General features: G+C 47.8%; 2 protein-coding genes, 1 long non-coding RNA gene and 1 pseudogene across 5 annotated transcripts; 2 read left to right on the plus strand and 2 right to left on the minus strand.

Moving 5' to 3' along the window:
• Nucleotides 1-12,800: 12,800 nt before the first annotated feature.
• Nucleotides 12,801-34,903, minus strand: LOC308421599. The gene is made up of 5 exons (XR_013975055.1): nucleotides 34,780-34,903; nucleotides 32,408-32,476; nucleotides 31,970-32,109; nucleotides 28,774-28,848; nucleotides 12,801-12,906 (listed from the first exon to the last, which is right to left on the minus strand). It is a non-coding gene; the product is annotated as an uncharacterized lncRNA (long non-coding RNA).
• Nucleotides 34,904-35,109: 206 nt separating this feature from the next.
• Nucleotides 35,110-74,833, plus strand: PIK3C2B (phosphatidylinositol-4-phosphate 3-kinase catalytic subunit type 2 beta). Its single transcript, XM_080918022.1, has 32 exons — nucleotides 35,110-35,449; nucleotides 36,874-36,974; nucleotides 37,812-37,966; nucleotides 38,240-38,360; nucleotides 41,171-41,282; nucleotides 41,421-41,500; nucleotides 42,021-42,084; nucleotides 43,471-43,617; nucleotides 44,380-44,413; nucleotides 45,122-45,317; nucleotides 46,411-46,533; nucleotides 50,152-50,319; nucleotides 50,807-50,918; nucleotides 52,266-52,408; nucleotides 53,490-53,678; nucleotides 54,906-54,999; nucleotides 55,088-55,182; nucleotides 55,585-55,765; nucleotides 58,106-58,213; nucleotides 58,824-58,916; nucleotides 60,208-60,337; nucleotides 61,234-61,370; nucleotides 64,505-64,674; nucleotides 65,028-65,184; nucleotides 65,492-65,601; nucleotides 66,352-66,553; nucleotides 66,983-67,107; nucleotides 68,583-68,700; nucleotides 69,635-69,716; nucleotides 70,080-70,186; nucleotides 71,405-71,533; nucleotides 72,271-74,833. Exons 1-32 carry the CDS (start codon nucleotides 35,183-35,185, stop codon nucleotides 72,457-72,459), a joined length of 4,239 nt encoding a protein of 1,412 aa, XP_080774148.1. The 5' UTR covers nucleotides 35,110-35,182; the 3' UTR covers nucleotides 72,460-74,833.
• On the minus strand, nucleotides 56,760-57,862 carry LOC308421598 (lysophosphatidylserine lipase ABHD12-like; annotated as a pseudogene). Its single transcript has one exon. The product of its transcript is annotated as a lysophosphatidylserine lipase ABHD12-like (transcript).
• Nucleotides 74,834-93,330: 18,497 nt separating the features above from the next.
• PPP1R15B (protein phosphatase 1 regulatory subunit 15B) lies at nucleotides 93,331-105,433 on the plus strand. 2 transcript variants are annotated; one of them, XR_013975061.1, is made up of 3 exons: nucleotides 93,331-95,623; nucleotides 98,227-100,163; nucleotides 105,306-105,433. XR_013975061.1 is itself a non-coding variant. In XM_080918362.1 (2 exons), the coding sequence occupies exons 1-2, from the start codon at nucleotides 93,767-93,769 to the stop codon at nucleotides 98,437-98,439; spliced, it is 2,070 nt and encodes a 689-aa protein (XP_080774488.1). In that variant the 5' UTR covers nucleotides 93,331-93,766; the 3' UTR covers nucleotides 98,440-101,171. The 2 variants fall into 2 exon arrangements, 1 of the variants encoding a protein (XP_080774488.1); XM_080918362.1 differs by lacking the exon at nucleotides 105,306-105,433 and having other exon boundaries at nucleotides 98,227-101,171.
• Nucleotides 105,434-142,175: the final 36,742 nt, after the last annotated feature.

Genomic DNA, 142,175 nt, shown 5'->3' on the forward strand with positions numbered 1-142,175 from the left:
CTATATTAATTCCATTATGTTCCATAATTTACACCCAATGCTATGTCTTCTGTGGTCAAATCTTTTTGTATATTTCTTTCTATTCACTGTTCTTTTTCTAGGAGTACTCGGGAATGGGTGGAGACCGATCTGATCCCGAACCCCCAGGAGTTGGGCTTTCCGGCAGCTTTGAGCCACCCCACATGGGTGCTCACTTCTTGAAAAGGGGTGTGCAGGCCTTACTATCTAGCTAGCCCTATGCCTCCAACCCCCCTCGCTGCATAGGGTACATTTCTTCAAGCGGCACTACTTGACTAAAACAACCACCCTGAAGACAATTATGAAAGGAATTACGGGAAAGAAAGACCGGCCAGCAAAGGCTCTTTACAGTTCCATTCTCAAAACCCTATAGTGGGTAGTTCTCAAATCAGCTCCATAGCGAAGGGCTGTGCTAAGATGACTAAGAGCCTCAAATGCCAAAGCAGCATCTCTCCGCGGCCGTGGCAAGCTTTCCGGTCTCTGGCTTAGGAGGGCTTCTGCCCTCAGTGTCACGGCTGGTGGCCTCCGTGGGGTACAATGTCACATTCAGGTTTACAGGTAATCCCAGCGCCTTTCCTATTCCCCCATTTTATACTCCACAGCCTGCAAATTCCTTTCAGGACAGCATGCTCGCTCGTAGGCGCTCTTAAAACGCCTCTTTTCCAACCCTGTTGCGTGGGTTTTAGCACGGATGTTCCCTCTCCTGCTAACTGCAAAACTGGCCAAAGTTTGCTACTACGGCGCTTCAAACGTCCCGCGTTGTCGCTCTTAGCTTACAGACCAAAGCCCACCTGATGAGAGTGGACAGGAAGCTCGCAATTGTTAAGGGGCTAGAAAAGCAGCGGGAAGCAGAATGTGGTTAAAACTGTCCCCGGAATACGACACTTCGGGAGGGCGCGATTACACAAGGTTTCTTACTCCTATGTAAAGAGCTGTAGGAGGCTTACCTCACCAGGGCCCGGATAGCTCAGTCGGTAGAGCATCAGACTTTTAATCTGAGGGTCCAGGGTTCAAGTCCCTGTTCGGGCGCTTGTGTTTTAAAATTTTTTTTTCTCTCCCACTTCAAATCAGCAAACGTTGCACAAATGTAAATGTAGGTCAAGCTAACTTGTATATGTATTGTATTGTCATTCTTTTCTGGCGAGGATTTGGACATTTTCACGACTCCACCGTCCAGATTTTCCTACGCATCGAAGAACATAAATTCGCAAGTACCTTAAGAATATGTAGGATATCCTTAAATCTATGAAAAACAGACCTAAACGTATCTTGGAAGCTAGCTCTTTCCTAAGAATTAGCATTTTTTTAAATGATGCTACACATTTACTTAAGGAATATTGTGCAAAATTAGCACAGCCGCCCGAACAGGGACTTGAACCCTGGACCCTCAGATTAAAAGTCTGATGCTCTACCGACTGAGCTATCCGGGCGCTCTGAGCCTCAACTTTCTCTTGAATTTACTTGATATACCCGTAACCCGTCCTTTTTCCCTGACAGGCTACAAGTAGGTTTCAGTTCGTCTATTTTTAATATATTAAAAATAATATTTCTCTTTCCATTTTGTTCCATCTACTTAATAAGAGTTTTCCAAAGTCTTTTCATATTTGATGTTTGATAAATTGCCAGTACCTCACTAAACTCTCTAAAACAAAAATTAATGCTAATAAATTACAGGAAAAAATGGACAAACAAGGTGGACGCTTCAGCGTAGGATTGTGATCTTTTTATTGTGACACTTTTCTGTCTTTTATTACACTCTTAATTTTAGGTATTTTTCTGAACCACATTTCATTTCTCCCATTAATTAAAAATAATCCTTCCATTCACCAAAAGATAGAGCTGTTCCATTAAAAATTCCTTAGCATAAAGACCAGATTTGTTGACGAGATGGTCTAATATTTCACAAAAATAGAAATAAATGGAAAGAAAAGGTGGGTCTGAATCTAGATCGTAAGAAAGGAAGTTTTTTACATTTTGAGTCCTTTCAGCCTCCCAAGATGAATCCTTTCAAAGCAAGATTTCCATACCTAAGGGTACCAGACTGGAGGAGGGTCTCCCTGAGTTGAAGGCAAGCCTAGTCTACACTCTCCTGAACTCCACAGGCGCCCACATAACATACACTTACACAGACATATACATATGTATATAATTAAAGGTAAAATAAGCCACTAAAATATAATCTCCAGATCTATCAAGTTCTGATGCATAGGTTGTAGAACACAGAATTATGAAACTTCAAACACTGATAAGGGGTTTCACCCTTGTTTCTGAGTGCTTGAGGCTCCTAAACACACACACATATACGTATACACACACATACACACACACACACACACACACACACACACACACACATGCACAAAAAAAAATCTGCAAATTATCTCAGCCTCAGTTGGAGAAATTTTCTCTTCCTAGAACTGTGTGGTTCTTTAAGAACAATGACCAAACCACAAATGTCCAAATGTACACACATGCACACACGTAAGGGGGTTAGTCAGGTGACCTCTAAGGGCTCCTTCTGCCTTAGTTGGGGGTTTCATGGCTGTGATAACCCAGTCCATCACCGGGAGGTCAGGATAGGAAGTCAGCCAGGGCAGGGGCTGTTGCAGAAACCTTGGAGGAGTGTTCCTTACTGACTTGACTTGCTCAGCCTGCTTTATTTTGTCTTTCTTTTCCTCTTCTTCCTCCTCTTCTTCCTCCTCCTCATCCTCCTCCTTTTTCTTTTTTTAGAGATAGAGTTTCTCCATGTTTAGTGCTAGCTGTCCTGTAGACCAGGCTGACATCAAATTCAGAGGTCCACCTGCCTCTGCCTCCCTAGTGCTGGGATTAAAGTCATGTGCCACCGATGACCAGTCTCAGCCTGATTTCTTATAGCACCCAGGACCACTAGCCTAGGGGCAGCACTGCCCACAGTGAACTGGACCCTCCCACATCAATCAAGAAAATGTACCACAGGCTTGTCCACAGGCCAATATAGTGAAAGCAGTTCCTCCATTGAGGTTCCTTTCCCCAGACGACTCTGGGTTGAATCAAAGTTGATGTATAACCAGCCAGCACACCCTCCAAATCCAAGCTTTTATTCCATTGCAAATTAAATCTGAAGGAGCAAACTCAAAATGCACAAGGATAGCTGGTCAAGCCTGGTAGTGATGGTGCATGCTTTTAATCCTAGAACTTGGGAGACAGGCAGGCAGAATTCTGTGGTTTTTTTGAGGCCAGCCTCATCTACAGAGTGATTCAGGACAGCCAGAGATACACAGATAAGGAAGGAAGGAAGGAAGGAAGGAAGGAAGGAAGGAAGGAAGGAAGGAAGGAAGGAAAACAGTTGGGTGCTGAAGAGATGTCTAGGTAGCTATGAGCACGTCAGCTCTTTCATAGGCTCACAACTGCCTGTAACTCCAATTCCAGGGGACTAAGGACATCTGTTCTCAGGGCTCCTTCCTGCAGGCAGTTGGAGCACATAGACTCAAAGACACACACACACACACACACACACACACACACACACACACACACGAAAGACCAAAACAATCTTTAAATACATGCAAACAGCAATAAATGCAGGAGCTGAGGACCAATAGGGTACTGTTAAGGCCTAGGTAACTGCTGCCTGTCTAGCCACCATGTTATGCTGTTATTACTGTTACAAAGAAACTGTATCATATACCATTACTACTGTTACTAGGAAACTTTCTCATGCCTGAGTTGATTGCATATTCTGTTATGTTCTGCATTGGAGTCCTAGAATCACCTCACAAACCACACAAACACAGATCTCAGTCAGACAGGGATAATTTATTAAGCATACACCCCAGGACTGGTCAACCAAGGTCATGGTCCAGATTCGGGAACTGAATCATGACCCTGAGTTAAGGTCCTACAGGGTTTTTAAGCCCCAAATCCAAAAACATCTGCACCAAGTTATTCCACCAATCAGGACTGAGGGATAGGGGATTTCCTTAGGAACATGTCTTTGTATGTTTATCCTGTTCCTAATGGTTGGGGTATTCAGTTGTGGCAGGGAACTTGCCACAGAATGTTAGGCAAGGCAACATTATAAGGACAACATTTAATCGGGACTGGTTTGTTTTACAGGTTCAGAGGTTCAGTCCATTATCATCAAGGTGGGAGCATGGTGCAGGAGGAGCTGAGAGTTCTACATCCTGAAAGCAAACAGGAGAAGAGTGGCTTCCATGAAGCTAGGATCAGGGTCTCAATGCCCACACCCACAATGACATACTTCCTCCAACAAGGCCACACCTACTCCAATAAGACCACACCTTCTAATAGTGCCACTCTCTGGGCCAAGCATATTCAAACCATCACAGGCTTCTTCCTAAGGAAATTCCCTATCCCTAAGTCCTTATTGGTGGACTAACATGGCCCAGATGTTTGTGGATGCCAGGCTTAAAAAGCTCAGTAGGTTTCTGGATCAGGGTTGTGGTCAACTCCAGAGTCTGGTCTGTAGTCTTAATCCATCAATCCTGGGTGAATGCTCAATAAACTATCCCTGTCTGACTGAGATCAGTATAAATGTAATTTGTGGGGTCACCCAAGGACCTCAACAGGTATGACTTATAAAATGGGTAGGACTAGAGTTTTCAATAAGAAAACCACATTATCAGGGTGGAGTTGAAGCAGTTGTCAGCCATATGGAAGAAATTGTAATGAGCTAATCTACTAATTTCTTGGACCTATTTCTTGAGCAAGTTAAATAAGTCTCAAGCATTTCTTAGTTTTCTTTGCCTCTATGTGCTCACGGTGTGTGATGAATCACACTCCTGGATTTTTGCAGCCCTGGGTGGCCTAGAACTTGCTATGTAGATTAGACTAGCTTCAAACTCACAGAAATCTGCCTGCTTCTGCCCCAGAGGGCTGGGATTAAATTTGTGTAATACTAGACCTTGCATACCGCATTTTACAGGAAGGGAAATGGTGTCTATTTCAGGATGCCTGTCTTAGTCAGGGTTTCTATTCCTGCACAAAAACATCATGACCAAGAAGCAAGTTGGGGAGGAAAGGGTTTATTCAGCTTACACTTCCACATTGCTGTTCATCACCAAAGGAAGTCAGGCCTGGAACTCAAGCAGGTCAGGAAGCAGGAGCTGATGCAGAGGCCATGGAGGAATGTTACTTACTAGCTTGCTCCCCCTGGATTGCTCAGCCTGCTTTTTTATAAAACCCAAGTCTACCAACCCAGGGTTGGCACCAAACACAATATCTCTTCCCCCCTTGATCACTAATTGAGAAAATGCCTTACAGCTAAATCTCATGGAGGCATTTCCTCAACTGAGGCTCCTTTCTCTGTGGTAACTCCAGCTTGTGTTAAGTTGACACAAAACTAGCCAGTACAATGCCTGAAACAAGAATAAAGACATGTTATGTTCATGTTTTCCTTCCCCAAAGGCCTTGTTACAGCTGGATGATAGAGCCAGACGTTTCAAGTTAAGCTGATTAAATGAGATTGGCCAACCAGTGAACTGCTTAATGATCAGGATGGCAGAGCAAATCTGAAAGGAGCTTGGAGAGCATACGCCGCACTTATTGGCAGGAGTGAAGGGCGATGGAGGGACAGTTGGCCAGGCGTGGGGCGGGCTAAGGAGAACAACTTTACTCCTGTTAGAAGTTTGGCCTAGCAGTGGTGGAATACACCTTTGATTCCAGCACTCAGGAGGCAGAAGCAAGTGGATCTCTGAGTCGGAGGCCAGCCCGGTCTACAGAGTGAGTTCCAGGACAGCCAAGGCTACACAGAGAACCTGCCTCGAGGAGGAAGAGATTAACACTGCTGGGACCAATGGAGGCAGCAGGAAATGACTCTGCTTTACGTGTGTGCTGGGTGGAAACACTATCACAGGTGTCTTCTCACCCCTTCCTCGCCTTACTTGATGCCATCTTGAGTCCATCTTGAAGTTGTTCCTTGAATGACTGTTGTATTTAATGTTTCCCCTAGAGGGCAGGCTAAACTCACAAATTCTGCACTTGGACCAGCTTGGGTTGGCTGTTTGTTTTAAGTTTTGTTTTATTTATTTTATTTTCAAATGTACGTGTATGCATGCCTGTTTGTCCAGGCACGGTGAGATGAACACACTGGAACTGGAGTTTCTCAGGCTACCTGATGTGGGTGGAGGAGCTGAGTCAACTCTGAAAGAGCAGCAAGTGCTCAAATGGCTGAGCCATCTTCTCTCTAGCCCCTGTTGATTATGAGTTTTGAGATATCTGTGTATCCCAGTCTAGCCTTGAACTCTTCGTCCTCCTTCCTCCTCTCTGGAGTTCTGAGATTACCAGTGTGTGGTGCCAAAGCCCAGCCAACGCTTCAATAGGTGTCACAGGCTTAATTTCACCCACTCATTATTTTCAGGCTGCTGCTATTTTGATCTGTATATATATATATATTTTAAGACAGGGTTCACTAGGACTGGGGAGATGGCTCAGCAGTTAAAAGCACTGGCTTCTGTTGGCTGTTCGAAAGGTCCACAAGTTCAAGTCTCAGCAACCATACTGTGGCTCACAACCATCCATCCACAATGAGATCTGATGCTCTCTTCTGTCTTGCAAGATAGAGCAGTCACATACACAAGTAAGCACATCTTTAGAAAGACAGGGTCTCCTTGTGTAGCACAGGCTGGCGTCAAACTTATAATTTCCCTCCTACAAGCCTCACATGTTGCCAGAATGAACAGGTGTGCTCAGTTCCCACCAATTCTTTTAGTGGTATGTGGGGGATTTAAAATGTGAGTCCAGTACATCACCATTAAATACAATTGCTATGCCGTGCATCAGGTTCCCCCAATTATAACTGAAAGTTTCCTTCCTCTGAGTAATAACCTGTCACTTCCCTACCACCAGGACCTCAGCCCCCGGCTGCTTCTGTCAGTCTGACTGTCTGAATTCCGAAGAAGTGACATCATATATTATCTGTATCTCCTCATCTGACTTAGTCTGTGGAGTATGGTTTCCCACATGTTCATTAGTGTAGGTATAAATGATGCTTTTTTTCCCCTTGGTGTAGCTCTGGCTGTCCTGGGACTCTGTAGCCCAGGTCTTGAACTCAGGTGCCTCTTAGTGCCTCTGCCCACCAAGTGCTGGGATTAAAAGTATATGTCACCACTGATAGACCGTTTCCTTCATTCTTTTTTTTAAAAAAACATTTATTTATTTTATGTATGTGAGTACACTGTCTTCAGACACACCAGAAGAGAGCATCAGATCTCATTACAGATGGTTGTGAGCCACCATGTGGTTGCTGGGAATTGAACTCAGGACCTCTGGAAGAGCAGCTGTCAGTGCTCTGAACCACTGAGCCATCTCTCCAACCCAGTTTCCTTCATTTTTAAGACTGAAGAATATTCTGTACTAGATAAGAATCAGTCACATTTTCTTGCCTGCTCATTTATTAATGGGCCCCTTAAGGTGGTTATGTGGCTGTCAGGAATACTGATGTAATGGGAAGCCTGGCCTGAAATTCCCTAGCTGATCTGCTGACCTCAAAGGTATAGCAATTCTCCTGCCTCTGCCTCCTAAGGCTGTAATTATAGATGTGGCCTCCCCTGTGTTGCTAGTAATAGTACCCTACCCTTCTAAACCCACTGTTTAGTGTTTGGACCTGAAGCCATTTACAACACGTGAAAACTTGCATGTCATAAGGAAGACTAAGGGGACAAATAGATGACTCCACAGTTCAGGACATGGACTGTTCTTCCAGAGGATCTGGGTGTGATCCTCAGCACCCACAAAGTGACTTAAAACCATCTGAAATTACAGTTCTAGGAGGTTTGTCATCCTCCTCTGGCCTCTACAGGCAATAAGAATGCACAGATACAAACATTTGTGCAGCCAAAACACCAAAACACACAAAATATTAGGGCATTTATATTAGGGCATTTCAAGAAGTCTCCAATGGAGCCAAGTGTAGTGGAACAGGCCTGTAATCTCTGCCCTCAACAGGCAGTGGGGGAGGACTGTTTGAGGCCAGATCAGACTATAGTGAGAACCAGTCTTTCAACAAAAACAACCGAATTACCCTGAAAGAGAGAGAGAAGAAAGAAAGAAAGAAAGAAAGAAAGAAAGAAAGAAAGAAAGAAAGAAAAAGAAAGAAAGGGGGAATGGAGAATAGAAGACAAGAGACTCTAGAAGATGGCTCAGTTGATAAAGTATCTGCTTTGAAAGCACAAGAACCTGAGTTCAGATCCCCAGAATCTAATAGAAATGTCCAGCACTGTGGTGCCCTTGTAATCCCAGAGTCTGCGAAATGGAAAAAGAACGAAGATGTTCCAGAGTCCAGCTAGCTTCAAGGCCCGCTAGTTTCAAGCAAAGTTCTTTGCCACTAAGGGGCCCTATCTTAAACAAGCAAAAAATTAAAAGTATGTATGAAAACCCTGTAAAGACTCTTCTCCTGGGAACCAGTTAAATATTATTAAATATAATATTTATTATTGCCACTATAACAAATTTCCTCCAGGCCCCAGTTAAGTGGATTTTAAGGCATACAGAGCTAGGACTGGGGCTGTAGTTCAGTGATAGGTCGATGCCTCTCATGCATGATATAATATGTCCAGTATCCAGTACTGTTAAGCAAACCGATAGGGAGCTGAGTGTGGTGTGCAATAGGTGTAATTTCACTACTAGGGAGGTGGCGGTAGAAGGAACTGGAGTTCAAGGCCTTGGCTATAGAATAAATCTGAAACTAATAGAGGTACATCAGAGTTTGTCTAAAAAACAAAAACCCCTACAAAAGTCTGACCTTACGGTTCAGTAGGTTAGAAGTCCAGCCATCTCTCTGGATGGAAGCCTGGGTGTCACTGGGCTGTGCTTCTTCCGTTTCTTGTCTTTTCCTCATCTCCAGAACACATCCAGCAACAACCTGAAAGCCATGTACATTCATTCTTCCAACTAGCCTTCCATCATCACAGGGAAGGCTTGTCCAGTCTTAAGGGCCGGAGTGATTAGACTGGACCTTGCTGGATTATCCAAGATAAGCTTCCAATCTCCAAACCCTTGATCACTCCTACTTCTGCCTTTTAAAATAGCATCTTCTTTTGTTGGAGGTGAGGGGGAATAGGAAATGGTCATTCCTTCTGCTGGATGTTCTGCCTGCATCTGGGTGGCGTGTGTGGGTCCGGGAACAGAAATGAGTGAGACAAGGGTTTGTCCTCTGAGGCTAGAGTGACAAGCAAGGGCCAGTTATAAAAGTGCTCATAGACTTTCTTCAGAAATGTAAATATGAAGTTATAGGAAGCTGCCTGCTCATTTAACTTTTTTTTTTTTTTGCACATGTTATATGCCAGGGCACTGTTGTAGGCTTCATGAATATACAGAAGTTTCAAAACTACAGTAAATACAGGTTGTGGTGACACGTGCCTTTAATCCCCTTCCAGGAGCAGAGGTAGGTGGAATCTCCATCCAAAAAAATGCTTGGTTTGCATAACAAGTTTCAGACCAGCCAGGGTTACATAGTGAAAGACTCTGTCTCAAAATAATAATAATAATGACAACAATAATAATAATTAAAAAGTTTTAAAAATCATTTTCTTAGCTTTAGGTACCTCATCTTGCTAAGAGCCTTCTTCTTCTTCCTCTTCTTCCTCCTCCTCCTCTTCAAAACAGGATTTCTCTGTATAGCCTGGCTGTCCTGAAACTCAGAGATTTACCTGCCTCTGCCTCCCGAGTGTTGGGATTAAAGGTGTGCACCACCATGCCCAGCAAGAGCCCTCTTCTTTATCCTTGTGCTGAACCTATCCTGAAGACCTGCAATTCTGACTCTGTTATACATCTGGTGTCTAAGTGCCATAGAGGAAAACATTTAGATGGTATCTGCATCGCCCACTGAAATACCCAGTACTCTCTGTGGTTACTATGCTAGCTGCAGGCCACCGTGGGCCTCTATCCCTAGTTCTCTCTGGTGCTGGAGGTTAAGCCAGAGCCTTGTGTAAACTGAGGTACATACTCCCTCATTTCTTTCTATGGTCATTTCAAACCTAACCATTTTTCTTAAGTCTTCAATTCTATCTTTTGTTTGTTTGTTTTAGTTTGTTTTTCGAGGCAGGGTTTCTCTGTGTAGCCCTGGCTGTTCTAGAATTTGCTCTGTAGACCAGGCTGGCTTCAAACTCGAAGAAATCCACCTGCCTCTGTCTCTCAAGTGCTGGGATGAAAGGTGTGCACCACCACAACTTGCTTTCTATACTGTTTTTACTCTTTGTCTCAGCAGAATCCTTAAAGGAGATCAAACAGCAACTGTCCCCCCCCACCCCCGCCCCTTAGGATATAGCCTCAAGACTTACTGCTCTATAAATGTATCTGCCTGTGCTCTCCACTCACAGGGATCTCAGGCAACTCTATCCCACATACTTCCAGCCCATCTTCTTCCTTCTTTGTGACAGTCTTTATTTTCTCCCCTTCTCTCCCCGGCCTTACCTCTCAGCATAGGAACAAGTTTCTTTCTTATCTTAAAAGAAAACCAAGCCAAGGGTGATGGCTCAGCACTTAGGAGACAGGGGCAGTACAGTCATGAGTTTGAAGCCAGCCTGGGCTACATAGCAAGTTCACATGCCAGCCTGAGCTACATGGGAAAATCTGTGCCAAATGGCAGTACTGTTCTTGATCCTCCAAGCTGCTCTACTTCCTGCCTTGTCTTTCTCCCCTAGTTGTTAAGCTTCTAGAATGAGTCTTTTACTCATGCAAGCCTCTGGAACCTGATTTAGCTCTCCCAGGCTTCCTGTCCTCCTCACTCTCCTAGTGATGCCCACCAGGTTTCTGTCCATCCCTTCACATTTCATCCTCAATGAAAACAAAACAAAATTCTCCCTCAAACACTTTAGAATTGTGAACTCACTTTTGGGAGCGGAATTAAGATCGAGTTTATTTTAAAATTATGTGTACGCTTGTCTGGGTATGGGCACATATGTGTGGATGCCTACGGAGGCCAGGAGAAAGCAGCAGCTCCCCTGGAGTTATGTAACTCACCTTAGAGGTGCTGCCTGATCTACCTGCTTCTGCCTCCCAGGTGCTGGATGGAGGGTCTGCACCACCAGGCCTGGCTTGTGAATTCCCCCTTTGTACTGCTTTTCTCCTCTATAGGACTTCCTCTAGTTGTTCAAACTCCCATTCTACTAGATGGCTCTCCTCTTTGTGAGCTCTTCCTAGTTTCTACCTCTACCAACCTAGGAAGGCCTTTAGCCCTTGTCTCCTGGGAAACAATTTCACTTATTTATCATACAAATAAAGGGGGGGGGACCAAAGGCCCTATATGTTTTATAAAGACCTTTCTGGCTTTGACAGACTGGAATGGTAGTATCTTAAATATTTCCTTGAGGCAAGGCAAGGGATGCTTAGTAGATATTTCCATAGGAGTCTTAGCGGGAGAGCAGAGGGCATCTGAGCTGAGACACCCCCTCCCACCAATGCTTGAAGAACTAATGAGGAGGAAGGCTGAGAACCATGATCATCCCAATATGTCTGGCAAGAAAGGAAGGTAGCAAAGAACAAGTTCCTGGTTGAAGAAAATCTACTTGGATATCTGAGATCCTGGTTATTAGGCAAACGGAGCTGGCCAGTACTGGGTGGAGCCTTTAGGAAAATGCTTGACACAGGTGCTTTAAGGGAGGTGCCCGGAGAAAATAACACAGTTTCAAAGTTTGCTTCCTATCTTAATTGGGTTGGAGACTCCTCCGCTTCTCCTCCACACTCAAGTTGGAAGACCGCCCTTGAGCAAACGGGAGAGAAAAGTGCCAACACAGCCTCTCCACCTGCACCTCCTTCCATGAAGATGGTAGTTCTTTAGAGCATCGCTATCATGCATAATTATGAGAGGAAAATTTCAATCCGATAACTGAACGCCCAGCCGTGTATACCTCCCAACAAGGTGATCTGGCCTGTTTTCACCTGACCCAGAGCAAGGGGTTCCAAGCTTAGAAAGCGACGACAATCTGCTAGCAAGAATTGGGTCTGCTCAGGACGCCTCACACGGTGCGGAGGCGGGAGGAGGGAGGGGGAGGGGGAAGACGAGGCAGGGAGGGAGGGGGTCGGGGTTCCCGCCGCCCCGCCCTCTGGCTCCCGGGACCAGGCGATTCGGCGTTGCGGCTGCTGCAGGCGGCCTGGGCCGCGGTCCTGGCAGGAGCCGGTGAACCTCGCGCCGTGCAGTGCGCTGGCCGTCCGGGAGATGGCTTCTCCCCGCTCGCCCGCCGCTCACGCTATTGTCTCACCCGGGGCTGCCTGACTGCGAGCTCCCAGCAGACAGCGCCGGGCCCCGGACTGGCCCCCACGCCCGTCGCTTTCCTGTGTGTCCCCAGCTGCGGGGATCCCAGAGCCGCGGTGCGGGCGAGGGGAGCAGGCGACACCAAACATCACTCGGGAGCTAGGGCTGGGAGCCTCCGAGCGAGGCGGGTCGGCGGAGTCCTAGACACCCAGCCACGACAGTCAGGTTGTCGCGGCGGAACCCGCGGCCAGCGCAGGTAGGACATGCACGCGGCGGGAAGCACGGCCTCGGGGTTGCAGAGCGCCCTCTTAGTCGGGGCGGCGTGGGCAGGGCTCCCGCCCCGAAGCGCTAGTGCCGGGGCCAACAATGGCAGGGCCGAGAGCCCAACCCGGTCCTCCGGGCTCGGCAGGTTGCTCGCCCCCACCCCATTGCTTTCCAGCGACTCGCGGCCTCTGCCGGCCGGTACCCGCCTCCTCCTCCGGAGCATACTTCCCCGGTGCAGCTGCAGGGTGAGCCAGGGGCCAGGGGACCGCTTTGGAGTCGATTTGTTTATTAGTTTGTTTAAGAGCAAAACCTGTCCTGGAGTGGGGGTGGTGGGAGTGGTGCTTTCCTGTGCAGCGGGTGAGAAGTCAGCGTCCAACCTCGGGACTGTATACATTTTCGGCCAGGCGGAGGATAAGGTTGGCCTTATAAGGATACTGCAGAAGCAAAAGACAGAAAGCTTGCCGAAGAGACTAGGACCTTCAGGCCCTGAGTCCCTCCCTGGCCCTCTGGGAAGTGCTCCTCTTCTGGGCAGTACTTGCCCCTCATTTTTCAGTTCCATATAGCAGCAGCTTTGGTATTGTGGTGTGATGATAGAAGCTGGAAGCCCCAGCAAGGCTGCCAAGCTGGGGTGGGTGGGGTGGGGAGTCCAGGGGCTTGGCAGGCTTCTGCGATGTGGAAAGAAGTTACCAAATGTATGAGGTTAGTGCATACACCCTTGTTGTATAGAGGTTGAAGTGTCTGAACTCTGCCATTGCTCTTGCTCCTTCAAGCTAACCTGACCCTATATCTCACCTCCCTTTTGGTATCTGGTTTCCCTGTCTCAGTCTACCGGTCATATTTAGGGTGGAAGTTCTATTGTCTCTGGTTGCCCTGGTGTTTTTATGGTATTTTTAATTCAACTTGGTCAGAGAGTTCTGCAGTGTGGACTGATGGACCCTAGCAGGCCCCTGATTCTTTAGCAGGAAGACCTGAGCTACAGAAGTGGGCTAATACAGCCCCTCCCTTCTCTAAACTACCTGCTTGTCTCGGACGTGGCCAAGCAGATGTTAGTAATTTGCACTGAATTTCAGCCCCAAACCAAACCTGAATGAAAACGTACTCTATTTGCTTCCACTAGGCCTTGGAAAGAGATTGAGGAGAGAAGTGGTCCTGGAATGGCAATCCTGGCCCACAAATGCTCTCCCTCTGTCCAGCTGCAGCTCCTGGAGCCCAGTCAGTGAGCCTGAAGCTCCTTCAGAACCTGGCAGTCCCATTCGGGGCAGCTTCCGTAGAAAAATTAAGTTTCAGCATATTTTATAGCCTTCCCTGACAGCCTGAAGTGTCTGAGGAGATGGTGGCTTTGAACAAGAGCTCTGGTCCCAGACTGTAGCTGCTTCTTCTTTGGCTTTTGGATAAACCCAAGGTTTGGCTTGTGTAGCTCAGAGCTTACTGCTGAGTGCATGGGTATGTATGTCTGAATCTGAACAAGAACCCAGGCCTGACCAGAAGGCAGCCTATGCATTTTCCTTTCCACTGGGTAATTGATGACCAATTAGTTTATTTTGGGCCCTGGGCATTTTTCTGGGGTGCTCCTTTGGATTTGCCTGTTGGTCTGAAACACCCTTTTTTTTTTTTTTTTTTTTTTTTTTTTTTTTTTTTTGGCATGACCTAATTGTGCTCCTACAAAAACTCCACACCCTTGTAGGCTTGTGGGTCTCTTTGTGGTGCCCTGTCCCAGTATTTTATAGGTGTTGTGTGGGCTGAAGGGAGCACTGGAGAGAAAAATGGAGGAGTCTCTGTTTCTTTGGGGATGGTGTATTAATCACAAGCTTCATGCCCCCCCTGCTTGCAGGAGGGACACTTAGTCCACACGGTGAGGAGCAGTAGAGAAATGCACATGAGGCCCGGCTCTGCGTGAGTCCTGGTGAACTTTCCAGACCTGTGAACATGGACCATTTACGGATTTAATTTCATTTTCATATTTGTAAAGTGGGAGGGAGAGTGTCATGGCTCGTAGGATTGCTTTAAATGTGTTACCCAAATGAAATGATGTATGCAGAGACGGTCAGAAAAGCTGCAGAGTACCCCCACAAATATTAGCTCTAACATCCGTCCTCAGAGAGGAAGGCCAGTCAGGGGTGTAGTGGAGTAGGTTGGGGGAAGTGTGGAGTAGGGAACATCCCAGAACCTTTCTTTTTTGAAGCATGGCGTGATAATATAGGTACTATTCCTTGTGTGTTCCTCTTTAAATGGAGCTGACAGATGGGCACCGGGAGAGAAAGACTATTTAGTAGTTGTAGGGGCTTAGAAGAAAGACTTTCCAATGGCTGCCTACTGCCTGCAGATAGGGCAACGCTGACCTGGCAAAAAACATAATAGCTCACAGGTCCTGGTGCCAGCCAGTGAGTACATGACAGAGGTGGGGTTTGAAACAGGCAAGCTCCCTGCAGACCCTGTGCTCGAGGTTCAGTGTCACTTCTAGAGGTGGAGAACAGGCAAACAGCAGAGATACAGCTTACAGTTGCTATAGATTCCCTAAATACCCAAAAGATGGCACCAGACTAGAACCATTCTTAGATGAGAACCTTCGCAAGGACAGGCTGGGGAGATGCTTCACACACCCAGCCTGGCACTGCTGAACGCCTCCTAATTCCCTGTTGTTAGGAAGAGGAAGCATGCTTGTGAGAAGCCCTGGACTCCCACGACACTTGATTTCCCTAGTAGATTTGGGCTTAGAAGGCTCTGGAAAACTTTGGACAGCTTCTTTATTTTAGTTCAGTGGTTCCCAACCTTCCTTTTTTTTTCCCCCTTAAGATTTATTTATTTATTTTATATAAGTACACTGTAGCTGTCTTCAGACACACCAGAAGAGGACATCAGATCTCATTACAGATGGTTGTGAGCCACCACGTAGTTGCTAGAAATTGAATTCAGGACCTCTGGAAGAGCAGTCAGTGCTTTTAACCACTGAGCCGTCTCTTCAGCCTGATTCTCAACCTTTCTAATGCTATAACCCTTTAATACAGTTCCTCATGTTGTGGTGACCCCAACCATAAAATTATTTCATTACTATTTTTTTTTAAGATTTATTTATTTATTTCATCTATGTGAATACATTGTAGCTGTCTTCAGACACACCAGAAGAGGGCATTGGATCCCATTATAGATGGTTGTGAGCCACCATGTGGTTGCTGGGAATTGAACCCAGGACCTCTGAAAGAGCAGTCAGTGCTCTTAATCGCCGAGCCATCTCTCCAGCCTTACTGTAACTTTGCTGCTGCTATGAATTGTAATATAGATGTCTGATATGCAGGATGTCTGATACTGCCCTTGTGAAAGGGTCACCAAAGGGGTTGTGATTGATTCTAGGTCGAGAACCATAGCTTTAGTATATTTGTATTGGATTCCTTTGATTTGTGTGTGTGTGTGTGTGTGTGTGTGTGTGTGTGTGTGTGTGTATGGGCATGTGTGGGGGGTGTGTTTGTTCATATGTGTGGGTATGGTTGTACCTGTACCATGGCATGCATGTGGAAGTCAGAGGATGACCTTTAGGTGTCAGCCCTTGCCTCTCACCTTGTTTAAGACTGGTTCTCTTTGCCTAGGAGACCCTCCTGCCTCTTTCCCATTGCCCAGCTCTAGAGCATCAACTTTTACCTGAGATCTCTGCCCAGCCAGCTCTCAGGCTAGCACTGCTAGCGATACTGGCCCTCCCCCAGCCCCCACAATTGAGCCCCAAGTGTCTTGTTTTGTAAAACAAATATGAGGGGTTGATTCTTCTCTCTCATGACTGCCCAAAGTGTTAGAACTGGGAAGTCCTTAGAGATGACCTCTTTGAAAAGTGGCTTCAAGGTCACAGCTTTGCTGGCTGCATGGGATCTTGATGCTGGTTCCAGGGCTCAGAACAGAACCTGCACCTCTGCTCTTTCATTGTGCTCTTCAGCCAGCCCTGCCGCTGGCTTCCTTGTTGGGAAATTCCCCTCAGAACCCAGGGAATAGAATTTACTCACCCTGGTTAAGCAGACTTGGAACTCTAGCTGCGATTCCTCTATTCTGAGAACCCCCTAGAGGATGCCCAGAATAGTATTGAATTTCAAAGAAAAGTCAACATTCACTTGCCTCTTTGGAAATACAGCTATCATGATCCTTTAGCACCCCCCCCCCACTATACCTTCTTCAAAACTGTGCTTCTCAGCCCCAGTCACAGACACTAAGCATTGCTGTCCCCATGGGCTACTTTCTTTCTTTTTCTTTGCTTGAGACTGAGATCCACTAGCCCAGGCTGACCTCAAATTTACTGTGTAACATAGCCTGGTCTTGATCCACCTTCTGCTTCCTGAGTGCTGGGATTCAAGGCGTGTGCCACCACTCTTGCCCAAGGATTCCTAGCAGCTGTACTTTGAACCCAACAAAGAAGGAAAAAGGAGGATGCCCTCGGGCAAAAGTTCAAGTCCATGGAAAAGTGGGAGCACACAATAAATGATGCCACCTAATCTCTCCATCATCTCGGGACCCTTTCCCTGTTCCACGACCTCAGAGGAAATGTCTGAGGTGGCTGGAAATGAAAAGTTAGCTCACATTCAAGGATAGTTTGAGACACATAGTGATGTCCAGGCTAGCCTATAGTATAAAACCCTGTTTCACACACACAAAAATGGGTTAGTGAAGTGGTGTCTATGAAAATGCTTTTTAGCTGTAAATACCTACATGGATAAATGTTTTATTTTTAATCACTAGTGCAGTACCACCTATAGGTGTGTACGGAAACATAAAGATTTTGGAGATGCTCCAAAGAGACAAACAGCAGGGAAGCTGAACCCAGGGTACTTTGTAGAGGAGGACTGGGTGCTGCAGAAATGGAGGGGCCATGTGAGTGGCAGCATGTGAGAAACCCTAGAAAATGCTTAGCAAATGTCAGGGCTTAGGGAGACATGAAAGAACTAGGCTGGGACTCTAAATGGAAGCCCTTGAGTACCTGATAAATAAAGGGAGAGACAATTTTTTTAATAAAAGATTTGTCTAAGGCTGGAGAGATGGCTTAATGGTTAAGAGCACTGACCGTTCTTTCAGAGGTCCTGAGTTCAAATCCCAGCAACCACATAGTGGCTCACAACTATCTTGTAATGAGATCTGATGCCCTCTTCTGGTGTGTCTGAAGACAGCTACATTGTACTTATATATAATAAATAGATAAATCTTTAAAAAAAAAAAGATTTGTCTGTTTCTGCATTTGTATTTATGTGCACTTGTGTGCAGGTGCCAGTGGAGGCCAGAAGGAGGCATTGGAATCCTTCAGGTGTTAGCTCTGGGTGCTGGAAACTGAACTCTGATCCTCTGCAAGAGGCCACCTCTCCAGTCGGCTCGCTCTTTCTTTCTTTCTTTCTTTCTTTCTTTCTTTCTTTCTTTCTTTCTTTCTTTTTTTCTTTCTTCCTTCCTTCCTTCCTTCCTTCCTTCCTTTCTTTACTTGGATATTCTCTGTATTTACATTTCAGATGTTTTTCCCTTCCCCAGTCCCATCTCCCCTCCCTCTCCCTCCTGTTTTCTTTAGTTAGCTTGTTTGATTGCTACTGTGTGACTCCTGACCCTCTTGCCTAGGCTCCTAAGTGCTGGAGTTGCAGGCCTGCATCGATATGCCCTGCTCTGGTTTATTTGCTTTGTGGGAAGGAATCTGAAAATTGAACAAGTTGAACATAGGGTGCTTGGTCTTTTTGGTTAGTTGGTTGGTTGGTTGGTTGGTTGGTTGGTTGGTTTTTGAGAGATGGTCTTATATATAGTTCAGGCTGGCCTCAAACTCCTCATCTTCCTGTCTCTCATTCTCTAGTGCTGAGATTTACAGGTGTGTACCAGCATGCTTGGTTCGGTTCTTTTTTGAGTGGCCTGGCCAAATGAAGTATTCTAGGGGTGTAGAGGGAGAGCGTGGGGGGTGTTCCAGAATGACTGCCAACATCACTATGAACATGTGGTCCAATGCAATGAGCCTGGGTTTCTCCTGCTGGTTGGAGAAGAGGGGAGGATGGTGAGTTTTGTGTTCACACGAGTTTCAGTTTAATCCTTGGTCCTAGCTTTTCCTGGTTGTGTGACTTTGAGTAGGCTGCTTAATCCCTCTCCTGTTTTATAGTCTCCTCACCCGTAAAATAAGTATAATCATATCCACATTTAAGGACTGTTGTCAATAAGACAATACCCAGTACAAAATACCAGATGAATAAACGTCCAGTTTCCTTCCTTCTTCCACTGCCTCTGGACCCCCACCTCTACACCCCAGCTGCTGACAAAGGCATTTGTACGTTGTGGAGGTTATTTCCCTGGCTCTGTGGATTTCCTTGCTCCAGTGTGCCTGGCCCTCAGTCACACCCTGGGTACAGGCACCCAAGCTGCAAGCTGTCCCCGCTGAGAAAGTCCTGTGCCTGCTGCTTCTCGGAGACCCTGGGTGAGGGTCCCATTAAGAAGGTGCTTGTGAGTATGCCAGGTGAACCTCCTTCAGCTGAGTGGCTCTTTTACTGTGAGTAGATTTAGGCTCTTTCTCCCTTGGGGACCTTCTTATGCAAATTGGGGGATAGCAGATGGGAAGAAGGTGTCAAAGTACTTATGAAGTAGCACCAAACTGCCTGACACTTCCCTCCCACACCCATCACTTACTCTTTGAAATTCTATATGAGTTTACTGCAGAGACTTGAAACAGTCCCTTGAACTTTTGAAATGTGGTCAAGGTGGAGATTCTGTTCATTGGTCATCAGGGCTCACTAAGCAAGCATGCGAGGCATATATGTATACAGGGCATTGAGAGATTGAGAGCAAGGAGATTGGAAAGAACTGGGGGAGCTTCTAAGGTCTTTGAGTGGTAAGTGGGATAGAAAGAGGAGTGTGTGTGTGCGTGCTCATTGTGTGTGCCCGTGGTGGGGCAACCCTTTGAAGCCTGATTCAGGTGTGGTGGGAATCAGGGCTTGGGCAGGCTCCACCCTTCTGTACCTACCAATGAAAGGGTTGAATACAAGCTGACTGTCACTGCCACATGTCTGGGCTTTACCAGGCTGATCTGGGGAAGCCTGGCAGAACTCCCCTGAGGTCTGGTATCGTAACAACCTTGCCTGCTCCCCACTCCTGGTACCTTCTGTAAGCATTTCCTTCCTGTGGCTCAGAGGTTGGGGACACTAAGGATCTCCAGGAGAATATCTCATCTCTCAGGCCCTATACCCCAAATGGGGGCTTTTTCCCTATTGGAATGGATGTAGTTGAGTTGTTTCTCAACCCTCTGGTTTGGGTCCTTAAATGACTTAGAGCAAGACTAGAATATCCCTCCGGGCTGGTACCAGAGACAAGGGAAGCCCCCAGCTGGGAGGCTGCTGCAATAGCCACTGTGGGAGGATCTGGCCAGGGTTGGAGGGATCAGTTACTCCAAGAGGCTGACAAGCAAGTACTAGATCATTCTAGAGAGAGCAAGAGATTGTGGGCTCAGGAGTGAAGAAGACCAAGGAGGCCTGCACTAGAAGACTAACTACCAGTCTCTGATGGATGATCATCTCCCACCAAGATTTCCAGTGGGCGGGGCACTCTACTTTTTTGGCTCTTTAAATGCAGATTGTCCTGGAGGGAGTCACACCTTGGCCACTCACACCCCAGTGTGAATTAGTATCCCATGCCCTGCAGTATTTTGTTTTATTTTGTTTTAGTGGGGACTTTTTTTTTCTCTTCTCAGTGAAAGATGCAAGCTGGTTCACTTTCTTTCTCACTTCTGTTTTTCTCTTTGTCTGTGTTGATGCCACGGTTTCCTCCCGTCTTCCTGAATCAGGAAATAACTAGCCATTTCTGGCACTTACAAGAGGTCCTGGAATCCTCTAGGGACAGGCTCTCTGGGGTCTGTACTTTCCTGAAAGTCTGTTTCCTTGGGTACTCCACCTATAGGCCAGGGCTGGGGTGCAGAGAAGCCAGAAACTGCATGGGAAGGACCAGGGCTTTTTGTCTTTTTCTTTCTTTCTTTCTTTCTTTCTTTCTTTTTCCAGAGTTAACCTACTTTTCTCAGATGTCTTTGCCAGTGATACCAAGAATTTAACCTCAGAGTCTAAGCCATCTCTCTCTCCTCCTCTTGGGAGGCTAATGAGAGAGGAAGGGAGATGGCTGTGTGTGTGTAGCTGTAGATTCTGAAAGTGGGGGTGTAGGGATAGAGGAAGATATAAGGAGTGGGGAGATGCAGAATGATTGAGAGGTGTGGGGTGTAGGGATTGTGAGGCAGTATGAGCATCAACAGGGGAAGATGTGGGATGAGCATGGAGTAGGAGGAGATACAAAGACTATGTGTAGGATGGGAAAGGTGTGTGGAGGATGAGAGAGGTTTCAGGAACATGCTCGGTTTATGTGGTTCTTATAGCTTTTGTACTTGGGAATGAGCACCGTCTACCAGGGACTGATATGAAGAGTGTCTTCACAAGGACTCCACTGTGTAAGCACATGACTAGAGTGCTGTTTGGGGAATGGTTCCAGGGAGGACAGTGGGAAGGGCCTCGGGACACTGGGTTAATGTTTCCTACCCAGGAGAGACAGAAGTTGGCTTCTGGCATGGCATTTGGGCTAATCTTCTCTTCTGGTTCTCAGGGATGGTAGCTTGGCCCACAGCCTTTTTCTGCTTCACTTACAGAGCCAAGCCAGTGGCAGACAGCTGCTGACAGCCCACCACCCACACAGCTCATCACTGCCCACTGCTTCTCACATTCAGACTTACAGACTCACCTCTGCCCTTCCTACAGATAGGGCTACTACAGGGGGATGCCTACTGGCTTTCTTTACTCTATGTGCCTGATTATTCTGAGTCTCACCCCATGGGGCTCCTGGTCCCAGAGTTCTCCTATATTTGCTTGCAGGAAGAACAGCACAGGGGCAGGGTCTCCTCGACATCAGGTCCTTTCCCACCCTGCAGCATCTCAGTGGGTGCCTTACTCTCTCCTGTCACAGACAAGAAACTCTATCTAGAAGGGGGGTTAATCCAGAAAGCTGTTACCAGAAAACCCTCAAGGAATTGCTACCATTCAGTAAATGAGAGGGCGTCCACCTTCCAAAGAAGGCCCTGCAGACATTGCTCTTTGTCCTCTGGCCTGTCCCAGGTGTATGCAATTGCCCCGACATTCAATCCCATCCTACCAGAGGATGGACCTAATTTGACATATTCTTCAACGTCCTTGCTCTGTGCCAGCTCTAATGGCTTGCACCTCCATGAGGACTTGGAAAGCACCGTTAGCACAGAATGATGGGTACTGAACTCTGCCTCTTGTTCTTCCCTCTGGGGAAGCCTCCAGTCCAGCAGGGTGTCTCTCTCTCCTGTGCCCTGGATGGGGAGGAACAGCTGTAACCTGTTGGTGGCCTCTGTTTCATGTGCTGGCTGCTTATGGGATTTTTTTTTCCTACCCAAGAAAGAGTCCTAGAAAACTGGATTCCATAGTGTGTGAGCTGGGAACCTGAACGTAGACTGGAGGTGATGGGGGATGGTCTAGGTTTTATAGGAGGCTTCAGTTTGCATGAAACAGTGTTGATGCTGAGAACGAAAATGGCTGGTATGGAGGCAGAGCATAAAGAGCCTCTGTGTTGTCTTCCCCCAGTACTTGTGTCCTGTCCACCTCCAGAGCACAGCCTCTGTATCTCACAGTACCTACATAGATAGCACTGTAGTGAGGCAAGGGCTCCCCACTGTCAGTGTATGGAAGTGGGGTGTTGGTTTGGGGAAGTAGGGATGGGATGGTGTGAGAGTTGCATGAATGGGACCCAACAGTTCCTTCTGCTGGAGGCCATGTTTGGTAAGATACGGTCCTCATGGGAACTTCGCTTGTCTTCCCCTTCTCACCACTCTGCTCTGGAGGCAGAAGAGTGGGAAGGCCCTGCACTCCTTAGAGGAACCCGAGGCTGGACTGAAGGAGACTAGCTTGTTTGGGGGGCTTTGGTGAGGGAAAGGAGGGAGCAGAAAGCAGAAGCCATGGAACCAACGAGCCAAAGGAGGCTGCTTTAATTTGGCTAGGAGGACCACTTGCAAGGGAAACGATGCACAGCCTCATAGCAAGGGTTAAGTGAACACTGCAAAGAGAGACTGTAGGCCAGCGAAGAGAATGACCTCAGTGCGTGCAATGGACTGGACCTGTCTATGTTAGGTGACTGTCTCTATGGCGGGACATTATGACTAAAAGCAAGTTGGGGAGGAAAAGGTTGGTTCTGCTTACACTTCCAAGTAACAGTCCATCACTGAAAAACAAATAATCAGGGCAGAAATTTGGAGGCAGGAGCTGATGCTTAGGCCATGGAGGAGTGCTGCTTACTGGCTTGCTCTCTAGGGCTTGCTCAGCCTGCTTTCTTATAGAACCCAGGACCACCAGCTCAGGTTTGTGCATCACCCACAATGGGCTGGGCCTTCTCCCATCAGTCATTAATTAAGAATCCGCCTTATAGACTTGCCTGAAGCCTGATCTCACAAATGAATTTTTCTCAATTGAGGTCCCCTACTCACATAACTTGTTTCAAAAACAAACAAACAAAAAACAAAACCAAAAACTAACCAGCACAGGTTTAAATATAAAAGAAGCAGGGATTGAATCTTTCTGATCTTCCTGGGGGAGGAGTTAGGTTCCTGGCAGGAGACCCAGGGATTTAATGATGTTCCCCATTCTTGCTGGAGTTGGGAGAGGAACTGGAAGGGCAGGGAAGCAGGTACATGATGTGAGGTGTAGAGCCTGGGTTCCTAACTGTAAAGCCAGTGTGCCAGAAGATCTTCGCTGGAGGGGAAAATGGACCAAAGGGATTAAATCCTTTTGGGGGGGTTGTCTTTTTTTAAAGATTGATTTATTTATTATATAAGTATACTATAGCTGTCAGGCACACCAGAAGAGGGTATCAGATTCCATTACAGATGGTTGTGAGCCACCATGTGGTTGCTGGGATTTGAACTCAGGACCTTTGGAAGAGTAATCAGTGCTCTTAACCACTGAGCCATCTCTCTAGCCCGGGATTAAATCTTTATGGTAAGCCACATGTGCTGGGCCTTACTTGTAACCTCAATCAAGAGTTCAAGACTAGCCTTGGCTACATAGTAAGTTAAAGACCAGCCTGGGCTTCGTGGAGCCCTGTCTCAAAACGAAACCAAACCAAACCAACTCAAGGTGTGGTAACACGTAACTTTTATCCCAGCTTTTGGACAGCAGAGACTGGTAGGTGTGAGTTTGAGGCCAGCCAGGGCTATATGGGAAGACCTTTTCTCAAGAGAGAGAGGGAGAGAGGGAGAAGGGGGCGGGGAGAGGAGGGAAGAGGAGAGAGCAATCAAACAACAAAACTATGTCCCCCAACCCCTGGTTGGCATGTGTCCTAAGGGAGGTATTTCCTAAAACAGTGTAGAATAAGTTTTTTCCCTGAGTAAAAGCTACTAAAAGTTTGGATGCTTGAGGCTGCGTGAGTCTGATATCCTCCGTATCATTTGAGAGCTCTCTGTGCTCTTGCCCTGTGAGGTAGCTCAGGATATGAGGTGCCTCCCTGCTCCATACCCCAAGCAGGGGCTGAATTATTTACACATTTACCACCTTTGCCAGACTGAATGCTCCCTGGACTTACATGGCAATCACCTGAATGCTCCTCATATTTGACGATTCTCAGCATACTGGGGTCAGTTCTGTGGTGTGGAATTTGAAGGGGAAACAACTCAGAGCCCTTAGGTTCTTTCGATCAGCTCTGAGCTATAGTAGAGTGGCTGGAAGCTTCTGACAGCTGGCTGTGTGGTGCCTCAGGCCTCCCTCTCTGGCACAGGCTCACAGGAGGGAGGGACTGCTTTCTCCCTGTCTGCTGACTCTGAACCATAATGTGGTTCTGCCCTGGCTGCATTGCCTTTCTGCCTGCCCCTAGTCATTTGCTGGCCTCTGTATAGACTAAGTGTTTTGCCTGGTTCTGCGCAGACCCTGGTACTGATCTACATGACCACAAGCATGTTCTGTTCCTTCACCGTCTGACCGCCCTTCCATTGGGGGAAGCTGTCTTTTCACTCAGTTCTTGTCTTCCAAAGAACCCTCACCTGTACCTTTGATCACTAGTAAAATATGTGTAGTACAGCGACTCACCCTCCTGAGTCATGACTTCAAGGAAGTAGCTGGGAGTTTTTATGTGTTGGAAACGCTTTCCAGATGACAATTAAGGGCATCCAAATGTGGACTATCGGACTACGTAGGAGGCTGGGTTGGCCTGTGAGTGTGACATTTTGTGGGTGTGCTAGGGAGCATTGTATTTACATAAATTGCTCTGCTACTTAGGAGATCCAAGCTGAAGTACTGATAGCAATACTTGGAAATGCTTAAGCAGAAAAAGAACACAAGTTGGTGTGTGAAGGTGGAGAGGGGAACCTGGCTGTCCCTCTCTTCTGGGACCTAAATGGGAATTTGCTCCTTGCCCTTTCCCATTCAGTGCTGGGGGTCAAATGCAAAGCCTCCCATAGGCTCTGATACTCAGCCACACGGTCTGGGCTACTGTTTGCTTTTTAAAAAGGATTCCTAGTACCCTTTGGAACCAGTGGACCAGAGCAATTTCCAGTGTGTCTGCCCAGCTGGTAGGGAAGAAACACCATTGGACAAGGGAGACTCAGGGAACACGAGGCCCTAGTTACTGGAATAGTTGGTCCCCACACCTGGAAAATGAAATCCTGAGTTTTTAGAGGAAGCCAGTTCACACTGTGTCTAACCTCCCTTTTCCTCTGAGCCTTGCTTCCCCTTGGAGATGGTGGGGATGCTGTTTGTCCTCTCTCCTTGCTTCTGTGGCTGGCAGCCTAGCAGCATCTTTGCTAGAACCAGAAGTAGAAGGCACTTTGTATAGTCTTTTTTGTTCATCAGTGCCTAACCCAGCTCTGTGTGGGAAGGATGCTATGCAAGAACACCACTGTGTTGTGGTCGGTCACCTGTCTCCATGTGACCTACAAAATCCTCACCACTAGACACTCTGTCCTTATGATCTGATTCACAGCCTTCCTCCGTGGAAGTATGTTAATTTGGGGCTTGAGGTTAGAGAGAATAACCTGTACTTTTAAAAAATCTTTACTTGTTTATTTAGTTTTGAGACAGGGTCTTATGTAGTTTAGGCAGGCCTCAAACTCATGATACAACTGAGGCTGACTTTGAACTCCTGATCCTTCTGCCACCATAGCTTGAGTCCTGGGATCACAGATGTGTGTCCCTATGCCTGACACAATTTTTAAAACCAGCTTTTCTAGTTAAATTTAATTCCGGATACAATGTTTTAATTAAAATTGTGTATATTAGTGTTTTACTTGCATGTATGCCTGTGCACCATGCGCCTGGTGCCCTGGAGACCAGAAGAGGACATTGAACGCTATCAGAACTAGACCTACAGACAGTTGTGAGCTACCATGTGGATGGGTGCTAGAAATTGAACTCAGGTCTTCTAGAAGAGCAGCCAGTACCTTCAACCAGTGAACCATCTTTCCAGACCCGGAAGACCAATTTTTAAGATTTGTGTAAGGGATGTGGAGCTCCTGAAGAACGTAATCTCAGAGCAGGGTCACAAAAGGATAAGTTAGAGTTATACGAGGGAGCTGGGTTGGGAAGCTATGCCCAGAGACACGTGCCTGCATCAAGTCAAGCAGTGAGTGTTAAAGGCTTAGGGATGCAGGTAGAGGTGACAGGGAGAAGGGCGAGAGAGGCCTTGTAACTGAGGCCAGTAGAGAGCCATTGAGGGGTTCTAAGCAGGGAGTGAAGTGATCCGATCCACATGTTAGAAGGAACCCCCAAGCCTTGAAGAGGAAGTGCTTGTAGCAGGCAGGCCGGTCAGGAGGCTATTGTAGTAGCTTAGGAGAAAGAAGAAAAGGGCTTGAGCCAGGGCAGTGGCAGTAAGGACAGAAGGAACAATAGCTTTGGGATGTAAAGAACAGAGTCAGGCTGGAGAGATGGCTCAGTGGTTAAGAACACTGACTGCTCTTCCAGAGGTCCAGAGTTCAAATCCCAGCAACTACATGGTGTCTCACAACCATCTGTAATGGGGATCTGATGCCCTCTTCTGGTGTGTCTGAAAACAGTGATGGTGTATCTACATACATGAAATAAATAAAAAGAACAGAGTCACAGCCTGTGATGGGACTTATGAAAATGAAGAGCTCTCAGAATGACTGGAGGGGCTTCTAGCCTGGGATTGGGTAGTGCCATTCAGTGGGGAGCCAGGAATGGAAGCAGAGAAGAAAGGAAATGGTGGTTCGGGTTTGGCTTTTAGGTTTTTGAGCTACATGTGATCACATGAAGTAAAGGAGGAATGCACATCTGGAATTATCAGCATGCAGGTGGTGTAGACAGGAACAGGAGTGGAGGAGACTGTAAGTGGAGGAAAGGGGTGTGAGCAGCAAGCTGAGGATGGAGGTTTGAGTCAGTACTGACGTTTGGAAAGTAAGAAGGGGAGAGAAAAACAAAGGTAGAGGAGGAGAATAAGGGAAAAGTGAATCCAGCGAGACGGCTCTACCGGCAAAGTGCTTGCTCTGCAAGCCTGCTGACCTGAGTTCGATCCCTGCAACTCACTCAAAGGTAGATGGAGAGAACCAGCCTCTGAAGGTTGTTTTCTGACTGCCACACATGCACTGTGGCACATGCATATGTGCATGTGTGCCCACATTTGTGTACTCACACACACACACACACACACACCACATACACAATAGTAAATAAGTAAATAGAAATAGTGTCACAGGATCCGGAAGCAGAGGATAGGAAGAGAGAATGCTCTAGAAAGAGAGCCAACTGGACCAGGACAAGCAACATCTGGCAAAGCGGGAAACTCTGAGTTGGACAGCCAAGGTATTTGGGGTGTGGCTTTAGTGAGAGAGGATACTCATAACCAGGAGAGAACACAAAGAGAACACGGAGAGGTGCTGTCCACTCTTTCTTGAAGCTTAGCCGAGAATGGAAGGAAGGCTTGAGAACCTAAGCTAAGAACCCCCGGGCTGTAGGTTCTGGCTTTAAGTTGGGAGAGGCATTGTTTCTACGCCAGTATGAAACCCAGTTGAGAAAAGGTCTCAGCTAGAGGAAAGGGGAGGGAACTCATGAAAACCAAGGAACATTATCCTGCAGAGGATCAAGTGGGTGGAACTCGAGAGGAAGCCAGTTGTAGCAGTAGGAAACCAGATGGAATAGTCAGCCTCATGCAAGTACGGATAGCGAAGTGTGGGAAGAGGCAGGAAGTTGGGAGATTATTGCCATGGCCTTAGTTTTCCACTTCACAATGGTGCCTAGCTAAGGCGAACATTAATACTCTGTTTTTCCTGGCTCAGGCAGAGCTGGAGTACAGTCACCTTCTGGATTACAATGTTTATGGTGGGCTGGTGTACAGCTCTGTAGCATAGGCTATAGTTTTCTTGACACACCAGAGAAGGGCATCGGGTCCCATTACAGATGGTTGTGAGCCACCATGTGGTTGCTGGGATTTGAACTCAGGACCTCTGGAAGAGCAGTCGGTGCTCTTAACTACGGAGTGGTCTCTCCAGCCCCAAAAGTAACCTTTAAGGAGCTATGGAAGGGTGGAGAGGTCAGCAGGTAAAGAACCGAGCAGACAGCTGCCTTAAGCTATCCATCTTTGGGGACCTGCTAAGGACAATAGTAATTACACCTTACAGCCCACCTTGGCTCTGGCCAAATTTGCCAGGGTCCTGGGAGGGCAGCTCAGCTGGAGGAGGACCTGTCTCCTAATTTGAATTGAATGGAACTTATCAATCAAGAATCTGACAGGGCTGGGGTTGTGGGTCAGTGGTAGAGCACAAAGTCCTACCTTCTATCCTTCCTTTCCTGTGCGTGCCTATGAACACATATGTACATAAACATACTCTCCCACACCACATACACACCACACTTAACACAAACACACCACACCATACCCCCACACACATCACATACACACTCATACACATGCACCACACACATACAGCATACACACATACCACACACACACACACATACACAGAGAGAGAGATACATATATGCACCACACACATCACAGACATACACACTTCCCATCCTCCACAATAGACCCCACATCACACACATACCAGATACACATACCACAAACACACCACACTCACTGCAAATGTACCACACACACACACACACACACACACACACACACACACACACACACAAAACGCATTATAAATACACACATACACATACACACATTTCCTCACACCCTACACACACCACAACACCCAGACATACCACTTACACTCTCATATACGCACACTACCCACCTGCACAGACCACACACACTTCACACACTCACACACCATACATACACGACTGGACTCACCTAGGTGTGGTGGCACATACCTGTAATTCCAGCACTTGGGAGGTAAAGGCAGGAAACCTGGGAGTTGGAGGTCATTTACAGCACAGTTCACCTGCCTGAGTTACAGAGACACAAGGGTCAACAAAACCAAACGAAGACACACGGGATCAATCGGAACCTTTCTATTGTTGTTTTCAACTTTGTGGTCATAAGGAATAAACATGCTACATGGGTTTGTCACCCCTTGTGTGTAGCTGCCTTATAGAACACACACTATCTGATACTTTTGTGTAACTGAGTTTCCGGGATACAGTTCTCCACACCCCAGCCACAGACACACAGGAAACTGTTTTATTTAGTTTTTATTAAATACCATTACCCTTCCGCAGACCAATTAACTCAGAACGAATTGAGAGCATGTGGACATTGAGCTATGGACAGTCCCCATCCTTCTAAGCTACACCTTGAGAGCCACACGATGGACCAACCTTGTCTCAGCTCTTTTCATGGTGTGACCTCAGAAGCCGGAGGTACCAACTCCAGAGTGAGTGGCAGGCTCTTGCAGCCAACGACAGCTGGCCTGAGGTTCCTATCCGGCTTCCTAAGGGCCAAGGGATCATCAGTATTTTGGCAGACCCATCCCGGGGCACCTTGTCTCACCTGTTGTTGAACTTTGGGTAATTATAAAGTCTGCTAAGTAGACTGCTAAGTAGCTGCACATTTTTATTTTGCTGGGGTTTAATTGACATGTCATAAACAGCGTATATTTAAAGTGTGCAGCGTGGTAAGTTTGGCTTGTGAACACACTGATGATATCACTGCTGCCGGCAAGATAATGAATGGGCTGCAGGCACTGGTAGAATGCTTGCCTAGCATGCTTGGGCCATAGTTGTGACCTCTGCAGAAAGGGAGGGGGGAGAGAAAAGCCCCCCCAAAAAAAGATAATGAGCATATTCATTGCTCCCAAAAGTTCCTGTCTGGGTACGTTCCTTCCCTCTCCTTCCCCAGATAAGCACCCATCTGTCGAGTCCCCCCCCCACTCTTACGCCCCCCCCCCCACAGTCGCTCCATTTGCATTTGTAGAAATTTCCTGTAAATGCAGGGATACATACACTTACTCTTGTCTGGCAGGTTTTATTCAACAGAGTTAATTTGGGACTCTTTGGAGAGTCTGCATTTGTCAATAATTCATTCATTTTCATTGCAAAGTAGCGCTAAATGATACATATGTAGGTGGGTCACTTTTTAACTTTTTTAAAGACAGGGTCTGAAGGAGCTCAGGCTGGGCTTAAGCTTTGTATGCAGCTAAGGATGACCTGAAGTTCTGATCTTCTTGCTTCTACCTCCTGACTGGGATCCTAAACGTGCTGTCCACACCACACCTGGCTTCAGGTGTTTCTGGGGTCAAACCCAGGGCTTTGTATACTCTAGATAAGCGTTCTACTTACTGAGCCCCAGACCCTACCAGACTTCACATTTTCAAAAGAATCGCCATATAAACATTTGGCTCATTTCTAGTTTGGGGATTGTCTTAGTAAGGGTTCCACTGCTGTGAACAGAGACCATGACCGCAACTCTTGTAAAGGACAACAGTCAGTTGGGGCTTGCTTACACCTGTTCGGAGGTTCAGTCCATTATTGTTACGGCAGGAATCATGGCAGCATATAGGCAGACATGGCAGTGGAGGAGCTGAGAGTTCTTCCTCTTGTTCGGAAGGCAGCTAGAAGAGGACTGGCTTCCAAGCAACAAGGACAAGAATCTAAGCCCATCTCCACAGTGACACACTTTCTCCTACAAGGCCACACCTACTCCAGTAAGGCCACACCCACTCCAACAAGGCCACACCTCCAACTAGTGCACTCTTTGGGCCAAGCATATTCAAACCATCACAGGAATAAGTAAAGCATCTACATTCACTCTTTGAGGCTTATTGTTTTGTTTTGTACTTATCTGGAGTGCTTCATTGCGTATTACCTATTTGTAGTGCTGGGTATCGAACTCAGACAGTGCGCACCAGGCGAGCCTTCTACTGAGGAACCATAGCCCCAGTCCTGTACATAAGGTCTATCTATGTACAAGTCTGTGTAGCGCTGTGCGACTGAGTCATAAGCAGACGTGTGCTCGCCTTTGTCGGAAGCTGCCTCTTCCTTTTATGCCATTTTTATGTTTCCCGTTTTATGTTCCACTAACTGACTGCATAGGAGCCAGTCTCTCTTTTCTGCTAATTTTTGGGAGTTTTGGTTTGGTTTTGAAACAAGGTTTCTCTGAGTAACAGTGGCACTCACTCTGTAGACCAGGCTGGCCTTGAACCCTTAAAGATCCATCTGCCTCTGCCTCCCGAGTGCTGGGGCTAAAAGCATGTACCACCACTAACCGCCTGGCTTCTTTGCAATTTTAACTTTTAGATTTTTGTACTTTTATTGTGTGTATGACTGTTTTGCCTGAGCATGTCTATGTGCACTGCATATGTGTCTGCTACCCTGGGAGCTCAGAGGAGGGCGTCAGATTGCCTGGAACTGGAGTTACTGATAGTTGTGAACTACCATACGGGTTCTGAGAACTGAACTCAGGACCTCTGCAAGAGCAGCCAGTGCTCTCAACCTCTGAGCCATCTCCCCAGCCCCTTCTTGTTAATTCTTGTTTGAAATATCTCCCGTGTTACCCAGGTTGGCTATGAATGCCTGGTTTCTGCCTTTACCTCCTGAATGCTTGGATTATACCATGTGTCACCATGCCTGGCTTAATTTTTTTTTTTTTTCACATGGCATTAGGGCTCAAACCAGGGCCTTGCACCTCCTAGGCAAATGTTTTACCACAAAGCCTTGTTGATAGAACTCCTCCCCTCCTAATTAAAAAATATTTGACTTTAATAATAATAACAACATTGTTATTATTATTAATATTAATAATAACAATATTATTAATATTAATAATGACGATAATATTATTATTATTTGTACATGTAATAGAAGTGAGTGTGGGTGCGTGTGCCATACAGTGTGTGTGTGGAAGTCAGAGGACACCTTTCAGGACCAGTTCTCTCTTCTCAGGTGTGCTCTAGTGATTGAACCCAGATTCTCAGGCTTGTACTAAACCACCTCATGGTCACACCTAACCTCAATTTTTTGAAAGACACTTAGACCAACGGTTCTCAACCTGTGGGTTGTGACCACTTTAGGGGTTGAACAAGCTTTTCATGGAGATTGCCTAAGACCATTGAAAAATACGAATATTTACCTTATGATTCATAACAGTGGCAAGATTGGGCTGGAGAGATAGCTCAGCGGTTAAGAGCACTCACTGCTCTTCCAGAGGTTCTGAGTTCAGTTCCCAGCAACCACATCTTTAACAGGATCTGATGACCTTTTCTGCTGTACCTGAAGGCAGTGACAATGTATTCATATACATAAAATAAATATGTAAATATTAAAAAAAACACTGGCGAAATTGTAGTTATAAAGTAGCAGTGAGGGTCAGCATAACGTGAGGAACTGTATTAAAGGGTCACAGCATTAGGAAGGTTGAGAAGCACTGACTTGGGTGGTACTGGGATGGAAGCCAGGGCCTCATGCATGCTGGACAGACAAACATTCTACCACTGAGTCTGGCCCTAGACTGTCCTCTTTGACTGAAGAGACCCTGCTTCTCTGTTTACTCTTGGCTGCTGAGAAGTACCTGTTTTTGAAGGACTGGTGAAAGTCATCCTCCGATCTCCACATACGTCCATGGCATTCATGCCTTCCCCTAAGAGCAAACAAATAAATGATTACTAAGAGGAATAAACCGAGTGCCTCTTTCTTGCCTTGGAGCACACATAATGGAAGAAAGGATAGGAATTAAGGTCAGAGATGGAGACATGTATACAAGGAAGGCTGGCTAGCTGTAATAAAGTTGCCCTGGTCTCTCTTTTTTCCTCTGCCTTTCTGTTTCTTTACTTCTGTTGTGAGCTCTGAGGAAAGAGACAGTGGCCCAGATTATGTCACTTTATTGTCACAGTATCCAAGTCTTGCTTTGTAACTAAATTACATGTTTACCCATTGCTTACAGGTCCCAAGACAACATGTACCTGCTCTCCAGGCCCGACATTGGCAGGAAGTAGAAGGCTTCATCGTCTCCCGTGACCCACCCTCATCATGTCTTCCACACAGGGCAGTGGGGAGCACTGGAAGTCCCTGGAGTCAGTGGGCATCAGCCGCAAAGAGCTGGCTATGGCCGAAGCCCTGCAGATGGAGTATGACGCTCTTTCTAGGCTCCGACATCACAAGGAGGAGAGCAGGGCCAAGCAGAATACAGAACCCTCTCTTATCAGCTGGGATGAACCAGCCTTGGACTTCTACAACAAGCCAGCAGGCAGGCGGACCGATCTCAAGCTCCTGCGTGGTCTTTCTGGCTCTGATCCCACCCTAAATTATAACTCCATCTCCCCACCAGAAGAGCTCCCCAACTCTACCTCCGAGAATCCACAGCCTGGCCCAGACCCCTGGCCCAAAGGCTCCCTGTCTGGAGACTATCTCTATATTTTTGATGGCTCAGATGGGAGATGCTCTGTGTCTCCAGGTTCAGGTGACACAGATGGCTCTTGCAAGAAGCTATCCCCACCTCCTCTCCCTCCTCGGGTCTCTATCTGGGATGCCCCTCCCTTGCCTCCTAGAAAGGGATCTCCCTCACCCTCCAAGATCTCTCAGCCTAATGACATCAACAGCTTCTCTTTGGTAGAACAGTCATCTGACAAACTGCTAGGGGCCCAGGACCCAGAAGAGGGAGAGCTGCCTGACGGTGGGGGACAGCGACACATGCTAGGGTCTGTGGACTATGATGGCATTAATGATGCAATTACGAGGCTCAACTTGAAGTCCACTTACGATTCGGAGATACTGTCTGATGCTACCAGGGGTTGGAAGGAAGGCCGAGGGCCCCTGGACTTCAACAAGGACACCTCTGGGAAACCTGTGGCCCGGAGCAAGACAATGCCCCCTCAGGTGCCCCCTCGAACCTATACGTCTCGATATGCCAACCGAAAAAATGCAACACCTGGCAAGAACCGCCGAATTTCTGCTGCTCCGGTGAGGACCTTCCTGTGTATTCATTCAAAACATAAACTAGTTTCTCTTTGCCATTCCAAACTCACTCGCCCTCTAGTCCTCCCTTCTGCCCTCAGGCCCTTGCAGCTTCAGGGAGGGATCCAAGCTAGGCTTTATTATGGGAGGCAGGGCCCGGAATGTCAGGAAAGTCTTGCTCCTTTTCTAGGCTAAGTTTCAGTGTGATGGCCAAAAGAGCCCTCTGGGGCAGGTGTTTTGAAGTCCTGGCTGCTAATAGGTACTTCTTTCATGATATAAGGACCAAGTTAGGAGTCACCAAGCTCGATCTGGCTGAATGGTAGGGTGGGACTTGTCTCTTGAGGCTCTGCCCTGCCCACTGCTGCATGGCCCTGATGACCACTCATGGTGTTAGCTACTCGTTTAGTGGCATGTGACCCATCCAGATCTCTGCAGCAGCCTGTCTGATGCTTCAACGCCATACGGCATGACATGGCAGAGCTGGTATTAGACCCTGGTCTTATTCCAAAGTCACCCTTCCCCTTTCTTCCTCTCAACCTCCCTTCCTCCCTGTTCTTAATGTCATAAAGATATATGTGACACGTTTGCCATTGGCCGTGTGAAGGGCATATATAGTTCAATGGCAGTAAGCACGGTCGTACCGTGGGGGTGTTTACTTTTACCTATCTTTTTCAACTCTTTCCTCAGTGAAAATATTTAGAAAAGGTCTGATAGTATAATGATGCTTTGGCTTATATTATATATTATATTATATCATATCATATATAAAGTACAAAGTCTCTTCATCCCAGATGGCTACCACAGATGCATTGATATGTCTTTGGCCCGTGAAGTATCAGGAGTATCTCCAGAGGGAGACCTGAAGGCTACTTTATTTTATCCTTGACTTCTGGAACCCCGGCTCTCAGAAATCAAGTGGTCGCTCCATAGCTTCTGACTTCTGTAGCGACTTATGGCCAGCCCCTCTTCCCAACCCTCTTTCCTCCTTACCCTTTGTCTTAGTGCCCTGGGGCTTTCCCACCTCAGGTCCAGCCTCAGGGATCAATTCCAGCTCTACACAGCTGCACTGTCCTTCCTTCCTCTGCTTTTGCAGAGACCGTCCCTCCAAGCCTAATCAGGGAGAGCTGTAACTCCGGAGCTTAGGCTTTTTAAAGGCTCAACTCAGAGGTGGGGCTGCTCCTGCTATTTATAGGGATGGCGAGAGTTCTTTACACCGAGCTGGGCCCGCTCACAGAGTCGGGCAGCCTGGGGTAGGTGATAGTCACCTTTGTCTTCCCTCCCCCATCTCGTGTGTCATCAGAGTACTGAGAGGGAGTCTGACCTGGCCCGGAGTCTCCTTGAAGCAGCAAGGGCAAAGCAAAAAGCTCTTGCCAGTTCTGGGGTGAGGGAAGCAATGCGGCAGTGGTCCCCCCTACCTCGGCTTGGTGCAGGGGCACAGCCTGCTGGGAGGGGAGACCCCTTGAGCTCTGCGCCTATACCCCCACCCCGCCTTCGCCGGGCTTTCAGGCGGAAGGATCCTACTTATCCCAGACCCACTGAGCCATCTCCGGAAAGGGTTAGCTCCAAATGCCAGCCTGGTACCCCCGCTGCCAGCCTCTGCCTGGCAGACTCCCCCGACCAGCATCGGACGATGCCACCAGGGCCTGCCAACCCGGCAAACGTAAGTGGCTTTTGTTTTCTTACGGTGCCAGGGAATGGTACAGAAAGGGTATGAAATGGCCTTCAGTGGTCATTCTGTTTGTCCCTCTCCCTCCCTGCCTCTCTTGCCTCTTCTTTCTCTCTCTGACTCTTTCTCATAGGTTAATTGCTGACAGTGGTACTATTGTTTGGACTGGAACACAGGCATACACTTGGCAAAGCCAGGGCCTCACATGCCAACTGCCCCCACTGCGGCATTCTCCTTCATGTTCTGCCACCCCCACCCCCACCCAGGGGAGCAAGAGTGACCAGAGGGAGGGACACTTGCAGTCGGAATATTCAGTGAAGAGTTTGGTTGCTGTTTTCTACCCTGAGGGCCAGCGAGGGCATAAGAATAGCTGAAGGGGTGATGGGAGGTGAGGTGACACACACACACACACACACACACACACACACACACCACAGCATCTCTCTCTCTCTCTCTCTCTCTCTCTCTCTCTCTCTCACACACACACACACACACACCCCTCCTCCCCAGAGCAGCTGTTAGAACATGCCGCCTTTACCAGATGCAGACTGAAAGTCCACGGAGCTGAAGCTTCATTGTTGAGCAGCTGCCCTGAGAAGGCCTTTGAGGCCTGTCAGTATTAGCTTTCTCCGTTTTTGTTCTCCTCTGGGGCTCATTTGACAGTTTCTTGGGTGTTTTAGAACAGCCCTGGGATGGAAGATGGTTTGGGGCCTTGTCTAAGGGTACCAGTACTACGTGTGTGCTCTGGGAGAGGAAATGAGGCTGATTCGGGCAGGACGCTGTAGCCGTAGCCGCTTAGAACCAGAAAACCACTGAGGAGCCTAAAGAAAGAGCCCAGCCAGGGTCTCTCCAGCCCAGAGCCCTGCTTTGACACATCAGTCTTCTGCCTGAGAAGGCACGGGTGTCCAAACCATACCACTACTGGCAAGCTCAGTCCTAGAATCTGGTTTCCAGGGCTTTGGATGTCCAAGGCCAGGCCTCCCTGAGGACCATTTGGGCTGACCACCTACCTAACTAGCTCATCTCACTTGGATGTCTCTGGGAGCCTTCCCAAGAAGGCTTAGCCCATGGTGACTCTCAGCTCTGTGTGACATACTACCCTGACTATGGCCACACTGGGCTGGTCAGACATGTCCCCCTCACAAACCAGGTTTGGTCACTCTTGTCCACTGCCCCAGCTTCTGTTCTCAGCTCCAGCCTCAAGTCCTTTTTCAGTTTGGTCTTGGGTATCCTAGGTTGGCAGATAATGTATTTCTGGGTTTCATGTGTGGTGTGTGCGGTGTGTGTGCATGTGTGCATATGTGTGTTCTTTCTAATGTTACATTGAAAGTCCTTATAGGCTGTGGTTTCACATCTGGGAGGCCAAAGGGATTCCACAGAGAGTGGGAAGCGCTGAGTCAGCTGTTCTTCCTTTTAAGGTGGGCTCTCGGCCCCACACTGTCACCAATGGCCATGAATTGTTTGAGGTCTCAGAGGAGAGAGACGAGGAAGTTGCTGCGTTCTGCCACATGCTGGATATGTAAGAACTGAAGGATGGGATGGGAGGGTGGGGTGGAAGTGTGTGTGTGTGTGTGTGTGTGTGTGTGAGAGAGAGAGAGAGAGAGAGAGAGAGAGAGAGAGAGAGAGAGAGAGAGATGGAAGGATTCTGGGTCTCTAGAAGAAGCTACCTGATCCTTTAGGAAGGAGGAAGAGCCATTCTAAATAAAATCCCAGAGTTGGACCATTCTCTAGTGGGTGTTTGCAGGTTTTTATGAAGTATTAGAAGTTTGCTAGAGGTGATGGTAAAGCATTTGGGATGCAGAGGCAGGTGGATGTCTATGAGTTTTCGGCTAGCTTGGTGTACATAGCAAATTCCAGGCCTATGAAGGCTACCTAGTGATACTCTGCCTCAAAAACAAAACAAAACAAAAGAAAACAAAAACAAAACCCTTGCACATTTTTAGTAAAACTTTCAAGCTGTGATCAGCCTATTGTCCTGATTTCAGGCTCTGACACTCAACTGCAGTTCAGAGCAAATATACCTTTCAGTGAAGAAAAAAAAAAAAAACTTGTATGGAAGAGGAATGAAATAGGTTTCTAACTGCTTACTGGTTAAATCCTTTTAAACTTAGTGTAGAAAGCTTCTTTTGGAGCTCCTACTACTGTTACACTGTGAGGATTGTTTTGTGACTGTACCAGTGAAGACCAGAAAGACTACAGTTTCCCCTGGGCTGCCATCCCCCTGCCTCAGCCTAGCCTGCAGATCAGGGGGCTGAGCTGAGTAGGGACAGAAATGCCGGTGGGCTTTTGGGTGGGAGGGGCCCTGTCGACCCTCTGAAGATACAGCAAGAGTCCTTCCTCCTTTCTTCCTATACAGCCTTCGAACGGGTTCTGATATCCAGGACTATTCCCTAACTGGGTGTGTCTGGAGCACTGTCACCCCGAGCCCAGAGCACCTTGGGGATGAGGTCAACCTGAAGGTGACTGTGTTGTGTGACAGCCTTCGGGAGCCACTCACCTTTACCTGCAACTGTGAGTTGGTCGGGCTTACATGCATGTTCCTAGAGCTGAGGCAGGGAGAACTGTTTGGGACTGGGGGGCTTTGTTTCTCACCTCACCCTGTAGCCCACGTTTCTGAAGGGCCAGCTTTCTGGGTACATAGTAACTGTGTGTTCCTGTCTGGTTTATCTGACTGCCGGTGGGTACTATAGACCACTCAGCAGGTGATAAAGAATCAAGGTTGGGAGGGTCTGGCCCAGTTGCCCCCGGGTCACTGCCCTTGCTTTTTTGCCTTACCCCTTCTAGGTTCTTCCACTGTGGACTTGCTCATCTACCAGACCCTCTGCTACACCCACGATGAACTGAGGGAAGTGGATGTGGGTGACTTTGTGCTCAAGCCCTGTGGGCTGGAGGAGTTCCTGCAAAAGTGAGTGAGCGAAGCCAGGGTCTTGTGAGACAGAGGTGACTCGCGCCTTCTGGCTGGGAGGATGAGAGAGGCTCGTAGAGAGCTGTACTTGGCTTAGCGGTTGCTGCTCTTCCCCAGTCCTGCAGTCAGGACTCCTGCTTTCTGGGCACAGTCTCAGCCACGTCGTACTTTCCTCAGGAGCTCCCTCTTCCAGCTGGGTTGGCTGGATCCTGAGCCAAATCTGCCGTGGAAAACTGGGATTAAGCAAAGATGAGGTTGTCCCTGTGTGCAGGCTTTCTGAGGGCAGAGAGATGTGCATCATATGTGGGGGCAGGTTAGGGGCGGCGGCAGGTGGTTTCTCCTGCTCTAGAGGGCATGCGGCCACCAGGCAGAAATACCCGTGTAGAACCATCACAATGGCTCTCATTGGCTTTCTCTGTTCCACTGGCTTGTGCAGCTGTTTAGCCTCCTCTTAGGCCGGCTTCCAGCTCCCTCAGCCAGTGCCCTCTACAGAAGGCAGCCTCCCTGGAAAGTGTGATGTGGGATCAGCTAAGAGAAGCCCTCTCCACTAGCCCGAACTGTGGAAAACTGGGGTGGGGTAGGCAGGGTTCCCTCTCCCAGCGCTAGGATGATGTGGCAGCAAACATCAGGAGCTCTGCCTCTCTCCACCCAAGCTGCCCACCATCGGAGTCCCCCTTGAGTAGGGACAGGCAAGGCCTCTGTCCCCCTCCTTAGAAGATCCTGGGAACTGCCACTGTGAACATCCCCCACCCCACCCCCGTGGAAATCTAGATGGGAGTTTAGTTGTCTGTGGTTTAAAGCACAGAGTTGATAGTCAGTACTAATGGTTCCTTTCTTGACAGAAGGGCAAGGAGGGGTCTGGCCCAGGGTCTCCTGGAAGTGCTAGTGCTGGGCCCAGGCCTATTTTGGGTAAATCAGACTGTGGAGAACACAGTTTAAACTCAGTTCTGGCTTTCCATTGATTAAATGTGAAGCCTGCTCTTCAGTGTTGTGGATGTGGTATGAGATGAGGCCTAGCATAGGTGAAGCCCTGGGTCCCATCTGTGTGTGTGCACATGCACACAGAGACAGAGAGAGGTAGAGACGGGTGGGTGGGTGGACGGACGGACAGATGGACAGAGGGGATGGGGATTAGAGTAAGGAGGACCTCATGAGCAGTCAATGGATATTGACAACAAAGGACCAACCCCAGAGGACTTCTGGGACTCCCAAGTACACAGATGCTATATTTTCCCTGCAGACTCCCAATCCGGGAGCCTTGGAGTCCCAGAGGTAGTAGGACATGTCAAGTGGAATATTCCCAATGATGTGACACCAGGCAATGGTCCTTGGGATCACAAACCCCCCCTCACCCTCACCCCAACTTGTGTTACACAGCTGAAGCCTTTTAACAAATAAGTTGAAGTCACTGGGGCCGTGACTCCCTGGTTCTACTTGTCTACCCTGCAGTAACAGCATAGTGCTAGGTCCTGGGTGGAAAGGGCCCTCTGGAGTTTCCAGAAAATTGCTAGTTCCCAAGGACGCCCTCAGGATTGTTTCACTGAGCTGGAGGGGCCGATACTGAAGGGGAGTGCTGCGCCAGGATGCAGGCAGCTCAGTGATAAGAACCTTGAGACAGTCCTAGGGGAGGCTGGGTTTCCTGCTACCTCCCCCTCTCTACACTGCCCTCGCTCTTCCTTCCTCACAGACCCTCCTGCAGGCCCGCCCCGCCTACAGTCTAGCCTCCCCACACTTTTACTTTAATCTTAACTGGTCAGAGCTCATATTGCAGGTGCTGGGGTCCCTCAGGATGTGGAGAGCCTCTAAGTCTGGGCTGGTCTTGTACTTCCACAAGTTTTTGCTCCCTCCTCCCTCCTGTTCCCCTCCATTCTAGTCCAGATTCCCACCTCTGCCGAGGCAGGAAGTCCTTTTCCGGCTTCTGCTACTCAGATGCTAGGGCCTGCAGCACTGGCCCAGAACGGTGCTGGTTCAGCCCTTTCTTGTGGGTTTCCTTTCAGATTGAGGTGTGATGTGGAGGGAGGGAAAGAGGGTTGGGAGGCAGAGGGATCAGCAGGCTGTCTCCTAGGAGCTAAGGGTCTTCCGTGTGGGTACAGTGAGAAAACTACTGGTACGTTTTAGAAAGTATGAAGACTCCCAGGGCATTCTTAATCAGGGCCATGGGGGAGGGGGGAATGGAACTTGTTTCTGGATAATAGTTCTGGAACTTTGGCCACATTGCTTCATCTGTCCTCAGCACCTTAGGAGTCGCACAAAAAGAGGATCGGACACTTGAGTCTGTGTCAGTCAGCCAATCTTTTCTTGGTTGTCAAAACCAAGAAAATGGGATTTAAACAACCACCCCTGGGCTGGAGAGATGACTCAGTGGTTAAGAACACTGACTGCTCTTCCAGAGGTCCTGAGTTCAAATCCCAGTAACTACAAGGTGGCTCACAACCATCTGTCATGGGATCCGATGCCCTTTTCTGGTGTGCATGAAGACAGTTACAGTGTGTTCATATACATGAAATAAATAAATAAATCTTTAAAAACAAAACAAAGCAACCACTCCCTAAGGAGTCCCTCTGTACCCCAACTCTTCCCAGCATCCTGGGAATGAGCCAGTGAGTCATTATTTGTACAACCCAAGGGTGGCTTTTATTCAGAAAGACCATGACATTCCCATGAGTGAAGGGCTTACAACATAGGCCTTTCCCCCTTCTCCCCTCTGCCTTCCCTTCCTTCCTCCCTGGTTGTCTCCCCCAAGCTAAAGTACCCACCCTCCTCCCACTGAGTGCCTAAGGCACTAATGGTCTCGTCCCCTACCCCACCAGTAAGCATGCCTTGGGAAGCCATGAGTATATCCAATATTGCCGCAAGTTTGACATCAACATCCGGCTACAGCTGATGGAGCAGAAGTCTATCCGGAGTGACCTGGCCCGGACGGTATGTGTTGGAAATGGCTGACCATTGTATATACCTGGGCAGGTAGAATGGGCAGAGGTTGATGCAGAACATGTTAAGGGGGTGGGGTGAGGAAAGGACATCATCCCTGCCTGACCAGGGCACCCCTCACTCACTCAGGTGAATGATGACCAGAGCCCTTCCACCTTGAACTACCTCATCCATCTTCAAGAGAGGCCAGTCAAGCAGACCATCAGCAGGTGAGAGTGGGTACCACCTAGAGGGAGTCCAAGCAGGAGCTGTGAGGGATAACAGATACATTTCCAGCTTCCAGCTAGGAAGACAGCTTCTCATCAACGTCTTGAAACTTGTCAGGGATGCTGCTGTCCCAGGATACATCTCCTTTCTCTCCTTTAATACAGTTCCTTATGCTGCAGTGACACCCCCCCAGCCATACAGTTATTTCATTGCTACTTTGTTAACTGTAATTTTGCTACTTTGTTACAAGTCTTAACAGCACATTTCTGATGTGCAATCTCTATGGCTGTTTGAGACCCACAGGTTGAGAACCACTGTCCCAGTACCTTTTCTGTCCTTTTTTAGGTGTAGCTACATGGAAAGGGCCTCTTTTCCTTCCTCATGGGGGCATAGAAAGAGTGGGAAGTCTTTCACAACAATCTGATCCTTGAACAGAGGAGAAGGAAGGAAGAGCATGGGTCTCCCAGGGCAATGAATTTTTTTGTGATCTCTCTTATGATTTTTCTCACCCCATGTCCCCAGGCAGGCCTTGAGTCTTCTGTTTGACACTTACCACAATGAGGTGGACGCCTTCCTGCTGGCTGACGTGAGTATACGCCCTGAGACTGACCAGACTGGACCTACTGGAAGCTCCTTTCTTTCCTGCAATCAGATGGCAGGCTGTCGGTGACACCTCTTTTTATTCCCCTGGCTCTGGGCAAGTAAAGCAACATCTGGCTATGGGGCAGCTGGCAATTGTGTAAGAAGGCATTCTGTCCTTCTGTGAAAGTCAAGATGTGGGCTCCGATTGCTGTTTCTGGAGTAGAACATCTCCAAGCTAAGGGTTGTGGCCCAGGCCTTTTTTTTTTTTTTTTCCCCTGTCAAAAATGCCCAGGAACACTGTCTTAAGATGTTCTGTTGAGTCTGTGAATTAGATATCATACCCTCAGGAAAGTGGCAAGTCCCGAAACTAGATCCTTTTCCTCTTGGACCTACACGGAAGCACCAGCCTTGGAACCATGTACCCAAATACCTTGAAGCTAAAGCAGAGTTCTTTGAAAGTGTTCTTCAAAATTTGAAACCCTTGGCAGGCCTGGTGGCACACAACTCTAATCTCAGCACTTGGGAGGCAGAAGCAGGCAGATCTCTGAGTTCAAGGCCTACCCAGTGAGTTCCAGGCCAGCCAGAGCTATATAGTGAGACCCTGTCTCAAAAAGCCAAGCCAAATAACAATTCGGTCTCCTCAGACCAGTTTTCAATTACAGATTCTCTCCTCTGAGGCGCTAAGTCTAGCTCACCCTTCACGCATGGCTAGAATCTATTCTGTAGAAGCTTCTACAACATCAGGGGCACTGATGAGTGTTCTTAGAGCATTTCTTAGCGTTCTGGGCTAGTTTGGGGGTTGGGTAGAGGTGAGGGGCATAGCCTAAGAATTGCTTTAGCCTCAGGGAGCTTGTGTGGTTAGAGAAATGGAATGTTCATCTGAAGCTACAAGGATGAACACGGGGGTGGGGATGGGTTGTTGGGATGGGGACGCTTTGTGAAGGAGTGGGTGTCCTAGTCCCTAATCTGAATTGACACAAGCAGTCATGGTCAGACAGAGCTTCCTGATGAAAAAGCACTGGGAGCCAAAGTGTGGTGAGGAGGTAAGAGTGAGGCTTGGCCTGGACATTCTGCCGTTATGAGAAGTCTGCACAAGCAAGTGAGGGCCTCACTGTGTTTCTCTCACTGTTCCTTGCCAACTGATTTCCTCTGGTGGAGACCTGTGTGTGCTTATGTAGCAGAAATAGACTTCACTGCAGACTGAGAATAAAAGGTTCCTGCCCAGCTGTGGCCCACAGACTGGGGAGTATGGATGTGGCCCACTCAAAGCAAATAAAGTGTGGTTCCTCAAATTCCTCCTCAGAGTCATTAGATCCTTCACGGCCTTTAGGACTGGGCTGGGGGGAGGCAGAGAGCTGAATCACTTGCCTCACTGTATGGCCTCCCACAGGGGGATTTCCCACTGAAGGCTGACAGGGTGGTCCAGTCTGTCAAGGCCATCTGTAATGCTCTGGCAGCTGTGGAGACTCCTGAGATCACGAGCGCTCTCAACCAGCTGCCTCCCTGCCCGTCACGCATGCAGCCAAAAATCCAGAAGGTACGGGGGCCCAGGTGTTAGCATGAGGAAGGGACAGTGGCGTTCTCGGGTAACTGGTCTGTGGGTTGCCACGTAATTTTGGTGGCCAGTTTACTAAAAGGCTCTCCTAGCAGCTGGAGTTTGGGAGGCAGCTGATCTCTGTTAGGCCAGGCTGTTTTACATAGTAAGTTCCAGGACAGCCTGGGCTACACAGTAGGACCCTGTCTCAGGACAAATTAAAAATAAATAAATAGATAGATAAATGAAAGGTTCTTTGCTTCCATCATTTGTGTGTAAGCAGTTTAGACACAGGAGCTCCTGGGAAATGGATACCAAGCCTGTTCTCCTTAGCATAGAGGTTGGGCTAGCTTCAGCCTCATGGGAATAACCACATGAGCCAAGGCCAGAAAGGCTTTGCCTGACAGTTTGCTTATCTATGAGGGAGCAAAACCAAGTAGGGAGGGGGGCCCCCAGAGCCAGGGATTCAGAGACTCTATGGTGCATCTGTGCGGAGTAAAGTCAGGCGAGCTAGCACCACAGATCCTATACCCCGAGCCTTGCAGGGCTCTTTCTTAGGGTGAGCATGACTTTTTTATCTGCTCACTCCACCCACCCTGTGGCTCTGGTTCAGACAGTCACTCCCTCCCTCTCCCTGGGGAATCTCTGCTCCTCACATTTCAGCCCTGCCTGGCCCAGATGAGCACAGCTGTGAAAAGCCCTACCAACTGGCCATAAAAATGGACTGGGGCTCTGTCTGACTCTAGATCTTCCTTTCCCCAACAGGATCCAAGTGTGTTGGCTGTGAGGGAAAACCGAGGTAAGGGTGCTCCTTCTTTGTCCCAGAGGTAGGAAACTGCCAGCTACCAACTCAACCCACATTCTTCTTCCTTCTTGGCCGTGTGTGTGTGTGTGTGTGTGTGTGTGTGTGTGTGTGTGTGTGTGTGTCTAGTACCATCCACATGTGCATGGTACTGGAGATGTACAAGCTTGCCAAACACTGTTTTTTGGTTTTGTGTTTTGTCAAAAAAAAAAAAAACTTTCTTTAAAAAAATCTGTTTTTATTTTATTCATATGGGTGTTTTGCCTGTATATAAGTCTGTGTGCCACATGTGTGCCTGATACCCACAAAAATCAGAAGAGGGTGTTGGACCCCCACCCCTGGAATGGGAGTTAGAGTTGTGAGCTGCCCTGGGGGTACTGGGAATCAAACCTGAGTCCTCTGGAAGAACAGTGAGTGCTCTTACCACTATATCCCTAGAAAATGACTTTTTAAAAGATAAAATGATAACACTAAATAATGCGAGTGTCTGTACACCGCCCACATTTAAAGCCAGGCATCTCTTGATTAGCTCCCTCTCCTGTATCCCATCTCTCCACACATGGATAAGCTCTGTCACAGCTATTAGAAATTGGCTGACATTCGGGGATCCCTGTCCCAAGCTGTCCCATACTGCTAGTGTCATGGCAACAGAATGGCCCCTATTGAGTCCTAATGAGTTTCCTTTCTGACCTCCCCGCTACGCAGAGAAGGCGGTAGAAGCCTTGACAGCAGCCATCTTGGACTTGGTGGAGCTGTACTGTAGCACATTCAATGCAGACTTCCAGACAGCAGTGCCTGGGAGCCGAAAGCATGATTTGGTTCAAGAGGCCTGCCACTTCTCTGGGGCCCTGGCCTTCACTGTCTATGGCACGCACCGCATTCCAATCATCTGGGCTACCAGGTGAGTCAGAGCTGGGGGGCCTGGGAGAAGGGGGAGGAGCTCCGCTGCCTGGTGGCTTCCTTCCTAACTGTGTTCCTACATCTCAGGATGGTTGTTCTTGTGCAACATTCTGGTGCCATGGGGCTAAGGGGATGAGTCTAGTACTGGGAGGGGACCTTAGGCTGTCTCCATCTCAGAGAGAGAAAGTCCCCTAGGAGATAGATAAGCACCTGCCAGCCCCCTAGTCCTGGTTGTCTCAGACTCTCTGCCCCTTCCAGATCCAAAGCCAGCTGAGGGAGACAAGGGACAGATGGCCAGTTCCCAGATAGAGTGTGGGCCAGGCCAATGGCTGCACTCCCCTGCAGATACACAATGAGGGTGGTGGGGAGGGGTGACCCTTTGTCTGGGGTTCCCTTGCAGGATGGGTGGAGGAGGACATCCATTTGGTAGTCCTCAGCTCTTCTTCTGGGTCCCCAGAGTCCTAGGGCCTGGGGGAATAGGCATTTGGCCCCATCCCACCCTTACCGGCCCCTCCCCCCTCTCCCCTTCCTCCCTTCCCCTTCTCTCTTTGTTTCTCCTTTAATGTATTCCTCTGAGCGATTGGCATGGAACAAAGGAGGCAGCCTGGGAAACAGGGGCCTTCTCTGACCTCTTCTGTCAGGCACCTGTCATGAGCCACAGGGACCCCCATGTGCTGGTATTCACAGCAGCATATGTCGTTTTCCTCCCCCACCCTCCTTGCCTACACACACACCAGTGTGTGCCTGTGTGCTGCACTGGATAGGCCGGAACTGACTATAAGGAAGAGGCTAGACAGCCATTAACATGAAATGACAAAGAAAAACAAAACGACCACAACAAACAAATAAAACCTCTTGTATTCAGCATGGGCCTAAAACTCAGGGGTCCAGGGATCCCAGTCAAGTTGCTGTTTCTAAGTACGCTTTCTCAAGCCTGGCTTGGTTGTCCTCACCCTGACCCCATGTTGCATCCTCCAGAGATCAAGAGAAATCTCCCAGAGGGAAATGGAAGTTGGCATCAGGGTGGCTGAGGTTGGTCTTAAGGGCAAGGTTTACTGGGCAAGATATACTGACCTGCTCTGGTTGTCTTGTAGCTATGAAGATTTCTACCTCTCCTGCTCCCTCAGCCACGGTGGCAAGGAACTTTGCAGCCCCCTGCAGACCCGACGGGCTCACTTCTCCAAGTACCTGTTCCACCTAATCATCTGGGACCAGCAGTAAGCCCTCTCTAAGCTCCTGGATGGCCACAACTAACCTGCTTTTTACTTCAAGGATACCCTGGAGCAGTATTCAGCCCTGGGATTGAGCACAAACCTGGGTTAAATCAGATTCCAGAACTATCCTTATCCAGATAGGTTACCCAGCTTCTTGAGTCATTTCCTAATTCTTTCAAGTTATTAGGAACATCCAACCAGAAGTACCCATAAAGGTTCTTCATAATCTAAAAGAGGTCATTGTAAACATCACTTGCTGATTTTAAAAATACCTTTCTTTGTTTTTCTCTTGCCTCTCTCAAAGAGAAAAATTTAACTGATCTTCAGATCTTTTTTTTAATTGCTTCCCTTCTTCCTAACATTCTCTTAGAATAGGCAGAGGGGGCTAAACATTGCTCTAAACAGAGTGCTTGACCAGCATATATGAGGCCCTGGGTTTCAGCCCTAGAACAGCATACAACCAAATCTAGAATCTCAGCACTTGGGAGGAAGAGGCAAGAAAATGGCTGCAATTTTGAGGCTGCCCTGGGTCACATAGCAAATTCTAGGCCACTCAAGAGATTCCATCTCAATACCTACGAAATAGATAGGGCAGAGGGGAGGGCGTGGCTTGTCCATTATGGATAGTGCAGGGTGGTTGTCTAGGAGAGGGAGAGTGGAGCCAAGGAATAAGGCTCTGTTTCTGGTCTCTTGGTAATCTCACGCTCTCTCTAGCTTGCCTTAGCTTCTCAAACTGAGACTTGAGGACACCAGCTTAATCTTGAGGCGGGTGGGAGACGGGCAGGTTATAAATACAATAACTACCAGCCCAAGGAGACATCAAGTACCACTTACTAACAATAATTTGATTTCAGGAAGGAAAGCTTCAGCTAAACAAAACAGGAGAGAAACGAGGGGAGGGGACGGTAAGGGTGGTATTGCAGGTTTGTCCCCACCCCCACCCCAGCTTCACTTCCCCTAGGTTACTGCGTCTGTGTCCTCATTTGCAAAGCAGCAAATGTGACTTCAGAGTGTAGACTGTAGATAGAGACGGAAGAGTGTCCATGGGAGGTCGATAAGTAGTCGAAGGGTCTGGGTAGATTGTTTTATACAGGGACAAGAGGGAAGGCATAGCCTGTTCTTCATACTTAGGTCATTCCAACTGCCACCAACAAACACGAGGGTAGGAGAACTTCCCACCCCCTGAGGACAAGGTAGTGGCATTAAATAGTCCCTGAGAAGCAGACTATGTTGCTCGGGTCTGTGATTCAGAAAGCTGAAGCAGAACTGCTGTGAGTCTGAGGGCAGATTGGACTACATAGTGAGACCTGGGTTCTGGATAATCCTGGGAGTCAAGAGTCTGCACTGAGATTCTCCATCCTCACTAACCACCGAACCTGTTCCCTGGCAGAGTTTGAGGTATGGACACAGCCTAGCCTCCCACATGGGTGTCCTTCCACACTAGGTTTGAGATCTCTACCTTCTTACATAGGGCCAGGCCCTGTGGAAGGTGGTTCTCTCTGTAGCCTTGGATGTCCTGAAACTCACTCTGTAGACCAGGATGGTCTTGAACTCACAGAGATCCACCTGCTTCTGCCTCCCGGGTGCTGGGATTAAAGACCTGCACCACCACATGGCCTCTTAGCCCTTCTTAATGCAGGCCAAGGCTTGTGGGAAAAGACACCACATGCTGAAGTTCTGCACTCAGCTTTGAGCCAGCCATCCTCAGTAGCTGGTACTGGAGACACACGGCTTGGAATGAAGGCTGTTCTCAGAGTGCCCTACAAGACTTGGAAGAGTTGGTAGGACACTAAGAAAACAACTTGCTTGGTGGTAGAGTATCTGCCTATACTCATCAGTAGCACAAAGATGAAACAAACCAATAAGTAGGAAAGTACTTGAATAACTGAGCATGGTGGGCCACACCTATAATCCAGCACTTAGAAGGTTAAAGCAAGAGGATTATTATGAGTTTAAGACCAGCCTAAACTAAATAATGAGATAAGACAAGACAGAGAGACAGAGCGACAGAGAGAGCAAACTTGGCCCAATGTCGACTGCTTGGCAAATAAATGCTTTCTCCTTTACCGTCTTCATCTTAGCATCTGAGCTCTTACCTTCTCAGTTCCTGTTTCTCTGTTCTAGGTGGCTGGCAGTGACTAACTCACAGGGGATATTTGTGTGAGAATGTTATCTGTGTCACACTGGCCAGTTCCAGTATAATAACTAAAGTCACATAGCAGAAAGAACCCAAACTGTAGGCCCCCTTCTCCTGGTGAGCATGCCAAGTGCCGAGCCGACAGTTCAGTTGCCCGACATTGTGGGCAGCCAAGCAGGGACCCAGCGCATCCCCTGAAGGAGGTAGCCCCAGCGTTATAATGTTGGAGAAGGCCTCACAGAGAGGCCAGAAGAGTCGACTCTTCAGAAGTAGTGGTTTCCTTGACCAAGCCCAGACAGAGGGTTAGGAAGGTCATTTTGGAATCCCAAATATACTGAGACTTGAGAAAGGGGAGGCCGTGCCTGCTTCTTTGTTACAGTTTCAGTCAGATACTTTGCTTGCCTCCTTTCTTCCTCTTTCCGCTTCCTTTCTTCCTTTCTTCCTTTCTTCCTACCTTTCATTTTTTTCCTTCTTCCTTATGTTGACCTTGAAAGTCCAGCAGTCCTGTCTCAGCCTACCAAGAGCTGGGATTATGGCCATACCACAAGTCAGCTCTTCTTTGTTGGATGACCAGACCAACTCCTCTCCCTGCCTATGGGGTCAGCTGCTTCTCCCTCCCACTGTAGTAGGACATGGGATCAGCTTGCTCTCAAAATAGGCCCAGCAGTGGTGTTCTGTCACCTCCAGCCAAACCCAGCCTAGCATATCCACTGGCTGCAGAAGGGGCCCTAATTATAGCTGTGGGGCCCCCAGGGTAGAAGCAGCTGGGGCAGAGCAGGATTGTGCCAGTCTGAGGCTGCTGAGTGCCTTCTTTGAGTGGAGACTTCCCCCAGGAGTGAGGGGCAGTGAAGAGGGAGGCTGGCTTATCTATGACCTCTGACCTTGGGGGTGGCGGCCCTGTCTCTGGGCCCTTTGGGTGTAGAAGCAGCTGGGCCTTGGACCAGCCAGGAGGGTGTGGCAGTGTGGACTTTGGCCTAGGGACAGCTTCCCGGAAAGGTAACTGGGTGGGTCCTGGCTCTCTTTTCTCTACCCCCCAGCTCTCTCCTCCACCTCCCCACACCCAAATCTCCTTACTCTGAACTCAGAGGGTGTGGCTGGGTGTAGTCCAGTCAGGGCAGACCATGAAGAGCATCTGGCTTTGAGTGTTCTCGGCTTATGCATGCCTTGGCCTTGCCTGTTGCCTTTCTCACTCTTAGGGAACTCTGAAGAGCTCCTTCTCTTTCTTCCTATGACTTTGAGCCTGCTTTGGAGTATGCCCCTGCTGGGGCCAGGAGAGGGACACAGACAGATGAGTAGGTTGTTGGGGGGCCAGCAAACTGAGTACGCTAAGGGCTCCTGGAACTTGTTCTGGTACCCTGGGAGGCATACCTAGGGACATATGTGACACTCTAGTGGAACGCTGGTTCTCTGCTTGTACTTGACACCCCCTCCCCCCATACACACAACCCCAGAAGGTTGTTGACTTTGGTCCCCTTGTTTCTTAGGATTTGCTTTCCGGTGCAGGTGAACAGGCTGCCTCGGGAGACCCTGCTGTGTGCCACACTCTACGCCCTGCCCATTCCCCCTCCTGGGGGTTCCTCCGAAGCTAATAAGCAGAAGCGGGTACCTGAAGCCCTGGGTTGGGTCACTACTCCTCTCTTCAACTTCAGGCAGTACGTGAGCTCCTGGGGAGCAGTTTCTAGCCTTAGAAGGGAATAAGGGGATGGAGATAAAGCCTGGTTGTTATATTTGGTCCTCCCTGAGAAGGATTGGACACATGGAGATCCCTGTGAAACCCAGAGGCCCCTGTCCCAGTAGAGAAGCCATTGCACAGAGCTGGTGACCAGGATTATTGATGTAGGTGGGGGAGGGGGCATGGGAAAGCACTGTCCTTGTAACAAGTTCTATCATCAGAAGGACTTCAGAGGTCATCTACCCAGGCCTCTCTACCTCTTTTGGAGACATCCCTACTAAAGGGTCACTCTGGTCATGAAGTGGTATCCTAGAGCTTGAAGTAAGACCCGTGGGTGGCTTATGGGGATAAGCCAAGGAAGTGGGGAAGAAGCTTCATCTAGAAAAGGTTTGGGGATAAGAGAGCAGAAGAGAAACCCACAGCGTAGGCACTGGCTGTTGGCTCATCTTACCCTCCTTCTGCCTTAGAGTCTTGACCTGTGGCCGAAAGCTTCTGGGCTTGTGGCCAGCCACACAGGAAAACTCCAGTGCCCGTTGGAGCGCACCTAATTTCCACCAGCCAGACAGTGTCATCCTGCAGGTGAGACCCAGCCTACGTCTCACATTCACCTATCACGAGGCACCAGAGTCAGCTCCAAGGCTTTCATTGGGCTCTGGCTAGGAACTCTGGGCATGGGGTGAGATACGACAAGCATCTCAGTGTAAGGAAGAGTTTGAGCATCCCCACCTCCACATCCTCAATTTCACGGCATCCTCTGAAGATAGGTCTGAGACTCATGGCTCCCCTTGCTTTGAGACCTCATCCTTCTAGGCTGGGGCCCAAGGAAAAGCACTCCCACTAGTCACACAAGGGTGACTGTCCTCCTTGAAGGGAGGGTGGGAGAGGAGCTGGCTCCATCCTGGTTCTGATAACCATTATGCAAGCCCATGAGATGCTGTGGTGTGGAGTAGGAGATGGCAAAACCCACAGACAATGAAGAAGAAAGATTCAGAATGGAACTCCATTAGCAGGTGGTTTCTCCTGTGACTCTGCCCAGTATGTGGCGGGTGCACTTTGCACTCACTGAGTGTGTGAACAGAACCCCTTGGAGAACCGTATCTTCCAGCTCTGAGGCCCATTTTAGGAGGACAAAGCAGGTGATCACAGGCCCTAGAGTTAATAGAGCCAGCACTCAAGGTGTGCTCCCAGATCCCTGCAGACCTGGGATACCTCAAGAACCACACTAGGAGGTTCCCAGATCCAGCCTGGGCACTGTCAGTGGCTTGCCCTAACAGTAGCTGTTCAGGGTTTTGAAGTGGTGCTTATCCTGTCTTCCTTGAGCATCTCAACTCAGCCTTTTCCTCCCTTCCCCATTTTCCCCATCCATCTATTATTTATATTTGATTCACTTTGTTTTTTGAGACAGGGTTTCTCTGTCTAACAGCCCTGGCTGTCTTGGAACTTGCTTTGTAGCCTCAAACTCGCAGAGACTCGCCTCCCTCTCCCCCTCAAGTGCTAGGATTAAAGGCTTTAACCCATCCCCACATCTCCCAGCCCACGTTTCTTCTTTGAGGGGAAGATTTGGACGAGATGGGGCAGGACCTCTCTCTGGTTGCTGGCTGACCTGGAACTTATTGTGTAGATTGGGCTGACCTCAAACCTGCAGCCTCAAACCTCCTGCCTCAGCCTTTCTGAGCGCTTAGGATTACAGGAGTGACCAACCACACTAGGCTTCTTATGGTTTCCTTTCAATTGTTTTGCTGAAGGTTACACCTGGGACTTGGGGGATCACCACAGACATCGGGGTTATTTTACCAAGAACCTCAGGGAAGGGGAGGACGGAGGCAGGAGCAGCAGCCTCAGAGAACAGCCGGGGACCGGGAAGTGGCTGCCTCCACTGACACTGCCTCCTTCCTCTTCTTGCTGCTTCTTTGATCCCATCCCAAGATTGACTTTCCCACCTCGGCCTTTGACATCAAGTTCACCAGCCCCCCAGGAGACAAGTTCAGCCCCCGCTATGAGTTTGGCAGTCTCCGGGAGGAGGACCAGCGCAAACTTAAAGACATTACGCAGAAGGAGTCCCTATACTGGTGAGGCCCAGGACACCTCCATATGTGGTGTAAGCTTCCCACTGTCTGTCCGTGTCTGCCTGACCTCTTACCTCCTAGCATCTAGGCCTCGCCACAGTGCTTGTCGCTGAAATAGACACCGCTACCGCTTGGCAATGGTGGCAGCCCCCAGACCTTTCTCTAGTTGACACCAGGGAAAGTAGACAGGGCAGGGCAGAACACAGGATCCAGGAATGTCCGGTGCCACACTAGTGAGTGACCTGCCACTACCCCAGATACACTGTCTGGTCCTGCTGGGGCAGCCGGCTGCTGTCCTCACCTCCCTGCCCCCACCTCTCCTCCTGCCCCTTCTACACTGAAGGCCCTTGCATTTTTCTGGCATTGTCACATTCCGAAGAGGATCAGGTGTCTTGGCAAGCTGGCGGCTCTCAGGAGTCCAGGCTGATCTCATCCTTGGAGCTGCTGTGGCCACCAGGACTGGAGAGGGAGGGGCGAGTGAGGAGAGATCATCCTGGCCACCTCTCTGGGCCCTGCACAGCCCTGTGCATATACTGAGTGGGGAACAAGAGAGGCAGACCTCCCTGCCCCCATCCCACTCCTCACCCTTCATTTCATTAGCCTTTAGCGCCAGTCTTCCATTAGACACCTGATCTCAGGCGAGTCCCAATTAGCTACAGAATCTATAAAGCGAAGAGAAATCCCAAGAGACTTCACAGCTGACCAAACAGCTGACAGGTGTTGCCCACTGCCCCCTAGCGGCTGTACGAGGAAGTAGTAACCTCCCGGTATCCCTGGGTCTGGTGTTATTGGCCTGTGATTTCATCCTCAGCCTGAGACATGTCCCTGAGATTGGGTCAAAGGTGAGATTTGGACCTCGTTCTCCAAACTTAGTCACCTGTGAACATTTAAAAGAAATTCCAAATGTTTAGTTTCTCTAGACATTCTGACTCAACTGACATTGGTGTGGGACCTAGGCGCCAGAGTCACCAAGCCCCTTTGGTGATCATGTGTGGTAAAGTTGGGAAACCACTGAATGGTTTCCTTGGAATGGAAGTTCTGTGCCCCACCCCCGCCTGGGCTCACCCTGCCGCTCTCCCTGTAGGCTCTCTGATGCTGACAAGAAGCAGTTGTGGGAGAAACGTTACTACTGCCACACTGAGGTGAGCTCACTCCCCTTGGTGCTCTCCAGTGCACCCAGCTGGGAGTGGGCGTGCCTGCCGGACATCTATGCTCTCCTGCACCAGTGGACCCACATGAACCACCAGGATGCCCTGGGACTCCTGCATGCCACGTGAGTTGTCACTCCTGCTTGTCCCAGCTCCAGCACTACCATCACTGACAGGCCAGTTTTGGGAAGCAGTGTCCCAGACTTGACAAAACAAAAGGAAACAAAAACAAACAAACAAACAAACAAACAAACAAAAAAAAAAACAGAAGTTTTTGTTTTTAGGACAGTCTCAGTGTGTAGCCCTACCTGGCCTGGAACTCAGGTTGACCTTGGGCTCACAGAGATCTGCCTGACTGTCTCCTGAGTGCTGGGTTTAAAGATATACATCACTGGGCTGGAGAGATGGCTCAAGTGGTTAAGAGCACTGACTGTTCTTCCAGAGGTCCTGAGTTCAATTCCCAGCAACCACATGGTGTCTTACAACCATTTATAATGGGATCTGATGCCCTCTTCTGGTGTGTCTGAAAACAGCTACAGTGTACTCATATATAATAAATTAAATAAATCATTAAAAAAAAAAGATATACACCTCCATGCTCCAGTAGCATGCACATTATTAGTAGAGCTGGTTCTTTTTTTTTTTTTTTTTTTTTGTTTGTTTTTGAGGCAAAATTTACATATAAGAAAATACTCACATTCATTTAAAGTTTTAACAAATGCTCTGGCTTGTATAGCCCAAACTTTTATCGCCCTTCCTTCTTCTGAAGAGTTCTCAGGGTCACAGGGCTCCCACTCTGAGACTCCTCAGCTGTCTTCTCTAGATTGCGCCCAGGCCTCCTGGTCTATTTCTTGCCATCTCGGTAATTAAATTGTACCTGCCCGTGAGACTTTTTGAGGCTATGTCTTTGCTAATCCCTGAAAAACTCATTTCCCAGGCTGTCTATTGGCTTATAGAAAACCCCACAGTTCTCAATTGCTTACCCGGCAGGCTTTGTATCAGAAGATGTTGTTACCCAGAAAACATTCTTCACCCACTCAAAGGCTCCTTGAATTTCTAACACAGTGCAGTGAGTTAAGGAAAAGCTTTTCAGGTGGAGTGAAGCACTTTGTTTTATTTTCTTTAAACTGTTCAAGGAATGAGAAAGGTCTTTATCCTGTTCCTCCCTGCCTGAGAGAGACTGTGTCCATGGGGGAGGAGCGTCCCTCCAGAAGAGACGCAGATCTTGGGGGTGGGGGTGGGGTTGACATTTCCTGCTCTGTGTCTCTGGCACTGAGGCACAAGGTTTCTCGGCTCACATCTGAGTCACGGCCAGTAGTGAGGATTGTCAAAGGCTGGAAACTCTTTTACAGCTTCCCGGACCAGGAGGTGCGGCGGATGGCGGTGCAGTGGATAGGCTCCCTCTCAGATGCCGAGCTGCTGGACTACCTGCCCCAGCTCGTACAGGTGTGCGGCCATGCCGTTCCCGTGCTCAGAAGCCAAGATCCCAGGGGCAGTAGTCAATAAAGCCTCACGTTTGCTCTCTTCCGAACAGGCCCTGAAGTATGAGTGCTACCTGGATAGCCCCTTGGTGCGCTTTCTCCTGAAGCGAGCCATCTCTGACCTGCGAGTGACCCACTACTTCTTCTGGTAAATTCACGGAAAGAAAGAAAGGAAGTCAACAAGGTCCTTAGGCCAAGACTGTCTTTCCTATGGCCGGCCAGATCCAAGAGCTAAGAGATTAGACTCCAGTATGCTGCTGACCTATCCTGTGGCCTTGGTTTAGGATCTTTCCTCGGGACAGGTCTCAGTTCACCCCCATATAACTCTTGGGAGTATCATTGATATTCCGCTTCCCTACCCACCCATGGCAGAAGTATACAGCTCAAAGACAGGGTAGATATTCAAACTATGTCTTCCCCCGAAGCATGGGGGAGGGTGCTTTCTGAATAGAGGTAGGATATGACCCTTTCTTCCCTAGCTCGATGCTGATGCTGATGCTGATGCCGGTGGCTAGTGAGTAGCCTGACCCCCACTTGCCCTGCCTTGCAGGTTACTAAAGGATAGCCTCAAGGACTCTCAGTTCAGCATCCGCTACCAATACCTGCTAGCAGCTCTGCTGTGCTGCTGTGGCAAGGGACTGAGGGAGGAGTTTAACCGCCAGTGCTGGCTTGTCAACACTCTGGCCAAACTGGCCCAGCAGGTCCGAGAGGCCACCCCATCTGCACGCCAGGTGAGCTGGCTCTCCTTGTCCCTGTTTCTGACTTGAAGATTGTTTAACCAGGAGTGTACTTCTCACAGGCATCCTGCGCAGCAGGACAGAAAATGACTGTCTGCTGTTTAAAAACTAGAAAGAGGTGGCTGGAACCTGCAGATACTCCCCCAAGCTGGCCATAGTTCATGAATGTGTTTTGTTTAGCTTGTAAAATATTAGAGTTTTGACATAGCTGTTTACCTTAAAGGTTAGGCATGCTCTATTGCCTAGGCACATTCGGCAGGTGAGGGCTAAGATTCAGTTTCTTCTCTGTGGGAAACTGTGGCTTAGGGCTGAAATGGGTGACAGATGGATGACAGAAAGGGACACACCAGCTGTACTTCTGCTTTCTGACATTTAAAACTCGAGAGATTTCTATGTGCAAGTCTGATTGTCAGGTTTTCTTTTTCTTTCTTTCTTTCTTTTTTTTTTTTTTTTTTGACCACCACCAAGATTTTATTCTTAAATAAATGCACAGTCTACAGCCAGGTTAGGTGACAGACAGGTGGGCAGAATGGAAGGAAGTGCAGATCCTGGTGTCCCTGACGGGTGAACAGAGGCAGGGACAGCTGAGGAAGGCAAGCAGGTTCATGAGCTGTAGGGGACAAACTGAACCACTTGGAGTCTGTTCTGTATACGCCAGGAAGGGCAGAAAGAACCATTTTCCTGTGTTTTAAGCGGTGGTGCCAGAGAGCATGGCGTGGTCCCAAGCTCCTGAGCCCTTCCCAGGCTCCCTATGGCCAGCGTACAGGGTCCACCTGTTGTCTATAAGCCTTCCCCAAAAGGACTCAAATACAGTGGCCACCAGAGGGTCAGGGGGATGCCTGCCACCACAGTGTCTGAGTCCTCTTTTGGGGTATGCACTGGGCTCCTGAGCAGCACAGGTGGTGGCACTCTGAGCTTCTGGGTGCCAGACCGTTGTCGGGGGAGAAGGGAAGGAAGGTGGGTCTTCATGCTCCTTCATAGGCCAGTCTCAGTGCTGGCGCTCCAGTTCCGACTTCCCTAGGAATTCCCTCAGTATCCGTGGAAGCTCCAGGCTTTTGTAGATGTATTTATATCTGTAGACAAGGTCTCAGTGGAAAGGGACAAACTGGACTTTGAAGTCTCAGAAACTTCGAGATGGTGCAGCAATGTTATATAGCTTCCTGCCAAGATGGAAGGGCACAACTGGGTCATCCTCAGCGTGCAAGATGGGCAGAGGACAGGAGATGTGCTTCATATTTAAATCATTTGCAAATTTAATTCCACTGCTTATGGGGTCGAGGAAGAACCAGTCAAAGCCAGGGAAGTGTCAGTATATCATTGAAAACGGATGACTTTTTGCTTCTTCACGAATATTTGTGAACGGAGACTCCAATATAAGGGCATCTGGTGGCGTCTCTTGCTCACAGAGGTGCCGTACCAGATTTGTTGCAACTCCAGTGCCCAGTGAATAGCCCCAAATGTACACAGGATTATCACCACTTCTTGCTTTGATCCAGTCAAAAACATGGGGTGCATCATACATCATGCCTCGCTCCGATGGTGTTCCTGTCGAGTCTCCCCAACCTCTGTAGTCGAAGGTGACCACATGGTAACCAAGGGAACTCAGCACCTTGTACAGCTCTACACGGTGGTCGCCTCCTCTGGTGCCTGCATTCCCATGCAAGTATAGCATGATGGCATGGTTAGAAGCCAGAGCATCCTTATACCACATCTGGTCCTTCCCTTGGGCACTCTTCCACCAGACAGAGGGGATTGTGTGCCAGACTCCAATAGTCACATCATCCTCGGGCTGGAGGCAGTAATTGCAGGTGTGATTCAAACCTTCATCCTGTGGTTTTTTTTTTAAGTCAATGAAATAGGGAACCCTCACAAAATTTAAGAATATCAGTTTGGCCTGTATCCCAGGACACAGTTTGACAAGAAATGGAATGGCAATGTAGAACCCCAAAACACTGAGAAGTATCTTCCTTAGCCAGAACCACCGGCTCTTTTGTCTTCCTTTTTGAGCTTCATGTCTGTGAATTGTCTCATCGGTTGTCAGGTTTTCTAAGCAAAGCCCAGGTAGGATTGTGCCCCTTGGGATGTTCTTGCCCTCCATTCTAGGCCCCTCTTATGTTCTCCTGGATGTCTTGCCTCTCTCGAAACTCAGGTGAGCTTCTTATGCCCTGAGCAAGTCTGGGACCCAAGTGGGTGATTGTTCTTCCCAAGAGTTTCTCAGAAGTTCTCCCTGTTATTCAGGCACGGAACTAGGTACCTTCCTCTGGAGAGACCTGGCTCTGAGTGGAACCTCTGGGCCTCTTACCTCATCCCTGCTTTTCCCCACTCCCTCTGAAGGGCATCCTCCGTGTGGGCCTGGAGGACGTGAAGCAGTTCTTTGCCCTCAATGGTTTGTGCCGTCTGCCGCTTAGCCCCAGTCTGCTGGTGAAGGGCATTGTGCCCAGGGTGAGTCACCGCTACACACAGAAGAACTTCAAAGACTGGAGCACACTTGGGGAAGATGAGGGCCTCTTCACCTTATCTTGGGAGAGGAGGGAGGAGGGCACACAGCTGGACTGTGTATGGGCATGGCTTGACAACTTTAACTGTGTGCAGGGCAGAGGAGGTTGGGTCAGAGGCTGGGTCTCTCTGGGGGTGCTGAGGATGAAGATGGAGAAGGTGTCGAGAGTGGCAGCTCTGGGCCATATACCTCAACTCACTGTCCAGCACGGGTCTTTTGTCAGTTTCACGTTCCGTCCTCACAATGCTGAGGCACTTGGTAGAATTCTGAATGGGTAGGACATGAGACTTACCAGATGTCACAAACTCATAGGTTGCGTACAGTGATGGGAAAGGGGTGGGTAATCAGACGGTAGAGCCACCGGCTCTGACAACTTAAGCCTAGATGAGAGGATCTAGGAAAGGGACTTTGAGTCCCTGGGAAACCTGGGAGACACAATGAGCTGGACCAGCAACAAGAAGATAGACAGCATCTTGGGTCAATGTGAAGGGGGTAATTTCCCTTTCTGGCCAAGGACCACCCTGAGAGGAGTTGCTCATTCTCTCTACTGTACAGGACTGTTCCTACTTCAACTCCAATGCAGCCCCCCTCAAGCTCGCCTTCCAAAATGTGGACCCACTGGGTGAGAATATCAGAGTCATCTTCAAGGTGAGAACGCTCTACTCAGCAGGTTTGGCAGCACATGCCTGAATTCTCAGCATTTAAGACACGGAGGCAGGGGGATTGCCATGAGGCAAACCTAGGCTATGTTCCGAGCCAAGGTGGGCTAGATAATGAGACACTGTTTCAAAAAACAAAATGAAGCAAAACCAATAGTTTACTCATGCCTGGTGGGAATGAAAACAGTGAGAGAAGAGAATGCTCAAGACTGGCAGGAAAGGCCTGGACCACTCCCATTCTCCTCCTCCCTCTTCCTCCTCCTCCTCTCTACCCCCACCCCCATTGCTGGGGACTGAGCTCAGGACCTTGAGTACACTAGACAATAACTCTGCCTCTGAGCCACATCTGCAGTCCACTCATGTTACCCTTGTAGTATTGGAAAGACTAGCAGGTAAATTCCGCATGGCCCCAGAAGGGGAGGATCAGTGTTGGGAGAAGTAGAGGCGACCGGTAGCTCAGAATATGGAAGCAGTTTCTGGGAGGTGGGGTTGTTCCCACAATGCCATGGGTAAGATAATGTTCATATCCTAGTAGAGGGTGTGGCTGGGGGGGGGGCTGGAGAATTCATACGAGGTACTGGTTAGATTAGAACTCACGTTCTCCCTTCTGACTGGCTCTTCCACGGTGGTGAGAAGGGCAAGGAACAGTGCCAGAGTGTACGCTGCAGGGGGTCAGGCAGCACAGTGTACGCTGCAGGGGGTCAGGCAGCACAGTGTATACTGCAGGGGGTCAGGCAGCACAGTGTATACTGCAGGGGGGTCAGGCAAATAGCACCTACCTGGGGCTCAAAAACAACATATGCTTAGCAATTCACTAATTAGTTAAATTTCTGGCACTCAAAAAGTAAAATAAATCTACTCTGTGACTCGAACCTTATAGTGCACACTTGCCGTATACTACAGCTAGTTCCTGATTCGGTGTAAACATTCACGTTTTTAAAAGGCCCAGTGATGAAATAATTCAGCACTCACAGGCTGAGGCAGGAAGATGGTTGGTCAAGACCAGCCTGAGCTGCACCAACAGGGTTAGTGATCAGAGGAGTTTCTTGCCAGAAAATGAGCCATAATGGGGGGATGCAGAAATGTTGAGGGTGGGACCGCAGCAAGGGACAGACACCCAGGGATCAGTGTCCCCTCTCTTGCTCCGTGACCCTGAATGAGCTGTGCAAAGCTGGAGAACTATGGCTTCTCCCTGCCACAGTAGTTTGGAAGGCTGTGGGGTTTGGAACGTGCCAGGAGGGAGTGGAAGTGAACTTTAATGGCTCCTCTTCCTTATCCAGTGTGGGGATGACCTTCGCCAGGACATGCTCACCCTGCAGATGATTCGCATCATGAACAAGATCTGGGTGCAGGAGGGGCTGGATATGCGCATGGTCATTTTCCGCTGTTTCTCTACTGGCCGAGGAAAAGGTCAGCAGGGAGTTGGGGCAAGGCATCCCTTCCCTCACTGCCTCTGCCTGTTTCCCAACAGGAACAATGGAGAATAGAAGGGCAGGGTTATTCCATAAGAAGATGTGGGGTGGCTTGGAATAAAGAAAGTAAGGGAGAGACTGTTGCAAAACAAAACAGAGGCAGGAGGCATGGCAACCTCTGTGGACTTTGGATCTTGATCAAACAAGCCAATTGTAGTTTAGAGATGGCTGTAAGAAAGTTGAAAAAACCCGGCTGGCTTCAAGGACTGCTGTTCATTTTTCTTGGCTATGACACACACATGGTTATTGTATACTTGTCGGTTACACTTTTACACAACTAATTACAATTACATAATTATACAAGTATTTATGCACGAGATGGCACGTCTAAAGCCAAGGGGTGGTGATAACAGGCCTGTGGTCCCAGCTCTCAGCTGAGGTGCAGGATCAGACGCTCCAGGCCAACCTGGGCTACAAAGTGAAACCCTGTCTTTGTGGTACTCCAGCTAGAGCAGCAAGAAACAGGAAGCTAGCTAGGAAATGGAGGTGAGAGGAGGTTAGCTAAGTATTGGTGGTCATTGAGCAATAATTAAAAACAAAAACAAAACCACCTTAATTTTGGCTCTGTATATATTTAAGAGTTCTATAGTAAAATTTGATAAGAGGAAAAAACAAAAAGGAAACATTATGCACTCTGGAAGCGCGGAGCCAGTCTAGACTATGGGATGTCGGTGTGGTCCTCTGCCCATTATCCATCATGTGTGTATGTGTCCCTCCTAATAGCAGACTTTGTCCAAAAGCCCTAGCGCTTAGCTCATGGGAAGCATTTAGCCCAGCTGTAGTAGACTTCTTTCCTCTGTTCTGGAGCATAAGCCCGACCCCTTTCTCTCTCAGGGATGGTGGAGATGATACCCAACGCCGAGACGCTGCGTAAGATCCAGGTGGAGCACGGGGTGACTGGCTCCTTCAAGGACCGTCCCCTGGCTGACTGGCTTCAGAAGCACAACCCTGGGGAGGATGAATATGAAAAGGTAGGGTTGCCAACTCAGAAGCTCCAGAGCTGAGGCTGTGTGCCTGACTGTGGCATATGGCTCTGCTCCCTCCGGACCTGCACGTACACAGATGGGCCAGCTCAGCCTTGCTGGGGGAAGGGTGTGCTCTCTGAGAACCTATGCTTTTGTGTAGATAGGTCAGGTGACTATTGTAAATTAACACTCTTCTTTGATATTGGTCAGAGAAACTTTCCTTGGGTCTTATGGGTGGAGAAGAGGCAGCTTTTGAGAGCTTGACTATATCTATTTTAACTATGGGTCCAGGCCAGTTGTCCTCAAACTCTCAGGGCCTTAGTGATGCTGTGGAGAATTCAAGATGGCTGCTGTGCAAGGCTGTACTTAGAAGCCAAGATGGGAGGGTGTTGGTGAGACTAGCATGAGAGCAAAGAGGCCTGGCTGGCCCCTGGCTATAGGAAGAAAGTGAGCCTCCAGGGTTGGTAGGGCCTTGGTGGCCTGTTGTGATCCATGGTCAGTCCACAGCTTTATGACTGTAGTCTTTGAGCTAATGGCGTTTGGGAGTGAGAGTGGAAAGGGAGAGATCAAAATAAAAATACCGGAATGCGGCATACACTTTTAATCCTAGTGCTGGCGAGGCAGGGGCACATGGGTCTCTGAGTTTCAAGCCAGCCTGGGCTCTCTAGACAGATTGTGTCTCAAAAAAACAAATGAATACACACCAGAATGTTAATTTCTAAAAGGATCTCATCAAGGGAATACAAATGCTAATTTACGTTACTGATGCATTTTATTCCTGAAGGAAGACGCTCAGGCAGCCAAATTATAAACAGACTGTGATTGATGACCATGTAATCAGATGGTCTTAAATGGCTCTAATACATTTTCATCCCTGGAGAGATGGCTCCGTGGTTAAGAGCATTGGCTGCTTTTGCAGAGACTTTAACTTGTTAATCCCTAGCTGGTGTGTGCTCTCTGACTAACACAGTCCTGACCAACACGCCCTCTTTTGTGACTTCTATCCCTATATATGCACTGATGACCCCAAAGCCCTTCCTATAACCCCTTTCCCCACGAAGCCTCTATAGTCTTGGCTTGCTGGATTTCTCCACTGTATCTCTGCTGTAATCACACTCAGCGGAGGCAAAACTGAGTTTCCTGTCTCTCCTCGCCTCCCCGGGGCTGCTCTCTGTGTTTCCTGTCGGTAAATGTAGGACTTTTCAAGTCCAGGGTCATTCATGTCACACTCTGCTCTAGCTTCTTCAGAGGCACCCACTAGATAAGTCCAACATCTGCACCACTGCCTTTGTTACCCAGCCTGCCCCAGCCTCGTGCCCTGCTTACCCAGGCTCAAGGGTAGAGGATACGGTTCGTGTTTAGATGGTAGTGTCCCTTGCCTAGAACGCTATTTCCTTTCTCTCAGCCTTAAAAACGGCTCCTTCCATATTGTACAACTCAACGTAGTGCCTTTGGAGATGAGTCTCCGCTCCCTCCTTCAGACCCATATGCTATTTGTGTTCACTTGTTTTCCAGGTGCCGAATGCTTCCCATACCGGGCACTGAGCTAGGTGTTAGAATTGGAATTACTCCGTGCCAGTATACTAGCAAGTCATAATAAATGTGAAAGTGTCTCCAACAAGCAGACACATACCTGGAAGCTAACTTTGATAATACCACCTCCCTTTGGGACCTCCTTCTGTAGCATAGCTCAATCAAGCCTAGAACTCATATTCCCCCTGCCTCAGCTTCCTGAATGCTAGGATTACAGGAGTGAGACCCTGTGCTAGTAGTTTCTTACAGCAATGCCCAGAAGAAAAGAATTTGACTGTATTCACTAAACAATACCCCTATTTCATCAGTGAGACACCCTCAAGTAGAGAGGAGGACCACATATAAATTGCAGTTCATACCTGCCCTGCTCAGAGAGAAAGGAACTGTCATCACTGGTGGACACTAGTACAGCATTTTGTGATCTTCCAGAGCCTTATCTATAAAGAATGCCCGTGGCAGGCAGGTTAATAGAGATGTTAAGTCAGAGCTGGGATTGCATAGGCTATGCTTGTATTCAAGTGGTTATCTTTTATTCATAGATTGTGTGTGTGTGTGTGTGTGTGTGTGTGTGTGTGTGTGTGTGTGTGTGTGCTCTAAGAAATGATCTTCCCCTTACAGAAGCTGAATTCTATGATGTCTGGCCTTTTGAGACAGTCTCATTATGTATCTCTGACTGGCCTAGAACTCACTATGTAGACCAAGCTGCCTCAGACACAGAGAAGCCTGCCTCTGCCTCCCACGTGGCACCATGCCTGGATCCCTCTTCCTTTTTGTGTGTGCATGAACATGAGCAGGGGTAGAACACACAGCCATGGGCGTGCAGGCCAAAGCAGCTCATCAAGTGTCTTCCTCTAGGGTCTGTCGATGAGCTAGACACTTGCTGTTTTAGCTGGGCTGGCAGGTCAGGGAGCTCCCAGACACTGCCTGTCTCTGTCCCACCACACTGGGGTTACAGGCATGCATGGCCATACCCAGCTGTTCTTTTTTTACATTGTTACTGCGGATTCGAACTCAGAATCTCGTGCTTATGACGCAAGTGCTCTTACCCCAGCCCATCCCATACCCCTTGAGCCCAAAAATATCCCCAACACATTTTACCAAATAGAGAGATCTGATTTTTCAAGTGCAAAACACCACAGGAAGTGTGAAGCTGCCTCAGCTCTTCTCTGGAGTGCAGTGATTTTAATTAGGTAAGCATTTAGCTGACAGCAAGTACTCTGGGAGTGGAGTGTTATTGGGGGCAGGAAGACGGGTGGATGAAGAAGGGTCAGGTGCCTTTAGTTCCGCTACTCAGTAGACAGCAGACTCAAGTCAGGGTTATGACCCGTGGGAAAGGTTTTAAGCATCAGCCTTTCTGCCCACTAAGGTCTTCTTGTCTCGACTTGCTCATGTCCACTGTCTCTCCAGTCAAAAAAAAAACAGTTCAGATGAAGGGTGTACATAGACATATAAACCCTCCATCTGTCCTACTGCAGAAAACATGGAGGACACTTCTGTGTACGTAAGTGTGTGCTTTGGTCTATGATGAAGCTGGTGCTGTTGGAGTTCACATGAGAGAAGAGGTTCAGAGCTGGCTGTGGTTCTACTACCTGCCTCCTCTTTCACAGGCTGTGGAGAACTTCATCTACTCTTGTGCTGGCTGCTGTGTGGCTACCTACATCTTGGGCATCTGTGACAGACACAATGACAACATCATGCTGAAGACCACGGGCCATATGTTCCATATCGACTTTGGCCGCTTCCTGGGCCATGCACAGATGTTTGGTAATATCAAGAGGTAAGTGGCTTCCTGTGTGGAGGGCCAGAGTAGTTCAGAGATGGGACACAAGAGAGTGACCAGAGCAGGTGGGCCTTAGAGCACCGATTCTGAGCAGCTCTGCAGACCAGAAGACTGATCAGGAGCTCAAGTTTGTGCAGAGCCTTGCGCAAAGATCGGCTGTTCTCCTTTCTTACTGAGGACCAAGCAAAGCGACAGGAAGCTGAGAACCAGTGGGGAGCTGGGAGAAAGTATTACTAGATCCCAAATCGGAACACATGGTCAGGGGCAAAGGAAAGCAAACCTTGAGGGGGCTTACAAGGTGACCTTCCTTCTCCATATTGACCTTCTCCGTGTATGTTCCCTTGGCCCAGGGACCGTGCCCCGTTTGTCTTCACTTCAGACATGGCGTATGTCATCAACGGGGGTGACAAGCCTTCCAGCCGTTTCCATGATTTTGTCGACCTTTGCTGCCAAGCCTACAACCTCATTCGCAAGCATACCCACCTCTTCCTCAACCTTCTGGGCCTGGTGAGAAGCTCCATCTCTGTGTGAGCCTTCCTCCTTACTGCCTGGCTCCCTCTTAAAGGCTGCCCTGGATTGTTCCAGAGGATCCCTGGAGCTCCACTTCTCCCAACTGTGTTGACTGTCTTCCCTAGGGACATCTATCCAAGGACAGTGGTTGCAAGCCACTTATAGCCTCTCAGTTCCTCTAACCTCTGCCCACAGCATCTGTCTATAACCCCAGAGGATCACGCAGCCTAGTATAAAAAACCTTATGGCCGAGAGGAAGCAATGCTGGGCTGCTGTTACAGGCAGCTCCCCTTTCCTCTTCCAGATGTTGTCCTGTGGAATCCCCGAGCTCTCAGACCTGGAGGACCTCAAGTATGTGTACGATGCCCTGAGACCTCAGGACACAGAGGCCAATGCCACCACCTACTTCACAAGGTAACATGCTGCACAAACCAGTGCCACCCACCCAAGCAGTCCATAGGCTCCCAGGTTGGCAGGAGCAGGCTGGGCAGTGGGAAAGGCTTAGCCCAGACGTTAGGGCCAGGGCTTTGATCTGCTGCCCCCATTTTGCCTTGGTTTAACCACTTTGTTCCGATCTGCATTCTGAGGCTAATATGTGTAGGTAGTCTTGGCTGTTCTGGAACTCACCCTGCAGACCAGGCTGGTCTCAGACTCAGAGATCCATCTACCTCTGCCTCCCAAATACTGGGCTTCAAGGTGTGCACCACCACTGCCTGTCTCATAGTCGTGTTTTTACCAGGTCCCAACCGGAGACTTTGTCTAGGAGTCAGGGTGGAAGCTGGGTTTTATTAAAAGGTTTTATTTTTAGGTATTCAGGACAGGGTCTTTCTTTGTAGCCCTGGCTGTCCTGGAAACCTGCTCTATAAACCAGGCTAGTCTGAACTCAGAAATCCACCTGCCTCTGCTGGGATTAAAGGTGTGTGTCACCACACCCTGATTTTTTAAAAAGATTTATTTATTTTTAGTTATATGAATTCACTGTAGCTGAGGCAGGAGGATCACCATGAATTTGGGGCTGGGCTACACAGTGAGATCCTGTCCTTCTCCCCCAAAGAATAGAAGAAAAAAGAAAATCTTAGGACTTGAAATATCTGCTTGGGTAGCTGTCCAGTCAGAGGGAGGTTGGGTCCCTGGCCACATCCTTTGTTTCCCATGCTCACGCAGGTTGATTGAGTCCAGCCTGGGCAGCGTAGCTACGAAACTCAACTTTTTCATCCATAACCTGGCTCAGATGAAGTTCACAGGCTCAGATGACCGGCTGACCCTCTCCTTTGCTCCCCGAACACACACTCTCAAGAGCTCTGGCCGCATCCGTGACGTCTTTCTCTGCCGACATGAGAAGGTCTTCCACCCCAGCAAGGGCTATGTGAGTGTTCCTCCTCTCTGACCCTCTGTTGCTCCCTGTCCACTGACCTTCTTAGGGTTAACTCTCCAGTGCCTGCACAGTGGGCCCTGGAGTTTACTGAGGCTATTGCACTGGGCATAAACCCAGACAGACCAGTTTCCTTGCCTATATGACCTGCATAGTAGGCTCAGGGTGCTGAACTGGGTGGTAATTCTGTGAGTCAGGTGTCCTGTGAGACATGCAGTCTCTGCTTTTAAGTTCTGCCAGTGTGCTGCCTGCTCTCTTATCGCTACTGGAGACTTCCCTTCGGGAATGTAACACACACTTAGACACACAAACACAACACCCCCCCCCCCCACACACACATGCACGAACACACAGGCACTCCTACTCCCCTCTAGTATGCAGCCAGCTAGTCACGCAGGTGTACTCTGAGTTTGGCCTTTGCAGATATATGTGGTGAAGGTGATGCGAGAGAATGCTCACGAGGCAACTTACATCCAGAGAACATTCGAGGAGTTCCAGGAACTGCACAATAAGCTGCGTCTGCTCTTCCCTTCTTCCTTCCTGCCCAGGTAGTCTCCCTCCCCCAATGCTGCCAGAGCTGAAAGATACAGGGGAAGGAGGAGGGAGGGAGTTAGCCAGGACTGCTGTTTCAGAAAGAACCATTTCAAACTGAGGCTCTGTATGCCTGGTTTTGGGCTTGGTAACAGGTGCGCCCCCTGCTGGCTTGTATCACCAGACATCCTTGCTGATGTTAGAAGGCCTTGCTCTAACCTTGGAAAACAAAACATGGGGGCACCAGCCAGAAAGAAAGCCATCTGAGCTGAAAGCAGGGCACTAGGTGAACCTGAATATATGACTCAAGGTTTATAACTTATCAAAATAATTTGTGTGTGTATATATATATATGATACAATGTGTATATATGATATATATGATATAGTATGTAAATATAGATGTGTGTGTGTGTATATATATATATATATATATATATATATATATATATATATATATATAAAGTTGAAAGGGAAGGACCTTTGATAGCTACATCATGAATGAGCCTAAATGAAATATAGCAGGTACAAGAGGATTCTATTATTGGAGTCCCCTAGAGAGTCATAGAGACAGAATGGAGAATTGGTGGCTGAGGTATAACAACTGTGTTGCTAAGATGGAAAGTATTCTGGCCCTGGCTCTCGCTGATATTTATAATACACGGTGAATGTATTCAATGCCACAAACACAGAAGTCTCAAAATGCCCAATGGTTAAAATACTAGAATTCTCTGGGGTCCTAGGAAGTTGAAAGACCTCCGAAGGGAGACCCTCACTCAAATCTCAGGAGAGGCGCGCACCCAGTGAGGCACCGAGACCAGACTTGCTGCAATCGCACGAGGAAGTTTATTGAAAGTGAAACAGAGTGAGATCTCAGGCCAGCATGCTGGGGTCGAGACTCATACACCACGCAGGGGTAGAGGAGTTCGACAATGGCCTTAACTTGTAACGGGCTTATAAAGGCAAAAACTACAAAAGAGGGGGGGGACAGGGGGAGAATGAGGAAATTCAAAGGGAGCAATGAGGAAATTCAAAGGGGAAGAATCATACATTTTTTAACCGTACACCTGGGCACACCTAGGGCGTAGAAACATTCCACAGAGCTCATCCGACCTTCTGTGGTTATTTTGGGAACTCAAATCTCAAGAAACTTCCGGGAGTAATTACCTGCAGAGGCTAGGGCCCTAGGGCAAGAAATCAGTGTCCTCTGACAACTTTCTACTCTTCAAAGTGTGTGTGTGTGTGTGTGTGTGTGTGTGTGTGTGTGTGTGTGTGTGTGTGTGTGTGATACAGACAAAGAGTTAGGAGTTAGAGATGGACCGATCCAGGCACAGAGTGGGCACAGATCTGAGAGGCTGGCAGGAGTCAGGGAGGCAAGGGTCCCCCCAGAAGAGAAGCTGCTGGCAGTTGAGGATGAGGTAACTAGAAATGCAAATGAAATGTCTAAATCGTCATATTTACTCCTGATGCCCTTTTCTGGCCTCTCACGATAGCTTCCCTAGTCGGTTTGTGATTGGCCGCTCCCGGGGAGAGGCAGTGGCCGAGAGGCGGAAGGAGGAGCTAAATGGCTACATCTGGCACTTGATTCATGCAGCCCCTGAGGTGGCTGAGGTGAGTGGGTGGGTGTGGGGTGTGAGGCATGGTCTGAGTCCTGGGGAAGCCATGAGGGGTCTGTGAGCTGGGGAATGACCAGTGCCTGGCTGTACCTCAGATGAGAGAGCACAAGCACATGGTGGTCTAGCCTCAGACCTAGGTTTGGTTTGGTTTGGTTTTCAGTTTCCATGCTTAGAAGCATTCTCTAGAGAAAGACTGGTGGTTCAGCCCCAGACTAACTCAGGGACACGTCCCGCCCCAGCTGTGTGTTGATAGGGAAGTAAAGAAGAGTATGTTTTTTTTTTTTTATCCCTTCCCACCCCCATAATTTTATTTAATGTATGTGAGTACACTTTAGCTGTCTTCAGACACACCAGAAGAGGGCATCTGATCCCATTACAGATGGTTGTGAGCCACCATGTGGTTGTTGGGAATTGAACTCAGGACCTCTGGAAGAGGAATCAGTGCTCTTAACCACTGAGCCACCTCTCCAACCTGGCCTGGGTGTTTTTTATTTGTTTTTGTCTGTTTTGTCTTTTGAGATGGGGTCTCATAATTTTTGTTTTTAGAGACAGGGTTTCTCTGTGTAGCCCTGGCTGTCCTGGAACTCACTTTGTAGACCAGGCTGGCCTTGATCTACCTGCCCCCTGCTTCCTGGGTGCTGGGATTACAGGTGTGTGCTACCACCAACATCCAGCTTGGGGGCTCTGTAGCTCAGGTCAGCTTAGATCTCATTTGCTGACTAGGCTAACCTTGAACTTATAACAGTCTATCCTTTGCTTTTTGATTGCTGAGAGTATAGGAATTTGTTCCCCTACCCATCCAACCACTGGCTATTCTTTTCTTTAAGAAAATTTTATGTGTGTGTGTGTGTGTCTGTTTGTATAAATAAATTAACCCTTCCTGGGTCATGTCTTACTGAAGAATGGCCCTGTTTTCTTGCCTGTTCCAGTGTGATCTGGTGTATACTTTCTTTCACCCCCTGCCTCGAGATGAGAAGGCTTCGGGTGCCAGCCCAGCTCCCAAGTCCTCAGGTACAGTACCTCCCTGGTGGTGCAGTACCTTCCTGGTGGCTGTCCTGCCAAACCACAACCCCACCTCTTTGTCAACTTTCTTTCCTGTTCAGTTGTTGACTTGCCAAGGATTCAGGTTTTCTATTCAGGCTGTGGTGACCACAGCTCTACTGTTGGATTCCCTAGGGGGCGGCTATTTAGGTAGTGATTACTCTGTCAGATAGGTACACTCATCTCGGCCCAACTCTGTGTTGCATTCCAGAGCACGTGAGTATCAGAAACCTGAGAGGCCGAGGCAGGGCTTCAGGAAGGAAGTAGAAATGTCTGTCCGACACCAGTCAGGGGCACTACTGGCCTATAGACCTGTTTCCCTTATTTCTACAGATGGGACATGGTCCCGGCCTGTTGGGAAGGTCGGTGGGGAGGTGAAACTGTCCGTCTCGTACAAGAACAACAAACTCTTCATCATGGTGATGCATATTCGGGGCTTGGTAAGTACAGGCACAGCTCCCCTTTGGTCCTTGGTCCTTCTGTTGGTAGTTTTTGGACCAGTCAGTCCTTCTCCGCCCCGGGTAATGAGAATAACCACAGAAGTTTACTGAGCCTCCACCACAGGCTGCCCACGCTGGGCCTGCGGTTACCCAGGCGATGCAAGGCATGGCTGCTTGCTTGCTTGCTGTGGTCTGTGGCAATATACCGAGTACTGAGAGCCTCTTTTTAAGATGATATTGGTGCCTCCCTTCAAGGGTTACTGTGGGGACAAAATGAGATACTACATGGAAAGCACTTGCCTTTCTGAGTAGTACAGTGGTAGTGTAGTGGGGATTATAGTTTTATAAAGAAGAGACCTGGGGGCTTCCTACCTAGTTGTAGTAAGAGATACATGTAGATAGGTGAGTGTGAACAGGGCAGCCCTTGGACTTCCTTCAGGCATAGTCAAGGCAGCATAGAGTTAATTTTAGCCCAGGTTCTAACAGCATCATTTATGGGCAAGGAAACAAAAACTGACCAGAGTCAGTCTAAGGGAATCAGTAGTTAACTGACCTTGAGCGAGTAGCCTCTGCTCTCTGACTTATGTCTCTACCTCTGAGGGCTTAAAGGGACCAAATGGCAAGTTAATCATGGAGAAAGGATTCTGGAGAGACCTGATGGCTCATTTACAACTGTAGGACAAGCCAGGCATAGTGCTATGTCCCTTTAATTCCAGCCCACAGGAGGGAGAGGCGGGTGAATGGCACTCTGGGAGTTTGAATCCAGCCTGGTCTGTATGGTGAGCTCCAAATCTTGAAAAACCTGAGGGCTGGAGAGATGACTCAGCAGTTAAGAGCACTGACTGCTCTTCCAGAGGTCCTGAGTTCAATTCCCAGCAACCACATGGTGGCTCACAATCATCTGTAACAGGATCCCATGCCTTCTTCTGATGTGTCTGAAGATGGTGACAGTGTGCTCATATACATAAAATAAATAAATCTAAAAAAAAAAAAGGAAAAACTTGAAACTGAAAAATAATATACCTGTATATTTAATGTAATCACAGTAGGTGTTTTTCATCCGTGTGTAGTGAGCTGGGAATCAGACAAAAAGATTAGGTGTGTACCACAAAAACACCAGAGAACCTTGATCAGAGTGTAGCTTCAGGGATGGTTGGAAAGTGGGAGATACTGTCAGGATCCTTCAACTTCTGTTTGCTTTCCATCTTTTCATTGTAGCAACCACTCCAGGACGGCAATGACCCTGACCCCTATGTAAAGATTTACCTCCTTCCTGACCCTCAGAAAACCACAAAGAGGAAAACCAAAGTGGCCCGGAAAACCTGCAACCCTACCTACAATGAGATGGTGTGTGGAAAATGGGGATACACAGAGTAGGGCAGGGGTTCGCAAACCGCTTCTCTGATGATTGATTTATTTGGGTTTCTGAGACTCAGACTCCATATGTAGCTGAGGCTGGCCTCAAATTCCTGCTCCACCTGCCACTGGCCCCTTGAGTGCTGGGATTCTAGGGGTGTGTCACAGGACACCTGGCAACTAGCTGTCTGTTCTTATAAATTAGTGGTCTCGGAGCAAGTCACACCTGCTCAGTTGCTGCCTCCTGTTCAGACAGAGACAGCCTTGAGAATTGTGGTATGGGCTGAACTTTGTTTTTTCTTTTTCTTTTTTTTAAATTAATATTGGTTTTATTTGTGCATAAATGCGCCCATGGTTGCCAGAAGATCAACTCTAATCCTCTAGATTTACAGACAGTTTTGAGATAAACTGATTTGTTTATCCAGCCCCCATGTATTTATATACCTGCCCCTTTCCCTTTCTGCTGACAGCTTTCAAACCCTTAGGGTTGCAATTCTCCAGATGGGACTTGGGCCCTAGTGTATGAATAGGGGGAGCCTGCTGCCCTGTAAGAAGGATGATCAGACACTACAGTAAATATAATCCCAGCATTTGGGAGGCATAGGCAGGATTGCTGTGAGTCCAGGCCAGCCTGGGCTCCATGTTACCCTCGGGAATAGGCCATCTGTCTCTTCCTGAATTCTGTGTGACTCATAGCTTGCCTCTCTTCCCGATGCCCACATTTGCAGTTGGTGTATGATGGGATTCCCAAGGGAGACCTACAACAGCGGGAGCTCCAGTTGAGTGTGCTAAGTGAGCAAGGATTTTGGGAGAATGTGCTTCTTGGGGAGGTGCACATCCGTCTTCGGGAACTGGACCTGGCCCAGGAGAAGACCAGCTGGTTTGCACTGGGATCTCGAGGTCATGGAACCTTATGAACCCGCTCATGGCCCAGAAGCCTCTCCCCCACCTAACTTCTTTGTTAGGAAGGGACAGAGCCCTCAGTGGCCTTCCCCATGGTCCAGGTGGACCTGGCCTTGGTGAGGGGGCTGGAAGAGTCAAGCTCTATCCGTTGCCCCTTTCCCCCCAAAGACTGCACTGGAGTTGGTTGTGCTGAACAGCCCCTTGGAAGCTGTGGGCTTACAGCAGAGTTTTATGTTTACCTTGTGTCAAGGGAGCAATGCCTGCTTGGGGTATGTGGAGTACGGGCTTTTATGGAGTAGCACTTAGAAAAGGAGGGTGGGTGGATATGTTATTTTTATTTTAAAAAAATGAAATAGTAATGTTGTCCTAACTGGGACAGGAAGCTTTGTGTGTGGGGGGGCATGCCATGCCTCGGCAAAAGAGAAAGATTATTTGATTTTTTTTTTTTTTTTTTTTTAATGATGAAAGTTCTTATTGGACTTTTTCTCCAGGATTTTGGGGGGTTTGTTTTCTAGCTATAGGAAATATTGGGGAGGGCCCTGGTGGGTCCTCGGTGAAGCCTCCCTCTCTCAGGCAGACTGGGAAGAGGTGGGGAGGACCGAATGACTGCCGGACTGACACCCACTCTGGGCCATCTGATTTTGCCTCCAAAGGAGGGTATCGTGATAACTACGTGTGTAAGGAAGGGCCTTCCTTAGTAGGGTTCCGCCAAGGACCTATATTCAGGGACCCATGCTCTTTAGGGTAAACGTTTTCCTCTCCTCTTCCCGTGCTGCTTGGATGCGGCTCGAGCGCCTTCCTTTCCTCTTTACCCTTTTGTTCTCTCAGCCCTCTGTTGGTCACCCAGTCCTGTTGAAGACACGGGTGCTTCGATGCCCCATCTTGTTTGATGGGGTAAAATGCTGCCAACCCTTAGCTCTGGGCCATGCCTGTGGGGACAGGTGCATTGTGCCATTTGCTGCAGTTTCTGGGAAATGTCCCCTGAGACCGTCTACTACTTTCTCTTCAAAACCCTGTTTCTGTCACAACTTTAAAAAGAACTTCATCTTGTAGGACCACAAAGCTGTTTAGGGTGTAGACAAAGAGATGCCCAGTCCATAGCAAAGGGGGCTGGAGTGAGCATTGGTCAATGCAGTTGTTTCTTCTGGTTATTTTCCTGGCCAGAAGGAAGCTGGATTGGAGCAGCATCCTCTTTGGAAAATAAACAAAAATTATTTCAATTTACTCCTTCCTTCCTATCTTCTTTCTTTCCTTTTTTCCTTCCTGTCTTCCTTCCTTCCTTCCTGTCTTTCTTTCTTCCTTCCTTCTTTTTTTCAAGACAGGGTTTCTCTGTGTAGCCCTGGCTGCCTTGGAACACACAGATCTATCTGCCTCTGCCTCCTAAGTGCTGGGATTAAAGGCGTTTGCTGCCACACCTCCTGATTCACACAGCTTTCTTGTGGTGCTAGGAATCAAACCCAGGGCCCTTTGAGTACCAGGCAAGTGCTGCACCACCAAGCTGTGTCTCCAGCCCACCTTGCATTCTTTGTTTCTCACCAGATGAATTTAAAATCCACTCTTGAGTTTCCAAAGAGTTGTCTCATACTAAAGGTGACAGGTAGGGACTCAATTTAACTTTTTGTTTTTTTTAAGACAGGGTCTCAATATGTACAATAGGCTGGCCTTGAACTCATAGAGGCCTGCCTGCCTCTGCCTCTGTGCTGGAGTTAGCAAGAATACGGCAAACACAGTTTCTCTCTGGAGAGAGAAAAGCTCCATTGAAGCCACATGGAAGCAAGAAAGGTTTTTTGTTGTTGTTTATTTTGCTTTTGTTTTTGTTTATGAGAGAGGATATCATGTAGCCCAGGTTGGCCTCAAACTCCTATGTGGATGAGGATAATCCTGAGCTCCTGACCTACTTGCCTTTCCAACTTGCAGGTGCTAAGAATACATGTGTGAGCTGCCCCTTCCATTTCTTTCTTAATTTAAAATGGCAAGCCTGTGAAATGGCTCAGTGAGTAAGGGGACTTGCTCTGTTAACTTAAGTTTGATCACTGAGACCTTCAAGATGTCAGGAGACAACCAACTTCTATAAGTTGTTTTTTGTCCTCCACATGCACTACACAATATGTACACACACACACACACACACACACACACACACACAGATAACTTAATTTTGAAATGTCAAGGATATAGCAGCCTGCTAAAGGCAGGAGACCAGAGCGGGGAAGCCATGTGGAACCTTCCAGATGTTTGGACCATAGACAAGCTTCTGGCTTTTTGCCTGCAGCTTGTGTTATTTTGACCCTTTACGTCACTGACTTAAAGAGGTCTGTGTACTGTACCCACTTCCCACACTCCTTTATCTTCTACTTTCTCTGGAATTGTATTTTTTAATAAACGACATTTGAGAAAACAAAGCTATCATTATTAAAGATTGATGGACATGTTCAGATGTGTGTTCAGATTAAAGCATCAGTGTGTGTTTCAGTGCCCTAGTGTACCACAGAGAACATTTTTACAATCGTCAGCTTGTGACTAAAGCTTCTGGGCAAAAGTCCTGATTCGGAAGGCCTAACAGGCTAGGCTCAGCCACTGTTCCGGTGCACCAGTTGAAGGGATGATGGTGATGGAAGGCAGGGAGGGGAGATTTATTCACTCTGGCCATATTGGAAACGGTATGAAAGGGTCCTGTGACACCCCCTGCCACCCTCAGTTCATCTTCAGGATACTGACGAGACCTCTAGGTAAAAATTAGAGGAATATCTGGGAGTTGGGGGACGGAGGTATTCATAGTAAAGTTGTCTTCCTCGAGGTTTGATCTCTCATGATTTCAGCTGGAGTCCTTGAAAGATGCTTCAATAAATTATTAACCCTTCTCTATTGCTCCTGCTGCCCAGACATGATTCCTACCAGGCGGTCTGAGCCTGGATCTTGGGTGCATCAATGACAGCTGTTCTCATCTCTGGGAAATTCCAGCCTAGCCTTGGTACGAGTTCTCAAAGGAAAACAAAACAAAACAAAACAAACAAACAAACAAACAAAAAACCCCAAGAGTAAATCGTCTTTAAAAAGCTAGCTTGAAAGTGTTTGTTTTAGACATTCCCTATGCATTTGTAACCTGGTTAGAGAGGGATCAAAACAAAAGACAGGTAACAAAAGACCTAGAAGAGCCACAGAAGTTTGCAGAAAGCTAACCATCAGACTGAACATGAGGACCCCAATGAAGGAGCGAGAGAGAGGACTGAAGGAGCTGACAGGGTCTGCAACCCCATGGGAAGAACAAAATTATCAACTAACCAAACCCACCACAGCTCCCAGGGACTAAAACACCAACCAATGAGTTCACACGGAGAGACCCATGGCCCCAGGATTCACATGTAGCAGAGGATAGCATTTTCTGACACCAATGGGAGGAGAGGCCTTTGGTCCGTTGAAGGCTCATTTTCCCAGTGTAGGGGAACGCCTAGGCACTGAGGTGGGAGAGGGTGGTTGGGAGAGGGAGCGTCTTCATGGAGGCAAGGGAAGGGGGAGGAGGGATGGATGGGAATGTGGGAAAGGGATAACATTTGAAATGTAAATGCAGAGAATATCCAATTTAAAAAAAAAGGGGGGAGTTTGCAGAAAATGTAGCAGTTGGCCAAGCACTGTAAGCATTTCCACTACATATGCATTGTAGGTAAATAATTTATGATATCAGGATCATCATGCTGTCATAACTTTCTTCTCAGAAAAAATACCTTTTGACATTTTGTTTGTTTTAACCAGACAAGACAATTGCCACACAAAGCCTGGCAACCTGAGTTTCCCAGGCTCCACATAAATATAGAGGCAAACTCCACAAGGTTGCTCTGCATCCCACCTTCCTGTGTACATGTGTGCACTAATAATAATCTAAAGTATACAAAGAATACTATAATTAATCAATAGTGTCCTGGTTAGGGTTTTACTGCTCTGAACAGACACCATGCCCAAGGCAACTCTTATACGAACAACATTTCATTGGTCAGCCCATTATCATCAAGGTGGGAACATGGCAGCATCCAGGCAGGCATGGTGCAGGCAGAGCTGAGAGTTCTACATCTTCATCTGAAGGCTACTAGTGGAAGACTGACTTCCAGACAGCTAGGATGAGGGTCTTAAAGCCCACGCCTACAGTGACACACCCACTCCAACAAGGCCACACCTCCTAATAGTGCCACTCCCTGGGCCAACCATATACAAACTATTACAAATAGTAGTTTATATTTACACATAAATTCCTATTTAATTGTCTTTTTAAGAATAAGCAAGCTGAGGAATGGTGATGTGTATGCCTTTAACCCAAATACTCAGGAGGTAGAAGCAGATCTCTGTGTTCTAGGCCAGCCTGGTCTACAGAGGGAGTTTGAGGTCAGGGCTACACAGAGAAACCCTTGACAAAAGGAAGAAGAAACAATAGGGTGTAGTGGTATATACCTCTGATCTCAGCACTCAGAAGGCAGTGGCCCACAGATCTGGATCTCTGTGACTCTGAGTCTAGCCTGGTCTACAGTGTGAGCTGCATGATAACCAGAGCTGCATAATAAGATCCTGTCTCAACAAAAAAATATATTTATTTATAGATATTTTGCCTAGATGACCGATACCCAAGTCTTTTAAACTAAATTACAGCTCTATTTGGAGTTTACATAGTTATTGCACATGTTTGTCTTTGCTTAATGAAAATGGTTCTGAGGCTGGAGAGATGGCTCAGCAGTGCACTTGCTGCTCTTGCAGATACTTGGGTTTGACTCCCAACACCTACATACATGGCGGCTTATAACCATTTATGAAACTTCAGTTCCAAGGGCTCCAGTGCCCTCTTCTGGCCTCCATGGGCTCCTACACACATGTGGTGTGCATACATACATGCAGATAAAGGATCCATGGGCTGTCCTGGTCCATCAGAGACAGGCTGCTGCCCAGGGTGCTGGGGAAAGCTTCACTCCGCATGTCCCAAGTACTCACTTGGCTCAAGAGGCAGCTGATAAACAAGGAGATGTGGCTGGTGACAAAGCCATGGGGGTGACTGGAGATAGGTATGGTAGGTGTTTCTGGAGGAAGTGACTCTTGAGCACACCTTGAAGCAGGTTTACCATTCACTTGGACTTGCATCCTTGCTGCAATGACCCCATGAGTGTTCTGTCTTGTGAGAATTCCAGTTTGCAGGTGCTAGTCCCTGCACATCTCCCCCCAAAGATCATTTTGTTGTTACCTTCCTGTCTGCTATGAGCACTGGAATGTGACTGTTGGTTGGGGTGTAACTGCTGGTAGTGACAGTCCTCTTGTTGAGTTAGATATAACCCTGCTGTTCCCTAGTGGAGCTACTACATGGTGACTGGCCTTTGTCCTTAGCTGAGTGAATGCCTCAGCATCTACGTGAAGACCTACACCTAGGGCCCACAGATACTAAAGACACAGTGAGGTCTTATGTGGGGAGAACGATCTGTGTGCATAGACGGTATGGTGATTTGAATGAGAGTAGACTCCAGTAGGCTAATACATTTAAATACTCAGTTCCCAGTTGGTGGTGCCTTTTAGGAAGGATTAGAGGGTGTGGCCTTGTTGGAGGCCATCATTCCCCGTTAGTTCTGTGTCTCTGTCTTGTGCTATGGATCGAGGTGTAAACTCTCAGCTACTGCTCCAGTGCCATGACTGCCACGGCGCTTCCCACCACGATGCTCGATGCTCTTAGAGCCTAAGCCTCTGGAACAGTAAGTCTCAAACTCTTTCTCCCAAAAGGTTTCTTAGTCGTGGTGTCTCTTCACAGCAATAGAAAAGTAACTACAAGAGAAATCCAGTTCTCTCAGGAATCCACGCAGACAAGAGATGGGCTCATTGAAGGGCCCTCTTCATTTCGTTGTTCGTTGCTGTGATACACTACACCGATCAAAGCAACCTTAGAGTTTATTTAGCTCACAGTTCAAGGTACAGCCCATTACGGTGGGGAAGCCAAGGCAACAGCAGCTGCTCATGTGTCCGAAGTCTGAAGAAAAGACAAGTGAATGATACTCGGGCTTTGATGCCTTTCTCTACACAGTCCAGGGTGACCTGCCTAGGAAAGGTTCACACACAATTAAAATGAGTCTTTCCATATCAGTCAGGAGTATCTCCCACAGCCAATCCCAGAGGCCCATGTCCTAAATGATTATAGATTCTGACAAGCTGGCAATCGACAGGAAGGTCATAAAGATTATTGAGTTTCTTGGGTAACTCAGTATCAAATTCTGGGAGGGTTTAAGAAAAGCAAGTTCCTCCTAAATTCGGGGAGATTCCAGAGCCCGCCCTCTCCTTCCCTCCTTTCCTTCCTCCTTCCCTACCTACCTCCCTCCCTCCCTGCCTCCCTCCCTTCTTCATCTCTCTGTTACACATCTGTCACTCTTTCCCTGTTCACTGACCCTGTCCAAGGCTGACTCTCCTCACCACTTGCCTAGTTCTCTTATGCCTGGAACTACATGCCTCCCTTGATGGCTAGGGGCTCCTTTCTGCATTGCTCCCTTTTCCCTGCCCCTCCCACCCAGAAGCCTCTTAAGGATCCCTATCCTTTCTAGACTCTTGTGTTCAGGGGCCCCCAGAGCTGGATCCATTTCTTCTTTCTTTCTGGCCCCTCTGTCCTGTGCTCTCTACCAACAGTCTCTGAGGAGCCTGCAAACTGCCTGTCTGGCCTGGCTCAAAGTAGCCTGTTGTAAAACTTGAGCTTGTTCTGCTCTTAAGAAAGTTTATGTATGTATGTATGTATGTATGTATGTATGTATGTATGTATTTAGTAATGTATTTATTTTATGTATGTGAGTACACTATAGCTTTCTTCAGACACACTAGAAAAGGGCATCAGATCCCATTACAGATAGCTGTGAGCCACCATGTGGTTGTTGGGAATTGAACTGAAAAAACTCTGGAAGAGCCATCAGTACTCTTAACCACTAAGCCATCTCCCCAGCCCAGGAACACTTATTTTTAAAAGGACTGACAATGGTCCTTTTGTCATTGTCCCCTCTCATGTTTTTCCTCTGCTATGACCACTTTGATCATTGTTCATTTCACCTAATACATTCTGTAGACCAGGCAGGCCTCCAATGTGCAGAAATTCTCCTGCCTCTTTCTCCTGAAGCTGGCATCATAGGCATGCGCCACCATACCTAACACAGCCATCTGCTTGGTTTCTCATCTATTGTTGCTGGGAGGAGACCACTGCACTGAGGTCTGTCACCCACACCAGGCTCTACCTACACCATTGCTACCGCCCAGTCTCCATCACGGACTGCTTGCTACCTGCTGCCGTGAGTCTCAGCTCCCAGGGGACTTCCATCACTAGGCAGCTGATGCACAGGGTTGGACACAGCTGGGCCACTCTCCTGTCTTAGTCCTTTGCTGCCTTGTGGAGGCTTTCGGGAAAATACAAATTCCCTGACCCACATGCAGTAGGATGTTAATAAATGTCCTATCCCTGACATGGGGGGAAATAGGGGTCCCTGAAAAGGACAGACTTTCTGCTTTCTGGTCTCAGGTGTGCATAGCCCCAACGTTAACTGCTGCAAGTTCATGGTCACCGAAGCCTCCTTCGAGTCAGTGGTTCTGGGTTCTTTGTCTTGAAAACTGGGAAAAGAAAGTTCATGAACAACCAAGGATGAGTTTTAAAAGGAGTTTTATTATAGAAATGCTAAGAATCAGAGCTACTACATAGAAGGGGTATTGCAGAAAGGAGAGACGGCTCAGTGGTTAAGAGGACTGGCTGCTCCTCCAGAGGTCCTGAGTTCAAATCCCAGCAATCACATGGTGCCTCACAACCATCTGTAATGAGATCTGATGCCCTCTTCTGGTGTGTCTGAAGACAGTAACAATGTACTCCTATACATAAATAATAAATTAAAGAAAAAAAGAATTCATGGCCATTAACCAAGTCTTACAGCAGATACTAAAAGAAACACTACAGGCTGAAAATAAGAATAAATACGTTCCAAAAGCTACTGGAAACCATTAAGGCAGTTGTTAGGAAAACTAAGAAAACACTAAACACGGCAAATACCTGTGTGTGGATAAATGAACTCAGGAGCTGGAGTTTCAATTATGTGCCACGCAATGAGGGGGCTGGGAACTAGTTCTCTACAAGAGCAAGACAGTCAGGTATAGTGGCACACATTAATCCCAGCACTAGGGAGGAAGAGGCAGGTGGATCTCTATGTGTGCCAGGCTAGCCTGGCCATCCAGAGCCACCCAATAAGCGCCTGTCTCAAACGCCGGTGCACACGTGCGCCATGCACCATGCAAGCACTTGCAGTGCGCCCTTATTTACTGTGCTGGAGAGATAACACAGTGACTGTGAGTACGTGTTGTTCTTCCAAGGGACTTGGGTTTAATTATTATCTATATCTCCAGTTTCAGGAGATCAGACCGTCTCTTCTGGCTTCTACGGGCAGCAGGACACCTACGGTGCACAGACATACAGGCAGGCAAAATACCCATATACATTTAAGAAAAAAAAAAATCTAAATTTCTTCTCAAGACATGAAAGATGGGGGAAATCACAGGACCTCTTTGCTTCCCTTCCTGAAGTATGTCATATTCGTAATATGGTCAAATTGAATAAATTTGCCTGCTTTTTTCCTATTGCTTTGTTTCTTCAATTGGCCTACTGAAGAAGGGGGTGGGTGTCAAACCTGGTTTGTTAGGGTTGCCAGGGTCCAGGCTCTGACCACATCAAATATAATAGGTTTGTGTATCCCTTGATCTTGTGCTGGATCCTCTAAGCAGCATGCTACAGTCTCTTAGAATAATGGGTGGGAGTTTTAGCGTGTCTTAATATAGTTGTTGTCAGCCTTGGAGAGGAGATGTCCCTCATTGATTCTGCCAGCATTCACATACTGAATATAGAGGTGCTCCCTAGTAACTTGCCACCATCTGCAAAAAAATACAGCTTGAAGGGTGCTTCTGGAAATGTGCACTGGAGCCTGTCCAAAAGATAAGACAGTTCTTTGCATTTGAAAAGCTTGCTGTTCCAACCTATTTTTTTGAAGATTTGTTTATTTATTTTTTTATGTATATTGATACACTGTCGCTGTCTTCATGCACACCAAAAGAGGGCGCCAGATCCCATGATATATGGTTGCTGGGAATTGAACTCAGGACCTCTGGAAGAGCAGTCAGTGCTCTTAGCCACTGAGCCATCTCTCCAGTCCCGCTGCCCCAATTTATAAAACCAAAGATGCAACCTCTGGAGGCCCGTGACAGCTGCCAACTCTTAAAGCAGAACAGTGGCCCAGATGTATTAAAGTCACGCAGGTGGAGATTCAGGTTTCAAACAAGGGGATTTTGTGGGGCTTCCAAGGGAACTGTCCTCAGTAAACAGTAAAAAGTGTTACTCCCTGTGTTTCTAAGTGGTTTTTACAGCAGTGCAGCCCCTGTGGAGCTTTTAAAAGTTTGAACTTGAACCTAGCATGTCTTATTTAAGGATCTGTCTAAGCCAAGTGGGGTAGAAATCTGACCCCCGTACCCCTAGGGAGTAAGAACTGGGATTGGGAAAGAGACGTTGCCAAAGAAGAAACAGAAGAAGCCCTTGGGGCTGGGCTACATAACGGGGAGGTTTGGGGCAACAATTAGTGTGGATTTCAAAAGTGAGACTTTTGGGTAGTATTCTATATTGTGAGGAAATCCTTCTGGCTGGGACTCCTCCGGGCTGGCTGATCTCTTCCACAAACAACATCAATGACCGTCCCATGGTCAGGTGAGGTATCAGGCACTGTGGCTACTCAATGGATAAGTATGTGGATGACTTCAAGGGGTTCATATGCAAGGAAGACAGTCACGGAGACAAACCCAACAGCCACCGCATTTCTCAGACTCTTGTCTTCTGGAATTTAGCCAAGCAGATGGGAAATAGTTGTAAAATTATCTATATATTTGTACTAAACATATACAAACTCTTCCTTTTAGTCCTTCATTGCCTAAAATATATGCCAGGACAACTGCTTACAAAGACCCACATTGTATCAGTAGTGAGACATAATACAGAAGTGGTTTTATTTTTTTTTAAATTTTTTAAAAAGATTTATTCATTTAATGCATGTGAGTACACTGTAGCTGTCATCAGACACTCCAGAAGAGGGGATCAGATTCCATTACAGATGGCCGTGAGCCACCATGTGGTTGCTGGGAATTGAACTCAGGACCTCTGGGAAGAGCAGTCAGTGCTCTTTACCACCAAGCCATCTCTCCAGCCCCCCAGAAGTGGTTTTAAATGTGTATGAGAGACAGGCACAATGATTCCAACTCATAATCCTAGTGTTCAGGAGGAGGAGGCAGAATTGATCATTGTCATGTCTACGTGACAAAAGCCAGCCTTAAAATATGTGCCTTTTATTTTGTTTTTATGAGATAGGCTCTTTGGGCACCTAGGCTGGCCTCAGGACTTCCTATGCTGTAGAGGAAGACATTGAACTTCTGATCTTCCTGTTTCACCTCCCTAGCAATGTATATGAAGCTCAATGTGTAGGCTCTGTCCAATATGGAGTATATCTACATTAGGGCTCTACAAGCCATTTTAAAGTTGTGTTATGAGAGTGGTGGTGTACACCTTTAAACCCAGCACTCCAGAAGCAAAGGCAGATAGATCTCTGGGAGTTCGAGGCCAGCCTGGTCTACAGAGTGAGTTCCAGGGCTACTCAAAGAAACTCTGTCTTTAAAAAAATCACTTATGTTTATGTTATGCACATTGAGTGCTTTACCTACTTGTATGTAAATACTTTGCATGCCTGGGACTGGAGGAGGCCAGAAGGTGGCACTGGGTCCCCTGTGAGCTGACAGTGAGAACTAAGACCCAAAGCTAGGCCCTCTGGAAATATGTTAATGATCCTCGGTTAGTGACAAACACCGCAACGATTAAGCCAATTAAAACTTCTAAGTCCTTTTTACTGATGGCCAAACAAAGAGCGGTCTTGTGCCCGTGAAAAGTCTTTTGTGCCCACGTTCAGGAATACAGAGTTTTTAAGGGCAAAACACACAAAGATACATCACAGCTAGATGAGGGTCAGAGTAACCTTGACCCGTTTATTCCTGGCAGAGCAGAGCAGTTATTGAGACATCACTTGGTACTTTTCTACCGGACTATCTACATCAAGGGAATTGAGTTCTAGTTACAATTGAAACAGCCTTGGCAAAAATACAAGATGGAGGAACCTCTGCGCTGTCTTGCTCTGCCATGCACATGTGATCGTTCACAACTGTCTGTAACTTCAGTTCCAGGGGCTCTGGTCCCCTCCCCCCCTTTAACTCTGAGAGCACCAGGCACACAGGTAGTACACATGCGTATACATACATACATACATACATACATACATACATACATGGAGGCAAAGCAGTCATATGCATAAAATCTACAAAGAAACAAAAGCAAGAATTGATCCACACACAGTTGCTTTTTTCTTTTTTTTTTAAAGATTTATTTATTTATTTATCATACACACACACACACACACACACACACACACACACACACACTGTCCCTGTCTTCAGACACACCAAAAGAGGGTATCAGATCCCATGACAGATGGTTGTGAGCCACCATGGGGTTGCTGGGAATTGAACTCAGGACCTGTGGAAGAGCAGCTAGTGCTCCCAAACACTGAGCCATCTCTCCAGCCTCACAATTGCTTTCTTAAAATGAATATTTTCAGGCGAGATCTGTTTTTCCTGCCTTGCTCCACTGTGATTTCTTAGAGGTTGTGCTGGTTTCATTGGAGAATGAGTCTCCATGAAGAGGAGTCCATCAGCATGTGGATGTGGGTGGTCTGGATGAGAAGTGGGGACCAGGGGAACGAGGATATGAGCCTAACTCCTTAAGAAAATGGCTACCATTGCCCAGCTAAATGTTTTTAAAATTATTGTGTGTGTGTGTGTGTGTGTGTGTGTGTTTGCCCGAATGCAGAGCTGAAAGGACAACTTTCAGGAGTTGGTTCTCTCCCTTCACTGTGTGGATCCTGGAGACTGAACTCACCTGTGTCAATAAGGAAAATCCATCTACTGGCTTTTACTAGACACTCAGCTAGCACAGGCGACAATCCTCTCTGTGCCAATAAGGAATATCCATCTACTGGCTTTTACCAGACGCTAGCGCAGGTGACAATCTTCTCTACCTACAAATATGATACAAACAGATTTAGGGGAAACTCTGGTACATATAAAAACTTATTAACACTTAACACCAACCCGTTTTATGTCATAGGTTTGGGTATGTACATGTAGTGGCACATACCTTTAATCCTGGCACTTGGGAGACAGAGTCAAGCAGGGATCTCTGTGAATTTAACCTGGTTAGAGTTTCAGAACAGCCTGGGCTAAGCAGAGAAAACCCTGTCTTGAGAAAACTATAAAGGAAGAAGGAGGAGAAGGAAGAAAGGAGCGAGAAGGGGAGGAAGAGGAAGAAAGAAAAAGAAAGTATTAAAGCAAGCAAGCATTGCTGCAGAGTCCTCAGCAGCTCCAGAGGAGCAGGGCATACTTGAGATGTTATATTGGGTACTTTTCCATCTCCATGATAAAATACCACTGCTGTGGACAACTTAAGGAAGAAAGTTTTTTGGGGGCCAACAGTTCCAGAGTGAGAGTCCGGAACGACAGTGGAGGCGTGGCAGCAGACGGCCTGGGCAGGAAGTTGGGAGGGAGACCTCAAGTTCAAAGCCCAAGCAGGTAGAGAACAGGAAATAGGAAATGCTATAAACTCTCAAAGCCCACCCCCAGTGATGTACTTCTACCAGTAAGGCCAAACATCCTAAAGGTTCTATAATCTCTCCAGATAGCACTACAGAAGGGGCCTCAGAGTTGGTACAAAAAAACACCCAGACACCAAATTCTCAGCACAGAGTAGATTTATTACCCCCGAGGGACAATGGAGGGTGGGGAAGCTGCCTCTGGATAGACTGTTTTTTAAGGAAAAAAAGGGGGAAGTCTGTGCTAGGGTGAGTTGGTAAGACCTGATTGGACAGGTTAGCCAGTATAGCCAGATAATGAATCTTGATTGCTGGTCCTTAGTGTTTTGATAGCTGAACCTTGAAGCTGTGTAGTCAGGCATAAGGAAGTAGCCAAATAAGGTAACCTTTGTGGCTAGCTTTCAGATGTAACCTAAAGGTTTAGCAAGAGAGAAGGAAGAGAGAAGGACAAGACCTGCCCTTGAACATCCGTGGATTTTACTGTCTTCAGGGTGGTACAGGAACCAATACCCACCAAACACATGGTTGCTACACAGTGTGGCACAGGCAAGACAGACCAAGGGAGAAAGGGAGGAAGGGTAGAGGCAGGTCAAAGGAGACATCTTAACTGAGCCAGTTCCCCCTTTCCCTCCTTCCTCTCTTTTTTCCTTTCCTTTCCTTTTGTCCCCACTCCCCCAACTCAAGTCCAGATGTCACTATGTAGCTCAGGTTAACCTTTAACTTGCTATGTACCCCAGCTTAGTCCCAGCCCTCTGAGTACTGGGGTCACAAGTTTGTGCCACCAGCTGTCTCAACGTTCACTTTTAAATATCATTCCAGGGCCACTTACCTGCATGTGTGGAGTTCTATTCCAATACCCAGAAACACAGAATGACAGGGACAGGGGAGGTTGATGTAAAGGAAGAGTACTTGCCAAGCAGGTTCAGTCCCTTACAACAGGAAAGAGGCGGATGACCCTTGGGGCTTGGCCTAGCTCGATGGTACAGCATGTGCTTGTGGTTGTTAGTGTGTATGAGTGGAAGACATGTTAAATTTGACATGTCTGATGGATGCCCAAGTGGAACAGAGGAGTGAAATCTGCAGCCCAAATCACATCCAGGTGACATTAAATTCTTGGAACAGATGAAGCCGCCTGGGTTACAGAATCTAGAAAAAACCAGTATGAGGAGGACAAGGAGTAATGGGAGAAAATGGAGGAGGAGGAGGGAGAAGAGGAAGAGGAGGGAGAGGAGCAGCACTGAAATCCTAGGAAAACCAAGTGAAGGTTATCATGGGAAACAAAGCTGTTCAGAAGCATGGCAGTGTGGGCCTGTCTCCCATCCACCTCAGAGGGTGGGTCAGGGAGTCCAGGATCAAGGGCTCTGCAGGTCTATGTCTTCTGAAGCCTGTGAGGAAGAATGTGTTTACACTTCTAGTTTCCAGTTATCTGCTGGCCAGATACATTGTTCTAATTTCTGAATTAATGTTCTTACCCTGCTCCCTGCTCATGTTGATACATGTCTGTGTCTGATTCCCCTTTGCCTAAGGATTCTATTGATTGGATTAAGGTTCCTCCCAATGACCTCATTTTAGAAGGATCATGTGTAAAAAAGCAATTTCCAGATAGTTCATCAGTATATATCAGCACATAGGACCTCAGCATCTTATAGGGGGCACAGTTAAGCCCTTAATAATCAAAAAACTGGGCTGGAGAGATGGCTCAGTGGTTAAGAGCACTGACTGCTGCTCTTCCAGAGGTCCTGAGTTCAATTCCCAGAAACCACATGGTGGCTCACAACCATCTGATGTGACAGTACATTCTTTAAAAGAGAGAGAGAGAGAGAGAGAGAGAGAGAGAGAGAAGAGCCTAAGTCAGACAGTGGTGGTACATGCCTGTAATTGCATCGATTGGGAGGCTCAGGCAGGAGGATCTCTGTGAGTTCAATGTCAGTGAGGCCAGCCTGGTCTATAGAGTGAGTTCAAGGACAGTCAGGACCACACAGAGAAACTGTCTTGAGAAGAACGACAAAGGAATTCAGAGACTATATAGTGAAGTGTTCTTAGAGGCCTAAACACAAGCTGTGTGTGGGTGGGGCAGGGTGAACGCCAAACTGGAGTAGCTTTAAGAGAGAGCAGGAGAGGAATTGGAGAACATTAGCATAAGGAATTCTTGGGACATCTAGCTGTGGTAAAAACTTGAAGTGGTGACCTGTCCAGCAGGTCCAGTTATTCAGGGTCCCGAAGAGGCGCTACCTGAGGGTCAAGGGGGTGGAGAGAGAAAGGAGACCAAGCAAGGTTCTGTTGTGAGGTCTCATTTAATTGACACAGGTTCTTTCTTTTATACAAGGGGATGGAATGTGGGGTGTGCACACAGACGGAGGTATCTTGTCAGTTGTTAGCTAGGATATTTAGGGCTTAACTGCCTTCACGGGACATCTGGACACCACTGATTGTGGAGTTCTGGAATTCACAGTCATTAGCAGAATTGTAACTTATCTTGTGTAGGCACCAAGGTCTTGGGACTGGGGGACTCTGGAGTATAATCAATTCTTGTGTAGATACCAGGGCCCAGGGAAAAGTCCATGCTCCCACGTAGGGGGAATGGGGTGAGGAGATCATCTGGCAGGGATATCTGGTGCTTGCTCAGGCTAGAGCAGTTTGTGATCGAGGGGAGGGAGACATTCCGTGGTTGTTCTCCGAGTCTTCCTGTGCTGCCAACATATCAGGAGAGGCTTTTGTCAAACAATCTCATGACTTTATGGCAGTCATCGTAGAGCTGAGTATCTGTGGCTATACAGCCCAGAGTCATGACCAGGCCCATATCCAATATGGCTCCCTACAAAGTGGGAGGAGCTGCTGGAGAGTTGGCTCAGTGGTTAAGAGCACTGACTGCTCTTCCAGACGTCCTGAGTTCAATTCCCAGTAACCACATGGTGGCTCACAACCATCTGTGATGGGATCTGATGCCCTCTTCTGGTGTGTCTGAAGACAGTCTTTTTAAAAAGTTTAAGGGCTGGAGAAATGGCTCAATGGGATTTTGCCAGCGAAGAGTGTTGTAGTAAGAGAGAGGCAAGAGAAAGAAGGGAGTTTTGTTGAGACAGAGTTTCACTCTGGAGAGACTTGAAACTCACTATGTAGCCCAGGATGGCTTCAGAGGTTCAACCTTCCAAGTGCTGGTGCGGTAGGTTCGTGCACAGGTCTGGTCAGAAGGGTGGTTTTTAACCGGAGAAAGGAGAAAAGCAAAGGCGACAGGTTACAATAGAATTAAATAAAGTAAGTGATGTCCACAATGGCTGTGGTCCCTAAGAGGTTAAGCAGGCGAACAGCATCTGTCATGGGGGCTCACTTCTGTGACCCCAGCACTTGGGAGCTGGAGCAGGATGAGTCTAAAGCTAGCCTGAGCTACATTGTGAGACTCTGACTTTAAAAAAAAAAAAAAAAAAAAAAAAAAAAACTAAACAACAGGAGCTGGAGAAATGGTTCAGAGCTGAAGAGCACTGAGATCCTGGGTTCAAGTCCCAGCAGCTATCTGTAACTCCAGGTGCAAGGGATCCAACACACACGTACGCAAAATACCAATGCACGTAAAACAAATACATCATTTTTTTAAAACCTGAAGCTTTACAAAAACTAAACAACAACAAAACAGAGGAGCTAAATCAGGGGCAAGTGAGTTGGAAAATCAGGATGTGAGGCCTGAACAGTGAGGGATGTGCGGAATAAGAAAGACTTGGAGAACGAAATAAAAAACTGTGTGTGGCAATGTCTTCAAAAGTAAATACAATGAACTGGGCTTTAGTTGTCTTCTGCCAAAGTGCCAGTCAGCCTGGCAGTCCAAGGACTTCTTGTCTTCCGCAGCTAGAACACTGCCAAGGTTCTTATCTGTGTGTAGGTGCTTTTTGCTCTCTGGCCGGAAGGCTGATTCACCTTTCTCTTCCCACCAAGATGGCCAGGCAAAGCCTCAAATTCTCACAGCCTTTAAATGCTTTCTGGTTGCATGTTCCCCACAGAATAGCTTCCACGATAAGAAGAAGAAAAGCGTTACAGTGAAGCCCACCCAAGAAAGCTGTGTTTGTTTTTATTGACTTACTTTTTGCAACACTGGGGCTCAAACCCAGGGCTCGGGGTTTCCCAGGCTCTACCACTGAGCTACACCTTCAAGCCTCATTTAGATAAAATAAATTAAGAAAATCGATTTTAGGAGCAAGTGGTTTAACGCACTGAAAACGTTTCAGGTGGGGTGTGAGGTTTGCTCATCTGGAAGACTATTCTAATTAAATACGTGAAGCAGCAGCTGTATCACATGTTCTTGGAGTTACAGATGGTTGTGAACCACCTTGTAAGTGCTGGGAACCAAGCCCAGGTCCTCTATAAGAGCGAGTGCTCTCAGGCACTGAGTCCTAACAGCTATTTTGTTTTATTCTCTTATTTACTTGTTTTTCTGTTTTAAAAAATACATATTTAAAAAGACAGGGACTCATATACCTTGCAGTGTACTGGAGGATGACCTTGAATTCCAGATCTTCCCAGCTCTGCTTCTGAATCGCTGAAACTATAAGTCTGTGCATATATTTATATGTATACAAAATACCTCCTTTAATACTGTCTTAAGAAGGGGGGAGGTGCTAGGAAGATGGCCTAAAACTTGTCCCAAGCCCGATGACCTGAGTTCAATACCCAGGACCCGCTTGGTAGAAAGAGAGAACCCCACTGTCTTCTGCTCTTCATATGTGCACTATGATTTGAGTTCACAGATAAATACATGAATGTAAATTCTAAAAGTCACTGATTGAGGCTGGGCTTGGTGGTATGCGCTTTTAATTCCAGCTGTGGGGAAGGCAGAGGCAGGTGGATACTTCTGAGTTTGAGGCCAGCCTGGTCTACATAGTGAGTTCCACGATAAGCGAACAAATCACCACATGCATTCTGACTTAGAATTAGGGCAGAGTTTCTGGAATGGCCCCTAGCCATACTGTGGCCATTTTGTAGTATTTGTTTATGGGAAGTGGCATCTCCAGCATTGATGGCTATAAAATATCAATCAACCTGACAATTCACCGAAAGCACTGTCATTATGTACTAAACTAGGAAAGAAACTTATCTCACCAAATGGAGTGTGCTATGCCTTGTGGCATCTATGTATAAATTCATTCTCTTTTAGCTTCTCTAAAAAAAAAAACATCAATTCAAAAAGGGACAATCTTGTAGGTCTTATGGTATTAAACACTTAGTCAAGAGTATGTAAAACTTGCCACATCCACCTTATTAGGTTTTTATTTTATTTTTATGATATATATGTTTTTTGTTTTGTTTTGTATGCTTGCCTGGTACTAGGGGAGGCCAGAAGAAGGTCTCGGATCCCCTGGAACTGGAGTTAGAGTTGTAAGCAAATATGTGGGTGTTGGGAAATGAATCCAGGTCCTCTAAAAGAACAGCCAGTGCTTTTAACTGCTGAGCTGTTAGCAGTATATAAATTTACTTTTGCCTTTAATGAATGTTAAAACTATAGGTGTATAAAATTGTTTTAAACTAAATTTCTTTGTGATTTATTATCAGTAATTTTTTTGTCTTGTATATTATTACCTGGGGTGACAAAAACTGTCTTGGTAAAAACAGAATGTGGAGTATTTTTCTGACCTAGGGGTTGAGAAGATGGGGAAAGAGCTTGTGGTCTAAGAATAAGCACCTGAGGTCAGAGTCTCAGAACAAAACTAAAGACAAAAAAGGAGCAGAAACCTTGACTTGAGGGATAATTACCTGCTCAGCAGAAGAGGATGTGATAAAAATCACATCATACAAATGGAAGAAATTCTGAAACCAACAAACAATTAAAATGGACTCTCTCAGATGTTCCAACGTTTTTTTTTTAATCTTAAATTTATTTATTATATTGTAGCTGTCTTCAGCCACATCAGAAGAGGGAATCAAATCTTACTATAGAGGGACTTGAACTAAGGTCCTCTGGAAGAGCAGTCAGTGCTGTTAACTGCAGAGCCATCTCTCCAGCCCAGGATGGCTCATTTAAAAACCAACTTAAGGGAACTTTGTAGAGAAAACAGTTCCTAGGTCATTGGGAAGCTGAAGAGGTTGGTACAGTTCTTTCTTTGTTGCGGGAATGGGAGAGACCAGTTACAGGATGGGCTGGTGCAATCTTTAAGCTCTATTAAAAGGTGAATCAGTCTTGAAAAGGAGCAACTGTTTGTGACCTTTAAGGTCACTAAGGGCCTCAAGCAGACATTGACCTTCAAGTTGAAGCCGGGAGTGTAAGTAGTTACATAGCACAAGAAAAGGTGAGGCCTTTCCCGGCCACCTAAACGCCCAGAGGAAGGGCAAGTCTAGTGCTCACTAGAGGAGCCACTGAAAGCTGGGGAGCATTTGAGCAGGCAGCGCAGGCTGAACAGAGCCTTTCTTCTGTTGGTGGTGGTGAACAATTGAGAATTATAAAGGAGAACAAGAGCAGTATGTTAGCTAGTGTTTGTGTTCCTACCCGATCTGCCTAGGAGTACAGCTCCTCACCCCAAAAGGAACTGAAGCTGGCAGTAACTCATTCGCATACTTGAATTTCCTTGCTACTATGAAAATGGACTTATTACTAATACATTTTTCTACTCTTCCCACGCCCCCAGCTGAGGACTGAACCCAGGGCCGGTGCGCTTGCTAGGCAAGAGCTCTACTACTGAGCTAAATCTCCAACCCCATACTTTTTTTGAAACTTTTAGGATTAAGAAACCAGTTACTTCGAGACATAAGTAATAAGATATTGCTGAGGCATAAACAGAAGAAATTCTTGGTTTCAGGAAATAATTTGTTCCTTGCACAACAAGTCTTGAGGATGGGCTGGCCTTCCCCCAGGGCACCGGCTTAGTTTTAACTACTATCCTTAACCATTTGGTCTGCGCACTGTAGATTAAAATGAGAATAGGAGAGTGAACTAAAGTCCAGGCATAGTGGCCCAAGCCTTTAATCTCAGTGCTGGAGAGGCAGAGACAGGTGGATCTCTGTGAGTTAAGGGTCAGCCTGGTCTACACAGCCAATTCCAGACAGCCAGGGCTCACTGTAGAGAGACCCTGCCACAAACAGAGACTCCACCTCAAATACATAAACAAAAAGATAAGAAAATAAAAAATAAAAAGGAAGAAAGGAAAGAAGAAATAAGAAGACAGAAAGAAGGAAAGAAGGAAGGAAGGAAGGAAGGAAGGAAAGAAAGAAAGAAAGAAAGAAAGAAAGAAAGAAAGAAAGAAAGAAGAAAGAAAGAAAGAAAGAAAGAAAGAAAGAAAGAAAGAAAGAAAGAAAGAAAGACCAAACTCACAGCCAGTACTTGGTTGGGAGGCTGAGGCGTTAGTTTGAGGCCAGCCTGGGCTACAGAGTAAAATCTGTTTCAAACAAACTCCTTCCCTTATTACAGCAATTAAAATTAATCAGCGAATATTTTTCAGAGGACCAAAGTCACCAATGTGTTCTTTCACTGGGCGCCATGCTCTGTGGATCTTTTTACTGAGAAAATAAATGAACTGAATTGGCTGTTTTTGAGAAGTGAACAGTTACGGATACTCTTCTCACCTGTGACTTCAGCTAGCCAGTCACACCACGTTTTCCCTTTCTGAGGGGTTCGTATTTTGTCAGTGGACGATGAAAGACGTCCAAAGTAGACCACAGGGTATGCTAGGGACTTAGAAATCCTAAAGCAGAGAGGACAGGACTGCATGAGTGATTCAGTTTTCACTTCTGATACTCACTAGGGGTGATTTGTGTCTTAGGCAAGTTAGTTATACAGCACTGTCCACATCATTTAACTCCTGCCTTCTTAAGCCATTAATACGAGAAGACCGATATACGTATCACATAAGCGGATACGCTGCCTAGTGTATCCGATCCATAAAAAGGACTCGGGAGAATTCTCAGGTTCTCTTGAAATCCACTCACATCCCTGAGCCCTTCCCTTTAACCCAGAAGGTGGAGCGCGGAGTCTCCTAGGAGACCAGCTCGAACTGACTGCGCATGCGTACATTCTGGGTCCGGCTGATGCAACTTGCCGCGTGCAAGCCTCCCGTACCCAGAGTAAGGAAGCCGACAGGGACCACAGGCTCGGCCAATCAGCGGCCAGGCACGAGGGTGAGGCAAATCCGCCTCCAGGGAGGTGAGGGTGGGGTTCAGCAAATGACGTTAGGCGGCGCTGGACCGTAGGAGTAGACGCCGTCGGTCCTCCGTCTCGTCCTGCGGCTTCCGGGTGTGCGGCTGCGGCCATTTTGAGCTTCGCTTCCTAGCGCTCTCGCCCGCCACCCAGCCCTTCCGTCTGTGCGTTTCGTGCCTCCGTGCGGGCCGCGGTGTCCGGAAGCGCCGCCGCTGTCGCGTGAGGGGTCTTCTCTATGGTGGAGCGGTCTCACACGGACTAGGACACCTCCTTTGCCGCCGGGATGGACGTAGTCGCGGTCGCCGCAGCTTGCGCGGGCCACCAGGCCGAACGTTATATCGCTCACTACGGAAGCCGCCGCTCTCTGGGCCTCCACTGCCGGCGCGGGAACCGGACTGCACTACCCACTCCGTGGCTGGGCAAGGCTGAGACTGTGTAGGCCTCGGATCCTGCCCGCTCTGCCGCCGCCGAGCTCCGCACTCCTGCTAGAGAAGCTGCCGAGGAAAAGAGATGGAGACCGGAACACACAGGGCTCGGAAGCGGCCTGCCCCTAAGATGGGCTCCTGGTTCCGGCTGCCCTTCCTTCGGCGATTGCACGCCCGCTCTTCCGAGTTCCCGACGCCTTCTGGACAAAATCCCGGGGACTCCGCCCAGCCCGAGCCTCGGACCAGGTACTGGACCAAATTGCTTTCCCAGCTCCTTGCTCTGCTCCCTAGCTTGCTCCAGAAGCTGGTTATTTGGAGTCACCTTTTCGGTGGCATGATTCCGACCAGATGGCTAGACTTTGCAGCAAGTTACAGCGCTCTGAGAGCTTTGAGAGGGCGGGAGGAATCTGCCGCTCCCACAGTGCAGAAATCTTTGAGTTCACTGCGGCTGGACTCTTCTTCGGAAGACTTGGTTGTCAGTTCTCTTGATTGGCTAGAGGAGGGACTCCAATGGCAGTGCTCGTCCTCAGACCTGGAATTGAATCTCAAGGCCCAGGAAAGAGCTTTAGACTCTACAGCGCACACTTTCCTCCTGGAACAGCAGCTGTGGGGAGTGGAGTTGCTGCCCAGTAGTCTTCAAGCCGGTCTAGTCTCCCACCGAGAACTTGGCTCTTCATCCTCTGGGCCGCTGAGCACTCAGAGCTTAGGCAATTTTAAGGTAGTTTCCTATCTCCTGAACCCTTCCTACCTGGACTGCCTGCCCCAGTTAGAGCTGCGCTGTCAGACCAGTGTTGGAGCTGGCCAACTTGTGGATTTCCGAACACTATCCCCAGAGAGCTGCTACCTTTCTGAAGATGGTTGTCACCCCCAACCGTTACGAGCAGAGATGTCGGCAACCGGGTGGCAAAGGTGTCCACCTCTTTCTACAGAAGGCCTGCCGGAAATCCACCACCTTCGTATGAAACGGCTTGAATTCCTTCAGGCTAACAAAGGGCAAGAGTTACCCACCCCTGACCAAGATAATGGCTATCATAGCCTGGAAGAGGAACACAACCTGCTCCGGATGGACCCACAGCATTGTACAGATAACCCAGCACAGGCCGTGTCCCCTGTTGGAGCCCGTTTGGAGCCCACCGAGAGAAAAGTGGAATTGGTGATTGAAGAAGTGTCACAGAGCCCCCAGGGAAGCAGTCTGTCTTGTGAGTTACCTGTGCAAAAAGACTGTGAAGAGGACCACACTAATGTGATTGAAGGGGGCAACCTTCCTGTTTCTACCAGACCAGCTTGTAGCAACAAACTAATAGATTATATTTTGGGAGGCGCCTCCAGTGACTTGGAAACCAGTTCCGATTCTGACAGTGAGGATTGGGATGAGGAGCCCGAGGATGATGGTTTTGATAGTGACGGCTCCCTGTCTGAATCAGACATGGAACAAGACTCCGAAGGGCTTCACCTTTGGAACTCTTTCTACAGTGTAGATCCTTACAACCCCCAAAACTTTACAGCCACAATTCAGACTGCTGCCAGAATTGCCCCCAGAGACCCGTCTGATTCAGGGAAGTCCTGGTCTGGCAATTCTGATGTAAGCAGTTTTCAGGCAGGACTCCTTCCTGAGACCCCTGACCATAGTTCTGGGGAGGAGGATGACTGGGAATCCAGTGCAGATGAAGCAGAAAATCTTAGATTGTGGAACTCTTTCTGTAATTCTGAGGACCCCTACAACCTTTTAAATTTTAAGGCTCCTTTTCAAACGTCAGGGAAGAACTGGAAAGGCTGTCAGGACTCAAAGGCATCTTCTGGAGCCACAGTGGCCTTTTCTGGCCATCACACCTTACTTTCTTGTAAGGCACAGCTCTTAGAGAGCCAAGAAGATAACTGTCCTGGCTGTGGGCTGGGTGAGGCTCTTTCTGGAGAAAGATATACTCATATCAAGAGAAAAAAGGTTTGTTCCCTTTTACATGACTAACTTGTTGTATTTAGATATGGTTACTGTGGCAGCATGACTTCCGGTGGAGGCACAGTTGTGCATATTTTTGAGGAAGGCCTCTGAGCTTGTGTGCTTGAATTGAGAAATACTCCTTTGACCCTTCTTCCCACTATAGTGAATTGTTCTTATCCAAATGGAAGATGCCAGTGTTAAGATGTCAACAGGGGTGTCATCTGGGTTGGTGGAACCTGAAGGTTATAAATGGCTTTGCATGTATTTTATTTGGGAGTATATTTTCCTGGCTATGGTGTCTTTATTCCTGTCCATTGGAATCCAGAGGAATGATACTATCATGTAGTGAGTTAGATTTGTCTAGTTGTTTGCCCAGAACGCGTTATTGTGTGTGCCTGTAATCCCAGCACTTTAGAAGCAGGTGGGTTTTTTAGAGTTTTGGAGTCTAGCCTGGTCTACCTAGTGAGTGCCAGACTAGCCAAAGATACATGAGTCGACCTTATCTCAAAGACAAAACAAAAACACCTGGCTTTCCTGCAGCCAGTTGTGTCCCAAGCTGGTCAGAACTTCCAGCCCAGTTTGTTTTTTAGGTCTCATTATGTAACGCAAGACCTCACTTTGGAGTCCAGGCTGGCCTTTGAGCCTGGCGTCTCAGCTTCCCAAGTGAGGGATAAATGTGAACCTCTGGGCTTGCTGAAAACTTCATGGGGCAGTTACTGTATCACTTCTTACTGCTTACTCAGCTGAAGTTACTTACTGAAGACACACCACCCCGGGTACAAAGGTGTCTTCTATTGTTGAGTTTCTTAGACTTATTTGGAAAGAGAAAGCAGTGGGTGAGTTATCACTGAACTTCTCTGTTCTGTAGCTCCAGTGCTTGTCAAGTGAACAGTGTATGAGGAGCTCCTGGGTCTGAGGAGCCCAGCTTTTTAAAAAATTATTTAGAAACTAAATGGTAGTAATCTTTTGTCTTGCCTATAGAGGCATAGTAAGTCATGCTAAAAAATAAATTTTAGAATGGTTTGATGAGCCTCTATATTTGTTTGTTTATAATTAAAAATATATTGTTGATAGTGAGGTTTGATGAGCTCTCATCCTCGAGACAGGCAAGAAACAAGTAGAGTGGGGGGGTGGAGCACTTGACTCAGACCTGTGACCTGTTCTGCTCTGTGTGGGTTAGGACTGAGATGGAGGTGGGCGGGGCAGCCAGACTAGACTTCATCGGCTCTCTTAAGGCCTCCTATCTACTTCCTTACCCAGTGGGAGTGTTAAAATCTGTGTACAAGACTTGTTTTGTCTTGTGATGCTGAGGGTTGAAATTGTGGACCTGTTGTGTATTAAACACTCACCCTGCCACAAAGCTAGCTACATCTCCAGCCCAAGTGACCAAAACATGAATGAGTAAATAAAACTCAATTCAGTTTCATGCCTTTGAATGGCTAAGACCAACCTCTTGTCTCAGTGTAGTTTAAGAGGATTGACTGTGAGCTAGAACCAACACTTTGACTGTGAGCTAGAACCAACACTTAGGTTGTGTCTAGCTATGATAGTTATTTGACAGCCCTTGGCTACCTGCCATTCTTTAATTCTGTGGGAATACTGAGTAGTGTCCAGTCTTAGAGGGGGGTTTTGGGGTCATGGAATGCGAAATACTTCCTGTTTTGACAAAACAGCAGCCTGTAGATTTTGGAATCCTGGTTACAGCATCAGATGCTGTGGGATTTCGGCCGCTCACTGGCATCTGAGTCCTTGTCTGCACAATGGTGGTACAGGTTTATATATGGGGTCAGCATGGGGCTCGAATGAGAAAATCTGTAAAATTCTTTGGACAAGTTTGGCATTTTGTGTACAGTATAAAAGTGCTTATCTTTATTTATCTTAGTGACTGGGTAACCACTAGACTGCAATATCTAGTAAGGTGTTACATGCCTACTAATTGTCCTCGGGGGCATTCCTGGGCCTGATGTAAAGGGAAGGAAAGCTCTAGGCCTCGGTGGGATTAGCTGATGTAACTATTAAACATGCTTTAGAGCAGCTATTTATTACTTTTGGAGTTAATTTTTTTTTTTCTTCTTCTTCTTAAGACAGGATTTTGTGTAAAGCATTCTGGCTTCTTTTTTTTTAAGAGTTATTTATTTATTGTAAGTACACTGTAGCTGTCTTCAGATACACCAGAAGAGGGCACCAGATCTCATTACAGATGGTTGTGAGTTACCATATGGTTACTGGGAATTGAACTCAGGACCTCTGGAAAGAGCAGTCAGTGCTCCTAACCACTGGAGCAATCTCCAGCCCCTGGTTTCATTTTCCTGATTGTCCCACTTTAGCCTCAGTTGCTGAGGTTATGGGATGGGCCTTGGTTTATTAAGGTTGTCTCTGTTGTGGTTACTCTCTGAGTACTTTATCATTGTGGGGAAAGAATTCTAACACATGGAATTTCTGTATTTCTCCAAGAATTAAAGGCTAACGGAGGTGGCAAACAGTTTCCCTAAACACAGTTCCCAACTAACTTTTGTGTGTTGGGCACAAAGGTCCATCTCTTTTGGTGTTGCCATGGTGTTAATTCTAAGATCCTAGAGTTACTAACATTGTTTTTATCTTTCTAGGTAACCTTCCTTGAAGAAGTTACTGAGTATTACATAAGTGGTGATGAGGACCGCAAAGGACCATGGGAAGAATTGGCAAGAGATGGATGCAGGTTCCAGAAACGAATTCAAGAAACAGAAGTTGCCATTGGCTACTGCTTGACGTTTGAGCACAGAGAAAGAATGTTTAGTAGACTGCAGGAGTGTGTTTCAAAGGACTTGCTGTTGTACTAGTGAACAGCCTGCAGCCCTCACCCACTAGAGAAGTTTCTCTTAAAAACACACACTGGCAGCTGTCCTTGGACATGTTTTTAAAGAAACAACCTGTATCTAGTGATGTAGTTTAATTATTTTTGGGTAATTTGTCTCATTAGAAACACAACCTTGATAATGAAGGATCTCTAATCTTTAATCCCTTTTCCCCCCTATTTAGTTGGATGTGGGTTTTGTTTTTTTGAGAGGGTCTTACTACATAGTTCTGGTTGGCCTGGATCTATGTATCTAGACCAGATTGGCCTTGAATTCGGTATCTTCCTGCCTCTGTTTTCTGTGCCACCATGCCCAGCTGGAAGTGTTTTAAAATATCCTCTGCTTAGCTGGGGTGAGAGAGGCCCTTTGAATTTTTGCACTTTCAAAACATTTCTTCTGGAGGCATAGGTCAGTCTCGTTCACATATAAGCTTCAGACTAGATGGGCTGTGTGGTGAGACCAAGGCTTAGAGAATGAGCAGAACAAAACAAGTCAGGTTTCTGTGGAGACTGAGGCAGGAGGATAGAATGGTCCAGGTCTGCCTGGAACTCTGAACTCCAATGAACTCAAGGCCAGCAAGGGGAGTTTAGCAAGACCTTTTATTTTAAACTCTGAATTGAAAGGAGGCTAGGGATGTAGCTCAGTAGCAGAGGGCCCCGCCTACATGTGCAAGGCCCTGGGTTCAGTCTCCAGTACTGCAAAAAAGGAGAAAACATTGTCTTGGAAAACTATAAGGCTTAAACCTCATATTCATTTCTAACTCATTACGCATACTTATCTAAAAACTTTGAGTTCTTGTGTGCTTTTTCTATTCTAAAATTAGTGGGCTTTTTTTGGTATTTGTCTTCCTATATTTGTCTGTTTTATATTTTGAGGTGGAAAGATTGAGGCAGGACCTTGAGCTCATGGCAGTGTTCCTGCTTCAACCTCTTGAGTGTCAAGCTATGCTTGCAGGTTTTTTTTTTTTTTTTTTTTTTTTTTTTTTGGTTTGTCTGTGTTTTGGGATCTAGGCTTGCCTTGAACTCATTACTTACCAAGGATGACCTTTAAAGTTCCTCTTGTCTGCTGTGGACAGCACATGGCGTGTGCCACACATCCAGATTTTTTCTATATCTAGGTCTATTAAGGTATTTCCAAGGATTCCCACAAGCCCACAAATGCAGTACTTTCTTGACTGGGAAAGCCATGTTGGTGTTTTTTAAAGGCATACACTATGATACCCAGCTGGTCTGCCAAACTTTAACATCTAGTATATTTGGTTCCTGTGTAAACTGTCCATTTGGAAGGTTTCTGTGTGTTGTAGTTCCAGTTGAATGTGGCTCTTTGTAGCTTTCAAGAATGGGTAGAAATTATAAAGCACTCTAGGAAGAACCCATTGCATTGTGGACATTTATTTTCTAAACTCAGAAGCCTAGAAATGTTCTAGGAGGTGTAAGGGAGACATCTTAGAAATTGAGTTTTGTTTTGTATATCTTAAAACCAGTGTTACTTATGCCCTGCCTCAGGACTAGCACCTTTCACACAGTGGCAACACTGTAAACTAGGATTGTACAGTTCTGAGTTTTCAAGTATGAAATGTTAAATACAAAGGTCAATATCCAGGTTTATTGTGTTCTACCTTATATAGAGAGAAGCAAAGCAGAAAGTGTAGGATGGCCGGAAAGTCTGTGTCCTCCACAAAGCTCGTTTTAGATACAGTTTGTGAGTAGGTATGCTTGGTTTGTTGGGTTAGCTTCCCCTCTTGTGCATGTGCATGGTTGTGGGAATTGTAACCAGCTCTTTAATGGTCAGTTCTTACAGTGGGAATGTGCACAAAAGAGAGGTCCTCAGAATTGGTTGTGGGGATGAGCTTTTCCAGAAGAACTGGCAGGGTAACTACCTCAGTTTATAATCTCCCTGGTTATTCCGTTTGATGTGCTCAAAGGTCTGCCTCAGTGGTGACAGATGCCCATCCACACACAGTAGTAAGAGTGCAGCACCAGAAACATTGGTCTCATTTTTGAAAACCCTCATTTCTGTGCATTTTATGCACTTTCCTTTAGTGAACTCCAGAGTGTGCTGCAGAGACTGGTTTAGTGCTGTGGAAATGGTCTAATTTAGACACTGCTGTGTTGTTGGGAAAGCAGGCATCTTGACTTTAGGAAGAAAAACTGTGACAATGTATAGACATTTCTTTTAAAACCAGAGTGCAGCTTAACACTTGATTTCAGACGATTAGGTTGTTTTTGTTTCTGAGACCCAGCACCTGTATATTTGCAAGGAACAGGACATCTGTACATTCATGGTGTGTTTGAGATGTTTGGAAATTGTTCTTCACTATCAAATAAATAAATGACTGGTTAAAATAATCTTGCCTGCAGGCATGGCCAGAGAAGGGTCTTTGTAAAGTGACTGAAGGAGAAAAACAAAATTATTCTTGTCGATGTCACCCCATCCCAAGGAAGGAACACCTCCAAGGCAAGCCGGGCCTGACTGTTGTAGCTGAACACTTTACACGCAAGTGTCGCAGTGGTGCTTTAGAGATCCCGTGTAGCACGTGAGGCTCTGTACCGGTGGGACCCACACTTCTGAGTGCTGAAATGTGGCAACCCTTTGTCTAACTTGAAATCAAAACCCTCAGATTTTATTTTTTATAATTTAAGAAAGGTAGAGTTGGAATGAGATTTTTGAGTTGTCTTCAGATCAGTCATTTACATGTAACTAGTGGAGATTTTATAGCTCAGATTATATTTGTATATAATTAACTAATCTGTAAATTGTAATAAATATATTTGCAATTATTAAATGCTATGTGACATTTTATGTATTTTACATTGGTTTTAGTATTATGGGACAGGATTTTCAGACTTAACTCAGTTAACCATCTGTTTTCTGTGGTAGTGGTTCTCAACCTTCCTAATGCTGTGACTCTTTAATACAGGTCCTCATGTTTTGTTTGTTTTGCTTTGCTTTTCAAGATAGGGTAGCTCTGGCTGTTCTGGAACTAGCTCTGTAGACCAGGCTGGCCTCCAATTCACAGAGATTGACCTGCCTCTGCCTCCTGAGTGCTGGGATTAAAGGCATGGGCTACCACTGCCTGGTTAATACTTCTGAGAACCACTGCTCCAGAGAGCCCTGACTAATAAAATGTATGAATGTTTTGCCTGTGTGCATGCAAGTGCACCACTTGCACGGGCCAGATCTGAACTGGAGTGACAGATGCTTGTGAGCTAGCATGGGTGCCGAGAATCTAATCTAGATATTATCTGTGCGAAGCAAGTGCTCTTACCTGCTGAACTCTCCAGCCCCTTGCTTTGTTTTTTTGAGGTGGTCTGTTGTAACCCAGGCTGGCCTTGAATTAGCTGTGCAGCTCAGGATGACCCCAAGGGCTGGGGTTACAGATGTTCACCACCACACCTGGCTCATGGTATACTCTTTAATATCACCAGAAAAAGATGGAAAAATGATTTGTGGACAGTGAGTTGCTTGGTCCATGGGAAAGTGGATAAGACAGCTGATAGGACTGGCCGTCTTAATGCTGTGTGTTCCCATACAAACTTTTTTTGGGGCAGGTTTGCAGGTTCTGTTCTTTTAAGAACTTGCCCACCCCTCATCCCAGTACAATCGGTCCAGTTTCTTCTTGCCTTTATTGTTGACTTTTTAAAAGATGGAGGTCATGTAGCCAGTTGTTAGCCTCAGGCTGGCTGTGTAGCTGAGAATGTCAAGTTCTCCATCTTACCTCAGCCTCCCTGGTGTTGGGTGCACAATTCTTATGCTTCCTAATTATTTTCTATGCTTGGTGTTTGCCTGTATGCATATGTGTGAGAGTGTTGGATCCTTTGGAACTAGAGTTACAGACAGTTGTGAGCTGCTATGTGGGTGATGGGAGTTGAGCCTGGGTCCTCTGGAAGAGCCAGCCAGTGCTCTTAACTAATGAGCCATCTCTCCAGCCCCTTAATTTGCTCTCTGACACCATGACCAAGGGAGAGAGGGTTTCCTAGGCCTGCACTTCCACATCAGTGCTTATCACGGAGTTTCTTATAATACTCAGGATCACCTTTCCAGGACTCAGAAATTAAAGTACAATAAATAAGTACATTAATAATCAAGGAAGTGTACCACAGACTGGCCTCCAGGCCATCTAGTTGGGGGCATTTTCCCAGCTGAGATACTTCAGATGACTAGCTTGTGTCAAGTTGCCAAAACAAATAACCAGGACACCAAGCCACCATACCTGTTGATATTTTCACTGCTGTTTTCTAGATTTTGGCAGTCTGGGGCCTGACTCACCTATAGGGGTATCCTGAGTGCCTGTAGAACTGGGGACTGCTGCTGACTAAATGGAGCTCAGGCCAAAACTGAAGGCGCTTCAGAGGAGTTTTTAAAAAGACATATGGGGATATATGTTCTAAAAAAATAAATTTGAGGCACCAGACTAGAGAAATGGCAGAGGGAGTTTCCAGACAGCCAGGTATATATACACAAAGAAACCCTGTCTCTAAGGTGGCTGGGGGTGGGGGGGAGTGAGAGAGGAGATTAAATTTTCACATTTTTTTTTACTAGATACTATTTACATTTGATATGTTATCCCTCCCCTACTCTTGATACTCTATTTACATTTGAGATGTTATCCCCCACCCCCTCCCATTCCCCCTCCCTCTCCATTTGCCTTCACAAAGGTGGACTTCCTCCTAATCACCCTCTCTACCCCATTGCCCTGTCATTCCCCTACATTGGGAAAACATGCCCTCCCTGGACCATAAGCCTCTTCTCACATTGATGCCAGACACTGCTATTTTCAGCTACATATGCAACTGGAGCCATAGGTCTCAATGTGTGCACAAAGGTTGGTGTTTTAGTCCATGGGAGTTTTGGAGGGTTTGGTTGGCTGATGTTATCTTCCCATGAGGTTGCAACCCCTTTCAGTTCCTTAGGTCCTTTCTTTAGCAACCTCATTGGGGTCCCCGAGTTCAGTCCAATGGTTAGCTGCGGGCATGCTTAGCTGTATCTATATGACTCTAGCATAGTCCCTGGGGGCGCATCTCTCTCTGGTTCCTGCCAGTAAGTACTTTTTAGGATTGGCTGTAGTGCTTGGATTTGGTGGCTGCATAAGTGGTGGATCCCCAGGTGAGGCAGCTTCTGAGTGATCTTTCCTTTAATCCCTGTTCCTTGCATTTACTCCTGTGAGTGTTTTGTTCTCCCTTCTAAGAAGGACTGAGGCATCCCCCTTTTGGCTTTCCTTTTTTTTGAGTTTATGAGCATCTTTTAAGGGCTAAGTACCCTCTAACTCTAGTCACGGGATTTGGCGCGCCCTCTTGTGGCCTCTGAGGGCACTGCGGGCATACAGTACACAAGTGCAGGCAGAACATGTACATGCATAAAAATAAAATTAACTTTTCAAAAGACAGATATTTTTTGAATACAGGGCCTGGAACTTACTATATAGACCCAAGGCTTTAAAAAAAAAAAAAAGACGGGCTGGAGACATGGCTTAGTGGATAAGAGCACTGATTGCTCTTCCAGAGGTCTTGAGTTCAAATCCCAGCAACCACATAGTGGCTCACAATCATCTATAATGAGGTCTGATGCCCTCTTCTGGTGTGTCTGAAGACAGCTGCAGTGTGCTCATATACATAAAATAAATAAACAAATCTTTAAAAAAAGATACAAATCTCACTCTGTAACACTAATTGGCTGGGAACTCACTGTATCGACCAGGCTAGTCTCAAATTCAGACACCCTTTGCCTCCAGAGTGGTGGGGTTAAAAGTGTACACTGCTATGCCTAGTCAGGCTAGCTCCCGTAATCTTTTAGCCAGTTATTTAAGATGTATTTATGGGTATCTTTTCTGCATGTATGTCCGTGCACATGTGTGTGCAGAGCCCGAGGGAGCCAGAAGAGGACATCAGATCTCCTCCAGAACTGGAGTTACAGTTGTTAGCTGCCGGGTGAGAGCTGAGAATCAAACCCAGGTCCTCTGGAAGAACCCAGTGCTCGGAACCAAGGAGCCAACTCTCCAGATTGGTTTTGGTTTTGAAACAGGTTCTCCATGTTTAGTGGGGCTTCCTGGCTTGGAACTCATTACGGAGACCACGCTGGTCTCAGACTTAGAGAGATCTACCCGCCTCTGCCCGGTGCACGCTGGGATTAAAGGCATGAACTACCATTCTTGCCAGTTTTGGTTTTGTTTTAGGCAGATTTCAGTAGCCAGGCCTGGTGGCTCACACCTATTGTCACAGCACGGGGAAGCTGTCACAGGGAGACTGCTGAAGTCACTCGGCAGTTAAAACAATCAAAACAACATTACACATACACACACAGAGACACTCAGGAGAAAATTACCCTCTGGATCTCAAATATCACCATTAAGAGACACTCAAGGACCCTATTTATCCATCCCTTGCCTGCCTTCTCATATTACCAATTAAAATGACAGCTCTCCCCGACCTTGTCAACATTTTTAGTTGTTTAGACTTGTCAACATTTAGTTTCTTGGCTACTCCACCACCTATCAGCAAACTTCTTAGTAGGGATTGTGTGAGCTGGAGTCTAGAACCGTGCCTGGAAGCAATAACTATGTGTTGAATGTGTTCACTGTCTTAATGTTACCTCTTATCCAGCTCTTACTGTAGTTTGGTCACACAGCAATGTCTGTCTAGAATCAAACAGGCCACAATTGGGGATGGAAATAGACATAGAATTTAAAGGTCCTTGGAGAAAAGTTACAGTGAAGTTTAATTTGTAGAATGTAATTATAAAATTCAGTTTGTGGCTAGGGACACCACATCAATTAATTTAAGTGTCACTAACAGGGTTCCTGTTAATTTATGAATTCAAACATGAACAAATCAGTGGGGGCCTTTCTTTTCCAGAATTAATACAATGTATGAAGAGGAGTACCAGAATATCTATCACCCTGGAGGCGGAGAACATTGACTTCGGATTCCCGCAATGCTCCACTGAGTCCACAAGATGGCGCTGGCTCACCAGGTCAGAGTGTCTGATGGCCCCGTGGTTACTGATGGTCTAATGGCAATTGCTCCCTTGGAAGGTCTCTTTCTCTATATGAACAACCCCTCTGCCTTGCTCTGACTCCACCTTATTGTGGTGACTACCTGGAAGTGGAGCTGGTCCTTATCAGAAACCCAGAATTTATATTTGAATGCAAATAAATAAGGCCATTCTTCCTGCTAAACACAGTACATAAGCAAGAGCTCTCAGACACTGTTCTAGATTTTTCCTAGCTAGTACTTGCCTCCTGTGCGTATTCCATCCATGGGGCAGTGGTTCCAAGGGGGAGGGGAGGGTGCGAATGGATCTGCAGGTCCAAGAAGGGAGTTGTCCGCATGACTGCCGGGCAAGGAGGAAAAACACGAGCCATTTGATTGTGTCCCCACCCCCCACCCCCATGGCATCTACACTGCCAAGGCCAAGCACACTCTTTGATGAGTTAATATTGGCCCCAAATGAGCCAGTGTCACATCTAGATGAGATGCTGTTCTATTTCCTTCCATTCTGTGTCCCCAGTCACTCCGTGCATTTGCGTATGATTTCCCTGTACGTGCAGTGACCCAGGCGACTTCCTGCAGTATGGCCCTGTGCCTCTCTCTGGTTCTGCTTGATTGGACTTCAGACAGAGGATGGGCACGTTCCTTTGTCTGGGAATTTGCATAAAAGGTTTCTTCCTTTTTTTTCTCCACCCCCCCCCCTCTTTCTTTCTCTTTCCTTTTTGTACTTCTGATTGCCATTTTGTTTTGTTTTTTGTTGGACAGGAACGGGGAGGGGGGCGGGTGCTGGGTGTAGGGGGTTGGGTGTAGGTGTGTGTGTGGGAGTGTGTGTGGAGGGAGTAAGGGTGTGGGAGTGTGGGGGAGACATTCACGTTTAAGTAGAGTTCCTTCTCTAAGATACTTTTTCAAGAGTGACCTCTTAGTTGGTGGGGTGTGAGGGTGGGGTTGACAGAGGTGGAGTAAGGAGATTGGTGGGAGGGGGAGGGGAGGGGGGTTGGGTTGTACCCAAAGTTGCCTGAGGGAGGATGTTTCTTTAGAGGCCAGTCTTGCAGGGGAATCCAGGGCTGAGGTAACTGTGGGCTCTTGCAATTCATTTTTCAGGTTGGCCCAGGCAGATAAGGCCAGTCGAGCCGGTGTCCCTTCCTACCCTCCCACGCAGCGTAGACCGCCTCAGGGCCCCTGGGAAGGTTTGCCTCTCGGTCTGGTTTCATCCCCCCCCCCCCCAAAGGTTTCCTGATGGTGACGACATCTCTATGCCTGAAGAGTTTATTGTCTTTACCACAACCTTCTGTACAACCAAAAGTCCTCACATCAGGCTGCCCTGTAACGGTAGCTGTACAGACACTACCACAGCCGAAATGTCCCTTGCTCTTTCATGTCTAACCCCGGCTTCAACCTCCAGCTTTGGACAGCTGTTTGTCTGCTTTGAATTTTTATTTTAAAATGTTTTATAAATCATTGATTTGTTGTATTTTAATACGTTTCTAAAAAGATTTATTTATATATGAGCGCACTGTCTTTAGACACACCAGAAGAGGCCATCAGATCCCATTACAGATGGTTGTGAGCCACCATGTGGTTGCTGGGAATCGAACTTAGGACCTCTGGAAAAGCAGAGCCATCTCTCCAGCCCTGTATTTTAATCTTTTATTGTTTAGATTTACACTGATTTTTAACATGATCATTTGGTCATTATTAATATGAATTCAAAGCAAGTATGTGTTTTCTTTCTTTCTTTTTTTTTTTTCTTTTGGTTTTTCAAGACAGGGTTTCTGTATAGCCCTGGCTGTCCTGGAACTTTCAGGCGACCCTTGAACTCACAGAGAACTGCCTGCCTCTGTCTCCTGAGTGCTGGGATTAAAGGCTCAGGCCTCCACTGTCCTGCCAGTATGTGGTTTCTTTTATACCAGAGCAAACCGGGAAATTAAAATACAATTGCCATCATCAAATCTTAATCCTCAGAGACTACAACCTCCTGAAATTAGCCCGAAGGGTCTCAGCTTCCATTACTTAAGGGGTTCCTCAATACTACCATATTTAAGTAGTGTAGGCACTGTAGTTAATTTCAGTTTTTTGTCTGAAGTCATTGGTTGGATCTTCCCAATAAGATTAGTCTTGCACTTGGCAAGATGAACATACATTCTTCAGTAGCATGCTTCAGCCCCTCTCCCATGGCCAGCTCAGCTTCCGTGCAGCCCTCTCCCTCTGGCGTCACTGGAACCTCTGACACAGGCAATAGTCTTTCCAGGGTCCTCCTTGGTCCTCCTTCACAGTCTGGTCCACAGCCCGGTTGAACTCCTTTAAGCCAGACACACTGGCCACCTTGAGGGTAACCATGGGGACTCTACATTTATTTATTTTTATGTGTGTAGGTCTTGTGCTTGCATGTTTGTCTGTACCATGTGTGTACAGTGCCCAAAGAGACCAAAAGAGAGCATTGTGTCACTGGGAGTAGTTGTGAGCTGCCATGGAGGTGCTGAGAATTGAACCTGGGTCCTCTAGAAAAGGAGCCAGTATACTTAGCTGCCAAGCCAGCTCTTCAGCCCCTAATTTTTTTTTTTTTTTTTTTTTTTTTTAAGATTTTTGAGACAGGATTCATGTAGCCCAAGTTAGTCTTCACTCACTCTGTGGTCAAAAGTTACCTTGAACTTGACCCTCACACTCCCTCCCACTTGACAGGTACAAAGGCTCCAAGCTGAGCCACCATGCCAGGTGTGGTCTGAATGGGATGGTCTCCATAGACCCACGTCTGAGTCCTCCGTCATAGGGAGCCGGACTATGAAGAGCTGTGGCCTTGCTGGGGGGAAAGTATGTCACAGTGGAGATGGGCTTCAAGGCCATATATGTTCAAGTTGAAAATATTGAAAATAAGTCTTTAAAATATTTTCTAGAGGGTCTGGAGAGGTGGCTCAGTGCTTAAGCACTGACTGCACTTCCTGAGTTCAAATCCTAGCAACTACAAGGTAGCTCATAAGCATCTGTAATGGAATTCGATGTCCTTTTCTGGTGTGTCTGAAGACAGCGACAGTGTACTCACATATATAAATAAATTTTTAAAAATCTTTAAAAAATATTTTTCTAGATGTAACTTTGCCGATAATTTTTTTTTTTTTTTTTTTTTTTTTGCAAGTATTTTTCCAAGAGTGTGTCTTATTTTTGGGAGGTTTTGTTTGTGGCTGCTTTTTGTACTGTTTAGTTTTGGTTTTGGTTTTGAAATTAAAGATTACTGGGGCTGGAGAGATGGCTCAGGGGTTGAGCACTGACTACTCTTCCAAAGGATCCGGGTTCATGGCGGCACCCACATGGCAGCTCACAACTGTCTGTAACTCCGAGATCTGACAGCCACACACAGACACAAGGCAAAACACCAGTGCAATACAATAAAAAAAGATTAGTTTATTTAATGTGGGTGGGTGGGTGGGTGGGTGGTGGTGGTGGTGGTGGTGGTGGTGTGTGTGTGTGTGTGTGTGTGTGTGTGTGTGTGTGTGGCATTAGAGGCAGCTGTGAGCCACCTGAAGTGCATGCTGGGAGAGGACGGAACCCAGGTCTTCTGCACCATCTGAGTCATCTCTCCAGCCCTTGTCTTTTGTTACTAAGACAAGTTCTCACTGTGTGGCTCAGGCTGGATTCAAAGTTGCCTTGGCCTACCTGAATGCTGGGATTATAGGCATGCACCACCATACCCAGCTCTGTTTCAAATTTACTACTTAATTATTTATTTAATCTTATTTTTGAAACCAGGTCTCACTATGTAACTTTGGCTGACCCTCAGTTGGCTTCAAAATCATGATTATATTATTCACAACTTTTAGTTTTAGAACCAGCTGTTAGGGAAAAGACAAAGAGAGTGGGGGGGGGGTGTGCTCCATGGAGGTGAGGTGAGGCATGGGGGCAAGGGAGATGCCTCTGGCAGACCCATGTTGAAGCATCCCTTCCCCCTGAGGGACCAGCCACATGACTGTATAGTACAGAATAGAGTTTATTCAGGGCATGGGGAGGGGAGTTAAGAAGGTAATAGGGGCAGAGAGAGAAGAGGAGTAGAGAAGTAGAGGCCGCCATGAGCACGTGGAGAGAGTGGGGGAAGGGAATGAGGAGAGGAGGGACAAAGGGGTAAGGACAAGAAAGAGAGAGGAGGGGGCAAGCAGCCCCCTTTATTGTGTCAGGTAACTGGGGCGGAGCATACCTGGCCGTTGTCAGGTAACTGTGAGGTGGGCTTTACAGAATCCTAACACCAGCTTTCTTCTCCTTTTTTTTCTTTTTCTTTTTTTTCTTCCTTCCTTTTTCCCTCCCTTCCTCCTCTTTTTTTTCTTTCCTTCCTTCCTTCCTTCCTTCCTTCCTTCCTTCCTTCCTTCCTTCTTTCCTCCCTTCCTCCCTCCCTCCTTCCCTCCCTTCCTTCCTTTCTTGCTTTCTCTGTTTCTTTCAGGTGGTCCTGGGGATTGGAGCTGGTGAGTTGCTCTTACCAGACAACCAATCTGCAGCGGAGCAACACAGTTCCTCACTGGCTTCTAACGTTGTATTTCTGTGGGCAGGGAACATTCTATGCTTGTTTTCATCCTTCTAAGTTTATTGAGACACATTTTATCTTGTGCATATATATTTCTTGTGGAACGGCCCTGATATATTTGACAATAATATACAGTCCACTGTTGCTAGGTGATACATTCTTGTTGGTTAGGTCAGACTGGTGGATGGCGCTACCCCATGTGTCTGTCAACTTTCTGTGTTCTGGTTATGTCAACAGTTGACTGGTTGTAGAGAGGGTGTAGCACGACTGGTAGAGAGCTTTTGCCTAGATTACACAAAGTTCCAGGTTCAGTTCCCAGCACTGAAAAATCTAGGTGCGGTTGCTCAGGCCTGTAACCACAGAATCAGGAGGTAGAGGCAGGAGGATCAGAACCTCAAGGCTGTCCTTGACCACAGTGAGTTTGAGGCTATCTTGGGCTGTGTGACAGAGTGTCTCGACCATAAAAAGGTAATTGAGAAAGAGGTATCCAAATAGCAATTATCATTGTTGAACTGGACAGTGTCTATGCACACTCATGACTTTATTTTTTTATTTGCTTTGGGAGCTTTTTATGGGCACATATGAATGAATTTGTTTATCTTCCTAATTTTGTCCCCCAAGGGATGTCTGAGAAAGCCGAGGACATTTTTGGTTGTCGTAGCAATTACAGTAAACCATTAAGTAATATTATACCATGTGATACAGTGTCTTACTTATGTGTATATACAAAAATTATAAGCTTACAATACAGTGATGCTAGTTTTACTTCCAAAAGCGACTTTTCTTTATCTTACATAACCAGACAAAATTTTAGCTATAATTACCAACCCTTTGCTAAACCACATGCTATATTCCATAAAGTCTACCTCTATGTCTGTCATATATGAGGATGTTAAATAAAGTTCTTCACAGCCTTTGCAAGTCAAAAAACAAGCAATTGAACAGACAAAAAAAGAATTGCCCATTTTAAGCTAGGCATTGTGTACTCAATGCTAACTCCAGCACTGACTGGCAGAAGCAGGGCCATCAGGCGTTCTAGGCTAGTTCCAGGGTTGCATATATAGTGTACATAAGACTCTGTTTCAAATAGTTAGACCCTATTTCAAAAAAATATATCAGAACAAAAGTTTTTTTAAAAAATTAATATCTATTTTTATTTGTGGGTTTAATTACATTATACTATTTGATATCATAATATTAATAATGTTTATCTTTATTTACAGGTATGCATGTGCTTGCCAGAGGAGGTACCTATGGGGACAGGAAGAGGCTGTCCGACCTTCTAGAGCTGGGTTTACAGGTAGTTATGAGCTGCCACATGGGTGCTGGAAACTGATTGCAGGTCCTGCATGAGCTGAACCATCTTTCTAGCCTGTTTATTTGTTTCTAGATCTTTTTTAAAAATAAAAATAAATCTTTATCACATAACAACTATATTCAGTATACTTTGTAGATGGAATATTTTTCTTTTCCAAAGATTTTTTTATCATGTAGTGTTCTGCCTGGATATATGCCTGCACACCAAAAGATGGCGCCAGATTTCACTGTGGATGGTTGTGAGCCACCATGTGGTTGCTGGGATTTGAACTCAGGACCTCTGGAAGAGCAAGCAGTGCTCTTAACCACTGAACCATCTCTCCAGCTCCCAGAATTTTTTTTTTTCCTTTAAGGAAGGAAAAGCTTATTTTCGCTCACAGTTTGAGGGCACAGTTAGTTATGGCGGGGCAGTTGTGGTGGGTGAGCATAGTAGGTAGGTTACTGTGCACAGGAGTGGGAAGCAGCTGCTCACATTGTGTCCATGGGAAACGGAGAGATGCAAGTAACTGTTCTTAGATTGAATTTATTAGTCTCAGCCTTTTTTACTGAAAACCTTTGTACGTGTGTGTGAAAATGAATGTCTGTGTGGTGTGTGAGTCTATGAATATTTGTGTTTTTGTGTATAAGTGTGTGTGAAAGTCTGTGTGTGGTGCGTGTATGTTTGAATGTGTGTGTTTGTGTATGTGAATGCCTATGTGTGTGGTTTGAGTGTATGAAACATCTGTGTTTATGTGTGTGAGAGCACGAGAATGTCTGTGTTGTATGTGTGTGAATGCCTTTGTGGGTAGTGTATGGGAATGTGTGTAAATGTCTGTGTCTGTGTGTTTTGGCTCACAACCATCTATAATGAGATCTTAGGCCCTCTTCGGGGATGCAGGTGTACATGTAGATATTCATACATTAAGTAAAAAAAAAAATCTTGAAAAAAAAGAGGCTAGTTGTAAAAAGTGTTTTTTCTTTTTTTCTTTTCCTCTGAGTAGCCCTGGATATCCCAGAATTCACTCTGTAGACCAGTTGCCTTCAAACTATATGAAAAGCATTTAGTTTTTTTAATCAAACACTGATATCATATACCATGCTTATTATGTGGTATACAGATATATCTTCCAGTTTAGAGATGAAAATTTTGAAACCCGGTAACTTGTTCAACCCATTCATGTTACATAACCAGAGACTAGCAGAGCACTAAGGTTAAATCCAGTTTGGGTCCAGGGTCCATGTCTTTGACTCTCGCACCCCAGCCCCCTCTCTACTGAATGCTTGTTTGTGGCATTTTTGAAATCAGTTCTTTTTGGATTAGATGGAATGAGGTATTTATTTTGTGCATATAAGCACACTGTAGCCATCTTTAGACACACCAGAAGAGGGCATCGGATCCCATTTCAGATGGTTGTGAGCCACCATGTGGTTGCTGGGAATTGAACTCAGGACCTGTGGAAGACCAGTCAGTGCCCTTAACTGCTGAGCCATCTGTCCAGCCCCAGGACTTTTCAAATAGAAAAATATGCAAGCATAGGAGAGGGTAAGTTTTGCCATGTAGGCTTGAGCCCCAGTATGATATGGTACTTTTGAATGCTGAGTTAACAAATTGGGTCTGTGTCACCAGATGTAAAGCCACCAGGCAAATGACATGGTCAGAATGACTCTTTAGGACTGCTTTAGTCATTCGACAGAAGGGATGACTGAGCTGAGAAGCAACTAGAGCAAAGATGAAATGAGGTGTTCCAGCATGTACCTAGGAATGGACTAATGAACTTAGAAAATGAGGCCGCTAGACAAAAGTGTGAGTCCCAGATACAGCTGTTGGCAGGATTTCAGTGGCCTACTGGAGAAAGGAGAAGGCACAAAAGACTTCTCATGCTCAGTGACAAGGAGGGCCATGGATGGCACTGCCGAGGAGGAATTCTGACAAGGAGTCATTGGTGGGGGTAGATGTGAGGATTCTGGTTTATGTGGGCAACTGAGCAGTTTTGGAAGGAGTAAACAGGGACACCTGAGGGAGAGTTTGTGAGTTAGTCTCTGGGGTTTTCTCTTGAGCTAAAAATGGTGTGGGGAATGAGGAGGACCCCTTAACACCCCCCGTCACTCTGTTCTCCCCATTCTCTACCAACCTCTCTTATCTGTTTTTTACCTGAGGTTCAAGCTTCACTAGGAAGCATCTGACCTTTACCAGGGCAACCACCAGGAGCAGATGAGATAGAAGACGAGGAGACTCTGCCTGGACCGCCTGTGCTCTAGGAATTGGAGAGCTTCAGTGATAGATAGTTGAATCTAATGCTTGCTGGGAGAGGGAGGGACTTAGAGCAGGCCATATTTAGGTATGAAATGAACATGATGTTTTTCTTTCTTTCTTTCTTTCTTTCTTTCTTTCTTCCTTTCTTTCTTTCTTTCTTCCTTTCTTTTTTAAAAGATTTATCATATATACAGTGTTCTGCCTGCATGCCAGAAGAGGGCGCCAAGATCACATCACAAATGATTGTGAGCCACCATGTGGTTGCTGGGAATTGAACTCAGGACCTCTGAAAAAGCAGCCAGTGCTCTTAACCACTGAGCCATCTCTCCAGCCCAAACATGACATTTCTTACTCAGCAGACCCATAGTCACAACCCATATTTAGTTTAAAAGGTTGATTTATAGTCTGGACCTGGTGGTACATAATTTTTAGTCCAAGCACTTGGAGGCAGAGGCAGTTGGATCTCTGTGAGTACAAGGGTAAGACCTTGTAAGACCTCTGTTCTTCCAGAGGTCCTGAGTTCAAATCCCAGCAACCACATGGTAGCTCACAATCATCTGTAATGGGGACCCAGTGCCTTCTTCTGGTGTGTCTGTAGACAGCAACAGTGAACTCATATACATAAAATAAATATTTTAAAATAAATTAAAAACAGCAGTTGATTTATGCATGTATTTCTCACTAGATCATACACTCAAAAACAGACAAAGAACCCTACCATCCCAGTTACCAAGACAAGCCCTATGCCTAGCCCTGAGCTTGGTTGACTCTCACTGACCCATTCCCTTTTTGAGTACAAGAACAGCTTCTGTATGCTGTGCACTCATTTACTCAACAAACATTTACTGAGCACTTACAGTGTGTGAGAAACATACTTACGAGTGCGAGAAACAGATCCGAGCACGGTTTCTGCTCTCGAGGAACTTTTAAGTGGTAGGGATTTAAAAGAAAATGAACAAGAGCATTCAGGCAGTGGGGGCGTGTCATGAGAGCAGTAGGCCACTTGGAGTGTGACACTGGGCGCTATAGCTGGGTGAGGCCTCCACAGATGCACAGAGAGGTCGAAGGCCGAGAAGATGAAATGACAGTGGTCAGACAGACGAGTGAGTGACATTTATTTTAAGTACAAGCAATGAGCTATCTCTGGTGGGCATGTGGGCACTCGATTTTTCTCTCTAAACAGCTCCTTCAGCTATTATGTCAAAAGGCAGTGGAGGTGGGGGGGCTGGAGAGATGGCTCCGTGGTTTAGAGCACTGACTGCTTTTCCAGAGGTCCTGAGTTCAAATCCCAGCAACTACATGGTGACTCACAACCATCTGTAATGGGATCTGACGCCCTCTTCTGGCGTGTCTGAAGACAGCAACAGTGTCCTCATATACAGAAAAAAAAAATCTTAAAAAAAAATACAGTGGAGATCAGAAGAAGAGATAGTTAGGATGGTGTAGGTGGTACTTAGGAGGGTCTGGACCAGGTAGTAGAGGAAGTGGAAAGAGGGCTGATTGGAGGGAGAGTCAACTAATGGGAAGGGAATGTGTGGGATAGAAAGAAATCTGGGAGCTGGGGGCCTAGCTCACTAGGTAGAGAACCCCAGCACCACCTACACTGGTCATGCATCCCAGCACTCAGGATCCAGAGGCAGGAGGACCAGAAGTTCAAGACTGAGTTTAGAAGGTGGCTTAGCAAGTAAAGGTACTTGATGTCTGACAACCTGAATTTGATCCCTAGGACCCACAGGTAGAAGGAGAGAGTTGGCCCCCATAGGGCTTCCGTTTTGATCTCCAAGTATGCTGCACACTTGATAAATGTTAAAAGAAAAATAAAGTCTAAAGTCATTTTTAGAGACAAAAGGAATTCCACAACAACGCAGGGATACAGACCCTTCCTGAAACCGCCATCCAAGCAGTGAGGGATCCAGAACCCTGCTCTGGAGAAAGACCAACCTTCCTCATGAGAAATTTTGTGCCATAGACTTTCAAGGATAAACCCTGCACTATACAAAACTAACTGGTTTTGGGGCACAGCAATGGGGAGAGCCTGAGACAGACAGAGAGTAATAGATTTGGAGGTAAACGATCAAGTGTTTTTGAAAATCTTGATTTTGGCCACATGAAGTTTGGGATGCTGAGTATCCCATGGACTTGGTCTACTGGTGTGGAAAGTTCAAGGGAGAGATTGGGACGTTAAGTAGATTCAGCTACCCGAAGGATTAAAAAGGAGTAGTTGGGCTGGGCATAGCAGCGCAGGCCTGCACTCTCAGGCCGATGGCGGCTGAGGCAGGAGGATCTGAGTTTGAGACCAGATTGGGGTTCAGTTCAGTATAGTGAGGAGACGGGTGTTGGCAAAGGCTGTAACGATGGGGCAAACAGGATGGTGGGCAAGCGACCAGAGAGGATGCCCACCTGGGTTACATCTAGAAGGAGAATTCACGATGGGAGGAGATAAATGGGATGGCCTCTTCAGGCTTTGGAAGCCACCACACACAGGAAATTAAAGAACAGCAGGCATCAGGATGGCTGGTGGAGGGGGGCAGGAGGGGTGAGTGGAGACATGGAAGTGCTCAGAGGGCAGAGATGTCCCTCAGAACAGAAATGAAACATGGAGTAACCTAGACTACGAGTAAGTGGGGACAAAGAATTAGGTACCTCGAGTGTCTGAACAAATCCTGGGAGACCATGGAAGTGTAGACTCAGAGGCTGGATGAAGCAGGAACTGGAGGGTCAGGTGGGTTTGGGTATTTTTTTCCTCTAATGACAGGGATCTTGATTTCAGCTATAGGCTTCAGAAGAAACGGTAAGTAAAGGGAGCCCAGGGATGGGAATGTAGAGGAGAGGTGATTAATGATGGAGTAGGGTTTCCTCCTGAGGAGCTGGCCAGGGAGTGACTGTTGTCAGATCGGAACACATACAGCATTTAACTGTGATTGGGAGAGGCAGGGAAAGAGAGGTAAGGCTGACTGCAGGGTGGGGCCGGAGCTACGCAGCGCTGGCTAGATGGCTCCTTCCCGACTGTCTTCATTTTCTTGGTGGGAAAAATTCAGCCGCTGAGAGTGACTGCAGACGCAGTCGGAAGCATGTGGAAGACTCCAGAGTGCAAATTTAGATGAGCATCAATTTGTCTAATCCCTCCAGTGGCTTTGGCATGATATTTTTCTGGGCACAGGAGCAAAAAAGTAATGTGGATTAATCTCGAGTAGAGCGCTCAAGTGTGGATACAGCTGGGGACATGGCCTTTGAAGGGATGCAGTGACCAGCTGGCCGTCGCAGCAGAAAGAGGCAGGCCATAAAAGAGGCCTGGGTGATGGTTTAGGAGCAAATTCAGGAGACTAAGGCTTCATAGAGAGACATGATGCAGGAAGGAACATGGATGCTAGAGAAGCCACATTGGGATTGGAAAGAGGATGTCCAGGTTTAGTTTCCTGGTCAGACTGGTGCTGAGGACTAAGAAGTACGAGGTCCTAGGTACTAGGCTTTACGTACAGGTCGCTGGCTGGAGCAGAGATGTGTGTCAAAGAGCGAAGATCGGTTGAGTGGTGAGTAATTGTTTTCATATCAGTTCTGAAATCACTGATGGAGGAGACAGGAGAAGAGGAAAAGCTGAGAAGACAGCCAAGGCCTGGCTGAATTCAGTGGAGTGACCATGGGGTAGTGGGGACAGAGACAGGAGGGGAAGAAGATGACTGGCTAAAACAGGTTTTTTTTTTTTTTTTTTTTTTTTTTTTTTTTTTTTTTTTAAAAACAGCCAAGTGCCCTCTGAGCAGATTGAACTGAACCAAGTTGAACCAAAGTGCTTGTGTTAGTTCCGAAAAAGGCCATAGCCAACACCAGCTGCTATTTTCTAGAAGAGGAGGAAAAGGAGGAGGGGGAAGAGGAGGAGGGGGAAGAAGAGGGGGGGAAGAGGAGGAGGGGGAAGAGGAAGAGAAACAGGAGGAAAATGAGGAGGAGGGGGAAGAGGAAGAGGAAGAGGAGGAGGAGGAAGAGGAGGGGGAAGAGGAAGTACAGGAGGATGAGGAGGAGGAAGAGGATGAGGAGGAGGAAGAGGAGTGGAGTTCTGGGAAGGAGAGACCCGGAAGGCCAGCAGGGTGGCTGTGGTTTTCATCCAGCTTTCATCGGCTGCCTCTCACCATGCCAGTCCTCCTCTTCCTTTCTGGGGCTACCAGTGACAGCTTTCTGCTCCAGGACAATGTTCTGGCAGGAAAAAAATCAGCCATCTCTCTTGGGCTGGCAGCATTCCCAGAAGGAGCCAGCACCGAGGCTTTGAGAAGGGAGCTGAAGGCAGCAGATTCTGGGCGCGCTGCTCTCCGATGAGCAAGGGCTCATTAGCCAAAACCATCATCTTCCCAGGCTCATTCTCAGACTCACTTAACAATAACCCAAGCTGCCTCTCCACCCTCACACCAGCCCAGGAGTACAAGTTGCTTCCTGCTCAGGCAGAACCCACCTTAACCTCAGTCTTTCTAGAATATAGGTACCATGCACACGGGTCTTTTTTTTTTTTTCCCCCTTTTTTTCTTTCTGGCTTAAAAAAATAAATCCACCTCCTATTTGTTTATTTATTTATTTATTTACTTACTTATTTATTGTGTATGTATGAATGCGTTAACTTGCTGCGATACAGGCAGGAATTCTGAGATCAGAGGGCAGCTGATGGAATTCAGTTCTCTTCTTCCTCTATGTGGAGCCCCTATGTGATCCTCAGGGATCAGACTCAGGTTGTCAGGCAGCCAGCGAGTGCACTGCCTGCTGAGCCATCTTGTTCCCAGAAACCCGCCCCACCCCTCACCCATCTTTTTTTTCTTGAGACAAGAACTGCGTAGTCCTGGAACTTGCTATATAGACTAGGCTAGATTCAAACTCACAAATCCTCTGCCTCTGAGTACTTGGATCTTGGATTAAAGCATATGCCACCATACTTGCTCTTTTTTCTCTTTTTGAGACGAAGTCTTCTTATGTATGCCAGGCTATCCTTGAACTCTCAGTAATCCTCCTGTCTCAGGCTCCCCAGTGCTAGCATTACAGACATTCACCGTACCCAGATTTATACACTGACGCTTTTTCTTTCCTTGCTCTGTCTCTCTGCCCACATCTGCCAGGCCCTCCATTGCTCCTGAATGATGTGAACATCAGGGTCAGGGCTATGGTTATGGTTATGGTTATGGTTAGGCTGCATGCCACTTTCCTGTCCTCCCGAAGGCTCTCTTTACATGCTCAGTACTGAGGAGCTCTTCTCCCTCTCCCAGACATGCCTGCTGTCCTCACGGCCCACCTCCGTTTCTGTCAGTGGTAACTCCTCCTAGTGACTCAGGCCAAGAACCCTGAAGCTATCCTGACTCTTCTGCTCACAGACCCTAATTATAGTCTATCAGTCAATCCTGTCACATCTACACGCAAAAGATACCCAGGATCTGGCCATTTCTTACTGCTGCCACGCCTAACACCCGAGCCAAACCATCCTCATATCATGCTTGCATTATGGCACCAGCCTTTTCCAAACAGCAGCAAGAGTGAGTCCTTAAGAGCAGCCTGGCCACTCCCCAACTCCTTCCATTCCATATAGAATCAAAGTGCAAAGCCACAGCCTCACCTCCATCCTCACCTCCCACCTTTTCTCTTGTTTACCTTCTGCCAGCCACACTGGCCTTCTCACTGTTCATCAAACATGGCCAGGATGCCCTCTATGCTGGCTGTTTCCTCTGCCTAGAGCCCAATTCCCCAAGGCTTGCTCACCTTCCTTTCTTAGTATGTCCTTTCCCGAGAACCCTGAATAAAACACAGTCAGCAGACGCAGCAACAGTGGCTGCTCGCTTGCTATCTTTGTCCATAGCCCTATGGTCCTCAGAGACTACATATTCACTGAATGTGATTGTTATGAGAGCAGAAACACTCTGTTTTATTCCCGAGTCTCCTGATAGAGAACAGCACCCGACCTGCAGAAGGACTCAGTAAATATCTGAAACAAACCAGGCTGCAGGGAAACCTCAGAACAGAATCTGTATATTCTGGGTGTGATACCAGAACAATACAGAATATGTGTGTGTGTGTGTGTGTGTGTACATATATATATATATATATATATATATATACATTCATATTTAAAAAACATAAAAAGCTTTTTTTCACCAAAATAGATCACTATTTGTGTGCACAAATGTTATTACAGGAGTCCTGGGATTTGAACTTACATCCTCACAACTGAGCAGCAAGCACTCTTAACCACTAAGGCAACCCTACAACCTTCTCTCAAGCCCTCATGGAAGCACACTTTAAGTAGCTAGTCTGCCTAGGTCTCTGCATATTTAGGACACTGTATCTCCAAGGCTGGCAGAAGTACTTTGCCTTTCCTTGGCTCTCCACTTCCTGTAAGACTGAGCAGGCTACCCTCCCTGCTTGAGCATGGCTGGTATAAATAAACACAGCACTTGGTAAAAGCCTCTGAGGTGGCTGTTCTTAGAGCTGGACAATGCCTTACGATCTTTCTTGGAGTGAGTGAATCTGGTCGTGCGTTTAGATGGCAGAGATGCCAACTTTCACGGAACGGTCGCAGCTCTAGGGTGTTTCCTCTGAGTTCTTCAGGTCCTTCCATGGGAATAACATGGGCTTTAGACAAGTTGATCACTCAGGCTCTTCATCTAACATTGTAGCTTTCTTGAAAGAGGACCCATGTACGAGTCTTAGGAAGTACGTGCATTCTCAGCACATGTAAGAAGCAGGTGATTTTTTAGGGACAAAAACTCGACTAAAACTGGCTGAGATTAGTAAGCACGGGGAATGGCTGCCATCTGGAGATGCCAGGGGCAGTGTCTTTTGGTCAGGTGGGATCTGGGCAAATGGGAGCCATGAAGATTAGGCTTTCTCCATCTCCGTGTCTCCTGTGTTGGTTCACTCTCTAGCTGGCTGTCCCCCAACTGTCGAGGAAGCACCCATATGGCCTCTGCCTACTTCCTCAAGAGGGTTCTGGAATCCTTACATACAGAGTCTCATTGCTGTGGTCTGATTCAGAAATCCTTTTTTTGACCTAGTATTTATGATGGAGAAAGAAAAGCAGATTGGCCAGGTCTGTGCACAACCCCTTCCTTGTGCAAGGAGCTGAGGCAGGTGGAACAGACTGACCAGCACATGGGAATAAGTATGGCAGGACAGGGGTCAAAAGGAAGCTCACAGAGTACTTCAAGTGTGTGTGCCTGTATGCACATGTGCATGTGTGTGTGCGTCTGTGTGTGTGAGTTTGGAGGTGTATCCACGTGTGTCTATCGTGTGAAGGTCAGGGGTCAACTTGTAGGAACTGGTTTTCTCCTTCTACCATGTCTTGGAGAATGAAGCTTAACAGCAAGTGCCTTTACTACTGAGCCTTGTTTTGTTTTGAGGCAAAGTCTCACTACCCCTGGCTGGTCTGGAAGCTGCTATAAAGATAGACCAGACTAGCCTCAAACTCAGAGGTCAGTCAATCTCTGCTTCCTTAACACCAGGCTTAAAGGCATGGACCATAGCTCTGAGCCTATTATTATTATTATTATCACTATTATTATTATTAATTATTCCTCCCTCCCATGGTTTTTCTGTGTAATAGCTGTTGATGTTTTGGATTTCATTCTGCAGATCAGTCTTGCCTCAAGCTCAAAGATCTGCCTGACTCTGCCTTTCGAGTGTTGGGATTAAAGGGCCACACCACCACTGCCTAGCGTACTTTATTACTCTTAAAGAGATAAAATGTGCTGGGGAAACATACAGTTAAATTCCTGACTCCATTAACAAAGCATGCAAGGTTTTCTTCTTAACATATCAACCACCCCTCCCTCTTCCTGGTAATTGTTGAACCAAGAGATGTTTTGGTTCCTCATACTTCAATATTTGCCATAATTGATAAATAACTAGGACGTCGGCTTGGGATGTTGGCTGGGGACGTGGCTCAGGGGTAGAACCCTTACAGAACCACAATGGAACCTGGGTTCCATTCCACCGCACTGCAAAATAAATATTACTGACAGCACACCACGGTTAGAAAAAAGACATTTAGATCTGAGTTTTCATTTCGGGGAAATGGCTCAGCGGGTAAGCACATTCTCTGCGAAGTGTAAGGACCCGAGTCCAAACTCCCAGCACTTGTGTAAAAGCCTGGTGTGGCTGGTGTACACCGGTCCTGTGGTATGGGATGGGAGGGGGTGGGTTACTGGGGCTTTCTGGCCATCAGCCCAGCCCCCAGGCTCGATGAGGCAACCTGTTCGGTGAAAGATCCTGTCCCAAGGGAATGAGGCAGAAGTGATGACAAGGCAGGACACCTAAGTCCCAGTTCCTCTTTGGCTTCTGCACAGGATCACTGCCCCCATCTCAAGTGCGCGCGTACACGCACGCACACACACACACACACACACACACACACACACACACACACACACAGTGGGTGCGGGGGCCGACAGTCTTCTGACGAGGCCGGCTCCAGGCTGCTCTCCTCAGAGAAGACAGCGGCACTCCGAATGTTCCAAATAGGTCTCATGTTGTCCCCACTTCCCTTCCCACCCAGGAGCAGCCCAGGCAGCCGCCCGTTCTGGTTGCTCAGGTTGGACAGGGAGTGTGCTGGTTGCTGGTTGCTGGTATTTTCCCTTAAAGCATCTTGGCAGCAATCCTGGCTGTTTAGATCTTTGGATATCACAAGCTGGGCAGGTGGCCTCGCTTTATCAACAGGATGAGTCTTACAGGTGTTTCACAAGGCCCCGGAAGAAGTCTGTTGCCCGACCCCTACCTTCCCCAGTTCAGGGACTAAGGGACACCTACATTCTCTCTGTTTCTTAGATGTGGCCCAATTTGCCACCATATGTAGCTTTTTCTGCCAGAAGTGTGTAGGATCTGAGGCGATGAAAGGGTTGGATGTTGCTGGTCTCGGCTCCTTTATCCACCTGGAAATGGGCTCGACATAGACCTGGCAGTTAGAGCCAGCCTGTGAGGTCTGGCAGAGTTCCTTTCCTCTGTTGGAGGCAGATGATGTAATGGAAAGAGCTCAAGTCTGGGACACTATTGGGCGGGGCCCTTCTTAGTCACCACCTAGCTAAGGGACCTTGACCAGCCCTTTCCTTCTCTGTGCCTCAGTTTCCTCCATTTAAGGACAAGAGGATTGGCCTCAGAGGCATTTTCAAAGACCACCGGTGCATCTTCTGGGTTAGGCCGCTCACAGACTGGAAGGCTGTTTTGTTTTCCAAAATGATCTCCATCAGACAACCCTACTTCTGCTTATTGTTTTGTTTACTGGGGCAATTCCATTCAGAAGCACAAAAAGTACAGGATTATGATTGGAATTCAGGCCAGCTACTAGCCCCAGCTAAGTGCTGTGACTATAAAGTAAAGTAAGATGGAATAACCCCTCCCCTTTGAGCTGTACACAGGGAGTCAGGGAGACAGATGAGTAACCGGTAGTTTCATCGTACCGTGGTGAGTACTACTGTAGCGTATTTATAAGGCCCATGCAGAGAATGGCTATATAAACTTGGGGTGGAGTCCTCTATGGTCTCCTGGAGGAAGCGTCACTATAGGGGTGATCGGGAGATAATGGGGATCAAGTCTCTCAGACTATGGTGTCCGTTCAACAGACACCTGCTATCCGTCATTCCACACACTTCATCCTTTAAGAACAGATAATTCTCCCAGTGTCTACCTAGTTATCCCTTGGGTCTGGGATATGATTGGAACAGTAGCCACGAAATTGGTCTTTGAGTAGGTCGGAAAGCAGCGTGGAATCTGGCTTTTACCCTGGAGGCAGAACTATGGGTTCCCAGAGCATTTTATTTTTTTCAAGTGTGAAATGGTGGAAAACCTGCATCCGGTTCACACATGCTTTACTCTCGTTGTTTGCTTTTGCTTTCCCCTTTTCCCCCTTTCCTTTCATTTTTCTTTTCTGGCACATGTTGGGGAGAACGAGTTGGAAGGCCCCGAAGGCGACTGGAGTCTGAGAAACCTCTGCAGTCATAGCGGGCTTCTTGGAGGTGTTGGGCAGGAAAGGTGAGGACTAGCTGAACTAGTTAGATTAGCAACTTGGCTAGAAAGGCCTCCTAGATCCCGGGCCACACTCTGCCGCGCCACCCTTCCCGCGTTCGACCTTTGTTCCTGAACTAACCTCCCACCAACCGGAGAGGTGTGATCACTTCCCCCTTTCTGCGCCGTGCGTGACTCGAGGTTCGCCCTCGGCGCCTGCTTCCCTGGCCGCGCGCGGCTGCGGGCGCATCCCGGGGCTGGGAAGTGTCCTCGGTGGCGCAGGCAGGCCCCGCCTCCTGGGCCCGCAGTTCAAGAGCAGGCTCGGAGCGGCGAGCCGGGGCGCACCTCCGCGCAACCTGCGGGCTCCAGGGGAGCCTCTCCCCGCCACGCCGGCTGGCGGGAGCGGACGAAGGCCGGCGCTGCCCGTTAGCAGCCGCGGCGGCAGGAGCCTCCTAATTACTCACCTCGCTAATTGCCCGGCACTGAACTCCAGGAGCCGGTCCGAAGAGGAGCTCCGGGGCACGGAGGGGGCGGGAGGTGTCTGGGACCGAACCCCGCCTGGGTTTAGTGCCCGCCCGTTCCCGGCTGGCGGCCACCTCGCCTTCCGCGGGAGGCCGGAGTCACCGCCGGGGGAACCGGGAGGTGCGCCCGGAGCACACCGGACCCCCTCCCCCATCGCCGCCTCTAGGAGGCGCAGAAAGTGGGGGCGCCAGCCTGGCGCGGGGGGCGGGCGCGGAGAGCCAGAGGGTCTGCGGGGACACCGAGATGGCCGATGAAATCGACTGGCTGGACCTGCCAGGCCGATGGACCTACGGAGTGGACCGCGGCGGGAGAATCTTCTTCATCAAGTATGTAGGGTTCTTTCTTCCCCCGACCCCAACCCCGTTTCCACTTTTTCTTTAAACTTGTCTGACTTGAAAGGTGGCAGGGCTGGGGGTCAGGTTGGGGCTGTTGGTGGAGGGAGGGAGGGGTGGCTGACTAATAAGTTTATCAAGATACCTGTTTGAATGTGACTCCCGCCTTTTCCTCAATGGGGCAAAGTCCAGGAAGGCTCTCAGGCTTCCTTCCCTGAGCTGGAGAGGCAGGGCGGGCTAGGTGGCCTTGAGCCTCTTTCCTGACCACCGCACCCTGCAGCAAGGAGTTCCGTCTTCCAGCTCTTAATTAAACGAGGCAGGCGACTTTTTTTTCCTCCAGACTTGGGCAAATTGACAGCGTATTGGGAGCCCCTGCCTCTCCCACCTGCACACTGCGGACTCCTGCAGCTCCTCCCCCTGCCTGCCGCTTCCCGGGTCTGTGGTCAGGAGCCAGAAAGCCCTAGGCTTGAAGCATTCTTGAGGGAGAAGGCTTTACTGCTTTCAATGATAAATTAGCACCGTTCTATTAATTTCATAAACCAAATGGCTGTGGCATAATCTCATTATAGCAAAGTGGCCCTGTTTGGCCCCTCTTTTGGCTGGCTTCTTTTACAGTCATCTCTTGCCAGGAAAGAAATCTCCCAATGATATAGCAAGTGGATATAGCACATAGCACAGCAATTTAGACTGTTCCCACACTTGACAAGCTTCCTCTTCCTCAAGATAGCCACTGGGAAAACACCAGAGCTGAAAAGAAGCTAGAAGCAAGCCCCTTCGCTGTTTCCACAGGACCTAAGGTCCGGAGAGTTCGTAAAGTATTTGTCGGAGATTGAACCGCTTGTCAGTCATGGCACTGGGTCAGCCTGAGTCTGAGCCCACTTTCTGTTGCAGGGGCTCGCCCCATCCATGGTCGTGGTTTGGAGTTTCTGTTCCCACTCTTTTGTGGCACTTTCTTCTGTCATTACCACCATCATTTGTCATAATTGGTGCTGAATTATATTGTCATAGCGGTAACTTCTCCAAAGTTCCTGGCCCGGGGTTAGGATCCCAAATAACAGAACTCCTCCATGATTAAAATCAGAGTCCCTTCCCTCAGTAGCTTGAGCCTTCAAAACCTGTAAGAACCATACAGGTTAGGTTAGGTGTGGTTGAGCATGTCTGTGCTCCCAGCTACTTGGGAGGCTGAGGTAAGGAGGGATCACTTGACCTGAGTTTCCTGAGAGCAAGCTGGGCAACATAGTGAGGCTCTACCTCAAAAATAAACACAGAACTACAATAAGAAACCATCCAAGGAGTTACCTAAAAGGCTGATCCCGGGCTGGGCATGGTGGCGCACCTTCAATCCCAGCAGTCTGGTGGCAGAGCCAGTTGGATCTTTGACTTCCAGGTTGGCCAAGGTTGCAGAGTGAGACTCTGTCTCAAAAGCAAAGCAAAACAAAAACAAACAAAAAAGACTGATTCCTGCCATCCCCGGCCCCATTCTTATTCTGAGCAGAGACTTCTTGATGGTCTGAATTCCCAAGAGCCTCTGATGACTTTGGGTTCTCTTTCTGTTCTTTCCTCTGGCCCCACCGCGGTCTAGACACACTGAGTAGACACCCTATCCTGCAACACAAAGATAAAACGGGTGGGCTACCTTTAAGGTGGTGGGAGAAGGCACAGACCAACACAGTGTATCCTGGGAGGCATTCACTTGTGTGATGCTGACTGGGGGACCCAGGAGGAAAAATTAAGATCTTGAAGGGAGACTGGAGAAGCTATCCAAAGGCCAAATCTAAAGAGGAAGGGAAGAATCTAGTGGTCATGGGCAGCAGGAGGCCTTGTAAGGAAGGCAGGGCGGGCTTGAGGCAAAGGTACCTAGAACCTCCTTGGGTCACAGTGGAGTGGAAGCTTTGGGGGTTGCAGAGAAAATAAGACAGAAGAGCAGGGATGAGCAGCGTAAGGGGGGTGGGGACTATCCTGCAAGAGACAGAAAACCATAGGAGACCTCACCTCAGGGCTTGTTGTTGGGGGGTCTGCATCTAGGAGGATCCCCCTGGCAGCTGTGAGGGGTGGATTGGGGGGGTGAGGGCTCCAGAATAGAACACAGGAAGCTGCTGTGAAACCGAGAAGTCTGAGACAGTTATGGGGAGGAAAGGGTGGGAGAGCAGGGTCGATCTCTAGGGAGAGGCTTAGGTGTGTGGCTGAATGGAAGGAAGGGAAGAGGCAGCTCACAACAATTTCCCACTTGAGTTTGATGACGATCAAGACTAGAAGCCCGACTTGGGGGTGCAGATAAGTTCAGTGGTTAAATGCTAAACTTGAGGTCCCTGTGTGCCATCTACGGGGTTGCAGAGCAGCTGGCTACGCCACTTAGCATTTGAGGCAAGGCTGGGCAGAAGAGGAGGGTCCTCTAGGAGTTGTCCTGCAGAGGTTGGACCTCCAAAAGTGTGAGTGAGGGGACAGGAAGGTCACCAGGCAGCATCAGTATTTAAGGAGAGAGTAGAGAAAGGCAGGCCAGGTTGGGAAGGAGACCAAGGGGGTCAGAGGTGAGCTGCACCAGGATTGGAGGGGAGAAGACAGAGGGAGCTTGGGAAGGAATCAGGAAGGAGTGTGCAGTGGTCAGTACCGCAGAAAAGCCAAAGGCTAGGAAATGGCTACTGCACTTAGGACCGTGGGAGTGTGTCCTTAGTGGAAAGTGACTTTGGGAGGCTGGGAACAGAAAGTGGATCGATGGGGGGGGGACACTGGTACACTGGTGAGCAGGAGTCCGGGGGACAGAGAAAGCAGGAGAGGCTTGCTTCTGGAAGGGATGCTGGGTGGAGAAGGAGAGTGCGGAACAGAAGTTGGAGGGGAGGTGTCCCTGAGAGGGAGATTGTGCCCTAGGAGACCCAGACAGGAGTGCAGGGGCAGATGTTGCACCGCACAGGGAGATGCAGATTCAAGCCGGGATACTCAGTAGAATGAGGGTCTATAAAAGATGGGAGACAGATGCGTAGGCAGATAGCCCAGGCAGAGTGTTCACTTCAGAGGAGAGATAGCTGCCCCTTCTCCAATATAGAGACAAGAATGAAAGGACAGGCAAGGAGCTGAGCATGTTTGCCCATCCGAGGGCAGATATGCAGGAAATCTGATGCCTTTGACTTTTTCTTCAGTTAAGGTCTCTAGAGAGTGCGGTGGAGTAGGTGGGCAGGAGAGGCAGGCTGGGACTCAAGGCTGGTGGGAAGGCTCTAGAACTGAACTGGTCACCCACACATCACCCTGATGAAGGAAATAGTTCTTCCTGGAGACTGGACTTGTAGTAACACCAGCCCTCTCTGGTCTAGTTTCCCTATGAGTGCTAAAGCAAGACAACCCCCAGCCAGCACCAAACCAGGACCCAAAGGCCCTCTCTTAGAGGCTATCTCTTAGAGCTCCCGGTGGCTCCAGGGTGCAGAGGTCATGAGAACCGTGGTTTTGTTTCTTCTCTGCTGGGCAGAGAGGTGGGTCAGCTGGGAAGTCTGTGTGTGCAGCAGGTGTCCAGCCTAGAGAAAAATTAATAAAGTCAAAAGAAAAAACAAAAGGGCACACACCCCTCACGGCCCACAGATGTTCCCAGCAGCTGTGTGTGTGCTGGCCCATGCTGAGAACAGTATGTCTGTCCATCCCATGGGCACGCTGGCGAATCCTTTACTTTGCTATTCGGGAAGGGCTATTCAGGAATTAATAACACTGCAGTATAACACTGCAGTGTGGAGGAAAGAACGGAACGGAACGGGGAAGGAAGTTAAGATACATGCACGATTCCTTCTGGGTAAAGGAGAAACTCGATGATAAGGCATGTGCAAAGCAGATGGGTGTGGCTGGGGAGGGGCAAGATAGGAAGAGCTGGGAGGGTGGGAGACAGAAAGTGCAAAGGGACACAAAAAATCAGGGATTCAGTATCCTGATCTGGTGGCAGTTTTCAAGGTGTTCTGCACATATATCAGAACATTGGTTTATACACGCTTGCAATTTCTTGTAAGTCTTGCTACAGTAAAAATGGAGCAGACTCTGTATCTTAAGCATTCATCTTATTCCAGAGGCACCGAGTGGAGTCTTGTCTCAAGCCCCACCCTAGAGCTTGGGCCATCTGGAAGTGCCGGTCCCCAGCCCTATCCGTCCTGAGATGGCTTGGCAGGCAGCAGCTTCCTGTTGGGACACCTTGGGAAGCATTAGTGTCCATTGGATGGGGCTGGAGAGAATCAATGAATGTTTTTTGTTCTCAGATATGGGTCGAGGGGTGGGCAGGTCATCACTTTCTGGTGTGACATGGGCAAGTTACATACATTTTCTGAACCTTGGATTGGAAATCTGTCTTTCTTTTTTCTTCCCCTTTGGGTACCAGGCGTGAAGCTGAGGGTCGTGTGCATGGGTATAGCATCTCTACCACAGATCCTTTAAAATTTTTTTCCTCTTCCTTCTTTCCTTCCTTCCTTCCTTTCTTCCTTCTTTCCTTCCTTCCTTTTTCCCCCTTTTCTTTCCTTTCTTTCTTTTTATTTGAGGTAGCATTTCAAAATATTCTGTAGCCCTGGCTGACCTGGAACTCAATTTGTAGATCAGGCTAGCCTCCAACTCACAGAGACTGCTTCTGCCTCCCAATTGCTGGGGTTAAAGGTGCGCACCCCCCATCTCTCAGCTTTCTGTCAGACTCTTACTCAGAGGGAATGCTGTGAATGAAACTGTATATCACCTCAGCCATCAGTGATCACCTCTCAGCCACCTGTCCCCTTTTGTTGTCCCACCGTGGGCAAGGGCATTCCGTCCACTGTGGCGGCCACTGTGTCTGCAGCCTAGGTTCTGTATTCCTGCCGCATCACCACTGAACACTGCGTGTGTCTGCTTCCTTGCTGGGCTAGTATATATTCTTCAAAGCCAGGGATTAGATGATGCTTACCTCTGCCTCACAGTTGCCTTCGCAGATATCAAGAAGGCTTGGTAAGGCGAGGTGGGCGTGGCCACCTCAGGGGGTGAGGGCTCTGCTCCAGCAAGCTGTCTGGGAACCTGATCCATCCATATTGGTTCTTCCATAGTGATGAGGAGAAGTCAAACAGCTGGGTGCACCCTGGAACAGACTTACCCATCCAGAGTGGACACACCACTGGCTCAGGTAAGGAGTCACCTGCCCCTGCCTTTGCAGTTGATGAGGAGCTTGAGATGGTCATGGAAACCCTTGGCCCCAGATTTACTTTGCCTTCTTTGCTCTGAGTAGACTCACCCCAGCACACCTTTAAGGGAGACATCTCTACCATCAGCGATCAGGACAGATCTTAGAGGACAGATCAGCTTGAAGGTTGTTGCTGTCCAGATGCTCTTGGATTGGGCAGAACCCAACCCCTGTGCTGCATGCAAAGTTGGATCGTTTCCCACCTGCGCTGCTTAATAAAGCCGCCCTTAGCCGTGTGAGCTAGTGAGCAATGGGAATGTGGTTAGTCTACGGTGGACTGGAAGTAATTTTAATCAATTTAAATGCAAATAGCCCTTGGTGGCTGGTACAACTCCTTCAGCTGTGGAGGAAGAGGCCAAGGCTAACACTGCTTGTCTTCTTGCCCTCTTAGGCTAGTGGGGAAGGTGGGATGTGTTCGGGTCGACGACACACAAGAAATAGGCAGAGAAAGACTTGTTGGGTTTGCAGGGGTAAAGTACCCTGGCAATCAGAAGGGACTTCCTCTAGGATGTGAGGCCAGGAGGGAGAGGTTAGTGAGCAGAGTTCTGGGACAGTCTCTGGCCCTTTACAGCCTGTACCAGGCCAGACACCAGCCTCTGCCACTCCGAGGACACAGCTAGCTCTGCCGGACTCTCTGGGTTAAGGCTTTCACTTGCCCAGTGCCTGCTCCATTTAGATCTGGGCTGGAATCACCATACAGAGCTGAAAGAGGCTTCAGGGACCATGGACTTCAACTCTTGCATTTTAGAGGAGGGAGATGAAGAGCTCAGAGGAAGTACTTGGCCCAAGGCCACCTGGCTAATAAATGAAGTGGGGTCACGGTGAAATGCGCATTCAGAGGCTCAGAGACCTAGTTCCAATGGTGGCTCTCCTTACCACTAGCGTGGTCGTGGGCAGGGCCTTGCTTCTTCTGGAGCTCGGTTTCTGTATCTCTGTGAATGGGAGAGGATTCTGAACCTTGCAAGGTGGTAGCAACCTCTGTGTAATAGATATGGCACCACAAGAAGGGTTTGTAGTTGCTACTATCCCAATCTCCAACTCAAGTGAAACGAGACCCCAGCCGCCATGTTGCAGCTGGTTTCTTCTCTTGGCTGGATGTCCTGGTGCAAGGCCTCAGCTGCTCCTGTTGACAGCAGCATTGCCCTAGGTAGGATTTAGAAGGTTCTATAGAGCCTGGGGAGGCAATTCTTTCCATTTTGGTTGCTGCTGACTGGTTATCCAAGGCTGGGAAGGAGTTAAGATGCCCCTGAAGCTTGCCGGGAGGGCAGCTGCCCGAGTGGGCACTCCGCCTGGACAGGAACATAAGCGCTCTTGGTGTTGCCCAGGCAGAGAGGTCAGTGTGGAGGGAAGTTGCTAGAAAAGGCAGAGGACAGAAACCACACTGGCCTCTTTCCCAGCACATCACAGTGGCAGGATTATTTATGATTCTGACCCAATGGGGATCCCTGTACTTGGGGAGGCTGCCAACCCACACCCTTCTGAATGGGAGCGTCCTCGCACAGGGACAGAGGGGAACAAGAAGCATTTATGGAGCCACACAGAGGCAAGAGTGTAGGCTCTGGACATAGCAACACTCACATCCCAGGCCAGACACTTCCTGTGTGACCTTAAGCAAGTTGACTAACCTGTCTGGGCCTCAGTTTCCTTTTTGGTCTGACACCCATTTCATATGGTTCCTTGGATTCACTAGTAGAGGTGCCACACATATTTGAGAAGGGACACTCCACAAAGTGGCAGCTGCTGAGATTCTATTCCTTAGGTTAGGGTTGGGTTAGGGTTAGGGTTGGGTTAGGGTTAGGGTTGGGTTAGGGTTAGGGTTGGGTTAGAGGTAGGGTTAGGGTTAGGGTCCTAAGGAATCAGGAGCTGAACTTGGCTGCCTTATTCTACTGAAGCAGCAACAACGATGGAGGAAGAGTCTCTTCACAAATATATGCAGATAAAATGATGGCTCAAAACTGGGCCAACTGCTCTTCCAGACTCAGGCTCTGCTCTTTGCTGTGTGTGACCCAAAGCAGGTAACAAGGGGCTGGCACACTCAGATTTACAGAGTGGCATGTCTTGGAACCTCCTGTCCCAAGGCATGTGTTTGGACTGACCAGAAAGAGAAGCAACGAGGTGCTAAGAGAATGGCCTATCATTTTTTCAATATGTCGGCCAGGGGTCCTTCTGCTCCCTGTAGGAGAAATGATCACCAGCCCTGGTGGATATAGATTTTCTCAAAGTTCTCTCCCATGGGCTGGGATAAATCTCTGTACTGGGAAAGTAGGACTTGGCTAGTGTGTTTATTTTGGTGGAGTCAACAGGGATGCACTCTGGCTAGTTTTTTTTTTTTTTTTTTTTTTTTTTTTTTGTCACTTTGACACAAGCTAGAGTCATCTGAGAAGAGGAAGTCTCAAGAAAATACCTCCACAAAACTGGGCTGTAGGGCATTTTCTTAATCAGTGGTTGATGTCAGAGGGTCCAGCTCTTTGTGGGTGGTGTCATCCCTAGACCTGTGGTCCAGGATTCTATAAGAAAGCAGGCTGAGCAAGCTGTGATGAGCAAGCCAGTAAGCAGCACCCCCCATGGCTCTGCATCAGTTCCTGCCTCTAGGTTCCTGTCCTGTTTGAGTTCCTGTTTTGACTTCCTTTGGTGATGAACAGTGATTTGGAAGTGTGAGTTGAGTAAACCCTTTCCTCCCTGAGTTGCTTTGGTCATGGTGTTACAACAATAGTAACCCTAAGACAGCAAGCAAGTCAGACTTAACTAGGCTCTCTGGTATGGTGTTGCTGTGTCCACAGTGCCTCCTGGCCAAGGTCAATTTTTTCAGTGATTCAACTTTTGTCACTCTGAGGTTTCACCAGTGACCTCTTGAAGCTTCTCTGTGGATACTTCTTTTCAAAGATGCTACTGAAAATTCACAAACCAGTCTCTTGTTTTCTGGGACCTGTTGTATTGCCCAGATCCTCAGTGCCTTGTGTAAAGCAGCAGTCTGGAGGTCCTGGGATTCAGAGACTTGTGTCCTAATTAAATCTTAGGTGTTAAGGATCTGTAAATCCTGGGTGAATCACCCGCTCTTGGCACCAGCCTTGGCCTCTGTGGTGAGGGGTTCAGAGGACCCTGAGGACCCAGTTAGGATGAGAATCTGTGGGTGCCGCGATGTGTCTCAGGCTCTGCCTCTGGATCTGGTCCAGATGCTCAGAAGAGGTTTATGGGATAAATGAGGAAGTGATTCAAGCAGTGATTCATTTTGTTGCCTTCTTCTTTATCCTTATTTGATGAAGACTAGGATGCTAGAAATGATGAGGGGAAAGGTGGAGTGGCTGCTTAGACTGTGGCTTCCCCTGGACTTTCTCTGCCATTGCAGACCCCAGGCTGCTGGGTAGAGGTAAGGCAGGAATCTGCTCCCAGGACTCTTCAGCTTGTGGTTTCGCTTCCTTGCAGGTTTGCCTAAAGGTTGGGAGATGGATTCTACCCCGGAAGGAGCTGTGTACTTCATCAAGTGAGTAGATGGTTTTCTTTCTAACCTCACCTTTGGCCTGGTTTTTGCCCCAGTCACAGATGCCTCCTAGAGAGGGGAGGTGGTTAAAGGATACAGCATATTGTGTAAGGTATAGCCCCTGGGTCTGTGGATGAAGAGACACTGAGAAACATCGGTAGAGAAGAGCATGCGTCTGTTGGTTTAAGGGTCACTCGGGTGAGTGAGTCATTGAAAGGTATCTGGGGTAGAGTCCATGGAGTGCTGGGTTGAGCTGAACAGGAAGAACAACCGTCTCACGCCTGTAGGGGAGACTGTCACTGAAGTACCAGGCTGGGGTTGAGAGGGAAAAGATGGGGTGCTGAGATGTGAAGTGGGGTATAGAATATTGGGGGGGGGACGACTTCTTGGGAGCAAACCCCGCTGGCAGTGGCAAGGCCAGGCCCAGCTGCTCTTGTTCTGGATGGCGGCCTCTGTGGCCCTTGGGATGTGGGATGTTCTCTTTCTCTAAGTGCTTGGGCCATGTCGTATGAGCAATGAGTCTTGACTCTGGGATGGCTGAGGGTAGGCCTTGGGAAGCTTTCTGACTAGGAGCGTGCAGGCAGAGGATGCAACTCTTCCAACCTTGGAGGCCTACAGCCGCATACTGGGGCTCATTTCCTTCTGCTGGAACCCAATGTCTCTCTGTCTGTCTCTTCACCTCCCTGAAATCTCAGTTCTCTCTTCCTGCCAGAAGTGAAACTCTGTGTCCAAGTCTGTGAACTTCTTGCCCCCAACCACCCCTCTATTCTGTAGCCTCCAAAGAGACCTGATGACCTGGTACTGGGGTACTGGCTCTGCCAGAGATAGCCGTAGTTTCTAGAGAGGAAGGCACCAGCCTTAGTACTTTTTTTTGTTGTTTGAAATCTCATCCCTGTCAGGGCCTGGTGGTGCCGGTCTGTAATCCTAGGTACTCAGGATACAGGAAGCAGGATCTTAAAATAAAAGCCCACCCAGGGTACAAAGTACGTTCTAGGAAGACCTAAGTGAAAACAGGCTGCCAATACAACTCAGTAGTAAGCACTTGTTTAGCATTTGTGAGGTTCAGTACTATAATGACAACATCAACAACAATAATAATACATTATAATAATAATTTTAAAATGTCCATCTCTAAGGACAACAGGTGTCACCTTCCTTTCTCAACCCCTGCATCAGAACCAGCCAGCATAGAAATCAGCTTGGTTATTAGCCATATATATATATATATATATATATATATATATATATATATGTGTGTGTGTGTGTGTGTGTGTGTGTGTGTGTGTATGTGTATGTGTATGTGTATGTATATGTATATGTATATATATATATATATATATATAATTTTATTTACTTTATGTGTACGGGTGTTTTGCTTTCATGTATGTCTGTGCAGCACATTTGTGCAGTGCCACCAGAGGCCACGTCTTCCCAGGAGAGGATGAATCCCCCAGTGCTGGAGTTACAGGTGGTTGTGAGCAACCATGTGGGTGCTGGGAATCGAACCTGGGTCCTGCTCCTAACTGCTAAGCCATCCCTCCACTCTCCCCACACCCACCCCTTTTTTGAGACGGGATCTCATTATTTATCCCTGACTGGTCTGAAACTTGCTATTTAGACAAGATCACCTTGGTCTCATAGAGTTCACCTGCCTCTGTCTTCCAAATACGGGGATTAAAAACATGCCCCACCCTGCCCTTCGGTATTAGCGATATTTTTAAATTAAAAAAAAAAAAAACCTTTTTGCACATGACCTATTTGGAAACTGCTCTGTTGTCACATGACTCCACAGCTGACCCTGCAAGGGCACGCCCAGGCCGTGCTTCACGGAAACACTTCGAATTGCTCAGTCTTCTGAACATCATCTTGCTATTTTTCGGTAGACATTCAGTTGCTGAGTTTGGTTACCCAGCACTCTCCTGGTGTTTCATCTCGCCCACCCTTCACATTTACCACCCAGGGGCAGGAGACGTGGCTTGGCAGTCAGGAGAGCCTATGCTACTCGTCCCAAGGATAGCACCCATTGCAGGTGGCTCACGACTGCCCGTAACTCCAGCTCCAGGGGCCCCGTGGACTCCTGCACTCAGTACCCACACACACACACACACACACACACACACACACACACACACACACACGTGCACCTACCCACACACAGACACATGATTTAAACTAATAAAAACAAACCTAAAATCCTTACCACCTGAGATGGGGTGACGCATCCACCTCTGTGACCTTCTCTCCCACGACTGCCCTATGCTGTTCACCTCTCTTTGCCTCCTTCACCTCAGCTCCAGACCCACTGCAGGGCTTGGAGTGCCTTCTGCTCCTCCTATATCCACGTCCCTGGCTTCTACTTGTCAATTGGTTCTTCTGTGGTACAGGGGCCAAACCCCATGCTAGGCACAGCGCCGCCAAGCCTCGAGTCAGCGTGCTTACTTTTTGGAAGTATTCTGTTGCAGGGTAATCTTTGAGCACAGCCTCTGTTCATTTTGTTTTCCGTTATCCTAGAATCTTTCCCTTCTTTTATAGGAACCCGGTAGTTACTGAAATAGGTGGGTGGGTGGGGGAAATGGGATATAAATAGGGACGAGATTAATTACCGCTGCAGCTACCAGCCTGTAACTTTCACCAGAGTCTCTCCATTCAGTGTGTGCCTGCACGAATTGTTTTCTCTGCATCAGAACACCACAGCAGAGAGCCTCGCCTTCCTGCCCCGCCCTCCCCGTGGGTCATTTACTCCTCCTGTCTCACAGGCTTCCTGGTTCCCAGTATCCCTGGAGCCACATCCAAGTTCATCCCTACCTTGACCTTTCTGGTGGTCTTCTTGCCCCCTGGGGTTGGAATGCTGCAAGGGTGTCCCCTCCCCAGAATATAAGGTGTTCATGTTCTCCACTGCTACGACTAAAACCCTTTCAGTCCCATTGTTTACAGGGTAAGGCCTGAATCATTCTCCCCAGCACGTGCAGGTTTCCGGACTCAGCTCTGTCTTTCTCAGCCCTGCTGAGCCTATAGCCCCAGTCCGCCCCGTCTCCGGGAAAAGCCCTGTGCGCGTTGCTTGCTCTACCTGTGGGAACTGGTTTCCATGTCCCTCCTGTTCTTCCCTGTATGGGAAGGCTAAGGGTTCCACAGTTGTCTATTTCTGCACACTGCCAGCTTTCCTCCACCATCAATTCTCCATCCACGGCATGTGCTCAAGTCACTAGAAGGGTTTTGAAACTCCAGATGGCTGGCCCTTCCTCAGAGTTCCTGACTCAGAGGGTCTAGACGTCTCAAGCTGAACAGGTTTCCAGCTGGTGGGGGTTCGCTGTTCTAGGACCATCTCGAGATCATGGTTGAGGACCCCTCAAGGGGCAGGGGTGACCTAGAGATGCTTATGAAGTCTGGAGAGAGAGGGAGAGGGAGAGAGAGGGAGAGAGAGAGAGAGAGAGAGGGGGGGGGAGGGAGAGAGAGAGAGAGAGAGAGAGAGAAAGAGAAAATGTTGTCTTATTGTGTGGTAAGCGAGGCTCCGTCATCTCTGTTTTAACAAACTGAGCTATGTAGAAACATACAGAAACCCAACCCGGGAGGCCGTTACTCTGCATGATTTCACTGCCACGTTCTAACCAAGATAATACGGCTGTGCTCGGCCTCTCTTGTGCCCCGGGCTTCATACCCCTCACCCAATGAGCATGCCAGCGAATGAATGGATCCTGAGTGCCTTCTTTTCCATGAGCAGCCCATTCTCACCAAGGCTTCTGATGTTTGGTTGGGAGGTAAAGAGACTATGAAGACTCCACACATGGATCTCAAGAAGTGATCTTTAAAAAAAAAAAAAAATCAGATGTCCACATAATTTGGGGTGATGTTTTTTCTAGCATGGGGAGCCACATTTTACATTCACCGGGATGGGTATTTAGCAAGCATTATAACTTTATCTTATTAAGCCCGACCCTTAATGGCATTTGAGGGTCAGGTCTCAGGGGACCTGATACTAATGTATTGCTCCAGTGTGCTGAGGTTTTAAAGGTGTCATTGCTAAGAATGGAGAGGATTCAGGAAGAGAAAAAGCAAATAGGGAGTGGGAAAGTGGTTGGAGCTCATTGTGGCCTGTGTGCACTTACCACACGAATCCACAGGAGGGCAGCAGAGCACACATGGTCTGCAGCCCATGCCCTCTGTACCGCTTGCCAGGAGCTGGGAGCCCACTTGACCCTCCCTTTTGCAGTTCTGTCACTGTGAGTCTGGAGGCTTTCTGAGACTGATGAACCAGCAATGTAAAAGCAACTCCTAGCCAATAAGAGACCTGGCCATGGTCTTTTGCTTCCTGCACGGGCATTCTGTTGTGGAACCGGTCCTTTCTGTCCTTAAGAGTGTCTCTCCCAACAGAGTTGTCCAGGCACGAGACATGGCAGACAGGTGGACTACAGAACCACATCCAGATAATATGTGCTGCTCCCCCACCCAGGGACCACACCCAGCTCTAGCACTCCTTCCTGTTCTGCTCTGAACAGTCCCTGCAGGAAGGTGTCAGAGGGGCAGCTGGATACCTGCTTGGACCTCTGGTGCATCCAGGAGCTGCCCAGATCATTGCAGAGGTTGCTGGAAGGCAGAGTTACCGAAGGCAGGGCTCCACCCACAGATGCTGGAGAGCTGGATGATGAAGTTCTGGTACTTTCTTAGAGGCTGTGCAGATCACCAAGAGTCCAGACAGACCCTCAACCTCTGGCTCACCAGAGAAGGTCCCCTAGGCCCTAAGATGAAGCCACCAAAACTGTTCTGCTGTCCTTTGGACAGGACGGAGGAGAGAAAGCCACAGGATGGAAGTTCTGGTATAGGGGTCCTGTTGGCTCTGTCTCAAGCAAGGCAAATGTCACTCCAGACAGGAGGAAAGGCAGGGGGTGATCTGCGGTGCAGACAAACCTCATCTACAGATGAGGAAGACTGAGGGTCAGAGGTCAAGTGCCCAGTTCAAAGGTGCCGCATTAGTCAGGGGTAGAGCTGAGTCTGGAACTTGAATCTCCTGACAACTTCAGTATCTGGTCTCCTCCCTGATTCCTAGGTCGTGTGTTCTGGGTGAAGGAGCATGAGTAAGGTCTCTGGGGGACAGGTGGAGGGGGTAGTTAATTCATCAGTTTAGTGACCACCAGGGGAGTGTAGAGTTGATCTTTGGAGATGTGGGTGAGTGAGACTGGATGTGGAATGGGAAGGCAGGACCACAGAGGTTCTTTCTCTGGGGATCCTTCTTCCCCAGGCCTGCCTCCTCCTCAGCCTTTCTCAGGAGCAGTTTGCTTCTCGGCTGGGCTAACAGAGGAAAGATTTGCACTTGGCAAGGAACACTTGCCTTCTCAGCTCTGCCGCCTCCATCCCGACAGCCCCATAAGCCCTCATACGTCTCCCATTTGCTCCCCTGCAGGAAGGCACTGTGCCCAGCCCAATCATCCTTTTGGCTTCTCATACCTCCTGGAGCCCCTTCGTTCTGTAGAAGCAGACACCCTTCTGGCGCAGGCTTCTGGGTGAGCCAGAGCTTGTCTGGGCTCCTGCTCTCTGCCAAAGAGGAAACCCGCCCAGCGGGCCTGTCTGTTGGCTGCTTAAGGATCGTGTGGCATTTGAGCTGGGGTCCTTGTCCCCTTCCATCCCCCTCTCGCATGCTGGGATCTCTCTCAACCCCACCTTGCTCCATGAACTTCTCAAGGCCAGAGACCGCCCAAGAGCCCCTCATGTCTGGCTGCCTAGAAGCCGACAGGGCCCCACCTGTACCAGGCATCCTTGCCAAGTCCTGGAGAGCTGGGTAGGTGAACTGGGCCTGGCACTGGGCCCTTACTCACAACTTCCTTGCCCCTTTAGCTGAGAGGTTTTCCCAGAGAATCACTGAGGACCAGCCTGGCATCTCATCTAGCTGAGGGGGAAGAGAGGAGAAACCCTCCCAAGAGAGCAGCTAAGCTGCCATGGGCTCACCTGCCCTGAGCAGGCCTGAGAAAGATTGTCCCTTAGGTACCTCCCAGGCTCCTGCCTTTCTCCATCATGTCTCCCTCATATCTCTACTATCTCTACTCTCCTAATCTATCTCTTCCTGGGTGCTGGGAGGGAAGTCTTCTCCTGCGACTTCTAAAGCAGATTCGGGTTCCAGGTGACCAAAAAAAAAAAAAAAAAAAAAAAAAAGTGCTTACACAGAGATGCTTCATACACCGTGGTACTACTGAGAGAGGAGACAAATTTCTTTTCTGCTTTGCTTTTTTTTTTTTTTTTTTTTTTTTTTTTGCTGAAAGACCTCATGTAGCCCAGGCTGGCCTTGAATTCAGTGAGTAGTCAAAAATAACTAAAAAAAAAAAAAAAAAAAGAATAGCTTTAAGCTTCTGATCTTCTTGTCTACACCACATTTTATGGAGTGCTAGTTTGCAACCCCCCAGGGCTTCATTTTATGTGTCCTGGACAAGCACTTAACTAAGCCAACATCATCTGCCCAGGATGCTTTTTTTTTTAGAAAAAAATCAAGAGAGTTCATTTACAGATAACAATAGAATTATCAGGTGGGTGGGGCCTTGCAGGTATTCATCAATTCCTGGTTTTGTTTATGTTTTTTGGAATGTTCAGAAGTGACCTCAATAATGTGGTCTCCAGCTTTGGGTCCAAGTTATGGTAGAGACAAAACCCTTGGAAGATAAGGGCAAATTCCTCCCACTCTTTTCTGATTCTGGCCATAAAACCAAGGTTTCCCCTGCACTTATCCACCGTCTCAGAGAATCTATTTTCCCAGAAAGATGTGAAAAGAAACAAGACCAAAAAAAAAAAAAAAAAAGAAAGAAAAAAAAGGAAGAAACTGAGGCACAGTAGAGGAGAGAGATGGGGGAGACCACTGACTATATTTACAGCAGAAATGGGGCTATAACCTTATTGTTTAAAGCTCCCTGCCCCTGCTCATCAAAAGAAGAGCACGGGTTCCGGGCATGTCACTGGACACCAGTCTGGGTCGAAGACTATGAGATCCTGTTTTGTTTTTGTTTGTTGGTTTGCTTTTGTTTTAAGTAGGTCCCAGATCTCTCCTAATGTTTTTCCTTTACATTCATTGTATTGAGGAAGTATTAGGGTCCCAGCAAAGCCCTCCTGGTACCCAGAAATGGTCTCTCTATTTGGGGACAGTCACAGAGCTGAAAAGCCACCACTGGGCAGATTGGGTGCATGAGGCTCCACCATAGTGCCAAGCCCAGAGGCAACATGGTTCTGCAGTCGCCTGTGGTAGGACTCTGTAAACCCTGCTTACCCATAGGTAGGCCTAGATGCCCTCTAGGGGGCAGCCTTGTCCTGTCTGTGGGAGGGTGGGGAGGCTATGCCCACCAACCCCTTCTCTGCGGGGAGGGTTGCAAGGGTGGTTAGCAGCTTGTCACTGGTGTGGATGGAGTTAAACCTTTCAGGGGACTATTTACTCCTGATCCTAAGTGACAGCTTGGGGAGGGAGAGTCACGTGGTCCTAAAATCCCCACGGGAGCCGATGGAGCATGCCCAGCTGCTTCTGCCTGGGAAAAGGTGCTGGATCCTGCAGTAACCACAACAGCATCCTCTCCCCGGAGCCCGGGACCTGCCAGCGAGAAGATGACTGATTAGATCAGATCAGATTCGGAGCCACGCTCTTCCGAAGGGGTCCCCAGGGGTGGGGGAGGAGGACCCCAGCTGGCCGGAGCTGGGGGAGGGGTGCCTCCGAAATCGCGCTTAGCACTCTCAGCGCGGGATCACACCTCCGAGGCCCAGCCGGTGAGTCCGTTTAGGTGCATCAGACCTAAGAGGTGGGAGAAAGAAGGCTGGGCTGGGGCAGACCTGACAGTCGGTGTTGGCCGCACAGGCCAGGGTTGCGTGCACTGCAGTGAACTGCCTTCTTCATCCTCAGCCTTGGCAGCCTTACTTAGGGATCATGGATGCTGAGAATGCTAATTATAGCCTTTCTGTGACCTCACCCCTCCAGAATCCCTAGGAAGGGCCGGCACCTTCTGAATTGATTAGATTTGTAATTGCGTCCCCGGGTGAGGGCAGCTTTGGGGCTGCCAACCTCCAAGGTGCAGCCCCACCCTATCTAATTTTGTAGGAATGAGAGATGGAAGGGTCCAGGGGTCAGGTTTAGGTCGGTGGAGGCTCTCCTTCCTCAGTGGAAGGGGTCAGAGGCTCTTAGTTTCTTAGGGGGTGTCTGCGGTTCAGTGGATAGCTACTAAAGGGCACGTGGGCAGGGGGGTGATGGAACATGTAGTGTTGGTGATGGAAAAACAAATTGCTGCTGTTTAAAGCCCTAGGACTGGGCTATTGTGTGAGGAGTCTAGGGTTGAAGTGGCCAGAGAGACACGCAAGGGAGGGGGAGGGGCGGGGAAAAGGGAAGGAGGAGGAGGGAAAAGCTGTTACTGGGAGATGCCCTTTTGGGACCACACTCTAGTCTGGCTGGAGAGTAAGAGATGGGAGACCCTGGATGCAGAGAGAGGCGGGCTAGAGCGTTGTGGGAGGAGGGGAGCGGGGCGAAGTGGGGAGAAAGAAGGACATGACCCCCCGTAAGTGTCCCAAGAGGTGTGTAGCCTTCAGGACTGGGCAGCTCATCTCAAGTCCCTCAAGTCCCTCGCTCTCCATCTGGCATCTCCAGTGGCGCACTCGGCCGCCAGGTCTCCAGGATGCGTGGGCGGAGCCCTAGCTCGCAAGCCTCTGCCAGAGCCCCTGTCCAGATGGCTGCGGGGCACTGCAGGTGCTGGCCGGGCCCTCCCACCCAGAGCCTCTGAGCCCTGTGGAAGTGGGGAGGATTCTAGGGTGCAACGGTCCGGATGCAGCACCCACCTCTGGGCAGCTGCGGTTTAGCCTGGGCAAAAGTCGAGTCCATCCTGCTAGCAGGGAGAGAGATGCGCCGGTGTCACAGTGCCTCGGTCGGCGGCCGGGGTGGGGGTGGCGCAGCAGTGCATCCAGAGCAGCTTGGGCACTTGCACAGTTGCCTGGCTTTCCTTGCAGAAAGGAGCGGGGTTCTGTGTCTCCGCACAAGCACTCAAGAGTGCTGGGCTGCAGATAATGAATTATTAAAAGCCGTTGGTTTCCCCATTGGCGGCGAGGTGATAAACGTGTTAGCGCTGTATGTAATTAATCCTGGTGGCGTGCTGCGCGGGCTACAGACAAAGGGGCCGCCCTCCCCTCAATTCGGCTGCTTTTTCTTTTTCACAGGGAGGCTATGGTGCAGGACACATTACATAGATAATTACATTTAGTGCGTCTGCCTGGATGATTGAGTTG

The sequence above is a fragment of the Micromys minutus genome (assembly GCF_963924665.1).
Source record: "Micromys minutus genome assembly, chromosome: 6".
NCBI classification, from domain to species: domain Eukaryota; kingdom Metazoa; phylum Chordata; class Mammalia; order Rodentia; family Muridae; genus Micromys; species Micromys minutus.

Excerpts from the sequence above, each read along its gene's own strand:
- PIK3C2B (XM_080918022.1), top strand. The coding sequence starts at position 35,183 with ATGCGGCAGTGGTCCCCCCTACCTCGGCTTGGTGCAGGGGCACAGCCT. Across the intron at positions 64,675-65,027 it reads ATGTTTGGTAATATCAAGAG|GGACCGTGCCCCGTTTGTCT; the intron begins GTAAGTGGCTTC and ends CCCTTGGCCCAG. Across the intron at positions 66,554-66,982 it reads TCCACCCCAGCAAGGGCTAT|ATATATGTGGTGAAGGTGAT; the intron begins GTGAGTGTTCCT and ends TGGCCTTTGCAG.
- PPP1R15B (XM_080918362.1), top strand. The coding sequence starts at position 93,767 with ATGGAGACCGGAACACACAGGGCTCGGAAGCGGCCTGCCCCTAAGATG. Across the intron at positions 95,624-98,226 it reads CTCATATCAAGAGAAAAAAG|GTAACCTTCCTTGAAGAAGT; the intron begins GTTTGTTCCCTT and ends TTATCTTTCTAG.